This window comes from Molothrus aeneus, chromosome 5 (assembly GCF_037042795.1).
Source record: "Molothrus aeneus isolate 106 chromosome 5, BPBGC_Maene_1.0, whole genome shotgun sequence".
NCBI classification, from domain to species: Eukaryota; Metazoa; Chordata; class Aves; order Passeriformes; family Icteridae; genus Molothrus; species Molothrus aeneus.
In genome coordinates, this window is record NC_089650.1 from 20,820,062 (window position 1) to 20,937,573 (window position 117,512).

The 117,512-nt window shown below is 44.2% G+C and overlaps 3 protein-coding genes across 5 annotated transcripts; 2 read left to right on the plus strand and 1 right to left on the minus strand.

The window, feature by feature from the left end:
- Window positions 1–11,517: 11,517 nt before the first annotated feature.
- On the plus strand, window positions 11,518–72,931 carry EP300 (E1A binding protein p300). Its single transcript, XM_066549600.1, has 31 exons — window positions 11,518–12,881; window positions 26,528–27,183; window positions 36,335–36,511; window positions 38,662–38,923; window positions 39,672–39,785; window positions 40,714–40,950; window positions 43,396–43,489; window positions 43,819–43,953; window positions 44,390–44,507; window positions 45,006–45,180; window positions 45,575–45,652; window positions 46,491–46,600; window positions 47,206–47,361; window positions 48,419–48,862; window positions 49,353–49,541; window positions 50,439–50,595; window positions 51,143–51,261; window positions 52,483–52,722; window positions 53,271–53,359; window positions 55,809–55,889; window positions 57,963–58,019; window positions 59,455–59,532; window positions 60,538–60,605; window positions 61,267–61,417; window positions 61,982–62,128; window positions 62,543–62,656; window positions 64,272–64,437; window positions 65,078–65,242; window positions 67,330–67,491; window positions 67,938–68,219; window positions 69,538–72,931. The coding sequence occupies exons 1-31, from the start codon at window positions 12,788–12,790 to the stop codon at window positions 71,758–71,760; spliced, it is 7,338 nt and encodes a 2,445-aa protein (XP_066405697.1). The 5' UTR covers window positions 11,518–12,787; the 3' UTR covers window positions 71,761–72,931.
- A 7,238-nt stretch (window positions 72,932–80,169) lies between these two features.
- Window positions 80,170–99,454, plus strand: L3MBTL2 (L3MBTL histone methyl-lysine binding protein 2). Of its 3 annotated transcripts, none has more exons than XM_066550596.1 (17): window positions 80,170–80,233; window positions 81,647–81,914; window positions 82,127–82,260; window positions 82,972–83,095; window positions 84,020–84,099; window positions 85,389–85,506; window positions 85,836–85,970; window positions 86,647–86,735; window positions 89,485–89,716; window positions 90,425–90,504; window positions 91,091–91,195; window positions 92,976–93,123; window positions 93,951–94,033; window positions 95,721–95,955; window positions 96,650–96,715; window positions 97,638–97,760; window positions 98,584–99,454. In XM_066550596.1, the coding sequence occupies exons 1-17, from the start codon at window positions 80,183–80,185 to the stop codon at window positions 98,691–98,693; spliced, it is 2,181 nt and encodes a 726-aa protein (XP_066406693.1). In that variant the 5' UTR covers window positions 80,170–80,182; the 3' UTR covers window positions 98,694–99,454. The 3 variants fall into 3 exon arrangements, with proteins under 3 accessions (XP_066406693.1, XP_066406695.1, XP_066406696.1); XM_066550598.1 differs by having other exon boundaries at window positions 82,972–83,086; XM_066550599.1 differs by lacking the exon at window positions 96,650–96,715.
- A 2,926-nt stretch (window positions 99,455–102,380) lies between these two features.
- Window positions 102,381–105,689, minus strand: CHADL (chondroadherin like). The gene is made up of 4 exons (XM_066550767.1): window positions 105,537–105,689; window positions 103,784–105,445; window positions 102,932–103,098; window positions 102,381–102,606 (listed from the first exon to the last, which is right to left on the minus strand). The coding sequence occupies exons 1-4, from the start codon at window positions 105,687–105,689 to the stop codon at window positions 102,381–102,383; spliced, it is 2,208 nt and encodes a 735-aa protein (XP_066406864.1).
- Window positions 105,690–117,512: the final 11,823 nt, after the last annotated feature.

The following is a 117,512-nucleotide window of genomic DNA, read 5'->3' on the forward strand; positions in this document are numbered from 1 at the left end:
ACTGAATATACATATAGATGAGATCAGTCAAAATCCTTAGCTACATATCACCCTAAATCAGGAAATTACTTTCTACCAGAGCACTGTGCAGAGCTCACCCCCTGATTTGTGCTGTCTCTGCAAAAGGAGAACCAGAGCATCTTTTATTTTGCATTTTAATTTTTTATTTTTAAGGCCCGCATATTGCCTCAGGCATGCTATAACTCACATTGGTGACAAAGAAATGTGAAAAGCCTTCCACTACATTACCAGCAAGCCTGGGGCCTCCATGAACTAGGAATTCAAATGCATTTCGACCCTTGCTTGGACTGGACATTGTGGAATGAGAATATACCCAAAGTAGAGTCAATACTGAGAAAACATTAATGGTAAAATAGTAATTAATTTAACAGTGTTTTGTAGGTTTAGATAGAAGCCATGACAGTAAGGGAAAAAATTTCCCCAAATTAGCATCCCAAGTCTTTTCCATTAAGAAATTCACAATATTGTAACTATAGGAAGAACTAGCACAAGGAAACTGTACCAAGGAGAAAGTGTGCTAAGCAGGACACCAGGTATTCTTCTGAAAGCTGGGATACTTCCACTGACAGCATGTGATACTCCCTTTACCTCTGCTCCAAGACAAACTTCCACCTTACTGGCAAGGCTTCCTCTTACACATCTGCACTTTATATTACAGATATATGACAAAACTGATCAGGCAAAATTAAAGGTCACTTGCTGGTGGGACTTCCTGACACAGCTCATGAGGGACCTGGATGACAGATACCATCCAAAGCACCAGGGTTCACAACTGGCCTGACAGCCCTACAGTGTGAACCCAAGGCTGATTTAAGTAGAAGTACAAATAATAATGATACGAGAAACATCATCCACTACCCAAAATAAAAACATGAACATGCTGCTTTGGTCTGGATAACACAGACAGAGGAAGATGAGCTAGACTTGAGGGAAGGCTCTCACGGGGCTGGGCAGGCTGCAGCCTGCTCTGGGGCCACGTCAGACTCCAGGCTGTGTGCCCAGAGGAAGCCTTCAGTGCTGTGCTTGGTGTAATGAAGAAATATGGATGTGAATTAAACCCTCCAAGGAATGATGAAATTACGCTGTTTGTTTTTACCTTTGTTTTAATTAATCAATGCCATCTCTTCTTGGTTTTCTCTTGGTATGAATGGGTGACCAGGTGTGCTTGTGTAAAAATACCCTTGGAGGAATACTAAAACAAAGTAGTAAATTAGTTAAGATGGCAGGTTTTGGAGCTGAAAACAAGATTATTCAGAAGTAGCCAGGCTTACCTAACCACCCCTTCTACTTTGGCAGTGGGGAAAAACTGGGCCACTTGTGAAACAGGGTATATATAGACAATAAATATTAATACATTTTAAAGTAAAATTAAGGTTTAAGAAAGACGTGTTAAAGGAAAGTTACCGTGGTGATGCCTGTCACATTATATCCCCAAACACAGTGAAAACAAGATTACCATATGAGCTGGGTCATACAGCTTGACAAAAAATCCAAAGAAGACTGGATATCCTCCTTCGAAGCAGGAGAGGTATCTCCTTCAATATCCTTTTGTCATTCAAAGGCCTATGTTCTTCACTGCTGGAAAGCTCACTGGGGTTTTAGCCTGAAAAGACTCTGCCTCCTCCTTGAAATCTTCCTAGACAAGATTAAAATCTAAGTAATTCCTTCAGTGGCAACCTCAGAAGTCATTTTGATAGATACACAACCTGTTGGTCAGCTATTTGAATCTACTGATTTATTGATTTGATCTTAATCGTGATCCCGGTGTGATCACTTAATTGATCTGCCTTAATACTTAATTAGCTTAGTAGAAATAATGAATTAATCTACTGATATCCTTGCTCAGGTGTTCCTTCATGTGATCATCCTTTTTAATCACCTCTGCAGGGAATATACAAGGTAGGTTTACACTATTAAATAGTCACTGAGGTCACAAACCTGAGGGCAGGAGTAAATTTGGGTAGGGCATATGCCAGCAGCTCAGCTCTGCATCTCTCCAGCCAGCACCTCATATATCCTGTGAATAAACTCATCACCAGGCATGTTTGGTCTCCCAAAGGTCTTGCTGCATTGCTGAATGAAGGCCAAGGAGGGCTTTGTCTCAGAAGCAGTCAAACATTTCAAGGATGTCTTTCTCCATGGTTCACAACCAAAGAGGAGTGGATAGGGCATCCTGGGGCCCACAGTGGATGATTTATCCTCCCTTAGCCTTCACTCATGAGCACAGAAAGCTCTGACTCTTAAAGTCCTTAGGGAAAAAGTTGTGACTGAATTAAACAGAAAGTAAGATTTTGAACTGTAAGATTTTGAACAATACAGAACTGGGGCAACAAGCATCCCATACTGTTCTTTATTTTTTGCATTGTCACAGTTCTTGGATACCAGGAGAGATCACACACTCCTGTGGGATAGGTGACACACAAAAACCAAGTCTCAATGGACTTTTATGTGAGGTGGATGGGTGGTGGAAGGAAATGAACAGCTGAAATCACACAAAATCACTCAGTATTTGCACCTTGCTAGTTAAAATTTGAGCAGAAGAGCTGAGACTTCATGCTTGTCACACAATGTGAGTGAACAGAGAAGGAACTGGGCTGGTGCCCATGGAGTAACCCACCATCGTAGCATGAGTTCCCACTGCTCCCAGTGCCCAGGCAACTCTTTTCAGGATTGATGCTTTCAAACTCAGGTCAAATGCATAACCACAAGAGAATGAGCAGAAAAAGTATAAAGAAAAAAAAAAAAAAAAAAGGAAAAAAAAAAAAAAGCTTGAAAAGCTCATATTACCAACCCTGAGTGGGTAAGGGATCCAGCTTTCCTTACCATTCAGTTAGCTAATTTTGTTCTTTATGAATATTGCTGTTAGCTTTGTGAGAAAGTCAGGAGACATCATCTGAACTGGCTTAGGAATTATAAACAAGCATTTTCATTTTTATTTAAACTGGAGAAGCTGCTAGAGGCCTGTTTTGAAGCCAGTTTAAGCCCATGGAAGGATTTAATCGGGCTTTGTTTGCAGGCGTGGCGGCACCCTCTTTTAAAGTCATTCGTCTGCTCATAATCAAGCCTTGCCCCCGTCAGATTTTAACCACTGCTGCCTAGGTTAGGCACGGGGATGGGCTGGGGACGGTCCCTGGTCCCTGCTGTAGTCACATACCACTCGTGTGGTGCTGGCGTTGGAAGCCAGGCTGCTTCACTGTTTCCACTGCCGACTGTTTGCAAACGCAGGAGAGGAGCTGGGAATGAACAGAGCAATGCAGAGTCGGGGAGGGAGGGGTTTGGTGGCTGGGCTGGAGTTAGTCACCGCAGACTTCCATTTCCAGATCGTGAGGAAGGACTCAAGCCATTTTAGGCATTTTCTTGGACTTCCTTCTCCGCTTTTAATTGAAATACCCAGGAGGGATGGAGGAATCCACAGGCCTATTTTGCACTGATGTGGGATCCTTCTGTGCAAGCACAGACGTGCTCCCCCTTCATATTGTAGAGTCAGACCACTGTTGTTAGTCCTTGGCTCAGTTCCTGTGCATGGCAACAGGGAATCTTCCACACATCTCACCTTCTGGAAGCTGATGCACTCCTCTGTGGAAGATGCTCACCGTGGTGAAAATAATTTTTAAAGAATTTTCTTGCAGAAGCTAACTATGCTGGGATGGCTTGACTATTCAAAACAAAACAAATTTAATTCTGATACCTCTGAGGTATATAAATATACATATACATTTATCCATATGTATCTGTAAGTGGCACAGATAGGAAGACATATGAACCAGCAAATTGCAAAATCACAAGAGGCTTTGAACACCCATGCTCCTTTTCAGCAGGACCTCAGATGCCTACATCTAGCAGAGTAAACAAGAAAAAACCCTGCATACTGCCAAGACAACTGACACATCCAGCTGCCAGACTTTTCACTATGCTTCTCATTCTGATGTTGTAAGTTTTGCATCCCCCCTTGTCCAGCAGCTCTGTCCTTTTTGCCAGAGCAGCTGTTTGGGACATCACCCCCAGGATGTCCTGGGGGGGCAGGCAGCAGGCATGCTAGGAGCACATCCAGCATGGCCAGGCAAAGTCCCCTCTGTCCATTCCCAAACATGGGGCCCATGCTCACCATGCAGGGCAGCAGCAGCAGCAGCAAAAATGGGATTTTTTTTGTGTGGTTGATGTTACAAAGCTTTTTTTCTCCTGCTGAGACAAAAGAATTTTCTCTGTCCAGGGGAGCTCAGTGTCCTGGTCACCCAGAGAAGCTTCTCCTGGGCTTGGTGCTCAGCTTAGCAGCACCGTGCAGAATGTCCACGGCCAAGCCCCTTCACAAAGGGACCAAACATCTGTACAAAATACTTATTTATCACATGGTGAAAGAATCAATATTTCTGGCCTTTTGTGATGCTGATTGTGCACCTCCAGCTTTGTGTTCTGCTTTCTTGAAGCTGATTCTTAATTAGCAACAAAATTGCAGTCACAGAAACACTGAGGACAAAGGAGTAACATCAACCTTGAAATTGTTACTTTTATGACCACTAGAAAAGCTCTCTGCCTTCCCCTAAAAGCTACTTAAATGTTTCTTCACTTCTAAAGAATGATAAACAAGTCCTTGCTAACAGAGTATCGTGACAACCTCGACCTTCCTTTCCCATTGGGGCCCGTTGGTGTATGGAATGATGACCAGTCCAGCCATCTCAAAAGGTTTTAAGTTTATTCCCAGGTGGTTGCACCTTTATTGTGGTGCCTGTGCTGGACTGGGTGACTGGCCTTTCCCTGACACCCCACTGGTGTGGTTTGTGACCACCTCCACTGGATCTGGAGCATCCTGAATGCACTGAATCTGGAGGAGCATCCTGTGGCACCCTTCTCCCATGTCTGTCCTGCAATCAGGAAGGCATCTGAGATGGCAAAAGAGGTTGGAGTAAGTATCTCAAATCAGCCCATCAACCTCTGCCCTGCTAAAATGATCTTTCCAGGGCTTGAGGCAATGTAGGAGCACAAGGAGAAGTGTGCTGCTGGGGTGCTGCCACAGCTTCTGCATTCTGGCTGCTCTCTTGGTGCTTTCTAACAGCTATGCACCATCAGGGGAGATGCTCCCTTCTCCAAGGCTTCCAGGCCTCACATGAGGGACAGGCAGGGAATGAGAACTGAGTATCTGGTGCTGCCTGATGTCAGCAGCCCTTGCTACAAGAGACAAAAAAAAACCCCAAACAAAACCAAAACCAAAAACAAACAAACAACCAAACAACTTGTAGGTGATTAAATGTGAGGGTTCACAAGCACAAGGAAGCTTCTGGGAAGAGAAGTGATAAGTCTGTGTAAATTAGGAAGGTAGGTAACTAAGGATTAACCCTATTGCTTTACACACAGTGGTGGCATTAGAATCAATTGTATTCTGATGTTTGTGGTTAATAATTGACTTCTACTTCTGCAGGAAGAAGGAAAGAATTCATGCCAAAAAACCAAGAATGTACAAGATCTTTTTAGAGAAAAGCAGAAAAAGGAAAAAGAAAAAAGAAACCAACCAGACCCATATTTCCTGTGGATTTTTTTTCTTCCATGGCAGCTGCAAAACCAGTTCATTTTGTGTTAAGTAAGTATATTATCCTGTGAACAACGGGTCCCATTAGCTCTGTCAGAAGGCCAATACCCTCTATACTAAAAACCTCTTGATTCAGTACATTTCCCTGTCACAGAGTAAATTTCTGCTTGACCCCATTGAAGAAATTACTTTAAATCTTGAAACATAAAAATTATTACAGCAAGAAAAAAAAGTTACCTTTTTCCTCTCGTTGCATTTTGATTGCAGACATCAAACACCACATTGCAGTTCAGCATATAGATGAATGTTGTAGCAAGTAAAAAAAAATCAATTAAGAAATACTGAGGGAAAAAAAAACAAGAAAGGAAGGGATTGTATGGCAGTAATAAATGTATTCTGTTCTTTATAAACACATGTGTGCTGTGGATTTGTGTCTGTGGGACAATTCAGGAAACAAATGAAAAGATAAGTTTTGGGTTGAAACTCAGCAGATTTCAAAGTGCATTGTTTATACCCTCTGCAGTGCAATAAAGCTTATCAAGAACTTTTCCATTGGATACAAGAGTCAAAAGAAATAAGAGGAATGTGAACAGTATGCTTCCTTTGGGTTGCTACAATATCTGTAATTCTTTCAGCACAGATTTCCCATGTTAGCTTAAGCTCTGTCTCACAACGATCATTTTTAGCAGATAATCATAAATACTTTGCTGAGCTGACTGAGTTGTTCAGAAATTTGCCATCATTTCACTCTCCACAAGCTCAAAGCATGTGGCAAGTTCAAGGGCCCTTAATTAAAAATATAATACTTTCATTCTAGAAGCTCTTGCTTGCATCCTGGTAATACTCTGGGATAAATCAACTGCTGATGTAAATGCAATTAATTTCAGTGTAATTTCATTTAGAAGCAACAAGAGTACTACATTTTTATTTAATGATTTGAATGTGCTTTCTGTAACGAGGAGTAGGATCACCTCCCTCTTACAGAGGGGAGAGCTGAGCCTGGGAAGTGAGAGGCAGAGATTTGACCAGCCCTTGATAAAAGCTGGGAGAGCATGCAAGCCTCTCACTCGGATCCACATTTGTTCTTTCAGCATGAACCAGGACATGGAAATGACACACAAAGCACCACACATTTCAAGCACGAGATTTGGCTCTAGATCACCAGACCTCAAAGCTGCAATATTTCCTAGGCAGAATGTACTTCTGCCCCTCTCTTAAATTGAGAGGTCAATTTTTGTCTTCTTTTCCTATTTTGCTCTTGTAAAGGAAGACAGCATGGCATGTTTGTTAGAACTATAATGTTGCATTTGCTAATTAAATAAAGTGGGGTTTTTTGGGAGAACTTCTTTTAAGCAAAACCATGTGTTCCAGGGAGGAAACATTCTTCTGGTAAACAGCTGAGCCCTTAACATTTAGCAACATAACTCTGTGTTTGCAGCAATTGAAAACTGTGTGACCGAGGAAGCCTGTGTTTCTGAGACTGAGGACTGAAAGCATTTTGCTTGCTGTCAGAACGCCAGCCCTTTCTTTTATGTATACACTAAAAGCAAGCATGAACCAACTATTGGATGGTTACTTCTTATGGTTTTAATAAAATTTGTCTCATATCAAATCGCTGCTGGGTTTTAACGTTGACGCCGCGCTGAGCAATGTTCTCTGCTCTGGCACAGCTGGCTCTTGCTTTCCAGAAATATAGCTGCACCCTGGCATTACTTGCAAAAATTGCAGCCTTAAATCATTTCCTCATCCCTCTGGCCTGTGCCAGAAGGACCCTCCATGCACAGATCTCCTTGCTGGTACAAAGAAGGGGGTCATTCCTCCTCCCCCCACAGCTGCTGTGTGAGCAGAGCTGTGGTGACAGGAGGTAGCTAGGGAACAGAAGTTACCTGCCAGACATGAACAGCAGCCCTGGAAAGCTCAGGGAAAAAAGATAATAGAGCTGGAAACAGCAAGCAGAAATAGGACTGAGAGAATGGGAGTGCCCTGTACCTGGCTCTTGCTTTCCATTCCAAGAGTCCACCTCTTTCAGAGACACTAGAAGGGCCACAGGGCTGTGGGTCAAATCCTGCTGAGGGGGAGCAGGGAAGTTTTATTTGGTATAAGAGATTTCCTGAGCAGCATTAGGAAGCGGGGGAGGCTGGCTGGGTGACTTTGAGATCTTACACTGCTTCTCCATCCAGCAGCTGGAAGGTGAAGGCCACAGTCCCAGCTCCCTCTGGGCCGAGGGAGATGATCATTGCTCATCTCACTGAAGCTGGGCTGCTGAGCTCTGGGCATCACATTGACCTTTGCAGTACAAAGGGATCTTATCTCATTCTTTGTAGCCCTCAAAGCAGCTGGGCATGCTAACAAATTTCAGTAACTACCAGCTAAGGCCAAACAAGATCCCACGATAAAACTTCAAGGTTCTGCATTCCTCTCTTATTGCTTTCCTGAGCAGATTCTCATTTTAACTGGACTTATGGTACTTTCATCCTTAAGTAACTTTCAACTTAAGTTATCTTAAAGTACATAACAACTACTGTAATTACTGACAATAATGAGCTAATCAATTCTTCTAGGTATTATTTAAGGGATAAATATTTATCCCTTATTATATAAGGGATAAATATTACTATCCTTGCTGTAAGAATGGGGAAACTGAAGCAAAGAGGACAAGTTTTTGGATGAATAGGTGTGTTTTACTTTTAGAATTATAATATCCTCCTGGTTTTATTTGTATAGGTTTATGTATTTACTTCTTAGTATGCTTTATGTTCTGTTATTGCTTTCCAGTAATGTTACCTGTCATAGGTTGTGTGCGTGTACTAAGGTTCATTTAAGAAAACTGCAGTGATTTCAGAAAACTTAAGAGATATTGAAGAATTTTTTGTCATTGTTTATATATACATGTTTGATTTATCATAACCCTATTTTCCTGGCTTTTCCTTCTCTTCCTCCTTCTTTTATTTTTGATGATTTTTTTTTTAGAAAAATACTGCAAATAACGTTTTCCATTTATTTTCCATATACTTCAGCTTGCATTTAAATCTCTAATATGGAAAGCCAACTGAATATGACCTTCTAATGTATAAAGAACTAAGATATTCTACTGGGTAGGAAGCTTGCAAGGCAGAACTATGGCTTTACTAAAGTATCAGTTAATCACTTATAATTAACATTCAGAAGACATATGTTGCTTTGGTAGCATTTATCTAAGAGTTTAAATTTCCCACAGTTCAGGTATGCATCCTTGAACCCTTTTCAAGGAAGATAGACAGGTAGCCAGACCAGAGGCTTAACTGCACCATTACCAAAAAAAAAAAAAAAAAAAAAAAAAAAAAAGACTTTATTTTGTTGTCAGGTGAACTGAATGGTAGGATCTAGTTGTTTAGTAAGGGCCTGACTTCTAAAAGCATTTAGGTGTTTATGTGCACTTCAGCATCTTTATAAAGCCAGCAAGTTAAAATAAGTCTCAGCTCTGTTAAAAAATTCCTTCACTAACAAGGGAAACAACAATCTGAACAAGCTGAAAAAAAAAATTTGAGGTAATATAAAACCTCTATAACTGGAATATTTTGGGAAATTTAGAAACAATAAAAGGCAAAAACCTGTGAGAACCACTAACATAGTTTCTAAGGTGTCACTGTTAAGTTTTAGGCTGTTAGCCCTGACAACTTTAGTTCTGATACTTTCTGCTCTCTCAGTTTATTTTCCTGAGGCTTATTTGTCATTTGCAAGGCTCCCTCCACCTCTCTTAGGGTGTTGCCCATACCTTCCAGACTTTTCAGGAAGGCTAATCCAATCTTTGGGCAATTTTGGAGTGGTTTGTGTTTCCCTTTTTGTGCTGGGGGAGACAAGAACAATCTTACTTAAAATAAAACCCAAACAAGGGAAGCTGAAGAGTGGGAGTATGTGAGGGAGCTGGTGGATAACTTACAGGGCTGTGAATCCCCTCCTGTCTGTATGCTCCTCTTGTAGGCTGCAGTATGGACTCTGTGTTTAGTCTAGGCTCTTCCCAAATACCTGCTGCGGCTCTTACGTGGATTGCAGAGAGCTCGGCCCCGAGGGTGAGCGGCAAGGGAAGTGCTCCTCGCAAATGTCCGGTTTTGGATCAACACCCCCTGATTCTCCGTCAAAAACATGCACGTGTCTGCATTTTCCTTCCACTCCTATTTTGTAATGGTGTGCGGCCCGACGGAGTCCAAACGCACCGAAGGAAAATGCCGGGATGGGGCATTTCTTCACGGATGAGCCCTCAGAGATTTGAGGAAAACAAGTGGCGGGCCCGTAACCTCTGGGACGGCTCGGGGGCTGAGAGGGCTGGCGAAGGACCGCGCCAGTGTCACCTGTGCCTGCGACAGCCCCTCTGAGGGGCGGGAGCGCTGTCAGGACTCTGCGATCCCTCACACCGTGCCCTGCGCCATTCCCGGCACACGGGGGGCTCTGGCAGAGAGCGCGGGGCTTGTGGGCTTATTTACCCTTTGGCGTAAAAGTGTGGCGTTTGGGGGTTTTTGTTTGTTTTGTAACGCCGGCGGGAGTCTGAGGCAGCTCTGGGCAACCCCGGGATGGGCAGCAGAGAGCGCCCCCAGATGAGGAGGAATTTATTCACAGAAAGGGCAATTCGGCATTGGGAGCTGCCCGGGGAGGTGGTGGAGTCTCCCTCCCTGGGGGTGTTTAACGAAAAACTGGACGTGGCACTCAGTGCCATGGGCTGGCTGACATGGTGGCGTTCGGTCACAGGTTGGACTCGATGATCTCAGAGGTCTTTTCTAATCTAATTTATTCTGCGATTGTGTGATTCTCACATCTACTCGCCCACCTTGGGGACCTCGGCATGCGGGCCCCGTTCCCCGGCCCCTTGGCTCGCTGGCCGGGGGCGGCCGGCCCGGGCTGCCATGTCTGTGGCGCAGCACGGCCCGGGACCGGCGGCAGGAGCGCCCCGCCCGCCGGCGCCGCGGGGAACCGGCCGGGAGCCGGCGGCCGGGAGGGAAGGAAGGAGGGAGGGCGGCGGCGAAAGAACCGCGCTCTTCCCGCCAGCGCCTCAGCCCACCGGGCCGGGCAGCAAGCACGGGGTCGTGCAGTAGACCGGGGCGGCCACAGGGTCCGGCCAGGCTCCTCTGGGCCTACGCGGCGCACTTTTGGGCCGACAGATAAGGGCGTGTAGGGCGGGGCAGGAAGAAGGAGCCTTTTTTTTTTTTCTTCTTTTTTTAAGGGAAAAACCCTTCGCCTTTAAGGGGCGGGGCCTCTGGAGTTTGCGGAAGAGGCCGGAGAAATACGAGCGCTGATTGGATAAACGCGGTCTCGTGACGGCAGCCGGGGCGGTGCCACTCCCCCCACCCCGCCGGCGCCCCGCGTTCCATTGTGTGCGCTAGTGCCGCCGGGCCCCGCCCCGCCGTGTCCCCGCCCGCAGGAGTGACCACGCCCCCGGCGGCGGCCCCGCCCCCCGTGTTCTCTTGGCTCATTTCCGGCCGCCGCCGCCACCGCCGCTTCCCTCCGAGGGCTCGGGAGAGCGAAGGAACAACAGCCGCCATTTTGTTTGTGTGTGAGCGACGGAGGGAGGAGAAGGGAGCGAGAGGCCGAGCCGGACGGGGCGAGCCAGGGGGAGGGCAGCGCACAGAGACCCAGGGGCTCGGACAGGGGACGGGGAGAGAAGCGAGGAAGCCAGACGCCCCCCCCCTCCCCCCCCAACCCCAGCCTGCCCGTCCCCTCGCTATTCCCTCTCTTTCTGTTTCCTTTTCTCTCTTCTCCTTTTCCCGGAATTCTCTCTCCCCGCACTGCCCTCCGCCCCCGCTTTGCCCGCTCCGCACACACGCCCCCGGAGCGCCAGGCAGGGGCAGTAGGGAGCCTGCGCTCGGCCCCCGCGCTGCCGCCGTCCCGCCCCGGCCCCCCCCCCGCGCCGGGAAGCGCCGGGGACCCCCTCCCCCGCCCGGCCATTTCGGGGCGAATCCCCCGGCCTTCCCCGCCGTGATTTTTCTCCTGTTTTATTATTTTAATTTTACCTCTCGATCCTCTTCTCGGAGGGGTCGCTGCGCGGCCTCCCCTCCCACCCCGACTTCCAACCTCTTCTCTCCCTTCCCCACCCTCGCAGAGGCGAAGGGAGAGTCCCCCGCGCCCGAACAGCGGCCGAGGGTCTCCTCCCTCGATCATCGCGCCCCGCATCGCCCGTGGGTACGGGGGAGCTGAGACAGGCAGCCCCCTCCCTGCCACCATCCTCGGCCGCCCGGGAAGGGGGAAGGTAGGCAGAGAGGGCGGGAGGGGCCGGCTTCTTCCTCCTCCTCCTCCTCCTCCTGCCGCTGCTGTGGGATCGGCCCCTCTGCCTGCGCCGGAGGGGGGGGCAGCCTGCTACTGCGAACGAGAGAAAGAGGAAGGGGAAAGAAGAGAAAAAGGGGGGGCCGAAAGGGTGTTGAAACCCGCCCCCCACCTTCCCATCCCGCGATCGGTGCTGCCTCCATCAGGACAACAACCCCTCCTCCTTCCCTGCACAACAAGATGTGAAGCGGAGACTCCTGGGACTTATCCTCACCCTCCTCATCCTTACAGCTCCCCTTTCTGCAGCCATTAGCGACGGGCGAGGAAGAAGCGAGTGGAGCTGGGGACCCCGCGCACGCCGTGCCACTCCCCCCGCCGCCTCCCCCCCAGCCCTGTCGCTGGCGGTGGGTATTTTTTCGCAGGGTGGTGTTGGAGGGGGAAGGAGCCGCTGCTAGAGGACGGTGATCTTTTTTTCTTTTTTCCTCCTCCTCTCCCCTCCTTCGCCCGCCTCCTTGTGGCGATGAGGAGGAGGAGGACGGCGCCGAGGAGGAAGAGGCTGATGGCGGCGGTGAGGAGGCAGCAGGAGGAGGAGACCCCCCGAAGGATGAAGATGATTATGGTGGCGGCGGCGAGGAAGCACCAGCACAACAGCCGGGATTAATTTTACTAAAAAGATTTAAATATTCACCAGCCTCCATTTTTTTTAATTTTTTTTTTTTTTGGCGGGGGCTTTACCTGCTCTTCCCATCTTCGTTCAGCCCTTTCGCCTGGGGGAAGAGGCCTCACCCCCGCCCGCCCCTGCTCCCACCTCTCCCAGCTTCTCCGCTGTCGCCCTCCCAGAGCTCGAGGAGCAGAAAAAGGGGAACTTGGCCCCCCTTCTCCGCCAGATCTTCCTCCTCGCTCTCGGCCTTATTGTTGTTCTTCACCTGACTCGGGGCCCCAGAAGAACGTGAAGGTTTTGGGGTTCACCCCCCACCTTCTCTCTGCTCTGAGTGATTGTCTAAAAAATTAAAAATGGCCGAGAATGTGGTGGAGCCGGGCCCGCCTTCAGCCAAGCGGCCTAAACTCTCCTCACCGGCGCTCTCCGTGTCCGCCAGCGACGGCACAGGTCAGTCTCCGGGCCCCAGAGCCTCCCCGCTTCTCGGTGCCGCAATTACTGCCCTTTTCTCCCCTCTTTTACCTAAATCTCCTCCTCCCTTTTGCTGCTGTTAGCTCGAGCCTGCTCTTCTCCTTCCCGTCTGTTTCGCCTGTTCTCGCTCCGTTTGAAGCTATTTGCGTTAATGGCACAGGGAGGGTGTTGTGATGGTTTTGCCCTTCTGGTTTTTTGGAAGTGATTGAAGGCAAAGCTGTTCAGTTTATTGTGCTTTTGATCAGCTGCAGATAGGACTTAACAGTTCGTCATTCTCGTGTCTTTCACAATAGTAGCGATTACGAGCTCCTTGCTAAGCATAATGCCAGTTGCAGAAATCCGAAGTAGTGCTAAAGACGATGCTTTTGTATACTTTATTGTTGAATTACCTGTACAAGTTTCTTGGTTTTGTATTTTATTTTGCATATACGGGGTTCTTTTCCAGCTTGTTTAGAAACGAGAGATTTGTTTCTCGCTATTTTTCTTTTTTCCTTCTTATGTGCAGTCTCCTTATATTATTTACTTCTGACAATCCTCCGTTCTCCTTCCTGCAGAAGTGTATCAAAACACTGCTTTTCTGATTCAAATAGACCATCGGCTTTAGGAAAAACAGATAAAACCAAAATCCAGATGCCACGCTTGTGGCATAAGGTTTATTGAGACTCTTATATTCTTAGAGATGAAATTTTATTTCACCTAATTTGCATTAAGAATCAATATGGAGTGTAGTTAATCTTGCATCTCCTGTTTCTTTGCTGCAAGACCAAAATGTCTGAAATTCCCCTGTAGACTTAAGAGCTGTGATGAGAAAAGGGGCTTCTCTGCAGTCCTGCAAAGGTCTTTGGTGATGCTGGGAAGGCAAGCTAGAGCATGGAAATTTTAGGTGTCCCAGTCCCTAGCAAAAATGAACTGGCTGTACTGGGAGGGAGGAGGAAGTAACAAAGGGCTGTTCAGCCTTTTAATGCTTCTTGCGAAGCAGGTGAGTATTTGGTGTCATTTTGCTATGAGAATACTCTGTTACCTGTCCCACAGGAGTGTCTTTGAACTCACATTAGATCCTATTAATGTATGGGATATGGAGGAGGCCTCCATATGTGAGTGGTGGCATTTCTGAGGGCACCAGTGCTCTTGTTCAATGCAGTTAACAACTGGCAAGAAAAGGGAAGAGTTGTTTTCTTGTTGGTTTTTGGGGTCTTTGGTTTGGTTTTCTTTTCTGAAAAGCTCTTTGACAATTAACACCAGATTTTAATAACAGGTCTTTGAGCAGTGGATGTGATTCTACTTGGGATCATCTCCAAAATTTTGATTTTGCCTTTTTGTTCTTGGTGAATGACGTATTAGTTTTGAAAAGTTTGTGTGTGACTTTTAGTGCATGTTAAATACAGCCAATATTGTGTTGTTAGTGGAGGACATGACTCTTCCTAATATCAACAGGTCTCTAGTGAGAGAGTAGAAGAGGGCTGGAGAAGGTACTCTTTGGCTAGAACTAGTTGTTGCCTGGTTTTGTGCTAGATTTGGAAAACAGTGGTCAATTCAATAGTAACCGTTTTAAATTTGTCTTGGTAGTGTTATTTTGCTCTCTTTAGAGAGGTGAAATAAGAATATTTTGTGAGGAAAGTTCTGATACTTTCATATTTTTAAAGGCACATTTTGATTTAAGAGAATGCACATCTAAGTTCAGACATTTGTGATCAAATAAAGGTTGGATAATTTGTGAATATATTTCAGTTTAACAGGTGCAGACTCTCACAGAATACTTAGTCTGTAGTTGTTAACTTACTGGGCTTTTTATAGTTAATAAATGAACATTTTACAATTTTGATGAAACACTAGGGACTGGACAGTTTCAGTACTTTTCAGTCAGTTTCAATTTTTTCCGAAGTGATTGGGACTGTCATCACCTGGTAGCTATGCTGAAGTTTAGAGTGGTGCAAACACTTCATATGTGCTACATAAGACCTATTAAAGAGTTTTTAATCTTGTGACTTTTTTTTAATTGCCAAGTAATTATGGGACAGTTTTACTTTCTGTGTTTTTTAACATGATATATAGTATCTATTTCTGTGAATAAAATCATTTGTTTTAATAACCCTCAAAATACATTCATTGGTTCATTTTTTCACAGAAAAAATGAACCAATGAATGTATTTTGAGGGTTATATTTTTTCATTTGCTGCTTGGGACTGTAGTTTTTGTCATACTTCTGTTGTGGGAAACTGCTTTGAAACTTACAAATTTTTAACCTATCTGCTGGTTAAATTTGCTTTGAAATAGTGCAAGCAGCTGTCATGAAGTAAATTCCACTTATAGAATCTTGTATTGTCCCCACTCCTCGGTTAATTATAGGAAATAAGTAACATGGTACTTATGTACTTACTCAAGCACTCTTTTTAAAACTGTTAGATTCTCAGAACTATCAGAGAAGGAGAAAGGCAGGACATTTGCACTGTTGATGACACTTTTTGCAGCAGCTGTGCATAGTGTTGTTTTTGCTGTTAACTTTTTGATTAGTTTTTTAATCTGAAACATTTTAGGTTGTTAGATATGTAAAAATGATGACTGACTCATTTTACATTATTCCCAAACTTGCAGATGTTAAGTACATTTATATTGAAGACCAAGAGGAGTCTCTAACTCATGTTTTCACCGTAGATCTGGATGATACTCATAATCTGGGCCTAGAATGTACTAAACTCTGATGTTGGTGGCTTTCTTCTAAAAAGAAGTAAGCAGAGATTGTCCTAATATGCTTGATTTATTGGCAGCAGCTGCATTTCCCACTTCTGTTGCGGTGCTGCATCCTCTTCTGTCTTAAAAGTTATAGATGGTTCCTGCTCAGAATTGCTCAGGTTCCTGCTCAGGTTATGTGTTCCAAAGTTATAGATTTAGATTGTTCATGTGTTCCCTGCTCAGAATTTGCTTTGCCATGGAACATACTGTGTTAGTGTGCTTTTAAATTGCTTTATTAATGCCAGTTCAACCTTAAGGATGCAAACTGAAATGTTTGTAGCACATCTTGTAATAGTAGTTTAGAAAGTTTTGGTACTTTCAGCATCCTCTAATATGTTAGAATTTTTGAATGGTCTCACTTTTTTTTTAATGTTGTGTAGCTCTAGAATAATTTCAGAGACAGTGTGGGATTCCCTTGAACTACACAGGTTTTTCTACAAATTTTTTCCCCCTTTCTCTATTTAAGTGTTAAATTTGTTGGAAGAAGAATGGCAATGATCTATGTATCTTGTTCGGGCCTTAAGTTTTCTGAGGGCCATTACAACTCTACAGTGGGGTCATCTTTTGGTGACAGCAGTGACTTTGTTACACTTCAGTACCAGCACGGCTACACTGACAGAAGATGACACTGACTACATTGCCAGTGTAGCACCTTTGCTCATCTTTCTTAATGGTAGCAACATTTTTGATATGTTGCACCTACTCGAGCAAGACTTTCTTGAACATTACCTTAGCAAACTGGTGCATATTAGTCCCCCTACTGTAACAGAATAACCAGAGTGAATCCTGAGGAATTCCCTCTTGGAGTAAAATGAGTGAAAGTTGTTAATAAAAATAGATTTTTAATTGGATGCTTTAAACCACTCGTTTTGGTATTGGGGGGGGGGGGGGTGTTTGAGAGGTGTCTTTTTATTTGTGGATCCCTCAACTTTACCTGCAGCAATGCAGGTGTGCTGAAATTGAAATTGCTATGAACAGATTCCTATGTGGTATATTCAGGGCCAGGAGAGTTTTATTGTATTTTACACCCCCCCACATGCACTCCTCCTCCTGCTGAGAAAGAAGCTGTTTTCTGTGAACTGGGAAAGTGTTTTGGGCTCTGGGTTCAGAACCACTGTGTTTCTTCACAGAATAAAAATGGAGTACACCCCATGCTGCAGTATAGTATCATGTCTTTAGGCTGCTAGATCTGAAAATAAGAGTTTAAGTGCTTAGTGTTTCAGGCTTGCTGGGACACTGGAAGTCAGTTTTCTACAATTAGTTGGCATGTGTGTTATATCAAAGAACAGAGAGTGTATTTTGTGGTGTGTGCCTTAACATCCTTCAGTTTCCTATGTCCAGAAGTCGCGTTTTTCTGTGCAATAGCACATCTTCCATCTCCCTTGAAGTATCCATCTTTTGTAAAGTCTGGATGTTCCTTTTTGTCAGAAACTGTTTCTGACCTTTTAAATTTTGCTCTGCCTCGCATCAAAGGTCTAAGACCTGTAATGAAACTTCTCTTCTGGACTGCTGCAATTTTGACTGATACTCATCTTTCATTCCTTCCAAATGGATCAGGATGTTTCTTTTCTCAAAATGAGTTGTATTAATCTTACCCCACTACTCTTTTCAATTCTGTTTTCCGAGAGCTGTGTGGTTTTTGCTAGGGTTTGTACATACTACATTTAAAATTAACAACTTTTCGTCAGTCTGTTTTCTAGCTAACAGTAAAGACCAAATGATTAGCTACATTTTAGCTTATAGCCATCAGTTAAACGTTTTCATCCCTTCTTGTTAAAAGCCATTTTTCTTGCTGGTTTTGCCTTAAAATGTCATTTGATGGATGGATTATACTGTAAGTCAAGTATTGCAGTGGTAGATGCTTGTGTGGCAAAAATGAGTGCCTTTGCTGTGTAGCTAAACAGGCTCTCAAAGTAACTGTATTAGGAACAAATATAAATTAAGAAAATTTAAGTCTGTTAGACTTCTTTAAAAAGTCAACCAATCATTTGTATAGTGCTTAGTGATTTTTTTAAAGAAAACATGTGTACTTTTGAACCTTGTAGGTTTCCAAACTGCTGTATCTATTCTTTGTGTCTTTCACCATGTAGACTCTGTCTCTGAGATTCGGTAGCTTTCTAACACTGCTCAGAAAAAGTACCTATTTTTTAAAAATATAAATACTGACTCCAATGCGAGGACCATACATACTACGGTGTAAAACTGAGTGTTGAACACTTACAGATAAAAAGCCTTTGAGACTGGAAAACCAGTTTACAATTTCAATTTAAAACTAGATTCACAAGTTTAATATTGCAGGGGAAAAACCTATGCTTGGCTAAAGACTTAGGAATTTAAATCCTATATTTAAAAAAAATACTAATTTTTCCATCTTGTTCCTCACAGTCCTAGAGCAGGGCTTGCCTTGAGTTCAGATTATTGGTCACTTGTGCATTTGTAAAAAAACCAAATTTTATCTGGGAAGGGTCTATCAGACTCTAGGTTTTAGTATGTTTTTGAGGGGTGTGGGTCTGATAAGATGCTGGTGCTAAATACTGAACTGTTTCTGTAAGAGTTCTGTTTTTTTGTCTTTTTATAACTTGGAGCAAACCACTTTATTATTGCCTTTCAATTTTGTGTGATTTAGTGTATATTTCCTGCATCTTCTCTGTAGGGTATTTGATCATCTCCAGTGTGTCACCTCAGTGTCTTGCTTAGCAGGAGCAGCCTTTCAGTGCTTGTTCCAACTGTGTAAAGATACTACTTCACCCTTTCTTGTCACTTGATTTTGTGCTCCTTCTGAGAGGGATTGCCAAAAATCACTTCGATTTATTATTTGACAAATGGAGTCGTTTTGCTGTGTAGATTTCACTGACAACTAAACAATGCACACCTGTCTCCAAGGATTTTGTTTTTCTGTCTTTACTTAAACTGTAGCAGCAGGCTGAAGTAAAATACATCTGTCTCTGCATATGGTGGTGTGCCTGATAAAAAAACTTCTGTGGCTGCCTTGAATTTGTAGAACTTTAAGTAGAACTTCAACTAGGGCAGAGATCCTCCCCCTGAACAGTATCTGACAACCTAGCATTCTCTTCCTGAATAGCAACAAGTTTTCTTTAAATAGACTAGCATATAAATGTATTTAAAGTTCTCTTAAAAACTTGATGTGCAATATTTCCCTTCAAGCACTTATTTCTTCCAAATCTTTTTGAAGAAAATTAGCAGAAGGAGTGTTGAATTCTGATGGACTCAAACACAGTAACTTGTTGCTCAATTGATGCTGTTCCTGTAAACACACCTGACATCAAGCATGTCAAATTGGAGACCAGTCTAAGATTTTTAATAAAAAGCGCAAGTTAGGTACAGAACCTCGAAAAATAGGTTATTTTCTATTAGCGGTCATTATGAGATAGGGCAGATAAAGATTTAGGTGTTTCCCATTTGATGGTGTGAAACACCTCAGTACTGCATCTTTTGCTGTATTCCCATAAGAGATCTAAGGATAGGAGTTTTGAACGGTCTCTGCTTGCAGAATCAGGACTTGCTATTTCCTTTTTTGTAGGACTTCCAAATACCACTGAATAGACAATTTCTCTTGTTTTAAGAGAGATTGTAACATACTCCTGCTGTTTTAATGGATGAAAAGACACAGATTTTCAGGGTTTTTTTCCTTCTTGGAATCCTAATAAAAAGTAAAAGTCCATCAAAATGCTGATATATGGCTTGCTCAGTACAAATTTTGCTGAAGCTAAACTGCCTTTATATATTACTGGGTGTAATTCCAGGAAATCTAGGGTTTTACTGGTTTAAGATAATGAAGTCTCATCTGCTGACTTAGGTTATTTTGTTTAGGGGTTTTTTTTTGTACATAAATTCAGCATTGCTTTTTGCTTTTACTCTGGAGTAATGTTGAATGAACTCAGAAAGGTGACTTGACTTTTTGGTAATTGTATGTGCAGATTGCATCATTTCAAAGTTGTTGTTAACTTGACAATGAAATGAACTTTACTCTTTACTTGAAACTGATTTGTAATTGCTTCTAAGATGAATCAGTGTGTTCCATGCACGCAAGGGTGTTCCCATCCTATCTGCATGTACCCAGTTTTTGTCCACCAGCTTCTGTCACTTTCTAGACCCGTGTGCATACACAGGGAATAGTAATACTAATTTAGAGACTTTTGACTCAAGTTAAAGGTAGCCCAATGAAATTTATGCAAATAGCAACATGTTCACAAGGAAATTATTAATGGCGTGACTTCAGCATTTTGGAATTAAAGTGTCAAAACTTCACCTTAGGTGGGTTATCAGTGATGGCAACACTAGTGCCTTTGTATAACAGCATGAATAAACAGGTCTATAAATAAAAATGTCTCTGAAATTCCTCCTTAATTAATATTAAATCTTTAAACATACCCTATTCCTGAATTTTGACCCCAGTCTTTTCCATATGATTACACCACTTGTTTCCCTAGGACAGTTACAATTCTATATTCCAGACTCATAACCATTGCATTTTCACTATGGTTTTCTGTGGTTAACTCCTACTATCATCTGTATGTCTAATTATTGGTTTTTTTAAGAACTTTGAAAATGAAACTGAAAAGTTTGTTATAAATACAATTTTCTTGTGAAGCTGCAAAAGCCATGCATCAATCAGAGCTTACTAAAATAGGCATTTCAGTTGATATTAGTTTGGGAAAAGTATGACTTAGACTTGCAGGTTATTGAGACTTCACAGAACTGAGACTATTTTCCTTAAGCAAAAGTTGATGTGTTTGAGTAGGGATTAGGATAGCTTAAAAATGGAGAGAATGAGATCCTAATTTTCTGGACTTCAGTAATGTTGAATTATATGCTGTTGCTGCTTTAGAACGATTTTTTTGTTGTTGTTCACACTTGTAAAATACTTACACTTATGCCTGGTTGTTAAAACTAATACTGGAATCATGTGCATTCTGCATGGTGAGTTGGACTTCATCAATAAATGTTTGATTGTTTTTAAAAATATTTGTGCCAGAAATTGTGTGCTACCATAGTGTGCAAACGTGTTTTGAACCTTCGTGTTTGTTGTCTTCCAGTTGTTTTGAATAAGGTTTTTTAATATGCTTTCTGTTTGTATTGTTTACAGTCTTACCTTAAATTACAATGTTTGTTGATGTAGTGAAGAAATTCAGGTCTTTTCTGGATTGGCAGGGAAGGAAGGTGGCAGTGCTTTCCCAGTTTCTTACAGGGAATAGAATTGATATTGAAGTCTGATTCTGAAGGCTGTTACTCAAATAGCGAAATAGAGAACACAAACACGCAGTTGCTGCTGAGCAAGCAATCACCCTCCATGAGGGTTATACGGGGAGGGCTGTCTGAGGATTTTGGAAGTAGCAGCAATGATGACTCTAGATCTTGGTGTCTTAGGCTGATTTGGATGTTTTGCCCCTTCATTTTAAATTAATTTAGTAGATGAATTTAAATTAGTTCTACATTTTTAAGTTAAAACATTTTGGCAGAGCTTGTGTTACCATTGGGCAGTTGTGGCTTCGTAGACTATCTACATGAAAAGCCCCCTCTTTTAATGGATGTGATGGTCTGATCTCCAAAGTGTGGTGTAGCAAAGTTCCTACTAGGCTGGTGTGTGCCTTTTCCTTAGGCATGGGTGGGGTTTTGATTGGTTTTTTTTGTTGGGTTTTTTTCTTCTTCCCTGATAAAACTGTCTGGACTCGTCTAGCTTAGTTTTCTGTCGTTGTAGAGGCCTTGGGAATTGATGACTTTATTAGCACTTTGTTTCAAGTCTGTGCTTCACCTTTGCTTCTGCATTTTCATGGATATTTGAGGATTATCCGATGAGATTGTCTCCTTTTCTTGTCCTGCCTTTTTTGGTTTTATGTTTTGAGTTCTGGCTTTTTTTTTTTTTTTTCTTTTTTGAGAGCATTTCAGACAGTGTGTTTTAGGGCCTGTAATGCTGGTACTTGACTGCAAGCCTGAATGGCTGATTTCTCTGGGATACTGGTGGGATCTTCTGGGCACTTTCTCTGTTACATGTAGGCCCTGTTCAGTTATGGGGAGCTTTTGTATCCCCAGGCAGGGAAGATACTGACCTCAGCACCTTATTGTTATTCTTTGTCTGAAAGCACAGCGAAGGTGTGTTTTCCATGTGGTCCAACATCATCTATGGTTCCTGTCAACCCTGTCACATACATGCTTTGTATTCAGTGTCCTGTATTAAGCCTTGTCTGCTTGTTTTGTTCTGAACCCAATGACTGTGGTATAAGTGGATCCACTAAGAGGTTGCAGGGCTTCAGAAACATTTGTGTAAAAAGGTGTGTGTTCAGCAGCTTTCAAAGTTGGTGTGTCTCTGTTTGGAATATGATATAGAGGAAACAGGGACAGGAACTGTTGAGTTTCTTACCTCTTTGCTGGTCTGACAGAAGAGGTAGGCTCAGGAGTCAGTAGCTGGTTCTTGAGGCATTGCTGATCACACATGATTCTTTTCCTTCAGCTTGTACCAATTCTTTTCAAGACTGAGTGCTTGAATGTCTTGAGTCTGAGGGTTCATTCCTGTGAGAATGAAGTGTTGCTATTTTGTAGCACATGGGGATGTTCCTAGAAAACCAGTATTGTTCACTGCAGCCTATTTGCTAGGATCAGATAGTTTCCATATAGACAGGAATTCCTGTTTTATTCTGAAGGGTGGGTAATCCAGAAATGAGGAAAGAATGGGATCCTGACTGTAGGCTAGACAGCATGAGAAAGAATCTTCTATGTCCCACCTGAACACGTGCTGATTTCCTTGCTAAGTAGTGAGTATTGATATATTTTCCCTGCTTTATAAACACTGTCATAAATTGCTGCTTTGCCTCCTTTGAGAGCTGTTGCATCACTGGTGCTACAGGTGCTCTTGCAGTAAAACTAACTTGAAATAAATACTTTGTAGCTAATTTGAAAATTGATCACTTGATAAGACATTGAAGTCTTATTGACTTAAGGATTTTGATTGCACACTCTGCATATGTATTAGTTTAAAGTCCATTTTGGTGCCAGGTGGCTTTTCAGCCCAGGCTGACAGTTTCCTTGCACGTTGCAGATTAGACGTTGTCAAAGGCAGACTTTTGGAAGTAGAACCCAAAATCAAGAGTTCAGTCCATAGTATGCAGTGCAGGTTAGTACACTAATTTTTGAAGTTGCCTTCTCACAGTTCAGGGCACAGTTCATACTGCTTAATCAGTCTAACTGAACTGCCACTGATAGAGATGGACCTGTTCCTACTGTCTTTTCTGGTTTTCTCACTACAGATCTAATGTAGCCAGGGTAAGTTGCTGGGATGTTTTGTTTGGTTTTTTTTTTTCTGAAGACTTAAGTGTTCAGTAGTGGTACAGTTCCTAAAAGGAAATTATGATATGCCTTTGCATGTTGAGATGAACACAGATTAAAATTTTCAGATATACTACTTAAATGTTATTTTGAGGTTTTCTTTTCTTTGCCTCTTGGGTGGCAGCAGCAATCTATTCTGTATGTTCTTGTTACCGGTAGAAAGAAATACACTAATAATACCATAAAGAGCATAATGGGGAATCACTCTGTGCTGCTCTACTGAGATCAGGATTGAGATCAGGATTCAGGTCCACCACCGCCACTTCCTACCAGTGTATTACTAGATGGTTTTGGGCTTTAGGCCAGATACTGTCAGTTCTGTTACATCCCAATTGTTCTGTGTTAGGATCTCTAGAGATGATGAATCAATCAGGTGGACGAAACTTTGCAAGACTAACCTTCCTCCTCTGCCTTCCCACAAGCTTGATTTTGTTAGTGAGAAATCTTTGTGCATGTCCTTAATGAAACAGATTGCAAGAGTAGCAGTGAGCTCAGTGTACTGGAAAGTCAATCAGTTCTCTGGATACTTCTCACCTTTGTCTTAAGCTATGCCTTTGTCTCTTGTGTGAGTGTATATGATCTTTTTTTCTTTTGATGGTTGGTGAGCTGCCTGGCCCAGCCTTGGCAGTTTTTGGCTTGGTCATAGGTAGAATTCTCTACAGTGGCCTTAGGGCACCAGGTCTATGTAGAAGACTGAAATGGATCGCAGCTGTTATATATAGTCAAGGTTCTGTTCATCTTTATGGTCATTTGAAGTTTTGTTTCAGTCCTGTATCAGAAAATTTCTGCCTCCCAGCAGTTGACTAAAAATGTAATTTTCATAGCTGACCAGACAATTGAAAGGTTTTTTTCTATAATTACTGACTAAAAAAGACTTTGAAGGTTTATTTTTGGGAAAGACTTCTAAAAAGAACTCATACCAGAATATTGCATTCTTGGTAGCTACTACTTGCAATTCTTATTAATAGTGGACAGTATTCTTTTACAATGAATTGTCTCTAGTATATACTCTAGGATTAAAAATCCTAGCAAGTTAGTTTTATGTGAAAGTTTTATATTGAATGTCTTAGGTGTTTTGATGTAAAGAACTAATCCAATTAGGATTAGTTCACAACCATTCAGGTTGGGGGTGGGTTTGTTAATGTAGCTGGTGCTGTGTTGTGTTTTAAGGTATTAATAAAAAAAAATCAATGCCACTTACAGTTTTTATGACATTTTTCTTCCTGTTCACTGATGTCACAGAATGACCAGGCAAAGGAGCTCAGATGGCTTGTACCTGGATGCTCCAGTTAGCAATGGGTAGTAAACCTTAAAGCTGGAGTTACCTCCTCATTTATGAGGAGGGGGAATTTAAGGAAGTGAGGTCTTTAGAGAAGCAGATTAATATTTTCTTGTGAGTCAAGATGACCAAATCTTTGTCTCTCAAAACAAGATATGCACTGCCCCTTTGTGGTGTTATGTCTGAAATCATCTATATGGATCTTCCTGAGAAAATACTATGTGGTAGTTTGAAAAACAAATTAGTTTTTCATATTCACTTTACAGTTGGATCTTTGAAGGGCTTTATATGCAATGGTCTGAACGCAAGAAAGGTGAATCAAGGATTTTTGGTGTGGGACTTGCCCTGTACTGGGAGTAGTGTTTGTTCAAGAACAGAAATTCTTTGCCCAGCTAGAAACAGTCAAAAACATGGTCTTTGGACTGTGTGGTTGCTGGTGGGAGATGTCTGGGCTGCCATGATGGTTATGTTGTAGGTACAGGCGTTGTGCTGGGTCATGTTTTTTCCAGTCACTTAATTTTGTTTTCAGTTTTGTTTGCTCATCTTTGAGGACAATAGACTAAGTTGTGAGTTCCTGATTGTATCTTTTACTCCTCCCTCACCCATGGGCTCTTTGTCAGGTTATTAGCATTCAGGATGTAATGTTTCAACTGTTGCCTGTTGTCCTGACAGGTTCCTTAAGGTGCCAATGGAAGTGGACTTAAGCTGTCATCAATGTCTTTTATTGCCTTTTCCATTTCCTTGATCTCTAATTTTAGGGTCTCTTCTACTAACTTTTCCCATGTTAATCGAAATGTAATTCTTAAGTTGAACACTGAGCATTGTAAGTTGGTTTTGGTTTCAGTTTTTTGTTTTGGGTTTTTTTGTGGGATAGGGGTGTGTGTGATGTGTTTTTAGATGAATCTACTGACACACAACATTAAATTCATAATTTTAGGTGAAAGAGAACTTGGACAAAGACTTATTCTTCTGATTGTTCCTTCACTTTTGAATCTTCATAAATACCAGTCATGCAAATGAATGTTAAGTCCTTAGTGTGTCTTGCAAAGCATAACTTTTAGCTCAAGATATATGATAATGAAGAATGGGCTACCTCATTGTAATAGTTTAGAAATTCTTTAATGGAAATTTTCTGTCTCTGGTGGTTTGTAGTAATGTAGAGTGTGTAAAAGGAGTGTTAAGATCCCTTTTGTGGTGTACCTGCAATCTTGCCAATCTCATACCATATTTTCAGAATTCTAAAGTCATAATCTTACACCAGCTCCTCTCTCACTTGGAGAGGGAGGTTGTCATTAATGCATGTCAGAAACCATAAGCTTTCCAAGTTGTTTTTGGTTTAACTACCATAGATTATATAGACCAAGCTACATATAATACTGCAGATATAAAAACTTGTTCTCTTGAGCAAGTCAGTGTTGGGTACTATGTAATATTCTTGTATCTATATCTTCCAAGTAGCAATCTTTTGCCACTTAGTTACCTTGGGGATTGCTTTGCGTGGGCTCTTGAGATGGGAAATTTGTTTTTTCATCCTAATGTTCTTCGCAGCTTTGTGGCAAGGACGCTCCAGGGTTACTTTGTTTTCTGACAGTATTTGTTGTGGGAAGATACTGGCTGTCCAGTGAAGTTCAATAAAATTTGGCAATTCCATGCTGGTAATGACTGCATATGGAAGAATAAAAAACCCAAAGAGCTACCCAAAAAAGAAACCAAAACAAGCTACCAAACCAAATGCCAGAAAACCCAATTCAACATAAAACCCTATTGCCAAACCTCTATTTATTATTTAATAAGTAGTAAACATTTTAAAAGTTATATTCTTGTATTAATTATTGCTATTCCAAAAGTGACAAGTTTAGAAAAAAAATTAAAGACAGTGTTTTCCCTACAATGTGCTAATTCTTTTTTGTAATTGCTCTTTAATTCCATTGGCTAACATCTGGGAGATTTCAGTGGCTAACCTCTGGGAGATTTCAGTATGTATTATTCACTCCTCCCTTGTCAAAATTCTCAAGTTGAGCGATCATAGGCTGAGATATCCAGTGACCTTTCAACACAAATTGTAGAAAGCTGAAGTGGAGTGGTTTTCTCTAGTTTAGACCTCGTAAAGTTTAGAATCACTTTTATCCTGACGCATTAGATAGCTTTCAGTAACAACTGATAAGGGAATTTTGCTCAAATACAAAAAATCAAGTTTTGCTGGAAATTAAAAAGTAGAAACTTCAAGATGCTATTAATTGCTCTGACCTCATACACAATCTGTTTTGTTTTTCAGATTTTGGATCACTCTTTGATCTGGAACATGACTTGCCAGATGAACTGATCAGCTCCACAGAACTTGGACTCACCAATGGTGGTGACATTAACCAGCTGCAGACCAGCCTTGGCCTGGCACAAGATGCTGCCTCTAAACACAAGCAGCTGTCTGAACTTCTACGGGCTGGTAGCTCCCCAAATCTCAATATGGGGGTCGGTGGCCCTGGCCAAGGCATGGCCAGTCAAACCCAACAAAACAGTCCTGGAATGGGAATGTTAAATAGCATGGTGAAGAGCCCCATGGCACAGGCTGGGTTGACTTCTCCCAATATGGCGATGGGTGCAAGTGGGCCAAACCAGGGTCCTTCTGCTCAATCCACAGCAGCAATGATGCCAACAGTGAACAGCCCAGTTAACCAGCCTGGCATGGGAATGAACACAGGGATGAATGCTGGCATGAATCCTGGCATGTTGGCAGCAGGCAACGGACAGGGCATGATGCAGGGGCAAGTCATGAACGGTTCCATTGGAGCAGGCAGAGGAAGACCCAATATGCCCTACCCAAACCCAGGAATGGGAACTGGCAACTTGTTGGCTGAGACACTGCAACAAGGCACTCCACAGATGGGAGGGCAGGCTGGACTAAGAGGGCCACAGCCTGGAGCCATGAACAAGGTAAGACAAGCTAAACTTCATTACTTTTCTTCATTGTTGACTTTGTTTTGTAAAATTAATCCTCTGCACTCTGGATTCTATAGGATTTTTTCTTTAAGAATCCTGTATGATGGATTAAATAGTTTATATGCTGCTAAAGTGGAATTTGCAATGGTCATAGGAGGCAAAAATTGAATCTTGCACAAGAAGCAAGACTATGACTAGATTAAAAAGCCTATTTTGGAAATCTTGTGACAGTACAGATTATCCATTACACTGAAAAGTAACTTGATTGTATTTTGTTCTGTTTTATGCTTTCTCTGCTACTGTATTTTTCCATCTAATGTGATGCTGGTATTGCAAGTGTGATGGGAATCCATCAGGACCTTCTGGTGCTGTGGTGCTTTTTTCTGTATGACAGTTAATGCAAATATTTGTTGTCTGAGATCAGCTGAGTGTCCTGTAGCAGATGCTGAGAGCTGCTCACAGGTTTGAGTTGACTGCTCTCTCACTGTGTGTGCTGGGTATTCGAGTTAATGGTAGAGAATGAGCGCTTGTGTAGATGTCTGAAGACAATGTTGGGTTCTTAAGACTGTTGATCTGACTCAGTTCTAGTTTCAGAATTTGCAGTGGCTTTGTCTACTGGAGAGTAAACCAGAAAGTTTAAAAAAAAAAATTTAATACTGAGTGGGAAATAAATGTGCTTTTGTAATTTAGGAGGTTGGAAGAAAGTTGTCATAAGTCACCAAAAAGATGCAAGAAGACCTACTGGTTTAACTAAGGATAAAAGGATGTCTTTAATTTAATTCTTGTCATGCACAATTAGCCAGCTTAGAGTAGGAGCCACTTGAGTATTCTCCATTTTTTTAATGTTTTGATCAAAAGCCTAGAAAATACTTTGGTATTTTAGTTCACTTTAAGTGAGTATTTTGTGTTTCTTGGCTACTGAGAGGAGAGCTTTTTTTAAGGTGCTTTGCAATACCTAAATCTACCTCTGAATGCCTAAAGTCAGTCAACTTGGAGAACTTGGAATGATAAGTAACAGTCTATAAATATATTTGAAACACACATAAAAATTATGCTATGTATTAATGGTTTTGTCATGCTTTAATATATTAAGTGAAATTACTTTTGTGTCTTGTGAACATTAATGATGAAATTCTTTGGTGTTAGTTGCTTGCTTAAGCTCAGTGTGCTAACTTTTGGGGGTTGTGTGGGTGTATATATATATCTATATATATTTGTTAAGTAATGAGTTGATTCCGTGGTCTAGTAGTTTAAGATATTTTTGCCTGATAGGAAAATTGATACAAAGCTTGATTACTACAGTAGAAAATTTATATGTAGCTTACAGTGGTAAGAAATATGTAGCTGCGTGAAGTATTCTTGCATTGGAATTATATAATACCTCATTCATTATTCCTTGGCTGTAAAAAAAAAAAAAAATTGATCTTCAGAAAGCTGTCTTCAGAGGTCAAAAATGGATGTATTGAGTGTTTGGATGGAATGCAACTTCATCCTTGCTTATCAGAGCTAAAGTAGAGTTATGCACTATAATAAACTCATTTATCTAAAAGTAAAGAAAGGACATAAAATGAAGCTTTTGACTGATTTAGTCTAAAATTAAATTGTCTCCTTTCCTTACTTAAATTCCAAAAGTTCTGTACATGTAAATTAAGAATGCTTTATGCTTTTGAGAATATTCAGACCAAATACACAATAACTTCTGGTTTTTAGTTCATAGTCCCAGAGTGGTTAAAAATACTTAGGGTTCTTTAATTGCTGATAGATAAAACAATCTTGAGGCTTTTTGTGTTAAGTTTAGTGGGTATAGTCCTCATAAAGGAGTTGAAACTGTCAGATGAGAGAGAACAGTCTGAAATGGAGGCTGAAATTCCGGAATGTCTTCAATTGGTTTGGTTGTTGGCAGGAAGCCTGTGTTTCACTTCATACAGTAGACTTAGCTAAGTCTGACAACAGTAGTGTCTGACCATTTTATCTCCCCACCCATCTGCTTTTGGGTTTTCCCACCTACAAATCTTCAATAAGTAGATGAAAACAGACGACCTTAAGCAGTTGTTTTTAAAAGCCAGTTTTTCTAATTGGTAAATTTAGTAGCATGTTGCTGTTAAAGTGGGAGTTGGTGTAATAACTTCTGTAGGTTTCCTTCATTGCTGCAAAAAATGCACATTATCCAGAAGCTCTCCTTCAGTAGGAAGAAAAAAAATCAGACGAGATGCTTTGGTTATGATTGTTCAACTTCATCATGTTAGCTTGCCAAAGGCAGCCTCTTTAGGTGATGGGAGGTGCAATAATCCGTGGTTCTCTGGGCTTTGTATGGGTCCAGTCCGGCTAGCTGGAGCCCAAGCCCACACGGACCTGCATGGACTGAAGATAAAAGACGAGAAGGCTCTTCCCACGTGGGAGCAAGTGTCCTGTTTATTGGCTTGGGATGGGACACTGCTGGCCACAGCGACCCCCCAGGCAGGAAAGAGGCCGAACCTTTACCTGCAGTGGGGTTTTATCCCCCAGGGGAAAGGGGGCGGGGAAAGAGGACCGTGGCCAATGGGATGCCATTGGGGAGGGGCGAGGGGAGGGGATCCATGGGGCCAGGGGTGTAGAAAGGAGTGCATGGGGAGAAACCATGGGATGAGGAAGGGGGAATAATCTAATGACATACCACACTCAGTACAAAATTCCCATTACCCAGTGCAGAACAACTACTAAATAAACTATTTAGTGCAGTACAACAGGGAGGGTTGCTTCAGAGAGTTCTTTCTCAGTGAAATGGACGTCTTTTGTGCAATGGTTTGTAGGGAATAACTTAGGTTTCCTGTGACATTGAATAATTGGGAAGGAGAATGTTATGCTCTTCTAACAGCAAAGATGAACTCCATGGGGCTAGTCGATTTGGAAAGTGAAATTGGTTATGTTTCTGCTTTGTTCTGTTAGCCTGTGGAGTTCCTGAAGTTTTCTTCCTCTCTTCCCAAAACATTGATGAGCAATAGAGTGGAACACTTGCTTTGCTCATTATCTCTGTACTTCTGACCTTCTCTAGTTGTGCATGTTACTTTTAGGACTTGAAATCCCAAATGTCTCTGTAAATTATTTCTGTTCATAAACTTGTTCTGTCACAATCTGATGCTTCCATCCTGTAGTTTTCTGTCCTGATGGTAGCAGTCACCAACTTATGAAGAAGCAGTTCTGCCTGGATGCTGTCTCTGTGCCAGTTGCATGACAGGCTGTGTGGAGAAACTAAACCTGACTGAAATTGGAACTCAGGTGGTCATTAAAAAAAGAATTGATTTGAATTGTTTTTCAGGTCCAGGTTATACTCATCATTTGGAAAGCTAGTATCCCTATATTAGGGAGGGAATTTTTTATAGGAGTTGATATTGCCTGTCAGAGGAGGGTGTGAATCCTACTTTGGTGACAGTACAGACGTAAAAACGCCTGTGGAAGTCTGCCCTGAAAGGAAGTGTTAGAAGTTTGGAGGCAAAGGAATTGTAACCGGTTTTGTGTTCTTGAATAGTTTTTTGTTTTCTATATGCTTGGTTTTGTGCAAGTTAAGAGGATAACAGACATGCCTTTTACTGTTGAAATAGTGTTTTGGAAATTGTTTGTAATGCTTGGGTTCTGTCATGATTGAAGTATTTTTCATGGGTTTTATTTCACTAGAGTGTTTTACAGCTTTGATTTAAATGTAAACAGGTAACTTATTGCAAAGCTTGAATTGCTAAAAGCTGATTCATGTTTCTGGTTTTGAACTGTTCTTCATTTGGAATTTTATCTAGTTAAAACCTTTGGTTTGTTCTTCCACGGGGTTCTGTTGAAAGTGCCTTGTCAGGGTCTTACCTGTCCAGCCTCGTATGAGGGAACGAGGGTATTTTGTGTGTAAGTTGCTCTATGCATTTCTGTCATAGCAGTGCTCTACCACAGAGTGAGAGACCTGACCTTCAGGTCACTTATATTTCCTGTCTGATTCAAGAAATGTTCACTTACTCCACTGATGCAGTGGATGTGTAGGCAGTTCAGATTAGTAAGGGCATTACTACTACCTCTGCTATGTGAGCATTTCACTTGAAACATTTAGTTCCAGTAGTAATTCTTTGTCACTTGGTTTACTCTTTCAGTAAGTGCAAAGCTCTCTGCTATTATTGGCTTTATCAGTTTAACTTCTGTGAAGAAGATTCAATGGCAGTATTTTACAAAGACAAACATAATTTGTCAGAATCTCCTTAACTTCCTCTAAGTAGAACAATAAGAAATTTCATAACAATAAATTTCTGTTCAAAGTTGAAGAGATTGAAGATGTCACTGTCAAATTGTGAAATTAAATTAAGAAAATAAAAGCATCATATATTTCCTAGTGTTAGCATATTCAGTCTCTAATTTTAGATAGGTGGTCAGTGTTCTTGGTTGTTGTTCTGTTTTTCAGTAGCTATTTGATTCACCAGGTAATTGTATCTCTACTGTTCAGTCTGTGACTGAGCATACCATATGATCAAGTACATTAATCCATTCAAAGGGTAGTGTGAGTTCCAGTCCTTGCCTTTCTCTTCTTTGGTAAACTAAGGTGGAAAAAAAAGAATAATTGCTCTCTTTATACCAGAGTAAGAGAGGAATGTTTATTTATGAGGGAAAAATGAAGCAGTGAGTCTAAGTTTCTAGAGTGACATGGGTAGTGTCTTGCAGAAATAGCATTGACATAATGCTGGTGTCTTGAAATAGGCATCTGAAAATACTATTCAGTTAAGTGCAAAGAAAAATAATCAATAGCAGTCCTTGGAAAGAATGCAGCAGACACCACTGGCAAAATGTAGTTTGGGTATGCTTGGAGTTCAGTAGTGCTCTACCAGTCAGTAGAATGGCACTAGGAAGTGGTGTACAGTAAATTCTTGTTTTTAAAGACCCGGCTGGAATTTACTTAAACTAAATTTCCTGTTTGGGGAAAGTTAATTAACTTTCACTTGTGAAGTTGTGGATATGGAAAGATAGTGGATATCATCAGTATAGCCTTAAACTAGACCATGCACTGCAGTTTCCCTGGTAGAGGTATACATAGTTGATGCTGTGAATTCTGGATTCTTTGAAAGAATGTTATTAAAACTTAATTCTGTTTGTTTACGTCTCCATGCTTATAGTTATCTTTGTAAATCTAAAAACTGGTCACAGTTCAATACTAATGCAGACATCTATCTGTCTTTCAAATATTAGAATGTTAATGATGCAGTTGCTCTTACAGAGAAACAGTAGAATATTTGCAATGTCTGTGTCCATACTTCTATAGCTACTTATTTAGCAGGTATTCCCTTTCAAAGTGTGTTCTATGCTATTAAGCGTAAAACTAGAAGCAGAGTTAGTCACTTGACCTTCTTCTGAGCTGAAGATATATGTGTTTCATGGCATTAGAATAAATCCTTGGGGAATTTCCTCTGCTTTTGTAGTTACTGCTCTTATATGGGGAGAGTACCTGAATAGCCCTGTCTGATGCTACTTGTAAACTAGAATGTTTCCTGAACTCATGTCATCCATGGTGAGAAATACACACCTTTCACCATTCTGGTATTGACAGCCCCTGCTTCCCTTGGATGCAGAAAAGTCAAGTTGTTCTCTATTGTGGAAGTAAAAGGTAGAATCATTTGAGATTACCTTTGCTTTCTATTATCATCATTTTATGATCTTCCTTGTTTTCTTCTTCTTTACTGTGAATTGGAACTTCTGTCTGTTCTTCCTTGTGTGCAAGTTCTTGCATATGTGATGAAATTAAGTGGAAGCTGTGAGGTGAGGAGAGAAAGAAAAACTTTGGATGAATATGAAGAGAAGTAGGAAAGGTGAAAGAAAGTGGTGGCCAGGAAGCGTAAGTAGAGGTTGTACTTGTTGACTTGTAGCTATGACTAAGCCATGTATGTTTTTGCATTGTATTGCAGATGAAGCCTTGTACTTCTCCTATGCAGTGGTACTAACACCACCTTTCTTCCTTTCTTTGGCTGGTTCTTCTGCATTTGTTTATCTGTCCCCTCCCAAATGAACTGTCCCCTCCCTGATGAACTGTGTGTCAGTCTTTCTGGTTGTTGGTTACTGATACAATTAAACAGGATTTTGATCTTCATTCTGTAGTTATGAGGCCATACATTTCTTTCTTTTACATGTTTTCTTTTATTCATGTTTCTCAACATGTCACAGCAAATAACATGAGTGTGCTCCTTCTTCTTGTGCAGGATCACAAGGCCACCTTGTGCCAGGTGCAGAATCTCCCAAATGATGTTTCTCCTGACTCAGTCTAGGGTTGCATGCAGGTGGTTGGTGTCAGGTTAGTCTGTGATGGCAGAACTGGGGGGGCTTTGCTGTGAGGTTCACCTGAGGATCTGTCAGGTGTCAGTCTCACCTGGATCAAGTAATGGCTGCTGATTTGTTCAGGGAGACCTTGAGGAATTTGGTTTTTAGTATCTTGGGTGTCACTTGAGTGTCTGGCTTTGAGTCAGTTTGGTGTGCTTGCCTGTCAACCTGGCCTGAGCTCCTCAGGTCTTTGCTTCTCCTGTAACCTGAAATGGGAAAGTATTACCCCTATTAGGAGCAGCTAGGCTGAGCTGGGCATGTGGTGTTCTGCTGCCAGGTCCCTTGGCAGAGCAGGGTGGAGGGGGGAGCCCTGTGTTTCTGCCATGGAGAGAGCCTTGTTGGAGGAGGCTGGTCTTGCACCCCAAACAGTGCCGGTGGCTGATGCTTGAGAAAGCATCAGAGATCCTTGTGCTGAGCCAGCTTGATGAGTAATTTGAAAAAGTCAGAAGCTTCACATAAAGTTTGTGTTCAGCTTTGCTGCAAATATAAATGTTGATTGGCTTGGTGAAACCTCATCTGTGAGTTTCATTAGAAAGCTGTTTTGGGTGACATAGCAAAAGTGTTCTTTTTAAGTCTAGGTTTTAGTTTCTAACCCTGTAGTCAGGACAGAGCTGGCTCACAAGGCCACAGTTATTCTGAACCCTTTGAAATTAGTGTGTGAAGTCTCCAATTGTCTGAGTTGGGTGTCTTGATTTCTCCCTGTGACACCAAGTTGTGAAAACATGCCTTCAGCCTTTAATTCCGAGTGTTTGGTTTGTTTTTTGTTTTTTAAGGCTGATAGCAGCATAAGTTACAGAAGTCAAATGGGGCTGGTGATAGTAATAGCCAGCTTGTCTGTGCTTTGGTGTATTCTCAGATGTCAACTGACTTTGGGGGCTGTGATTGTTAATGAACTTGAAAGCTTTGCTCTGAAATTTATGGTTTTGGGGATGTCCTTGCTTTCAAAACTCTCTCTGGAGTTCTGAGATTCCCTCAGAAGGATAAGGCTATCTTACAGGCAAATATAGCTTGTTTTCTTAAGGGACTAATTCTCACTGTCAGGCCTTCACTAAGCCTTGAAAACCTGCTCGTCAATTTGAGGCAGCAATGACGACGGGGGATATTTCTGAAAGTGTGCTTGCTGACTCCTTATGCTTTTCTTCTCCCTTTGCCTTCAGCTTAACTTGCACATAAGATCCTACTAGTCTGAAGGAGAGGAAGGAAGGCTTTGGGTCTTACCTGTCCTGGTTTTGGCAGCAACTGCTTCATTGGTCACCATAGGTGTATTCATTGTGGTCGAGACATGGCAGCGGGAAGGAAGGCTTTTAGTTCTGCTTGATCATTACATAGTTTGTTTTTCTGCCATGTGTAGAGATTCTTTTCATTGCTCTCTAATGAATTACTGCTGTGTGATTATGGTTATTGCTTATGTGTGGAGGAGGAGGGCTGTCCTCAAGTGAATTCACTTGCGCATATCAGATGTCTGAAGTGGCAGGTTCTTTAGTGAATTTTGTATTCCTTTTCCTGTAGCTTGAGTTTGATCCTGCCTTATTTTGTAAATGCAAACTGAAGGCTATTATAGTGGATTGAAGATTGTTACAGCCTGAAAAAGAGAAGTCTGGCTAATTGCAGGTAGTGTCAGAGCATGTTGGTTACTTGTAGTGCAGGGTGAAGAAGCTTGGTGAGAGAAACAAGGTGTTTCTGCTAGGGGAGGATGCTTTGAGAATCAATGTAGAAGTGATTAGAAACAGGCCTACCATGGAGTTATATTCTTCTTTGAATGCAGGAAAATGCTTTGAATCAATAAGCATCAAGGAGACTGAACATTGTCTAGTCAAATGCTAATGTGAGTTGAAGCAACACAGCCTTTTAAAGTATTTTTGTGCCATTGTTTTTGAGTTATGCCTCCTTGAAGATCCTGCCTGAGTAATAGTGAGAACTTGGTAATCTTAAGAAAAATCTCCAGTTTTTCTGGTCCTCTATGTCTAATTCTTTTGGTCCTAGAAGGCCAGATTTCCCATGGAAAATAAATGGGAATGCAAGGAATGGCAAAAAATATCAGCGAATAAAGAACTTTATTGGCAAGATTGCTTCTTGTTCTTTAGGTTCTGGGTGTTCCAAGACAACAAATTATATATTCTGGTGTGCTAGAACTGTTGAATATGCATATGGCTTGTATGAAACATGAATCTATTTCCCCTGTGGGTGAAGGGTTCAATAGATTTGTTTTGTTTGCAGAATTTCTACCTGTCCTCTCTTTTGACATCTAGTACTGCAAATGAATTGGTGTGACTGTGAGATGTTACCTATGACTGTGATGTATTCTTAAATTGAAAATGTTTGTTTGTGTACTGATAATGCAGACATGCATTGTTATGCCTGTCTGGAGATGAGCTGTGGGAGTGCTAGCAGTTGGATAGGATGTTTTGGGGATAAACTGTGCTGATATGAATGAAGATAGTTTCTGTCTCCATTTGGAGTCTGCACAAGTGCAGGGAGGAGAACTCAAGTCTAGAAGAATTATGTAGTCCATGGTACAATTTTGCAAAATTTGTAGAATTCACAAAGGTGAAATGAGAAATCTGTTGAAAGTAATTTTATAAAGAAATAATCAGGCCACTTCCATCCAGTCAGATCTCAAAGGTTGTGAAGTTGGCTTTGTTGTGTTTACAGGAACTGTCTAGTTGAGAAGGTAATGTTGTATGATGGGTAGATCTGTGAACGTGAAGGAGCAGTGTTGCGTTGCAGCCAGCTCATGGCTGTGATTGCTCTTGCTTCTCTGAAGTATAAATTTGCCTTATATATTGAGAACTTAAACTATCTTACTTGAACACCTTACCATTTTAATTTCTAGATGGGAATGATGAGCAATCCCAGCCCTTATGGTCAGCCCTATAGTCAAAATACTGGGCAGCAGATTGGAGCCAGTGGACTTGGCCCTCAGATGCAGAATAAAGCTGGACTGCAGAATAGCTTACCACAGTTTCCAATGGACAAGAAACCAGTTCCTGGGGCAGGAATGCCTAACATGGTAAGTAGAATGAAAGGTATATTCAGAAAATGTTGGGGTAGAGAGGAGCAATATGCTCTGGTCTTGCCACATTGTAAGATTTTGCAGCTGTATTACCCAGGGTGAATATGTACTTGGAATCCACACAGAACACACTTGTTTCAACCCCTAGGACTGATATGAGGGAGAGTTGTGCTTTCTGTGTTGATAAACTGCACCTCCACTTTTTGGCCTTCAAACCCTGTTAACAGGGAAAATGGAATGGAGCTCCTTAATTGAAATGAGCTTTGCAACCTTTTGGGACACCTCTGCTCTCCTGTCCCATCCTTTCTTTGCTGTTGCTGAATTGGGCCCCTTCTCCTCAGAGTATCTCTGTCTGGAGAGTTGTTTTCCTGCTTGTACTCGCTGATGCTTTTGGTAAAGAGAGGTGTCCCTTTTTGAACAGGTGTTACCTGTGATAGGGCTTAGGAACCCCAGTGTGAGTTCTTTCTGGTGAATTACAGGAACATGCACAACAGTCCTGATGCTGGAGGTGTTTCTCTCGCAACTGTAGTAGCCTTGGTACCTTTCCCTTTTGCCTCCACTCTTACTGCAGCAGGACTTAAGGAAAAGGGAAGTAAAAATGGTGGGAAAAGTGGATGACCCAAGCTTGTAAAGCCAGTGCCTCACCACGTGCCTTAATGTTAGATTCCCTGGCTTGAGCTTAAAGCTGATGCCTCATTTTCAAAGTTTAAATTGGTTAGGGGTATGACATGCAACATGTCTTACTGTTTTGGTTTTTTTTCTCTCGGGTTTTTTTTTTTTTTTTTTTTTAATTTAGGAAACAAATTCATTTTTCTGAACATAGCTTGTGTTTCTCCCTGCTTCAAATTTCACTTCCACATGCCCCCTGGGAGGGTCCATCTATTGATCTTACTAACTGTTGCTGAAAAACCATTTCTTAACTTTAATACCTTTAAATTAAGAAGAGCTCCATCCTGTGAGTTTTATTTAGTGGTTTTTTAAGTTGAGCGTGAAACATTGGAAGACAAGGAAACCAGTTGGTTGTATGAATCAATAAAAAAGCAGCCAAAACTTGTTCAGAACCCCAGCTGTCAAGTTTGTATTCAGTGCAGAGCATAAAACTTTTGAAATTGGTACCCAGCTGAACGTAGGCACTTAAAGTTGTTGCTGTCTCAGCTGTCATTCAGAATGCCAGGCTGCAAACAAGGGAGTTATGGTGATATTGGAACATGCACAGACCCTGGGAGCCTGACTAATTGGTGAAGTCACCTTGTCAAATGAAAGGTTTATACTAGTAGTCAAGAGCTATAGGGGAACTGGGGTTTAGAAATACAGGTAGCTGGGGTCTAAAGATCTGGAGATCTCCAGAAACATCCTGTAGTACCTGAAGAATCAATTAGAAACTGAGGTCTATTAAACTGTAGTGATACAAGCAATATAGAGTACCTGAGCCTCTCTTGTTTGAGTATTTCTCAAATGTCACTGAAAGGAATGCAGAGTTCTGAACAAATAAACAGAAGCAGAGAAGACAAACTAGATGTTGCCATACCTGACATTAGTTCTGTAGTGTTTATTATCCTGAAGTTGTGCTTCATCTCTAACAGAGACTAGGAGATGCTTGTTTTGAATGCTTATGTGCAAATTTGCTGATGGAAAAAGGTTAAAAACTTCCCAGAACGCGCCTTTCATTCTCCTTTTCTAGGAGCAGTCAACTTGAGATACCTTCTACTGTGAGAGAAAACCCTATTCATTCTAAAATGTGCTTTCTTCCATTAATGCAGGAGTTGTGGATGCAAGTTTTAGCATCCAAAATGAGATTTGAGATCTAAATGCTATTAATATTTTCTGGTTGGTCTAGCACTGCAAATTAACCTGTGAGCATGTGCAAAGGTCTGCTGGCTATTGATAAGGCAAGAGCTAGGACTAATAGAGTGTAGAGTGATATGAGGAGGAAATTGTGGCTGGCAAGAGAATTGCTAGGACTGTTGCTAAGGGGCATTTTTAATGAGTCCTCCAGAAGTACACATAAGTGGGCTGTTTCCTTAATCAGAGAATCTAGTAGTAGTTGTTCCTCTTATTGGACTTTCTCTTATATGCTGTTTACTTGCTAAATGAGTTCTTTTCAAAAATAGATTTTTTTCCAGGAATTTCTTTTTCACCTTCTTCAGGGCCAGCAGCAAGCTCCCCAGGTGCAGCAAGCTGGGATGGGGCCAGCAGCTTCTCAAGGAATGGGGTCTGGAGCACCAACAGCAGATCCAGAAAAGCGCAAACTCATCCAGCAGCAGCTGGTTCTCCTCTTGCACGCTCACAAGTGTCAGCGGCGAGAGCAGGCCAACGGGGAGGTGCGGCAGTGCAACCTCCCGCACTGCCGAACCATGAAGAATGTCTTGAACCACATGACACACTGTCAGGCTGGCAAATCTTGCCAAGGTAAGTGGGGGAGTGGTTATGTAAATGTAGGACACGTTTTGGGGAGGAGAAGGGCTCCTAGAAAGAGGTGGACTAGTGGGTGACTTGGGAAATAAGTTAAAGAAATTCTGCAGGGAATTGTAAGCAACTTCTGAGCCTCTAAAGTTTAGGTAAGTTAGAGGGGACAAAATACAACAAAGAGATGAGTAGAAAATCTTTTGCCTAACTGTAACTCATGGTAGAATCTTTTGGATTCTGCCTTTTTTTAAAGGTAGACATAAACAAGGAATCTGCAGATAGGAGTCTACCTGTCTTCCTTAAACTGAAGAGATGAATCTCGAGCAATACCAAGCCATGAATTTGACTGCTACTGGCACTTGCAACCTCTCTCTGTCCCACTAAAATATAATCTCCCTTTTTGATAGCCTTGGCTCATCTGGATCGTGCCAGTTGTTGACATTTCAGTTGCTTGGCGCAGTCTGCCTGATACCTGAGCCTAGATGGAGTTATCCTTCAAGCCATGGAGACATAGGCTTGGGTGTATCACGTGGGGTTTTTGAGTAGGCTTTGGTTGAGCCAATAGTACTAGAAGAAATCTGGCTACATTTTCAGGGCTAGTTAGTGCTGAACTATTTCAAATAATACTTTGACTTCTGTTGATATAGGTGTGTGCTCTGAGAGAAAATGGTGCACTCTATCCAGTTTATGATGACCATGTGGAGATAATGGGAGCAGTTTGTAAATGCTTTTCATTTCTTCTCTTTGTCAGTGGCACATTGCGCATCTTCCCGACAAATCATCTCACACTGGAAGAATTGCACCAGACATGATTGTCCTGTATGTTTGCCTCTCAAAAATGCTGGGGACAAAAGAAATCAGCAATGTAAGTCTACTGGGGAATTCTGTGTGTTGAATAAACTATAAAATGCATGTTGGGAGTTAGACTTTCGTGCACGCAGATGGAAGTGGTGATGCTCCCAAACCTGGGAACATGGTAATGAGATTTTTCTCTTGTTTTAATCTCAGAATATTTTTCTGGCTGTGATTGCTAGTGTTTATGAGAACTTTCCAACTTTATTGTATTTTTCTATCAAGAAGAAAGGGAAGGGTAAGGGTGAACAAATCATAACTCTCTCAACCAAATGGTTGGCTTTTCATTGCTGCTTCTTCCAGCTGGACGGTTTCTGGAGACAGATGTGTGCACGCGCGTTGTGTCGTTTCAGCCCTGATACTTGGTTCTGTCTTCATTCTTTGTTTGCATAAGATGTCACTTCCCCTTTCTCTTTGTGTCCCCTTAGTCTCCCTCACAAAATGTTTGGCAAGATTTTTGTCATTGTGTTATTTGTATGGGGTTTTTTCCTCCCTGCTTAATGTTACTGTAGCCTCTTCTCATGACTAATGTGAGATATTTCTTGGTTTAAGACAACTTAAAAAAAAAAAACCAAAAAACAAAAAGGGCAGAAAAGTTGTTGCAATGGCTGGTGGAAAACTGTATGTACAGTTCTGCCTTTAACCTCTGTGACATGCTGTGCCTCTGTTTTCACTTTGAAGCAAGCAGATGTGTCCTAAATACTTAAGAGTGAGATTTCCTCTGAGCAGCCCAAAGGGAAAACAGCAAGTTGGATTGGCTGGTTGAGTCAGAACTTGTCTCTCTGTTTCGTGACCAGTTTTTCAGATCTGTTCCCTGCATGCTTCCAGAAGGAGATGTTTTAGTTCTGGGCAGCCAGTGCACTCTGTCTGTCCCTGTATTGCTGGGCCTCTCTGGCTGCCCTCGGCTCTCCTCTCTAACTCGGCGTGTCTCTCTCTCGCAGCGCTGCTGGGCGGAGCTGCGGTGGGACTTGCCAATACCGGCTCTGTGGGCGTGGGGCAGCAGACAACGCCCAGCATTAACACTACCAGTCAGATCGACCCCAGCTCCATCGAGAGAGCCTACGCAGCCCTCGGACTGACCTATCAAGGGAACCAGATGCAGACACAGCCCCAGGCTCAAGTGAAGAATCAGCAACAGGGACAGTCACCCCAGAGCCTGCGCCCTATGAATCCTATGAGTAAGTTTATCTGGTAGTGTTAAAATGCAAACTACAGGCAACTTCCCCATGCTACATCTAATGCAAATTTTCTCAACCTACTAGCTTAATACTGCTAAAAATTTGCAAAAGGTAGGGCTTTGTGATATTTTAGACTTGAAAAAGCAACTTACTCAGTGGAACAGGAACATTAGAGGGCCCAGGTGCCCTTCTCTGGAAAACAAGTTCTCTGGAAAAACTGGTTTCTTTATAAAAATGATAATTTTTCAAGGCTTTTTTTTTTTTTTTTTTTTTGCTTCATAATTGTACTGTAATGAAAATTTCAGGATATTGGGGAGTTTATAATTGGATATGCAGGCATTGGAATGCCAGCATTCAGGGGTACTTCCCTGTCACTCAGAGTGCAACATTTTACATTTGTATCTCAGATATGTAAAGTTTGTTTAAAAAATGAAAAATAGTGAATAACTGACATCCTCCCTGAATCCTGTCATGTGATCTCATGTAGCTCTAAATTGTCTAAGTGGTTTATAGGAACATTGTAGGACTGGATAACAATTTAAATTCAAAGTGCAGTTAATCAGAACCTGGCTATCAATGGTGTCAAATGAAGTCATCTTTAACCACCAAGTCTAAGTTTGATAGTTTGAGATTACATCACAGGAGTTTTTCTCACTCTTAGCTGTTTGCTTGAGTTGCATAAGCAGATGTGGCTTTTTTAGCGGAAAAGAGGAAAGAGGAGCTGGCAGTGATTTATCACAAGCTTGTATGGGATTGTAGTGATCGTGCCTGTGTGTCCCATGAGAAGCTTGTGTGCAGAATGAGAGATTGGTGCAGAAACACACAAACTGCAGCCTGCAACCAACTGCTACACTGCTCTGCAAAGGGAATGCTGCTCCTGAGTCACTCAGGAAAAGGCTGCTGGGTAGAGTAGGCTTGTTAATAAGATGACTGGCCCTCACAGATTGCATGTGACTTGCTAAAACTTTACCGTCTAGTGTGTGAAAACAGAGAAAAGGGCAAGGGTCCTGAGAGCTTAGTCTTAAAACAATTAGATTAAAATAATATGATTTTCCGTTGTGCCTTACAGTCTTTTCTGAAGCAATATTATTCTTATTTTTTAATGTATGTAATTACTTACAGACAGTGTTTTGCCTATGCATTCCTTGCAGAACAGTGGGCATTCTTTGTGCAATTGCTAAGTAAATCCAATGAAATGGCATTGAAAAAGCTCTTGGACTGTGAAGAACTGCAGCTTACTGTAGAAAGGAGAAGCATGGAGAGTGTAGACGTTTGACTGTTGCTTCCTTATTAGGAGTGGGTAGCTAAGGAGGGAATTACAACAGGTGAGATAGGAATTATCAGGTGATGGCCTACAGGACAACAGGGCTAGTTTAGGAGAAATAGCAGAATTTGATGAGGACTGGTATGTGAAAAGATGCAGTCTTAATTAGCTCTAACAAATGGTGGGTTTTGACAGTTGAAAAAGGGAGAGTTTAGTAAAGGTTGACTGTTGTCTTGCACGGCAGTGTGCTTTCAGATGGCAAAGTGGATTTGGGAAGAAGAAAAGGACTAAAGAAAAGGAGATTTGGAACAGATTTATGAAAAATTGGTTTAGTACTTGGTTGTGATATTAGGGGTATGTATTAGGCTCGATATACCTAATTTCAGTGGGCTTCTCCTGTATGCAGTGTGTTATTTTGTTTGAAATACAGATTCTGTAGGATTCAAATGTCCTAAATACACGTGAAGCTTGGTAATGGTTTTCATGCTACTTGTGGTGTCACAAAATGATCTGTTTGGAAGCTCCAGACAGAAATATACTGCATTTTGCTTTACTAATTTAGAGGTAACTGTAGTGTGTGAAGAAAACAGGCAATTTTTATGGTGATTAAGGTATGATTCAGAAAACCAGATTTTGTTACGCAACAAATTAGAGGTGTTTCCTGCAAAGGATTGTCAGATTTTCCTTCTTTCAAGCATTTGAGTTAGTTGTAGGATCATTAAGTTATGGAGTGGGTGAGAAGGGACCTTGTCTGATGTGGGTGGTAGCTGATGTTTTAAGTTTTTGAAGCCTTTGTGAATATCCTAAGATTCTGAATGAAAAAATACCGGACTGCTTCTAAACAAAAAAGCAGAAGTGGTTGGACTCTTTCATTAGAGTCACAGGAAAGGACTCTGGAACATAATATTTGTGGCAAATTGAAATCGCTTGTTTGTTGATAAGTTCAGGAAGATATGCATAGGAGTAATGGGGTTGACGCTTCACTTGGAGGTCACCAGTGTTGTGCCTTGGGCTTTTTCTAAGTTTGTAAAAGAAAGAGGGGTGAAGAGAGCAATGGGTAATTAAATTCCCTGCACAAAAGTCCAAGTACTTGAAAGTGTAAACCCTTGTTATTGATGAACAGTTACTGATTTTGTGTGGTAAATGGGCTCTTCATTTTTTTGTATTCTTCTGTTTTCTAGGTGCAAATCCAATGGGAGTGAATGGAGGAGTAGGGGTTCAACCTCCTAATCTGCTGCCTGACTCAATGTTACATTCAACCATGAATTCTCAAAAGTAAGTTTGAATCCTTTGCACCCCAATGATTTTGTTTTGATCTCATGGCACTTCTTGCATAAACAGTGGAGTAAATGCCATTGATGGCTATCTCTCCCTTTGGATTTTGTAGCTTTTGTTGCAGTTTTCCAAGTCCTTGGGTAGAACAGAGTGTACTGTTTCACTGTGTTGTTTGGTGTGTGTGTGCAACTATTTCTGCAGTTTGTTCATTGATTAGGGAATGGCTGAACTAGCACTTTGTCCTAACATTATTCTAAAAGAGGCTATGACTGTAAGATGATTAAGCTGGGGCTAGACTTTTGCACTCAATTCTTGCTCTGTTTTTGAAGCCCCATGATGAGTGAAAGCGCCAATGTTGCCAGTTTGGGAGCCATGCCAACAGCTCAACCATCCAATACCGGAATTCGAAAGCAGTGGCATGAAGACATTACTCAGGATCTCCGAAACCACCTTGTTCATAAATTGTGAGTAGCTAATATCAAAACAATCTCCTGGTAGGTGAGCTGCTACCCCAGAGGTGTATTGGAGGCTGAGGGGTTGCAGAAGGAAGCCTGACTTGCAGAACTAGAGAGCCAAGGAGTGAATTTTGTCAGGATGCATGGAGAAGGGAAAGCAGAAGCCAAAAGATGGAGCTGCATCTGCTGCTTTGGGGCTGTTGTCTTGGAAGTTTCCCACTCCATGCTCAAGCCATCTACAAACATCTGCTGCCCCTGGAAGAAGTAGCAGTAGCTGCAGTCTGTCAGCAGATTTGCTTGCTGCTTTGTGTTCAAACCACTAGGATTTGAACACAATGCAGTTCTGCTTTGTTAATGCTGGGGTTAATGCTGGTCTGGGAACAGATAATATTTATATTATTTGTATCCTTAATATTTTTTCTTTAATATTTTTTTTTCTGCTCAGAGTCCAAGCCATATTTCCTACTCCTGACCCTGCAGCACTGAAGGATCGACGTATGGAGAATCTGGTGGCATATGCTCGGAAAGTGGAAGGAGATATGTATGAATCAGCAAACAGCAGGGTGAGATGCCATCCCCTGTGGTCTAGTTCTGTGTATTTCTGCCTTGATCCTGTGCTGACTGGGGAGGGAGAGGAATGAAAGCACAGATGGGACTTCCATGCTGAGGAAACAAGTGTTTAGGGACTGCTGGATGGGATCTAGGAACCAACCAGTTGAAGGCTGCTGCCTGGGTGTGCCAGGAGTTGAGATGTGCTGTGCCTGAGACTTGTCACAGTCCCCTAAAGGCAGTGTTGAAGCTCTTCACTGTGATTGTCCCAGAGAAATTTTGGACAAAAGGACATAAATATCTGGTGTTGGTCTAATAATTGAGAGCAGTGCCCTTAGCATTGCCCCTTTTTCCCCTCCTATCTGACAGTCCCTGCAAAGGGGAAGACCGCCTCTCACCCCAAACCAAAATGTGTGTCTGTAAAGCTGCTTTGCAAGTTTACATCACTAGCACCAGTTGCCTTTTCTTAATGTGTCTCATCTCCTTTCTTGGCTTTTATTCCTCCCCAACAGGCAGAGTACTATCACTTGCTAGCAGAGAAGATCTACAAGATTCAGAAGGAGTTGGAGGAGAAACGAAGAACCAGGCTGCAGAAGCAAAATATGATCCCAAATGCTCCAGGCATGCCACAAGCTCCCATGAATCAAGGGCCCAATATGGGACAGCCACAGCCAGGAATGTCTGCAAGTAAGAACCTTTAGGTTACTGATCCCCTGGTGCAGGAAATTTTGTACTTGTCATTTCATTAATCTGGTGACCATTTAGCTGCTCATGGGTACCTGACTTGTTTGTGGGCTACTGTTCATTGTTGTACCTTGATAACATGCTTCAGATGTCTCAGTTTCTGAAAGCTGACTCTTAAGTCAGAGGATATTTCTGTCACTGGAATGTACTTGTATTTTAAAGGAAGTTTTTGAGTTTGCCTCACACTTTGAGGACTCTTTAATAATGTTTAGTTACGGGATACACTTACTTTCTTTATACATGAGTTTTAATGTGTAATTCTCACTAAAATGTTTGGTGGATAAATTCTGGTGGTCTTCTGAATAACACTATCTTATTTCAATGTCTTTTTTTGCAGATGGTCCTCTTCCTGACCCAACCCTGATACGTGCCAATGTGCCAAACCAGATGATGAATCGCATGCAGGCACAGCCAGGTAAATATTTGAAGAAAATTTGCTACTCTTAAAAAAGTTTTTTAATGAATTTTTGAAGGAATCTTGGATTTGGACAGCTCTGAAGCATCAGAGACCTTGTATCATGTGCAGTTTTTACATTTGGTTAAGAAAATAGCTATCTATATTGCATAATTCTTACGTAAGTATATAATAAATATAAAACACTATCTCTAGTAGCATTTTGTCTTGTGATTTTGAGCTGCACATTAGCTGCTTGCTTTGTTAAATAAGGAGTTTGATGCTTTTGTAATTTCTGATCTTGTGTGCATAGGATGGTGGGATCAGACAAATATGGTGAGCCCAGCTAGCTCAGGTGAGGACATGTTGGTGGCAGAGGGAATGTGGTAAGAATTATTGCTCAGAAAAAAAGGGCAGAAGCTTTGTTACAAATTCAAGATGTGTTATAGGCAACATGCCAAGTACTTGAAGTTAAGATACAGTTTGAGATTCAATAAGTGAATTTCTAATATGTAATTAAATAATGCAACTTTCTGTGGAAAGTTGATCTTCAGCAGCAGGTGTGACAATCAGTATTTGTCATGTGTTACAGTAGTCCTCAAACTTAATGAGTTTTAATAACAGTGAAACAGATGTCTTGAGGGGGGAAAAGCTGGTCTGTATTCTGAAAGAGTAGGTAGTTTGATCACTATATTTAAAATTATTCCATGTAACTAGTTAATAGAAGGCAATATTTGATTGAAAGCTGGTTGTTAGAAAGCAAAATTAAAGAAACAGCATTTCTTCTCCAAGTGTTGAATGGTGCCTAAAGAAAACTCAGGTCTTTGTTTACATGTGGTTTTTTGGCACAAATTCACAGGAATGAATCAGTTTGGGCAGATGAACATGCAGCTGTCACCGATGGGACCCCGACAAACCCCTCCTCTTCAGCACCCTGGACAGCTAAGTCAGGCCGGGGCCATCAACCAGGTCAGTGCTCCTTCCCTCCAGGCTTGGGTTCACAGGTTTGGTTCTCTTGTCTGTGGTTTCCATAAAATCAATCAATAAAAGAAATTTGAAAATAAATCAAGCATCACTTCTTCATTCTCTTGGCCCTTTGATTTCGGTCTTTTTGCTTCTCCTCTAAGATCTGCCTGATATATAGTAAATCTTTTGAAATTTGTGGTAAGAATTGCCTAAAAATTTAAGTTGAAGTGGCTTTTTGTTGCATTCTTAAAACAAGGAGCCAAAATAAATCTTAAGTCACAGTCCCAATCTGAAATTAATATCCTTTTACTTAGCTTTTAAGAGAAATCATAATTAATTCTGTCTTTTGAGAGGAGCTGTAAGCAGGCTTTTCATGTTGTATCCTACAGATAAGTGTTAAGCATCAACTTCTGCAACAAGAGAAATGTTTGGTGGTGGGTTTTTTTGGTTTTTTTTTTGTTTGTTTTTTGGGGTTTTTTTTTGGTTTTTTTTGTTTTGTTTGTTTGGTTTTTTGTTGTTGTTGTTGTTTTGTCGTTTTCTCTTTTTTTGGAAAATGTTATGAATGTGTATGCACATTGTGTGAAATGAGTTGCTTTCTTTTCCACCAGATGGGATTTCCTTCACGTATGCAGCAGCCAGGAGTTAGCCAGCCTTCTGGTCAGAATCAGTTTCTACAACAGACTCAGTTCCCTGCTTCTTCCCCGGGAATGAACACAGCGAGCATGCCTATGACTCAGCCTGGCAATCAGACACCAGTATCTCAAGTAAGTTTCTGATTTCTTAACATGCTGTCAGTGACCTTTGTCATAAACTGGTTATGATTGTTCAGTTTATAGTAATGGAGAACAGCTTGTTTCCTTGAGAGACTTTTGGAATTATAATCGACCAAATTAATTTATTGAGACTTTTCATTTTTCTGGTGTAGCACTGGGAATGGTGAAATATTGTTGACTTGTTCTCAGGCTTAAATTTAGGTGTTAGAGAGGAATTTTTTTGGTTTGTTTTTATGGAGAAAAGAAGAAATTGTGACTCAGCATGCAGTAGTTAAGATTCTCTTGCTGAACAGCGAAACAGCAGAGCCTGAGAAATTAAGAGATGGCAGAATAAGTTATGAAAAGGCATGTCTATCCAGGCCTGTGTGTTGCTGGCTTTGGGGGATTAAGAGGGTTATCACTACTGAAGATCTGAACTTACAGTCTAGCAGTTTCCTTTCTGTCCTCTCCCTCTCCCTTTTCAGCAAGAACCTTTCAGGCCAGGAAGAAGTAGGGAACGTCAGTTTGCTTCTCATTGATGCTTCTTCCTAGTTTGCAGGCAAGATTATTGTGGAGTTACAGTTTTTTATCTTGACCAATACATTTTTTTTGTAATTTTATAATGGTAGAGTTACAGCTGTACTTATTTGTGATTATAAATTCAGTTTCTAATCTTGGGGGTGGAGGCATGGGCACACGAAGTGTATTTGAATGCAGTTTTCCACTGTGGTGCATTGTCCCATATTCAGGATGTACAAATCTGCAGTTTTAGAAAGAAATGTTTTGCAAACTGGAAGTGTAGGTGTGCCATTCTTTAAGTGTATCAACGAGTATGAGCTATTCTATTGAAACTTCTCTAAGAGAGATGAATAACTTATAAAACAGCCTTATGTTTGTGTAGAACAAAATAAATCAAGTAGACCATTTCTGCTCTTGAAAGAGTTTTTAAAAGTGAAGTAGATGGTTTGTCACGTTTTTAAAGTACGCTGTGGGAAAGCAGACATTTGACAGTAATTTCTCTTGCTTTTCTATTCCAAGTCACTGCCAATGTGTACCTGTTTTCCCACAGGCACAAATGACCAGCGCTTCCTGTCCTGTGAACTCTCCTGCAATGGCTCCAGGTTCTCAAGGGAGCCATATTCACTGCCCACCTCTTCCACAGCCTCCCATGCACCAAAATTCTCCTTCTCCGGTACCCAGCCGAACCCCAACACCTCACCACACGCCCCCAGGCTTGGGCTCACAGCAGCAGCAGGCAGCAGCAGCTGCTGCCACGGCTGCCCCCACTCCTGCTCCTCAGGCAATGCCACCCGGACCGCAGTCCCAAACTATGCACCCCCCTCAGAGGCAGACTCCAACGCCTCCACAGGCACAGCTGCCTCCACAAGTGCAGCCTCCAGTTCCAGTTACCCCTTCTGCAGAGCAGCAGCAGCAGCCCTTGTCACAGCAGAGCACCACTGCATCTGTTCCCACACCAACAGCACCGCTGCAACCTCAGCACCCCACAACACCTGTAAGGAAAAACTTTAATTGTGCTTTCCCTGATAATGTTTGTGTGCAAGGTTTCATTTTCAGTTGTGTGCTCCTGGCATGTTTAATATTAAAATAGGGTGGTTTTTTTTGTATTTGGGGAGTAAACTTTTCCATCAAGACAAGTCTGTAGATCATTTGCTGTTTCCAGAGAGGAAATATATTACAGAGTTCTTGTACATGTTTTGAAATTCACTTTGAAACGTGGGTGAGGTTTTTGGTTACTTAAACATATGCATAGGACTTATAGGGAAAACAATGCCATTTTCTGTAGACAAGGCATTCTAGTGCATGCCTCTGATACATATTTTCCAATAGCTGAGGTCGTGGGACCACGGTATTCTTCAGGGAAAACAAATAGAAGGACTAGAGTGCTTTTAAACTCAGTGGAAATGTAGCATAGGTAAAACTTAGATTAGAAAAGGAAAACAGGTTTGTTAGAAGCCTGTTTGTAATGTGTTTTGTTCCCTCAGCTTTCACAGCCAGCTGTGAGCATTGATGGGCAGGTATCCAACCCCCCATCCACCAGCAGCACAGAGGTGAACTCTCAGCAGACTGTTCCAGAACAGCAGCAGCCACCCTTGCAGGAAGTGAAAATGGAGATTAAAACAGATGAAGGGGAACCAGAACAAACAGAGATGCAAATGGAGGAGAAATCTGAGGTGAGATTGTTGACCAGATGTTGGGTAGAATACCTTCATCTAGTACTGCAGGATGCTTTCTGTCATTTAGAATTTGGTGAGAGCTGTAGGTGCTACCTGCTGCTGCTGCAGTTTTGATTGTTGTCTTTTGTCTTATTCCTAAAGAAGGGTCTGTTTTCTGGTGAAATTGTGGTAGTAGAGGTCAGTGGCCACAGAAAGGACCATTATAATGTGGTTGCTATGAAGCTTTGCTTTGGTAAATGCCAGTGTGAGGATGCACTTGGGCCAGTCCACAGCTGTTAAAATAGCAGATACTAGGATGAAGGGAAAGGGCTTCAGGTTGTGCCAGGGGAGGTTTAGACTGGATATTAGGAAAAGTTTCTTCACTGAAAGGATTATCAAGCATTGGAACAGGCTGCCCAGGGAGGTGGTTGAGTCACCATTCATGGAGGTATTTAGATGATGTGTAGAGGTGGCACTTTAGGATGTGGCATAGCAGTGGACTAGGCAGTGCCACATTAATGTTGGATTTAATCTTAAAGGTCTTCTCCAACCTAAATGATTCTATATGTACATGATGGGCGGCTTTACTGGGCTTTGACAGCTTGTCACTAAGGACAGCCAGGAGTGTGGCTGCCAGTCACATCATCCTGGCAGCTCTGCTGTATGAGAGTCTGTTAGAACTGCCTGAAGAGGTACCCGTGTGTCTACTTGCAGCTCAGAACTTGTTAGCAGCTCGTCAGTTCTGCTGTGCAGTATTTAAAGATGGATTCTAACACGTTTGCTCAAGTTTTAGACGAGTTTTGACTACAAAGGAACTAGAAGAGTGGGTGGGCAACATGACAGATAGGTTTAAAGGACAGAAATGTGGATGGGTGGCCAGGAGATTCAAGTGACAGGCTCCAAACTGCTTTCCAGGCTAAAGTCGAACCAGTCGTGGAGGAATGTAAACCCGACCCAATGGAGCAAGAAGAGAAGAAACCTGAAATTAAGACTGAAGTACCAGAGGGGGAAGAAAGACCTACTACTCCAGCAACTCAGTCTTCTCCAGCAGCTGGGCAGTCTAAGAAAAAAAGTAAGTAGAAAGACTGTTTTTACTTAAATTCACTGCATCTCCCTAGAGAAATCTCTGCAGAGGAAAAAAAACTGGGCTTTCCTTTTTGGTACTTAGTGGATTATGTGGTACTTATATGGATTGTTCCTTGTGGCTTTTGGACAAAAATATCTAATAATACATGTGCTTATAATTGGCTTTGGGCAAGTTCTTTAAGCCTTTAGAATTAGACGCTAAGCCCTAGTAAAATTGTCAATACAATGGAGATTTGAAATACTCAGTTACAGATTCTGTAGACAATTTTTTTTCTTGGGGCCTCCAAGAGGGGATGTATCTGGAATGTGAACCATCTCTACTCATCAATGTCATCTTATGGTTGCCTTTTCTTCAGGTGATCATTTTAATATCCTCCTCAGGACTCAGTGTTGCAGAGGATAAATAAGCCATGCTTAAGTACCATAGACAGACAGACAATGAATGGGTTTTTTGCACAGACATGATATTTTCTAGCAGGTTTCTTCCTTCCAGCTGTTTCTGCTATCTTTCTAACGTTGATTGTTTTCCACAGTTTTCAAGCCAGAAGAGTTGCGGCAGGCACTTATGCCAACACTGGAGGCACTTTACCGTCAGGATCCAGAGTCTCTTCCATTTCGACAGCCTGTGGATCCCCAGCTACTAGGAATTCCTGTGAGTGTCTTAGCAAGATAATTTCCTGGTTTTAATTCAAAACTACTGTATTCTGACATACCTGTTCAAGAACAGTTTACATCTGTCTTCTTAACATCTTCACATTGATGTGTTTGGGAAGGTTTAACTTAGGCAGTGGAATAGACAAGGTCTGATTTAGGGAGGTTTGTTTGGTTCTGTGTTCCTTTTACTAAATAAGCAGATACAGCATGCACTGGAATGATTTACCAACAGAACCCCAGTGCTGTATGGCCTTCTTATGGTTGTTGCTTCATGTTGTGATTCTCTTATTGCTGAATTTCATAGCTGTTTCTCATCATGTATAAATCTTTTCCGAAGATGTGGGAAATTAGGCAGATAAAACCCACTTAAAAATGTCCGTTAATGATTATTATTTGTTATAGGAAAGGAAGAAACAATTTAAGTTAGAGGTTTGTTTATGTTAAATTTTCTGCTTGATTTAGAATTGTCTTGAGAAGACAACTATCATTTAAGGATCTGTGTTTTTGAACTCTCTGAACTGACCACACAAGTTTACAAAATGTAAACAAATACATAGATGTAGAAGTCCTTTTTAGGTGCTGCAGGTGATGTTTTTTGCCTGAAAGAGTTATTTGCTATTGGTGTGCGGTTTTTTTAAGCAGATGCTGCAAAATTTCAAGGCCTGCTATATTACAAGCATTTATACACTTGCTAATATTTTTAACAAGCTTTCAATTGGCTGTCATTCTGCAGACTTTTGTAGATGTTGCACTGTAATCAGTGGTGGATTGGAAAAGGGCATTCTTTAGAGGACACATAAGTTTTATCATAAAGTTATTTATTTTTGTTAGGTTTTCTGGGCTACTGAAAACAGTTGCTTTATATTAATGTTCTTGTGTAAGTCTTTGGATCACTATGGCTGCAAAAACATTGGCATTTTCTACTGTTTGTAATAGATGTTTTGCTGATTAAAATTAGAGTGACTTGATTTCATTAGTTGTGAATGAACAACAGTTGTGAATGAACAACCTGAGAAATAAAGGAATAATGAAAAGAAAGCACTGGGGAATTATATGCTATTACTTAGGGATTGCATTCTGTGTGTCACAAGCGGTTTGACAATCAAGTCAGGGAGGAACCTGTTTTTCTTGATGAGAGTTTACAGGCTGAGAATGCACATGCTGTCATGTTAAAACACAGTTCTCTAGGAGGGTTTTGATGTGCTGTGTTTTCTTGCAGGATTATTTTGACATAGTGAAGAACCCCATGGATCTTTCTACTATCAAGAGAAAGCTAGACACAGGACAGTATCAGGAGCCATGGCAATATGTAGATGACATCTGGCTCATGTTCAATAATGCCTGGTTGTATAACCGCAAAACATCCCGGGTGTACAAGTACTGCTCCAAACTGGCAGAGGTGTTTGAGCAAGAAATTGACCCAGTTATGCAGAGCCTTGGTTATTGCTGTGGAAGAAAGGTAAGAAAGTAAATATCTTTAGTCTGTTTCTTGCTCCCTTGAATTGAGGGGGTAAAATATAGCAGTTGAAGTTGTGATCAGTTATGGTGTGTCAAAAATTTCTGAAGTTTACCAGGATTTAGCAATCCTGAATAATCTGAATTTGAACATTTTGTGGATCTTCTAATTCTATCTAGTCCTTAAATAATGTATTTATATGTAAGCCCTTAGGGGGAAAAAGGCAGCAACAGAAGGCTTATTTTGTTTAGGACAAACTTTTGCTATTGCAAATTAAACAGGTGTGGTTTTATTCCTTCAGAAGTTCTGTATTTCACTGTATATTGAAATAGTTTCCCTTGTTTTGATGTGCTTTCTGTCTTTGGAGAAGAGTTAACTGGAGAATAACAGCCCACTCAAGGTCTTTTGGAACAGCACTTTGTACACTATGCTGTACAGAGAGATCTGTGCACAGAGTAAGGTGGAAGTGTTCACTGTCTGGGTCACACTTGCTTCCCGTGGAGAGCAAGTGAAAATGTGTGAGTACTAAGGTGACCCATTCCTCTTTGCAGTTGGAGTTCTCGCCACAGACTTTGTGTTGCTATGGCAAACAGCTATGCACGATCCCTCGAGATGCCACTTACTACAGTTACCAGAACAGGTAAGGAAAACTCAGCCAGTGCAGTTTTGTGCATGCTGCAGTCAATCTGTTACAGGCATGCATGTATTTACATAGAAACCCTCTTTATATGTGTACACCTTTATGTTTTACGATAAAATTTTTTGCTGGAAGTGCTCTTGAATAGTTTTCCTTGTGTGCTAATAATGATTTCTTTGAGCAAAAGTTCACTGCAGCCTTTGCTCTTCCCTCCTTTGTTTGCAGAAATGTGATGTCTTACTACATTTTGATCCTGCATTTAATTAAATATCTTCAATTACCTACAAATCATATATATGAGTCTGTTGCTTTTACTTCCTACTGTGCAGCAGTATTTTTCATGCAGAACACTGAGTAGACTATGCAGAAAGTGTATTGGTGCTCATAATACATATTGGGTTTTGGCAAGTCTTTGGTTTTTCTTATGATTTTAATGCTGAAGAGCAAACTTACTTCTGTATTGCACATCTTAACTGGAAGATCTGTGTATTCAGATCTTCAGCAGATTGATGCTTGCTTTTTCTTACAAAGTTTTTTTAAAGGGAATTGTCTTGGCAGTAGCTATCAGTAGCTCTGTAAAATGCTGTTCCTTCTGCAGTTCTTTTGAGTATCCTTTTTTACTTGGGGTTTATTTAAGGATTTAAACTTACTTGACTTCTGAAAGGAGGTTTCTTGCTAGTCATCTCTGAAGGTCATCTCTGGGGAAGTGAGGCAGGAAGAAACAGGCAAACACATGCTTTAACATTCCCATATTCCCTTGCCTGTCATCAGAATGAACCTATGAGAGCAGAGAACTGCTTAACTCCAAGATCTATCAATTTATTTAGTTCCTGCTCTCCATTCATTCTAAAACCTCAAACAAACAAATACCAGCCCCAAAACAAACCAGAATGACAAAACCATGAAGGATTTTACCTGAAAGCCAATGTTTTTGAAGAATTGTTTCTTTAAGCACCTGATCAGAGGAAAGCAATCAAAGATTATGCAAGTTATATCTTGGCCTTTTAAAACTTCATAAAGGTTTATAGCAGCAAATGATAGTTTTTAAGCTTCTTCTACTTATTTAGTCTTGTAATACCCCACAATAGCTATTGTAGTTTTAGACTTGCATGTAGAGTAGAGCTTGTCTTGTCATGTCAGTATCTTCTGCTTATGTTTGTCCATAGGCAAGTACTAGATGCCCCAAAAGACTATTGCTCAGAAATCTGACATTTGACATGTTTGCAAATGTTAGAAGGGAAAGTTTGCATTATAACAGGTGCCTACATGTGACTTGTAGATTGCATCATATATACACATGCATATATCTATAGATTGAAATGTATAATTCCAGAAGTATTGTTCTCTGCATTATCTCAGATGAAAACTGGGAAAGGAGGTTGAGACTTGTCTTTTCAGCCTAACAGTTGCTAATAAAATAGATTAGTATGGCTTTATAATGAACTTGTTTGAATTTTTTAATTTCTATTTTTAGCTGCCTTGTGCACTCAGTTAACATGCTTTATAATGGAGGAGCCACAGCTTTAGAACTTTTTTGAAGGCTAGGGTAGAATCCTGAATTAATTTCTATTTTATTGAAGTACAAATGAAATCCTTCTCTGTAATGCTTGCTGTAGTGATGGCTGGACTGTTCTATGTGCAGACTGGGCTATGGCAGAGTCATATCCATGTAGAGCATTCTCTGTCTAGTTCGTGTTAGTTAACATCAAGTTTGACAGTTCTATTAGTCTGTAAGAATTTTAAGGACAGATTTTATTGTTCCTAAAGTTTCTGGTATTTAGCTTTTCCTTTCAACTGGGAGAGAATTCTGTGACCTTTTAGCATTTAAGAGGGAAGACTACCTCTCTTCCATTGATCTCCTGCAGATCCTCCTCCCAACAGAACTGCTGTGCTGATGTACAAGTCAGAGTAGCAGTTCCTCCTTCCTTCTGCTCTTTCCCCTGTCTCATTTTAATTCTTTGCTGTACGTGGCATGGATTATTAAAATGAAGAGGGTATGGGTATGCTAAAATGGAATACTCTTGTTTAATTTGTTTTTATCGTTTGCTGCTTGTGAACCCATTTGAGAGATTTAATGCTAATCTGTGCTTTGCCTTGGCTTTCTGCTTTGTGTTGTCTTGTCTTGCTTCTATGTTTTTGTTTTTGTCCTGCAAACCCCCATTTCTTTGTTCGTGTGTGTGTTATTTTTTTTAATTTCTCCTTCATGCTTGTCATTGTCTGCACTTGGCTTTGATTGCGCAAAAAAAAAAAAATCCAAACCAAAAAACCAAACCAACCAAACCCAATGTGGGGCCCATAAATCCGCATCATTGAATATCCTTGTCGCCGTTGATGACCTGCTCTCTGCTCCTGTCCCTTCCTTGGCCTGCTGTGATTGGTGGCTCCGTTGCTTGACTTGGGCTGTGTTGTGTGGACGGAGCAGTTCACCCAAATATGGCCTTCTTGCTGACAGGTATCATTTCTGTGAGAAGTGCTTCAACGAAATCCAAGGGGAGAGCGTTTCTCTGGGAGATGACCCATCACAACCTCAAACGTGAGTTCTTTGTGTTTGCTCGGGCTGGGCTTTCCTGAGCTCTGTCATGGTGCTTTCTGTAGGGAAGGGGGGTTCAGCTCTAGGTTTTTAGCCTAGTAGAAGGTGGATGATGCATCCTTCATGTGCTTGTCTTTCAAACCTGGACTGACTAAACTAGTGAAAAAGAAGCACTTAGTGCTTAAAATTGCAACTGTACCAATAGAAGGGAAAGAAGAAAATGGCTTTTTCCCTGAAAAAAAGTGAAAGTATTCTATTGCAGAAAATTAACCATGCCTGCAGGCAAGTGTGTGACAGACATAGCTTGAAATATCAGACATACCATTTTCTTTATACCCTAGCTATGCCATTAAACTTGTATTCAACGTCAGGTTGTTTTTCATCCAAACCAGAAGCAGGCAACCTCATTTTGCCGTACAAATATTTCAATACAGAAATGCCATCTGCCTATGAGAAATGCTGTGCAGTAGTTGAGGACACAATAAAAGTCTGTGCATGGATTTTACCATGTTGGCGGCAAACTGTTGTCACAGTCTCTCGTTTTGCTGTACCCTTCTCATACCTCAAAAAAATCTTGAAACAGAATTTTTCGAGTCCTTGAGGGACAGATGAGTGCCGAACAGTTACTGTTTGACTGTTCAAGAAATCCCTTTGGAGGAAGGCAGTGCAACAACTCAGGAAAAGTCTGAAGCCAGAGGGAGAGTTGTTGAAGTTGGTAATTTGACAAAAGGAGTTAACTTTCATTTGGAACCAGATCCTGGATGCACTAATGGATGCATAGAGAACAGTACTGGAAATATATGTTTAGGCTTGGGATGATGTACTGAAGTGTACTGAAAGATGGTAGATGGAGCTTAGATACAAGGAGGAAGTTCTTCACTATGAGGGTGGTGAGGCACTGGAACAGATGGCACAAAGAAGTTCTGGATGCCCCCTCACTGGAAGTGTTAAAGGATGGGTTGGATGGAACTCTGAGCTACTTGGTCTAGTGGAAGGTGTTCCTGACAATTGCAGGGGGTGATGATCTCTTAAGGTCCCTGCCAGCCCAAACCATCCTAAGGTTCTGTGACCTGCCTTTCTGGAAGGAAAAAGGAAGAAATATTGTGTGCTGGTCAGTACAATGGACCATTTCATGTCCCTGTGGGTAGATGGATTGCTATTCTATTGGAAGCAGAGATCCAAAATTGATTCAATATAGAGTCCTAGAGTACATCATAGGAAAATGCATGGTGGGTCCTGTTAAAGTTCCATCTACCATATTATAAGAATAATTTGAGGTAATTGAGATATTTAATTTCATCATTTATTTCATAAGGAGCTTCAAGTATTTATTCTGCAGGTGGCACAATTCAGAATAAATACTGAAATAAGAGGAGATAGGAAGGTTAATCTTATGCAACTTGGAGTTAGTCTGTGTCATTACTTCTCAGGGAGGGACATACTGATCTTCTCTTGTTGTGCAGAACATTCTTTGGGGTAAATTCTCACAGATTTGATTATTGTATGTTCTGAACCAGGTCATTTAAAACTTCTGTCAAAAAGTTGAAATTTTAGGCCTTGAAACTGATGTAGAGAAGGTAGAAATAATGCATTGTAGTGGCTGGGCTGGGGTTGCAGGGTTTGGAAACTGAAATTTATCCTTTGAAGTTGATGTAGGAGGAGGGCTAGGGGAATCTGAAAAAAGATAACCTAACCTTAGTAATCAAAGATAATTGGAATTCTGCCTATAGAATATGAGAGGCATATCAAGTAGTCTTTTCACCATTAAATACTGATCAGACCTATCCAAAACTTGAATTATCAGCCAGCTTTAATATTTATCCTGTAGTAAAACTGAATAAGGGAACAATATTGCTCTCTACAAGAGAAAAATAATGTTTTCCATGGACAAAGTGGAGTGGCATACACTTCAGTTGTCTGTCACTGTGTAAAATATAATAACTTCCCTTGTAGTGCCAGTGAGTGTATAAAAACTCTGCTTCTAAGTTTTGTCTTGGTTTGTGGATAGGTGTGGGTATTGGATGAATGTTTGTTGTCTTGTGTTAAAATTGAGTTTTATTGCCTCTTTCTCCATAGCACGATAAACAAAGAACAGTTTTCAAAAAGGAAAAATGATACACTGGATCCTGAGCTGTAAGTATTGCTGTCACTCTTTGAATGATCCTCATTTTATTACAAATACTTTGTAAGATACCTTTTTTTCATTCACCATCAGCTTTGTCTTTGAATGTTTTCAGTTTCATGTGGCTCTGTTAGTTGGTAGGGGCTGCTCAGTAATCAGCAGATCTGGTATTCGGTGCTGAGAACACAAATCACTGTGGCTGTGCTTGAGGAGCACTAACACTGGATGTATGGGCTGAAATGACTCCATTTTGTTGTCTTGCACGTAGATTCAACAGAAGGATGAATGCAGATAGCTCTGCTTTGACATTTGGTTGTGGTGAATGGTGAAGTCTCAGAACTGATTTGAGTCATTTGGCAGCAGCTCTTAGTGCTGTTGGTGTTTCTAGTTGCTGCATTTTACAGGCAGCTGTAGTAGAAGGAAAAGTTGCTATATTTTGAATCAGCCAGTTATTCTGTACTGCTCTGAAAGCAGAACTGTAGTCATTCAGTAACATGAAGATGATGGTGACTCAGCTGCTTTTCTTGATATTCCTGAGCAGTTTTTTGAAGCTGCTTTACATGGTCCTTGATCATACACCTATGCTGCTATTTTGCAAACATTATCTCAGTTCTCAAATGAATGAGGAAAAAGGATATTTATTGTTCCCACACCATCCTTCTAAAGGCACAAAGGTCAGCCAGTTCTGTTCTGTTTTACAAGGGCTGTGGGAAGGAGAGAATAGTAGCTTGATTCATAACGTTTCTTTCCCTTTGTTAAAGTGAAGATAGAATATAAGCCTAACTTACAGTGTGGTACCACATGCACTACATAGATTACAACTATTCATTCAAAGTCTCAAACTTTTAGACAGCCATGTTCTAAAGGAGTCAGATTGTCCCAGTACCTGAAGGAACCTTAGGTATTTTGGATAATTATGTTCAGCAACATCTGGGAACCAAACCATGTGACATATCTCAGTTGTCCTTAAATCTTTGCTAATTTTCTGAAAGTGACTTCAGTATTTGCTTCTAGTTTTTCCTTCTCACCTTTCTGCAGTATATTTGCAATATACCCCAGGGTTCAAGCATAGTGGGGCAACTAACAGCCAGGTATTTCACCTGGTTCTTCCTTTCTGACATGGGTGAATCCATTTTCCTCTACTCTCTATAGTAACAAGCAGTTTGCAGATCTTATCCTTAAAAAAAGGGCTTTACTTGAAAAAAAATGAATGGATGGTGGTAAGGCAAGCAAATGGTAATAACGTGTCCCTGCACAGTCTGCCTGACTTGAGCTGGCAGGTTCTAAATCTGTTCTGAAGGCTGTTCTCAGCACAGGTGTTCCCTCTGTGTTAAATAGACTCAAAAGCCTAAATGCTAGAAGTGCTCTAATAAGGTACTACAAATACACAAGCAAGCAATGATGCTACTAACCTTTGCTTCCCTTTGCCTTTTTTGCCTTGTACAGATTTGTTGAATGTATAGAGTGTGGAAGAAAAATGCATCAGATCTGTGTTCTTCATAATGAGATAATCTGGCCTTCTGGGTGAGGAATTTCTCCTTATTAAGTCCATAGCATATTTACTATTTGGTAGAACTCATGTATAAACTTCCTTATATTGGTTATATTTAAAAGACTGTTTAATGGAAGAAATTACATTCCCTGAAAATTTTATACAATCTATAGGGTAATATCAAATTTAGACAGTATATCTTACAGTGTTGTGTGTCAAGTTTTCCTATTCTTTATGTGGAAAGAGCATTTCAGCCTTTTTGTTTACAAATGCTAGCCCTTCATGAAAAGATGGTTTTTAGTTCTGATAACAGTTTCAGATACATCTGTTTTCTTTACAAATCATAGTGCTTCGCCATCTTCAAAAAATTTTGTAACAAGGATTTAACAGGTGAATCAACTTTTTTGACCTCAGTGATCAGAATAAATTTAAATTTAAAAAATATAGTTTTCTTTAAATGCTCCACAGTTCTTGATCAACATGTGTTTTCTTCTGATTGATTTAAAAACTTTTAAAATGATGAATTTATAACAGCTTAAATGTCCCATTTCTTGTCCAAAGAGTGTCAGTTTTAGCATTCTGTTGTCCCATCCACATTGCTGCAGAAGAGGGTGATGTCCTGTAAGTGAAGAAGAATCATAGAATCATTTCAGTCTATAGTGTATTTGGGCATTTAGAAAAAAAAAATCAGCCTTATGCTTAGTGTTGCAGTGTCTTTATCATCAGAGACAGCAGTTTGAGCCTATTTGCACCAAGAATACTTTGAGCTGGTATTGTCAGACCTGCCAGTGGAGACTTCCCTGGGCTTTCCAGTGGTGATGTGAGCAACTGATAGAGCGTGCAGCACCTGGAGCTTAGATCCTCCTCTGCAGCTCTGAAACTGTTGGGCTATTCTTTGTGCTTTCATTTCAAATTTCAGTTAAGGTATTTTCCAGATCAGATAAGATCTGGTGAAAGGTTTTGCTTCTAATGGTAGAATGCTAAAGAACTTGGTCTGACTTGGGGCGACTTCACTTTCTCTTTTTTTTTTGCTTCAGCTTTGTCTGTGATGGCTGCCTAAAGAAAACAGGACGAACCAGGAAAGAGAACAAATTCTCTGCTAAAAGTAAGATTCTGACACTTGCACCAAAAAATTTAAATAATATGTTAAGAATGGGGAAGAGGTGGCTTTTATGCTTGTGTTTTATTTAAGTTTTTTAAGAGCTCAAGGAGGCTACTTTTGGTCAGTTTTGACCATCAGTTCTGTAGTGTTCAAAGTGTTTGTGTTCACAGGTGATAGTGTTAGTTAACATTCTGTTTTACAGAGCTAACAAACTCTTTTAGAGCACTTCCATTATTGACATATATTCTTTTGGTAAGTGGAGATACTAACTTGGCTAGTGTGGCTTTATAGACAGAATATACTTCCAAATGCAAGTTCTGCTTCTGAAGATGTCTCTGGAAGCAGTGTTTTGTAATCCAGTTTAAGTAATTAATAACATCTGTTCAGGAGAAACCTTAATTGTGATTGACTTTTAAGACAAGGTAAAAATTGGGTTGAAATAGAGATTCTTTATTCATTTAAATAATGTATAAACCATAAATGTGCCTGCAGGGAAAAAGCAGCTCACCCCATCTAGAAGTGGTAGGGTTTAAAGAAAAAGCTTTAATTTATGTTAGCATACTGCATGTGTTTAAAGTCATTTTTCATCTAACATCTGAGTAGAGAAATCACATACGATCAGTTCAGTTTTGTATATGTTTAGAGCTGTATTTTCCTCCTGCAGGATTACCAGCTACAAGACTCGGTACCTTCCTGGAGAACAGAGTCAATGATTTCCTAAGACGCCAGAATCACCCTGAGGCAGGAGAGGTCACAGTTAGGGTGGTACATGCATCTGACAAAACTGTTGAAGTAAAACCAGGAATGAAAGCAAGGTATGTTTGTTTCTAATTTTGCTTTCTTTTGGTGGAAGTGGGAGCTGTTTGTACTTACACGATACACTTGATTAAATAAAATCATTTAGGTTGCAAAATAGTTCTAAGCTTGAGTCCAGCTGTTACCCTAGCACTGCCAAGGCCACTGCTAAACCATGTCTCAAAGTGCTACGTTTACATATCTTTTAAATATTTCCAGGGATGGTGACTCAAACACTTCCCTGGGCAGGCTGTTTCAATACTAGATATTAAAGAATTTCATGAAGAAATTTTTTCACGAAGAATTTTTTTCTAATATCCAGTCAAAAAAGACTGTTGTATTCAAAACCTCATCACCAGCCAAGTAGTGACAAACAGGTGTTCCAGCAGCATAATAATTTTTGTGGTTCTTTTTCACAGTAAAAAGTGGGTGCCTCATATTTGAGTAGTCTGTAAACATTAAACTTTCAAATTGCACTAAAATTACACTTAGAGTAGCCCTCATTTTTGTTGCCTTCACCTAGTAACATGCAGTCTCTGATGTGTGAATATATTTGGTGTTCCACTTTATCCTCTGTTCTGCAGGTTCGTAGACAGTGGCGAGATGGCAGAGTCCTTCCCGTACCGAACAAAAGCGCTTTTTGCCTTTGAGGAGATCGATGGTGTAGACTTGTGCTTCTTTGGCATGCACGTGCAGGAGTATGGCTCAGACTGCCCTCCACCCAATCAAAGGTGAGGAACCCCACAAAAGTCTGTTTTACCTTGGTGCTCTCTCCTTTGGATGAACCTCCTGTAGTTCTGCATAGAGCTTCTCTGTTGCTTATGTGAGACTCTGATGTGAGTGCTGTTAGGTTCTAGAAACAAAGTAGTTCTTGTAATGTTAGAGTTGTTTCTTACTGGGGACGCTGGCTGGAAGACAGAGTTGCCTTAAGGATCACTGATCTGTGTTTTCAAGGAAGGGGGTGAATAGTTTTAGGGAGATATCAAAAGATGGCCAAGTTTCTGGAGGTAAATTAGGATCAGAGGATTTGCAGGTTGCTGTTGTAATGGATGCTTCAGATGTATAAAATAGCATTAATAAACTTGTAGAATTACTTCAAAATCTCTCCTCTTTCTCATGGTTTTTTTTGTTGGTTTATTTTTTAGGCGAGTGTATATATCCTACCTTGACAGTGTTCATTTCTTCCGCCCTAAATGCTTGAGGACTGCTGTCTATCATGAAATACTGATTGGATATCTAGAATATGTTAAGAAACTAGGGTAAGTATCTTATAACATTTTCCTCTGTACAGCATTTGTGCTGAGTAGTTCTTGCTACAAATTAAATTACTACATCCTATAGTAAAGAATATGGTGCCCAAGTATCAACCTGTAATAGAATAACTTGACAACTGTGTACAGTTGAAAAGGAGAAGAGGAGATTGCAGGCTTTTCAGGGGAGGCCTCTGCTTCAGCTATTTTGATGTTTCTAAATTTATGTGAAACTTTCTTAAGTCTGAGTAGAAACAGTGAGCCCCTTCTCCAGTCCATAAAATGTTGTTGTCATTGTGTAATGCCTTTAATTAGGTCATTCCTTTGGGCTAGCAAGTAAGTCCTTACCCATGTATATAAGGAGAAAGTTGTGGGTTTAGTCTGTACTGGTTAACTCTGTAACAGTTGTAGATGGCTACTAAGAAATCTTAAGTAGTTGGAAATGTGAGAAATGGAAGAGTTAGGAAAGAAAGAGGAAAATATACTTGGACAGCACAAAAGAACACAGAACAACTGCAGTAATAAGAAAAGTGGAAATTAAACTACCATGATAACTGAAGTAGAAAGGCCAGTGAAGTAACCATCACTATTGTCAAGGTACCTAGTGTAGGCTGGTGGAGTTATTTGTGGAGAAATTGTTAAGGGGCAATGTTTAAAGCAGTTGATGAGAAGTTGGGGGAGTTGAAGTGGAGGTAAGCAGTACTATCTTCAGTACCTCACTGAGGTGGTGTGTTTTTTACTACATCAAAAGCATACATTAGGCTTCTTTCTGCTTTTTTAATTGTCTATTTTCTAATCTGTGAGTCTGTACGTTTGCTGCATAGAGCTCAAGCCTCTGTTTTACTTAATGCTATTTTCTGTACTAATGGGTAACATCAGGTTCTCATTTTGGGAGAACAATCTTGGTCTAGCGGTATCATCTCTCCATTCTAGGGCAGAAGGAATGACAACTGGCTGCAGCTCCCAGGGCTTGGGGAGGGTTCTGCAGAGCTGTTTCTCAACAGGGCAATGATGGTTATTTTTCTGTAACTGATTATTCCTCCTATTAGAGTTGTCTTCAAAAACTTACAGAGAACTGAGGATAAAGAAGTGATCTTAGGTGTTGTATTTGCTGCAGCTGCTACTAATTTGCTGTCATCTATCTTAATAGTACTCTAGATTGTGCACCCAATACCACAGGTTGGCAGTGCCTGTTTATTCCCAGATATAATTCTAAAACTTTTTCAAACTGATTCTCAAAAACCAGAATATTTACAATAGAAAAGTGAATTCTGTCTTTAGGTAAATCTGTTTTTAAAATGTTGCTAGATAAAATGTTGCTGCTCTGTCTCAAGATTTCACTAGTGAAATACCTAGACTCAATCTTTCTCCCATTAGTTAATCGGGAGATAGTAGTTACAGGATTGTGTCAGGCTTTGTTTTTTATGTAGGCTGTATAATGTGCGCCCTTTACATGTAAGTGCTCCATATATAGCGCTGGATTTTAGGAAATGAGTGAAAAGATGGAAATGTTAGGTCCAGAGCAGCTGCCAGCCTCGGTGGCGGCGCCACCTGGTGTCGGGAGAGGAGAGCGCGCGGGATCATTGTCAGCGCCCACATGTCCCGATTTGTGTCACCACGGCAGGTATACTACTGGACACATCTGGGCGTGCCCGCCCAGTGAAGGAGATGATTACATCTTCCACTGCCATCCTCCTGACCAAAAGATACCCAAACCCAAGCGACTGCAAGAGTGGTACAAAAAGATGCTGGACAAGTCTGTGTCGGAGCGGATCGTCCACGATTACAAGGTGTGTGTGAAGTGTGTGCTTGGGGGAGATTGGTCAATCTTGTCTTCATTTCTTCCTTGCCTTATGCATTGTGCCTGATTCTTGGTGTTTACTGCATTAGTTTTAAGTGAATTGACCACCAGAAGTTTAGAGTTAAAACATACTCTCTTCAAAACATGTAGCTTCTGAAATCGTTCTAGCAAAAGATTTGAAATGGTTCCTCAGAACAAGCTAAATTCTTGAGGAATACTGTAAAAGAGCAAAAAAACATATATGGAGTCTTAAATCTTCTTGTGTTAGATCAAGTTGCAGGGTTAGGTTGCTGATGCAGTTAGAAGTATATAAAATCTTTGGAATTACAGGGATTTCAATGAATGAGATTATGGTGATAACATTGTCCTAGTTGGTAAGAATGCATATTGAAGTCTAGCACATAGCAATTTCTTTCTTCTGAGTGGGAATATTTGAAATGTATTTGACAAACTGTAACAGATACAATGTTAAATTTGGACTTAGAATGTGTTCTCATAAAATGAATTTTAATATTAAGCTTTCATTTGTTTAGACTGCTGATGCCTTTTCTTGTCACTCATTGAGAACGTTGCCTTTCCTTACGTGACTTGTAATAGTGATAACCAAAAGTGGGCTTGCTCTCTTTTAGGATATATTTAAGCAGGCAACAGAAGACCGTCTAACCAGTGCAAAGGAGCTCCCTTACTTTGAAGGGGACTTCTGGCCTAATGTTCTGGAGGAGAGCATTAAGGAACTAGAGCAAGAGGAAGAAGAACGGAAGAGAGAAGAAAACACTAGTAATGAAAGCACAGATGTAAGGATGCTTCTGCTTTTCATAATCTAATGTAACAAGTTCTGATTAGATAAGGCTAATTATAAAAAAAGGAGGGGCGCAAGGCACTTCACTTAACTGGGGTTTTCACTTTTCACTCTAAAATAAATTTCAGTTTTATAGTTTATAAACTAGAGCTGGTAAAATACCACTAAGGTACATCTGGATGAACAGTGAGTGTTCATAGGGCTATAAACTGTCTAATTACCAAAGGCAATTTTGTTGAAACAGCTGCTAGTTGAAAATTTTGTTGCTGAAATCCAGTTGTTATCAATGATCATGTTGCCACCTCAGTCTGATTTGGAAGTTTTTTCCTTAAGCATTTGCTTTTACATAGTGGCTCACTCTTTTCTTCCTAACTTAGATGATATAAGACCAATCTTGGCAGAATGTTCTGACAAAGTAATGGAATGCTGTGAGTTAGTACTTGACTCTCAATAGTTTTGTTTATTAGCTTTAAGGCATTGAGGATCTGAAGCACAAATTACTGCTGAACTGTTGTTGGGCTACTTAAACTAGAAGAATTTCTTGCTGGGGTCTTGTGCAATTTTTTTTGAGAATGCACAACAGTGTTATCAAGTTCAACAAAAAAACTCTCAAAAATAAGAGATGCCTCTTAATTCAACAATAAGTTTGAAAGTGAACAGATGCAGAATTTATGCATCTGCCTATCCTTGGATGCTCTGAACTTCTTGTTAGTTAACTCTTTAAACACTGCTGCTTCATCACCTTATCTGAGACTAGATTTTGGGGGGGGATTAGAATTTTTTTTCTGGAAGATCTTTGGATCAAAAAAAATTAGGTTTAATGTTACAGTTAAAAATTGTGATTCTGCTGTGTTGCTCTTTGGAATACCTTCTTTCAAGGACTTTGATTAATCAAAGTGCAGGAAGTTAGGCAACATGATATCAAATTTGCATTAAGTAACATCTTTCTTAAGAAGGTATTGTTTGCTTTCCACAAGGTATAGCTTCGAGTCCTCATCTCTCTAATATACCCAGAAACCACTTGTGAAGGTTCATTTAGCTCTCTGTGTGAGGTTGGTCAATATTTAGTTGAGACTTCGCAGCAGTTTGGCCCCAAAATCCTGACATAGGGCCAACTTGCAGTGCATTACTATTTAACTTTATTATTATTATTATTATTATTATTATTATTATTATTATTATTATTATTATTATTATTATTATTATTACTACTACTACTACTACTACTACTACTACTACTACAAATATTTGTAACTGTCTATTGATCCTATGTTTCATACCTGAAGAAGGGGCAATAATAAACTGTACTGTCAAATGATGTGATAGTCATCCATGTTCACTGGCAATTTCCATTCTGACAAAGTTATTTTAAGCTTAGGAGAAATGCTTGTTTGGCTAACAATTACTTTGATCCTTGATCATCTTATGCTGTGGGGTTTTGAGGGGCTCTCTAAGCATCCCAACGAGCTTTGTGCATTCTCAAAAACTGTTCATTGCTAACAGAATATAGTTGAAATTAAGCTGACCTGTTTTGTTTGAGTGTTGCAGGGTATGACAGGTGCATGCCAGAAGTTGCACTACTAATGTATTTTGGACTCAGAACAACAGCTTCATACAAAATCAGTTTAATGCAGTCTGTTAAAAGTAAATCTGTCAGAGCTGTAGCAAACTAAATCTAAGTGGTTTAAGTCTTCCTTAGCTTTGTTTAGTGCGATATCAGTTGTACTTCGCAGTTATTTTTACTTTTGAATTGCATTGAGAATTCATCTGCTGAACCCCTTGGTGATTGTCCAAGAGTGTGTAGCTGTAATGGACAAACAAGCTTCATTATATATTGCTTTGCTTGTATGTCCTTAGCATCTATGCTTTTAATATTTTTGGGGTATGTATTGCTGATCTTGATATCTTTTGGAGTAATTCTAATGGAGTTAATTTAATGTTTCTGGGAACGCTAGTATGTCTCTTCAGAGTAAATGATTGTGAAATGTGGTTTGTCCTGCAGTTATAGAATATATAAAAATAATAAAATTGTGACATGGTGTTGCTTAGATACCTGACATAAAATGTCTTTAAAATTGCTAGGTGAGCAAGGGAGACAGCAAAAATGCCAAAAAGAAGAACAATAAGAAGACAAGTAAAAACAAGAGCAGCTTGAGTCGTGGCAATAAGAAGAAGCCTGGCATGCCCAATGTGTCCAATGATCTCTCCCAAAAGCTGTATGCCACTATGGAGAAGCACAAGGAGGTAAGAGTTGATTGAATGAGGAATACTTTTTACTTCAGTAAAGAGGTGTACAAAGCTTTGATACTTCAAACAGAGTCTTGCCCTGTAAATTACACAGGTTTGGCTGGAGAATGAGTGGCTCACCCAGACAGACCAGTACCAGTAGGTCTGGGTGCTCTTTGCTGCAAGGGCAGTGGGAATAAATGCAGCTGTGCTCGTGCAGAACTTCCTAACAGTCTAGATTGCCACTCTTACTGTTCAGTCCAGTGCTCCTTTCCTGTTTCTTCAGAGGAAAGTGAATCTGCAGGGCACCCAGAGGTCTGAGATTTCCCAGGCCTCACGAGCACCCCACCTGGCAGCAGGTCATTCAAATGTTGGCTGATCCTGGAACTGTACACTCTGTAATGAGGTTTGGTGACCAAAACATCTTAATAAGTGCTAGCATATTAAATCTTTTTCTTTTTCAGGTCTTCTTTGTCATCCGCCTCATTGCTGGCCCTGCAGCCAACTCCCTGCCCCCCATCATTGAGCCTGACCCGCTCATTCCATGTGACCTGATGGATGGGCGCGATGCTTTCCTGACCCTTGCTAGAGACAAGCACCTGGAGTTCTCCTCACTACGGAGGGCTCAGTGGTCAACCATGTGCATGCTGGTGGAACTGCACACCCAGAGCCAAGACCGCTTTGTTTACACCTGCAATGAGTGCAAGCATCATGTGGAGACCAGATGGCATTGCACTGTCTGTGAGGTATGTTTGCTGAAGTTTTCCCTGCTTCTGCCCCCACTCTTTGTGCCCAGAGTGATCTTTACCTGAACTGATTTCTCATTATTAACTGATGGAAAAATATCTGTGCAGCTCATCTGCTGGCAGTTCAGAAAGGAGGGAAAACATTTTCCTTAGCAAGTGGTTCTGCTAATGTGCTGCTTGGTGTGATTTCTGCCTTGTGGAGAGTTGAAATAGAGTTGTGTTTTCTGTAGCTTATTTAAGGTGCTGCTGCCTAAGAAATTGGGAACTGTAGCCATGGCTTGAGCTGGAATGGTAGGATCAGCTGTTTTTTCTGAAGAGCAATGCATACATTTTCCTTCCAGAGTAGAAGTGTGGGGCAGCAGTATTTCTGTAGAGGGCTCTCTGTTGATTTGCTGGCACAGAGGTTTTGCTGTGCTGCAAGTCAGATCCCAATACCCCTGTGATTCCTTCACTACTCTGTTGTGTCTCTGTAGAATGCTGCAAACAGCATTTGTGTCTTCAGAAATGTTTGCAAAACCAGTGTGTTTGAAGATGGAGTCCAGGGGTTTGCTTCAATGACCATAGGAAGCTGGATTATCATTGTATCTGGCTTCTAACTTAGTTTTCTAGCCTGCTGGAAGTGAATGACTGACTCAGATTTGATCCTAATTACAATTTGATACTTCCATTTCCTCTAGTTACAAATATATATATATATATATATATGTATTCAGGCACACACATGGCTTTTACCTTCTTGGTATATACCAGAAAGTAAATCCTAAATTTCCTATGGTTTAGTCAATCCTAAGAACTTAGGTCTTTTTCTTAAAGAACAATTATTGAACCCCAAACTCATGTGCTTTCACAGAATGTGTTCTGTTCTTTCAGTTTTCTGGTTTTTTACTCGCATCTGCAAACTGAAAATGCAGCTTTCATTCTCTTTTGAAAGGTGGTACCTCTTCTGCCACTCTTGCTCTCTTCTTTTGAAGTAGGAGCAGATGAGCAGCTATTTGTCCCTGCCTATTTCTTCTTCTTTCCTGTTGGGATTTTTCTGAATAAAGTGTGACTTACTAGCTCAGAGCCAACTTGTTTTTCAAGTTTTATATATTTGTGTAGCTTTCAGACACCCTTACACCCACACACTTTCCCTGGCTATAATTTGGATTTATTCCTTCTCTAGTACCTCAACATGGCATGAAAGATTGAATTTTTCCCTAGAGCAACAATTTGCCGGAACAGACTTGGGAGTAATTGTTGAGGTGGCAGGACATCATTTACTCGTTTATTGTATGGAGTTTCAGGAACACTGATAACTCATCCTTTGTTGTCTTTTCAGGATTATGACCTGTGCATCACCTGCTATAACACTAAAAACCATGACCATAAGATGGAAAAATTAGGCCTCGGTCTGGACGATGAGAGCAACAACCAGCAGACAGCCACGACGCAGAGCCCCGGCGACTCGCGCCGCCTGAGCATCCAGCGCTGCATCCAGTCTCTGGTGCACGCCTGCCAGTGCCGCAATGCCAACTGCTCGCTGCCGTCCTGTCAGAAGATGAAACGGGTCGTCCAACACACCAAAGGCTGCAAGCGCAAGACCAACGGAGGGTGCCCCATCTGCAAGCAACTCATTGCTCTCTGCTGCTACCATGCAAAGCACTGCCAGGAGAACAAGTGCCCCGTGCCCTTCTGCCTCAACATCAAACACAAGCTCCGTCAGCAGCAGCTCCAGCACCGCCTGCAGCAGGCGCAGATGCTCCGAAGGAGGATGGCGAGCATGCAGCGCACGGGCGTGGCGGGCCAGCAGCAAGGACTGCCCTCGCCCACGCCGGCCACGCCGACGACTCCGACGGGCCAGCAGCCCCCGACGCCGCAAACCCCGCAGCCCCAGCCTCCGCCCCAGCCTGTGTCACAGCCTCAGCCCGCGCCTCCCAACAGCATGCCGCCCTACACCATGCCAAGAACTCAGCCCCCCGGCGCCGTGTCCCAGGGCAAGGCAGGCGGCCAGGTGACGCCTCCGACTCCACCTCAGCCGCCACAGCCGCCAGTTCAGGGTCCTCCTCCGGCAGCGGTGGAAATGGCCATGCAGATCCAGCGGGCAGCGGAGACCCAGCGCCAGATGGCACAGGTTCAGATCTTCCAAAGGCCGATTCAGCACCAGATGCCCCAGATGCCACCGATGGGAATGAACCCTCCACAGATAGGCAGAGGTCCCGGTGGCCATATAGATCAAGGAATGGGGCCAGCAGGAATTCAGCAGCAGCCGCCGTGGGTCCAGGGGGCCTTACCCCAAGCTCAGCTGCAGCCAGGAATGCAGAGGCCATCCATGATGTCAGTAGCTCAGCCGGGTCAGCCGATGAATATGGCCCCTCAGCCAGGGATGGGTCAGGTACCTGGCGCCGCTCAGCCCAAACAACCTCTGCCCCAGGCGGCCTTACAAAACCTACTGCGGACTCTCAGGTCTCCCAGCTCACCCATGCAGCAGCAGCAGGTGCTTAACATCCTTCACTCCAACCCTCAGCTGCTGGCCGCTTTCATCAAGCAGCGGGCGGCCAAGTACGCGGGCTCACAGAACCCGCAGGGCATGGCGGGGCAGCCTGGCCTCCCGCAGGGGCAGCCGGGGCTCCAGCCGCAGCAGGCCATGCAAGGGCAGCAAGGAGGGGTGCACCCCAACCCGGCCATGCAGAACATGAACCCCATGCAAGCAGGAGTGCAGAGACCCAGCATGCCCCAGCAGCAGCCGCAGCAGCAGCCGCAGCAGGCCATGGCTGGGATGAATCCTCAGGCACAGCAGATGAATATGAATCACTCGGGGATGGCTCCCCAGTTCCGAGATCTCCTGATGAGACGGCACCAGATGATGGAGCAGCAGCGCCACCAGCAGCAGCAGCAGCAGGGAGCGGGACCGGCGCTGGGGCCAGGGATGGCCAACCACAACCAGTTTCAGCAGCCCCAGGGCGTCGGGTATCCCCAGCAGCAGCAGCAGCGAATGCAGCATCACATGCAGCAGATGCAGCAAGGAAACATGGGACAAATAAGCCAGCTTCCACAGGCCATGAGTGCAGAGACAGGAGCCAGTTTGCAACAGGCTTTCCAGCAAAGGCTGCTTCAGCAGCAGATGGGATCCCCAGCTCAGCCCAATCCTATGAGCCCCCAACAGCACATGCTCCCCAATCAGGCCCAGTCCCCGCACCTCCAGGGCCAGCAGCTCCCTTCATCGCTCACCAATCAAGTGCGTTCTCCACAGCCTGTACCCTCACCGCGGCCCCAGTCCCAGCCCCCTCATTCCAGCCCATCCCCTCGGATGCAGCCTCAGCCTTCTCCACACCATGTCTCCCCGCAGACCAGCTCCCCACATCCAGGACTGGTAGCTGCCCAGGCTAACCCCATGGATCAAGGGCACTTTGCCAGCCCGGACCAGAGTGCAATGCTTTCCCAGCTTGCTAGCAATGCCGGCATGGCAGGCCTCCATGGTACAAGCGCCACGGAACTGGGGCTCAGCTCCGAGAACTCAGACTTGAATTCAAACCTTTCACAGAGTACACTAGACATACACTAGACACGTTGTAGCATTTTGGGAGCAAAAAAAAAAAATTAAAAAACAAAGAAAATTAAAAAAAACTTATTTTCGCAAGACTTTTTGTACTGAAGACAAATTTTTTTGAATCTTTCTTAGCTAAAACGACATTTTTCCCTGGAACACATCTGAACTCTGCAGCAGTAGTTTGTGGTTTTAAAAACAAACCGACAACGAACCTGAGGGACAGTAGAGTACAAAGAATATATTTTTGTTATGGCTGGAATCATAACCAGTCCTTTTTCTTGGCTTTTTTTTTTCCTCGTGTGCGTTGGGGAGGTTGGGGGAGTAAGGCGGTCTTTTGGTTGCTCACCAAAGGATGCCCTGCTCATGCCTCCAATAGGTTTTATTTTTTTTTTAAATTAATGAAAATATGTAATATTGATAGTTATTATTTACTGAGGCAGATGGTAAACATTTTCCCTATTCTGGTTTTTCTTGATGTCACTGCGAAAAAAAACACCACAAAAACAGAACAACAGAAAAACACAGGAGAACCTTTCCTAAAACCGGAGGACAAAAGGGGTTAATGTTGCTTTAAAACTACGTTACATATATAAATATATATATATAAAAATAAATACCAATCTTTTCCTCTTTGGTTGGAAATACGTCAATTCTTTGAAAAATGTAAAAATATTAAATAACTCAGTCCCCTCCTGAAGTCTACTTTTGTCCTCCAAGAATTTTCTATACAAGAGTCTGAGCTTAAAAAAACTTCAAGTATTAAAGTAATTTGTACATGTAGAGAGAAGACAACATTTTTGGAAATACACAGGGGCAGCTGCCAAATGGATGTAGTATATATATTGTGGTTTCTGTTTTCTTGAAAGAATTTTTTTTGTTATTTTTACATCTAACAAAGGAAAAAAAACATAAAAAAGAGGGTAAGAAACAATTCCAACGGGATTATTTCAACCTGAGAAAAAGTCCCTGGGGTTTCTTCTTTATGCTTGCTTTCTCTCTCCCATGCCCCTTTCCCACCCTCTTCCATTTTCTGTAAAACTTGAAAATAGAAAGCAAAAAACCCTCAAATGTTGTATATCATGCAATTAAAGTTGGTTACTTATAAATAAGAACTTTGGATCACTGTATAGACTGTTAAAATTGATTTCTTATTACCTATTGTTAAATAAACTGTGTGAGACAGACAGCCTGTTTTTAATGTTTCCCTTCTCTCCCATATGTGTTGCTTGTTCTTAAAATGGTGGGGGTAGCGGAATATGTGCTACTTCAAATGTTTGCTATCTAGACGTTGGAGAGCTATTTAATGTATATGACTGTTTTAAAATGCAAATCTCTAATAAGGGGTGTGGAGTAATAATTAGTCTTCTAAATGGACTCTTTTGGTACAACTCTACATTCGCGTTGTTCCCGGCATGTATCTTACCAAAGAAATGAGGTCTGACCTCAACAGTTGTGCCAGTCAGCTGTGCCCCGCCCTGCTCACATGGCCTGGGAGCAGCTGATCTTCAAAGGACCTATTTTGCATTTTGAAATGAGAACTATTTGTTTGGATATGTGATATTAAAAGATCCTATTTCACTTGGAGTATATTGTGCGCCTTTTGGCACTGAAGTGTGAGCATGAGGTAAGCTTGTGTGGATGTCCTGCAGGCAGGTGCTGTACCGGGATGGTGCGTGGGTGCCCAGTCACCCTGTGTCACATCTGGTGACCTGCTGGACGCAGAGGCATTCCAGAACAGAGGTGCTGTCACCATGGAGCGTGCTGGCAGTGACCCCAGGCGTGTGCTGCCCACAGCTGTGCTCACATGGAGTTAACCCGGTCATGTTGCGTGCTGTGCTCAAGCTGGTTGTGCTGGATGTGGCTGGTTCATTGAGGGCTTCCCAAAATCCAGACTTATGCTGTGCATGTGCACACGGTGCTGGCTGCCTAGGGAATAACTCACCCAGATGGGACCAAGGATGTGACCAGAGCACGGCTGTGTAATGCCAGCTGTGTTGGGAACATCAGTGTATCCGCAGATCCCAAGCAAGCTGACCTCAGCAAACTGCTGGTGGAAGATGATGGAGGGGGTAAGTGCCAAATAAAAGCAATGGTGTATTACAGTGTGAATGGGTGTTAGAGATCTTCAAAAGTGGGAGTAAAATGCTTGGGTTTTGGATATAAACACAATTAGGACAATGAATCTTGTATTTAAAAAGGGGTTGGTGGCAAGCCTTCAGCAAGATGGTGGAAAATTTGTGGCAGGCTTAAGGAAAGCAGCCCTGGGCTTTGGTATTCATCCTTGGCTAAACCTCATACTGCTCACCCTGGCATGGTGCAGACCGGCTCTGCACCAAGTCCACAATTACCCTGGTGCACTGGGAGGGACTGCTCCTGACCTAAAGGAGAGCAGAAAGCAAAAAAATCCCATGTATTGAATGCCAGGACAGCAGCCTGGGATTGTGTCGATTTGTGCTCTGCACAGTAAGCTCTCCTCTTCCTTCCCTGCCCCCAAGCAAAGCCTAGTTTTGCTTTCAGCATTGGGACACTTCTCAGGATGGAGCATAAATAAAATTCCTTCTGACCATATACAGACTAGTGAAGTGAAAAGTGTGCCCAGCCTTCTGACTTAGAGGCTTTTAGTGCAAACAGCTTTAATTTGTGCCACTGAGTTAGCACACAAACCGTGGTTAGAATTTGTCCTGAGCTGCATCAAAGCATCTGAAGTGGGGAAGTCCTGGGACCTTGGAGAGCACACTACGGATCTTCCAACTTCAAATGCCAACATAGAGACTTGCTTGAAAGATGCCATGGTGCAATTCTGTGTGACAGCACAGCTGCTCTGTCCCTCTTTGTAGGTGGTGACTCTGAGTCAAGATCAGTTTTTGAGGTGATGTGGATGATCAATAGTCTAAAATTTGCATAGGGTTCCTTTTCCTGACATCCCCCTACTTCTGCTTTCCCTGGTTCTACTGGAGAACCAGAAGCCACCATCTAGGGCACTGCTCTGGCCCAGGTTTCAAGTAGGGGGAGGATTTCATGGTGACAACAAAATTAGGGTGTCATCTTTATCTCTCTTGCCATTCAGTTGTGTCTGAGTTGTTTCACTCCTATGTATTAGACTCTTGGACCAGGAAAAATAATTCACACCCGAAGTTCCAGCAATCCAGTCAGATATTGATTGTCCAGTTACAACAATGCTAATGGTTGTACTCAAATAATGTGTAGTTCACTGATGTAAACTTTCTAATGTCTGACCTTCCACTATCCCAGCTCCCTCAGCCTCTCCCCATCTGACAGAGGCTCTAGTCTTCTCATCACCGTGCTGCCCATTTGCTGGATTCACTATGCCCATGTCTCTCTTGTACTGGGTAGCCCAAACACCCAAAATAATCGCACAAACCCAAGACAATGTTGGTGCAGTCACCTGGTCATTAGACAGCTGTTGTAACAGCAAAACAAGCTACAGCAGCTCCTGGCAGGCCGAGACAAGCCCAGGCAAAGCCTGACAGAGCCTCACATAAAGCAGAGCTTGTGGACTCTTACTGGCAGTGGCAGCACCATAACAAGGCTGAGGTAGATGATGTGACAGTGACAGCCATTCCAGCTTTTGTGTCATTTTTCCAGTATATGATACACAATTTCTCTGCAAGAAACTCCACCTCCTGTTTCCAAGATGGTCTTTTTGCTGCTTCCAGTTTCAGCCAAACTCAAGGACTCCAGCCCATCCTCTCTGGACACTCTGGAACAGATCCTGTAGTGAAAGACAGCAGCAGTCAGAAGAGTCTGCTCCTATGACCAGTTCTGCCTAGGTGTGTGATGCTTTCTACCCTAAAAATGAGCTTTTATTTGAAGACCAACCACAGGGTGCTCTGTCTGGTGAATGTTTATTTTTACAAACCCTCTCAGCAGCTGCCTTCCTACAATACAATGCTGGGGTATCTGCCAGCTTGCCCAAGGAGCCATTTCTTCCCTCAGCTTGTCAAAGCAGATTGTGTGCCATAGATCCCAGCCTGAGACACAGCCTAGCCTGGTCCCTGAAAGTGTAAAAGCACAACACGTTCCATCCACAGGGATTGCAGCAGCATCTGTGCTTGCTTCATGGCTGGAGAGCTACTGATCTGCTCTGTCAGCCTTGCAGGCGTTGCATGTGCATCAGCATTTGCCTGCCTGACTGTGCTCTGGCATTTTGGTTTGCTCAAGTTGCTTCAGTTACACTCCCTTAGAACAGGGTCTTGGTTTCAACTCCCCAGGAAGGGATATTGGGTGTTTGGAAGGGAAACCTGTCCTGTGACTGCTGCTGTGAGTAGCTAATGGGCAATCAGCCATGCCTCCAGTCTACTCTCTCTGTTGTCAGGAGTGTGGTAGATTTGGGGAGGTGGAGAAATTACTGTTGGCACCATCTCCCTCAGTCATCTTTAAAGCCCTTCCTTGCTCCTGGTGAAGTTGGCCCAGCTCAGGCTGTGGTTTTCCCCAGGTGTGCTGGCTGGTGGCAGGCTCTGGCATATCTTGGGAGCACAGAGCTATGTGGGATGCAATCACAAGCACTGGCAGTGGGTATTTTGCTTCTCCTCGTGTCCCTGCAGTCCCCAGGGCAATAGCAGGAATTGAAAGGTCATTACCAGAAGAAAGCTCTTTGCCAACCCTGATCCTTTGGCTGAAAGTGCAGGGCTTCTGCTGCCCTGAAAAGCAAGGAGTCTTTCATTCTGCTTCCTCTTCACTTTTGCTTTTCATTGTCTCTGCTGTCCCACAGCAGTGTGGCACTGAAATGAGCTCCCAGTACAATGTTGTGGTGACCAAAACTTTGGGAGCCATACAGTGGATACCTCACCAGGCCTGCTGATGGAAAGCCAGGGCAGCCTGAGGTGTGACCTGGATCTACTGCCACCCACGCTGCCAGGGCTTGTAACCACACAGCTTGAGTTACAGACACCAGAAGTCAGAACTCCAAACTCATGAGTTTAAAAAAAATTTTAAATTTTTAAAAATTAAAAAAAAAAAAGGGGGGGGGAGGGGGGAAGACCTCAAGTGCTCTTCTGTTTGCCTGCTGTTATCTCAGTTTGAGCTTGTATTGAAGGATTTCAAGCCTTTTGTTCTGTCAGGTGGGCCCAGTTCTCCTGTGTCACCAAAAAGAGTGAGAGAGAGCCCTTAACTGTGACTTGGGAAAGGATATGTAAAGCGATTTCCACCTTGGTAAACTGCATATTATGTGTCAGGCCTTGTGGATGGTGTGACATCTTCTGCCATTAGCTGGACTTACTGCTCCAGGCTGCCCTTTCTGCTGGGGAAGGTGACCTGGCAGGACATGGTGGTGCCCCATGTCTTCCTTGAAAAGCTTGCAGAGGGATTGAGAGGCAGCACAGCTCAGCTCTCAAAAGCCAGATTTCCTGGGGGTCTGGGATGGGATAAGCACTTCAAACTGAGATTTATCTCCTAGGCAGTTAACTCTTCCCTTTCGTTGTCAGGATAGCCTTGGAACTGGCTGTAGCTGCTTTTTGGGGTTTTGTTTTGGTTTGGGGGTTTTTGTTTGCTTGTTTGTTTGTTTGAGTTTTTTAAATTTGTACAAAAATTATTTACTGTTTCATTTGTATTTGTATGTAGAGTTGTGTTGACATATATTGACAGATTTAATGTGGTAGTAAAATAGCAAGGAAGGACAGGCTAACTTAGTATTTGTGCCCTTAACTGGGTCAGCTGTGGGGTCTGGGGTTAGATTATCTGTTCACTATACAAACTGTTCAATTACTGTGACAGTGACAAGTGGCTGTAAATGTGGAAAGAACTTTCGTGTAGCATTAAGGATGATCTGACAAAGGTTTTCTGCAAGCTCCTCAGCCCACGAAAGAGATCTCGAAAACAGCAACTGCTCAAATCTCCCACCTGCAAGTAGGCTGTTGCCTGTTCTTACATAGTGCAGGACACACCTCTCTTCATTTCATAGTTACCTTGGTAAAATTATTCTGCCAAAGGTTAAGCAGAGTATGTTTTCTTCTATTATTCCATCTGTTTCCTTGTTGGTTTTCCAAGCTCATCTCCCCTATTTTCCTTTTTCAAAGACAGTACCATGAATGTATAGCCAAGGCTTACATGTCTATAAATACTTTTTCTTCAAAATGGTTCCCTTCCCAGTGCTCATGACAAAAATTAAACCCTTCAAAGTCTTTTGGTTTTTCACAGTTAGGAGGAGCCTTATGAAAGCCACGTGCCACTTCCCACTGCACACAAGAATTTGGAAGGCCTGTAACCAAATGGCTGCCACTTAGTGCTGGAAGTGAAAAAAGGCCCCTGTAGCACCAGGATTCTCAGGAGCTCTTTGAAATAAGAGTAGAAAACTGAAAAAGGAGGCTCTGGAGAAGCAGCAGATGAATTTATGAAGCTTGGGGACATGGAACATGAGCTCTGCATCCCAGAGCATGGGGGAGAGGACAGTCCCAGTACAAGCACAAAGAGCCAGTGAGACAAGGCTCCTCCAAGAAGTTGTGGTACTGAGGGACAGAGCAGATGCTGAAGTACAAGAGCTGCACACCTTGGAGCTGAGTGCCTGAGGAAGCAGCCTGGCCCCTGTCCTACAGCAATAATCCTCCCACTGCAGCCAGGGCTCCTTCTGTCATTGCACCTGAGAGCAGCCCTTTGATACTGATCTTGCTAAAATTTTTATTGCAGATTATGTTAAAACACAGACCAAGCCCAGAACAGCACTAGGGAAGGAGATGGGAAAAGTGAAGTCTAATTTTAAGTGTTGGGTTTTAGTTACCTGAGATTGTCATTGCTGTTCTCTCCCTAAAGAAAGGATTTGGCTTTACAGAACTATTATGATTATTGTTACATAACAGAGTTTTTATTATTGAAAAGAATATAAGTATTCCTCAATCAAGCTGAACTTGATTCACATTAAAATTGATTCATTTAAATACTACATTTAAATACTATTATTTATTGAAAAGGCTTATTTAGAACTGCAATGAAAAATGAACAGCCGTGGTGTGGGGCCTGCCTTTTAAGCTTGTTCTGTGACAGCACAGGACTCGTTTCTACTGAAGCCTTCAAGAAGCCTTGAGCCAGCCTGTGTGTGACCTAAGGGAGCAGTGCTGCTTGTTCCACCCTGGGAAGGGAGCAAGGAGGGGATGCACACCAGTTAGAGCTCACAACGTGTTCCATGAAAGATTATTGCAGTAGAAAGACTTAAGGAGCCTTTAATTTTGGATTGTGGCTTTTCTGGAAACAGCTTTGCTGTCTGCCATGCCGTGCAATGTCCAGCAGTATTTACTATGGAATAACAGTCATTATGATTTATTTCATTATTAACTATATTATTTTAAAGCAATTTTATATTTTTAACATTGCTGGAGGACTGTTTGGAAAACCTGAATGTGGAGGATCCCTGATGCTATGGAAATTTGCTGATCAAGCTGCAGACTGGCTTTGCCAGCTCCCCAACACTGTCCCCCTGTAATTAGGCTGTGACCACCACCCTGGATTCTCAGTGTGTTTCATATGGATATTGACACTCCTTTGTGTTTATAACAGGCTGTAGCCTCATGTTAGAGCCTTTGGATTATCTGGAAGAGCAATCCATGTATAAGGTGAGCCTTTGGAATGAACCTTTTTCATGCTGCTTTACTCCCACCTGCAGCTAAGACTGTACAGTTGTGCTTCATACATTATTTGTTCAGCCACTCACTACAAAGCCCATACAGACTAGGAATGCTCAGTACAGCCCTTTTTTCTTTATATATGTATTTTTTCTCCTACAACGTCAACACAGTGACAGTGACAACACAATAAAAGGGTGGAAAATAGAACTGCCTCCAGGGGCTTACCTTTACATAAGCTTCTTGACAGGCTGATAGAGCTGGGGTTGTTCAGCCTGGAGAAGAGAAGGCTCTGGAGAGACCTCACTGCAGCCTTCCAGTACCCAGAGGGGGATTATAAAAAGGAGGAAAATGGACTTTTTATACGAGCAGGTAGTGACAGAACAAGGGGTAGTGGTTTTAGACTGAAGGAGGGCAGATTGAGATAAGACACAGGAAGAAATTCTTTACTGTGAGGGCGGTGAGGCACTGGCACAGGCTGTATAGAGAAACTGTGGATGTCCCATCCCAGGCAGTGTTCAAGGCCAGGCTCGATGGGGCTCTGGGCAACCTGCTCTAGTGAAAAATGACCCTGCCTTCCGCAGAGGGTTCGAATTGGATGATCTTTAGGGTACTGTCCAATCCGAGCCATTCTGGGACCGAGTGGGCTAATCCCGAACCACAAGCAGAAGTCGGGAGACGGCACCGGGGCCCAGCCTGTTCCTGGGCAGGCCCGCCACGAGGCGCCATGGCTGCGGGAAAGGAACTACAGCTCCCGTCGTGCCCCGCGGGCAGCGCGGCGGGAACAAACTCCCCGCTGATTGGCTATGCTTTCCGCTGCTCTCGCCAATCAGGCGCACAGCTCACGGGGGACGCTCTGCACGCGCATGAGGCGGGCTGGCGGCGTCCCGGGAGCAATGGAGCGGGACCGGGCAGAGGTGAGCGGGACGGGACGGGACGGGGGCTCCTCTGGGGCCCGGGCTGGTGTGTTCCTGGGGGCGGCGGTGGGTCCGTCTGATCCCGGCGAGATGGGCCCCTGCGTCGCCCTCAGCTTCCCGAGGAGGCTCTGGGTGATGCTGCCCTTGCTTGGCAGCCCTGGGGATTGTGAGGTGTCCGCAAGTTTCACTCACCTGTTGTGGAAGAGTAACGGTGCAATGGTGCTCACGTCCTACGAACTGCTGTAAAATGCACCCACACAGGGACTAGAAGGCGATGCAAATCTTTCTTTTTTAGAGGAGTTCAGGCTTTTCAGAGGTCAGGAATGCTGCCCGAGGGCCTAGATCCGCAGGAGAGCAACTCTTTGTTCAGGAAGTAACCTGGGAACCTTGGGTCTGTTTTGTGCGAAAGCCAGGGAGGATGCGGGGAGACAGCAGTGAGTGAACTCTGATCTTCCTGTCCACGTGTCTGTAATGATAGTTGGAGCCAGGGATCAGAGGGAATTTAGCAAAGGAAGGTGATGGGCTTGCTGCTGATCTTGAGTTGCTGCCTACTTGGAGGAACAATGGTATCCTCCTGCCTCATGTAGCTGTTTGTGTCTGCCTTCCTGTTCCATCACTTCCTGTGCTGATGCTGAGTTCTTACTGCTCTTTCATGAGTTGCTGCCACATTTTCCCAGCTTCTTTTATGCTTATTTGGAGCCTGGTTCAAGATTGTTCTAGTCTGAGACACACTTTTTCTGTGCTCTTTCTTCAGTCTCTGCCTTGCAGCTCTCCTGCTGTAACAGCGAGTACAAAGAGACAGTGAAGATGTTTAGCTGTGGGGGCATCTGAGTTTAGGCAAAAACCAATAGCAAATGTTCTGCCCCCTGCTGGTGTAGTTTCTGAACCAAGGTCAGCTGTGGGCTGTGCAGTTTCCAGAGGACATGAGCTGTCTCCAGAACTGCCCTGCTGACTTCCAGGCTGTGCTGGTCTTGTGAGCTGTGGTGGCAGGAACATGCAGCCTGTGCTCTGTTCTGGAAGTCTGTGCTGGCTTTACTGTGACGGTGTCTGCACTGCTGTGCTGTGCAACTGTGTTGGGGGGAACATTGCCTGGAAGGACACATCTGTCTCATCTGTCCTTCATCAGCAAGGCAGTGCTTTGCCCTGTATTTTTCCATGTTCCTCAAGCTGCTTTCTCTCTAGCAACAGCCCCGTGGCACTTTGCTCTTGGGAAGCAGAATGCAGCATGTGGAATACCAGTAAAGGGACCTGTCTGGAGGAAGGTGTTCAGAATCCTGCCTGGGGTTATGTGGATTCCTTGCCTGCCCTGAGGCCACCCCCTGGCCCAAGAGGGCCTCCCTCAGCAGCAAAGGAGGTTTATTGTGCAGTGGCATGTAAAATGTCTGGTTTAAAGCAAACTGGCTCTTTTTCTAGCTGGTGTCTGCCTTCTGCCACAAATCTTCATCTTTGGAGCGGGTGGAGGAGGAAGGTGATGACGATGAGGAGGATGATGACCTGGACATCTTTGGGGGTTACGACAGCCTCACGTGCTACAACAGCAGCATGGGCAGTGACAGCAGCTCCTGTCTGGAGGAGTCCAGCGATGATGAGGTGGCAGAGCGGGAAGCTGGAGAGCTCTCAGCCTCTCCCATGCACCAGCCATCCACAGGCCGGCTCACAGAAGACAGTGGCTCCGAGCCAGGTACTGCCTGTGCTGCCTGAAACATTCAGGGGCAGTGAAGGGTGTGTGGCTGCACCTTGGGAATGCTTTGGGAGCAGCTTTGGATTCACACTGCATTTTCTGGGCTGTGTGGGGGATCTGCTCTGTATAACGATGGTTAGCTGGTCTCAGCTCTGTCATTGTAGTGAATTGACTCTGCTAAATCCTCATGTTTTTGGCCTTCCTTCTCGCAGCTGTGTGCGAAATGTGTGGGATTGTGGGCACCAGGGAGGCTTTCTTCTCCAAGACCAAACGTTTCTGCAGCGTCTCTTGCTCCAGAAGCTACTCCTCAAATTCCAAAAAGGCCAGCATCCTGGCCAGACTGCAGGTGCGTTTAAACCTTTCCAGCTGGCTCTCAGGCTCCATCGTGCTCGCAGGCTCTTGTCACTCTTGTCATGCTGGGGGACTTCAACCACCCCTATACCTGCAAAAAGTAGCATGGCAAGCTGTAGGTAATCCAGGAGACTCCTGGAATGCATGGGGGGTAATTTCTTAAGCCAGGTAATAGCTGTAGCAGAGGGAATGCAACAGTAGATTTGATGGTCACCAAGGTAAGTGAACTAATTGGGGATGCCAAGACTGGAGGCAGTGGCTCCAATTCCAATGGTCATGCATTGGTGGAATTTGCAATCTTGAGGAGTATAGGTCAGCTAAGGAGTAAAGTCATGCTCCTGAACTTTAGGAAGGCAGACTTCCAGCTCTTCAGAGAGAGTCTATAATTCTGTGAGATTTCCTGGGGATGAAGCAGGATGTGCCTGTATGTAGAGGTAGGCGGTTGCTCTCTAAATATCGGACTGATTTTCCCAGTTTGTTCTTCCTGCCTGAAGTCCCCAGAGAAAGCATGACAGCTTAAAGGTGGTGCTCCCTAATAGCTGAGAAAGGACACACTGGTATTTTACCTGCTGTTTCTTGTAGCTGTGAGCGTTAATAAATATTGTAGTAGCCTGGAAATTGTCCCAAGGAAGAGATGAATACCCAGTTGCAGGGGGTGGTTTAGTCTCCTGTGCCATTAATGTTTCTAATGTTCCTTCTTTTGTAGGGGAAACCACCAACAAAGAAAGCTAAAGTTCTGCACAAGGCATCCTGGTCAGCCAAGATTGGGGCCTTCCTCCATTCGCAGGGCACAGGACAGCTGGCAGATGGGACACTGACAGGTCAGGATGGTGAGTGTAGGTGAGGTGTGAGGAGGTGCAGCTGCTGGAGTCACAGAAATGGGGACAGCTTGAGGGCTGTAAGCTCTGCAGTCCTCCTCCTCCTCTCTGGTGCACTGCCTTGTACGATGTGTGTGGATCGCTCCACACAAGCTGGCAGAACACAGGACATGGTTTTTTTCCTCTTCCTGCCCATCCACTGCTGTAGCCTCATCCTCACTCCTTGTATGACTTGACCTGGAGTGTAAGCTCTGTGGTCCCAGTCCCATGAGGTGCTGACTTCTGCTGGCAAAGGTGACTTAAAGGTGTCCTGCTTCCCCCAACCATTTGCTGCCCCACTGCTCATGGGGAGTTATATTTGCCCTGAGTCACTCAGTGATCACTCTGAGCAATAAGCAGTCACTGCAGCTGAAGAAGCAGCAACTTACTGTGTTAAGGGAAAGGGGAGGGCTGGGGCATGGCAGCAGCAGGGAGTGATCCCTGAGCAGACTGCTGCTGGATCCTGCAACCAGGAGGGACTGTGGGATTAATCTCTCAAGTTAGTATCTCTGATTTTCCCAGCACCCTCTGCTGCCGGTATGACCCTGCAGTGTTGCTGCTGAAAACCAAAATGTGAAGTGGTTTAACCCTGAAAGAATGCACTCTCCCTGGAGTGCTTTAGCCCTAGGCTGGACTTGACCCCTTTTATTGCCATTTCTGCTCCCCCAAAAGCAAGTGACAGCAAATATTGATTAATAATGTATTTTGCCTCTTGTGGGTGTTAGTGACCATGCACTCACATAGGGTCTAGTTTCCCACCAGAGAAAATGCAGTGGAATGCATAGTCCCTGTGTGTTGTGTCCTAGTTCCTGGAGGCTGCAGGCTGTAGTCCAGAGGTAACTGATCTCTGCCTGTTCTGTGTCTCATCTGATTTTCTGCTCTCATGTCTCTTTGCAGCACTCGTCCTGGGCTTTGACTGGGGAAAGTACCTGCAGGAGCACGGCTACAAGGCAGCTCCTGTCAGCTGCTTCAAACATGTGAGTTCTACTTTTCTGTGCATGGCAGGGCACACAGGGCATGTCCTATGCATGGGCCCCTGTGCTCCTGTGAGAGGGGGTGAGCAGAGGCCCAGCAGGGGGTTATTGAGACCTGGTGATGCAAAGAAAGGAACTGGGGTTTCTGGCAGCTGAGAATGGGAGTCTCACAAAGGGTCCAGGAGTTCTGGGGGAAGGAAGCAGAGGGGGACTTGGTAGAAACACTGCTGGTAGTGATGCCTATCATTTTTAGCTTTTTATGTTTTTCATATATTTGTAGCTTTGTAGATTGCTAAAGCATGGTTGTACCTTCTAGTATTTTTCTTCCCTACATGTAGGAACAATAAGCTAACCTAATAAACACATTCAGAAATATTGTAGTCTTATTCCAAGAACAGAACCAACTACAAGGACATTCTGTTTTCCAACCAGAATCTGAACCAGACATAACAAAAGCAGGGCAAACAAAACCTCTGGACTGCTTCCAGTGGGTCAGAACCCCAGGAATTATTACCCAACCAACTAACATTTTACCTGGACAGTATATGATAAGTATACTAATCAACTAATCTTATCAAAATTGTAGAATTACTATACCACATGTGATTTTTGCCATATTGTGTACCTGAAAGCTTTCAAGTAAAGGTTTGCTTTTATATTGACTCTAACATTGTTGGGAAGATGTATTTTATTTTCCAGGCATCAGTAGTGATGACTTAGTGCTGACTGGGAACAGAATTAGTTCTGACTGGGGATGATAGTGGGAAGCTAATTTTGCAGTTTGTATGGCTGAGTATAGCCCAGGGTGATGTGCAGAGAGGAATTCAATTCATGTGAGCCTGGCAGTAGCTGCACCTCCAACATGTCCAATTTTTATAAGACTTGTTATATTCCTTTTGAGTTGTTGTCTGATAGTACTGACAGCATTTCCTTTTTCTTGATGATAGGTTAGGCAGACATGTTAGGTATCCTCATTGTTAGGTATCTTTATGCCATAGAGGAATGGCAGCAGCTACTTTGGAATAATGGGACATCTGGCAGTGAAACAGTTAAGTATTGCTATATGGTATTTTGCCTTTTGGGATCCTCAGTAAACATCCCACTGAGATGTCTGGGACAGTTCATCTGTATTTCAAGATGTTGGCAAGTCCAGGAGGGGTAAGGTATGCAAGCCTGTGTCTAAGGTGAAGGTGTAGCTGCCTAAGACATGTTTCTGAAAGCTAGAAGGGCCTAAATCCTGCTCTGATTTCCACATCCCTCTCCCTGCCCCAATGGCTGCCTCCATCTTTCAGGTGCCGCTCTTTGATCAGTGGGATGATGTGGTGAAAGGTATGAAAGTGGAAGTGCTGAACAGCGATGCTGTGCTCCCCAGTCGTGTGTACTGGATTGCATCTGTCATCCAGATTGTAGGTAAGTCTCCAAAGTAATCTTTGACAGCTGGGCATGGCTAAGCTCTGAGGGAAGCTTTAGAGAGCTGAGGGTAGCTGGTCAATGAAAACAGCAGCTCTTTGGAGCTCTACAACTGCTGAGAGATTTTGGAACAGGAAATACCATGGTGTGGGAGTGAGAGGAAACCAGCACGTGGTTCCCCTTCTAGTTGCTGGTCAATTTGCAGGAATAGTTGCTGGAGAAGCTCTGGTGACCTATGCAGAGTACTGAAGGCCATGCTGTGGGTACTGAGCCTGTGGTGCCAAATTCTTGGCCTCTAATGCCTTTGTTTGTCTGCTCTGTCCTGGCAGGATACAGGGCCCTTCTGCGATATGAGGGCTTTGAGAATGATGCTGGTCATGACTTCTGGTGCAATTTGGGCACTGTGGATATTCACCCCATTGGCTGGTGTGCCATCAACAGCAAAATCCTGGTACCACCACAGAGTGAGTATGGGGCAAGAGGGGTCACCATATCCCTGGGCATGGAGAAGCTTTGGTTTATGCCTAGCACAGAGGGACGGATGTTCCCACTGCATGTAGCACTGCAGCTCCATTTGTGCTTTTAGTTACAAGCAGCAGTTTGAGTTTAGGAAGTGGAGACTGCTTGGATTGGTCCCTCTGCATCTCCCTATTATTGACCTGGGGATGCTGCATGCAGAGCTGATGTCAGAGCTGTGGGGGCTAATGCAGGTGGCTTTTCCTCCTTCTAATCCACATGGTGGCTGGACTTGAACTTTGGGGGAACTTTTTGGTCCTATATCCTGGGCAACATCTCTGGTAAGTGCAGTGACTCCAGTCCCTGCACAGCTAGCAGTTCAGAGAGGGATGCCAGTTTAGTGGAATTCTGGCAAGCTGAGATTTGCTTGGTATGACTCATGTGTTTTGCTCTGTTACCACTTCCTCATCTAGATCAGTGGAGTTGAGTGTCTGCTTGGCCCAGTTCATTCTGTAATGGTGATCCCTTCAGCCAGATGTCGGGGCAACCTGGCAAAACAGAGTACAGAGTCTGAGTGTGAAAAGTGCCTTTTAGTGCTGCTTAATGGGCTGTCAGAGACATGAAAGGCGTGGTGCTGTAATTATTTTGGTCATAAAGATGGACTTTTTCCCTGCTCATATGTAGCTATCCATGCCAAGTACACTGACTGGAGAAGTTACCTCATGAAAAAACTGGTGGGAGCTAGGACCATCCCAGTGGATTTCCACATAAAGGTAACCATGGGAGGCTGTTGTTTTGCGTGGGGGAAATGAAGCTGAAGTCAAGACATGTGCTCAGCATGCCTCTTCTGGTTCTGATCTATGTAACTTTTGTGTGCCTTGAAACCTAGGCAGGGCAGGGGCAGTGAGTGCTTCCACATGCTCCTTAGATACTTGTCATGATGCTGTGGGTAATGGATGGCACGGCCTTCATGCCCTCTCAGCACAACAGTTTCTGCTTTGGGTCATAGGCAGGCTTTAAAAGCTGTTGTCACATGATCTGCTGGGAAATACTGGGGATGAGGTTTGTCTGAAGGGAGAGTCCAGTGCAACTCCAACCTGGCCTTTCCCTCCCCTGTTTCAGTGCCAGGGAATAGCTCTGAGAGTCAAAAAACTTTGCCTTCATTGTTGGTAGCAAAGCAGCCTGCAGGGAGTGAGAAGGTGTCATGGTTTGACACTGGCACAATGCCAGTGCCTCCATGAGAATACTCTCTCCCTGGTTTCTGCTGTGAGATGTGACCAGGAATAAGCAAAGCAGGCTCCCAATTAGGAAAAAAATTTATTAACTAAACTACAAGGGAAAGGGAAAAAAAAAAAAAAAGAAACACACAAGGAAAATGAAAACTTCACAAATACATCTCCTCCTCCTCCCCAAATTCCCAATACAATACATCCCCCAAATCATCGACTCTCGGTCCGGCACCACCCTTCAGAATACTCAATCCTCAGTTCATCAAGAGGAGAAGGAGTCCTTCTTGTGCCAATGGTGACCTCTTCCTTTCATGTACAGCGCTCTCACCACTGAACACGGACCAGAGCTGCTTCTAGGGTTGTCTTTTAAGGATGCTTCGTCCCACTCCAAAAAGCCACAGTCTCAACTTTGGGAAATATCTGTCCCCCCCATATTTTTCACCCCCTGGGGCCGAGGGGTACCCACACGGAACCCTCTTGGTCCTGAGGCATTGCCTCCCCCTAGAATGCAGTCCCTGTATCACAAGGAACATGGCTCTGTCCATGGCTACACAAAAAGAGTCCAGCAAAAGCTACTCCATCATCTCTTCCACCTGAGTTCTTCTCTATTTCTCTCATGGCCCATTTCCTCTTATCTCATCTCTATCTCTCTTCTCATTCAGCTCCAGGAGGATTAGCATTTGCAAGGTTTCCATCATCCAAGAAAAGGGTTAAAAATCTGAGGCTCTGTCTGTCCAGAACTCCCACGGCTGCCCAGCTGGGCACCTTCTCACACCCTCCTCTTCTCCTTCTCGGCTGGCCAAGCACAGGCACAGGCTCTCTCTCTGTCTCTCCTGGGAGGGGGTGGTGGCTGCCCGATGCCTCTCAGTGCTCCTCCACCCTTCCATCCTGCAGGGGCCTTCCCCTCCCTTCTGTCCAGGCCTGGCCTACCTCACCCGGCCCCATGGCTGCCCCTGCCCCGCCCAGCCCGCAGCCGGGCAGGGGAGCTCTGAACCCTTCACTGACCGGAACCCAAGAGAGCCTCCCAGGGGAGAGCCCTGCTTTAACCCCGTGTGCTCAGAGGCTGATCCAATGTCCCAATGGCCACATTAGGTGCCAATATTAAAATCTGAGCCCTAATTGGCCTGACCACAGCATCCCAGAAAACATATTTCCTGTCAAACCACCACAGAAGGGCACAGGCTTCCTTTAAGTGCCATGGCCTTGGCATCTCTATATCTCTCATGATTGTTTTTGTGTAGCCTGTGCTGAGATTAGACCTTGTTAGAGGGAAGAGGGTCTCCTGTGGCTAGGAGCTTTGGAAATGGCAGATAAGGAAGACCGTCCCAGAGACAGCAGGCAGGAATGCAAGTGATAGGGTTTTCTGTGTGCAAGGTAAGTGATGACACTGAGCTCGAGATCTGGATGTAGTTAGTGCTTCTCATGTTACTTCTCAGAAAGTTAGGAGGGTGTTTGTAGCTGCTTGTTCCTGGGCCCCAGCTTGTAGCTGAAAGGGAAGTGGTGGAGGGAAACAGACATTGCTTTTGTCTTTCTCCCTTTAGCATCTCCACTCCCACCTAATAAACAGGAAGTGGAAGAGGAAGACTTTAACTTAAAAGTTCTTCTGGATTCAGGTGTAGGCTGGTTTGGGTATCTATTTTGTGTTTCCTAGTTGCTGCATGGCATCTTGGGATCACAGTTTCAAAATGTCGGGGGTTCTATAAACACCACTGGGCATTTGTGATGAGTAGGACAAGGCTGTATGAGCAAACCAAAGGTCTTAAAAAAAGTCAGAAAGCAGCCAGTGACTCCACTGTCCCTTTGGGTCAGTCTGCGAAGTAACTGGCTTTGGATATGGAGTTGGGAGATAGATCATCATGTAGTTCAACCTCTGATCAGAATAAAAAGGTAAAAATAAGAACCTGACCTCTTTTGAAGTCAACTGAATCCTCTTGCACTTTGGCAAACTACACCTCTAACTAATTGCAGCCTCAAAACTTTCATGACTGAAACAGGCACACACCATTCCTTACTCAATCCCTTGTGAACAGAACTTCTCACTGAGCGCATTCACACAAGGTGGTGGCTGGGCGTTGCTGCTGGGCTGGAGTGGGGCAGCTCTTATGAGTCCACGTGACAAAAGGGAGACCGAGCGTGTGTGCCCAACCACACTGTCATTTCTGGGGCTGCCAGCTACTTGTCCCTTCCTAGTCAGCTTTGGGCAGTTCCAGGGTGCATGTCAGCGGGGAAAGCTGTTCTCTGAAGTGTTTGGAGAACTGTGCTTGATCTCACCTCCTCTGTTGGTTGTTGCCAGATGGCAGAGAGCATGAAGTACCCGTTCCGGCAGGGCATGCGGGTCGAGGTGGTGGATAAGAACCACGTGTCCCAGACACGTATGGCAGTGGTGGACACAGTCATTGGGGGCAGACTGAGACTCCTCTATGAGGATGGTGACAGTGATGATGACTTCTGGTGCCACATGTGGAGTCCCCTTATCCATCCTGTGGGCTGGTCACGGAGAGTCGGCCATGACATAAAGAAGACAGGTAAGGATCAGCCATCAGCCACTGCAGTCATCTTCTGATTTGCTGGGAACTGCCTGCACCCTGCTGGTGACACCAGTCTTGACATGCTGGGAGTGAGGCAGTTGTCTTAAGACCTAACAGGTGAAGTCTGCTTAGTTTTGTGTCTGCTGGTTTTTTATCTGGATAGATAAAAGCCCTGTGATCACAGGTCACAACAGGGGACTGTAGGGTTTCTTACCTGAAGCAGATGTCCCCTTAGTGTGAGAATGCTGACTTTACAACATGACAGATGTTTGTCGTCTTTTTTGAGGAAATTCATGCTGGCTTCTGTAACACTGGATGCCATCAGGTTGCGTTTTTCTGAACTTTACCAAGAGGAATTGTTGATTGGCTTACTCTGCCAGAGAAAAAGACAAAGAAAAAAGCAACACTTGAGCTCTGCTGATCCTTTTGGTTGTGTCTCTATTCCTGCCTCTCCCTGCTGATTAAAGCTGCATGTGTTATCAATAGTTCTCAGGAAGCTGAGCCATCTGCTTTTGAACAAGCCCTTCATCACAGCCCGTTTTATAAGAAGTGTAGAGGGACTGACCTGTTCTTTTTATTGAATAGTCTCATATTGAGGGGGTTTATAGCAGCTAAGCTCTCACAGGAAAATTAATAACCAGTCTGTTTCCTTACTGCAGTTGCTGCAGGTTTTTTACCTCTCTGTGTTTCTTCCATTCCTCACAGATGAAAAACGTAATGACATGGCAAACCATCCCACCTTCAGGAAGATTTACTGTGATGCTGTGCCCTATCTGTTTAAGAAGGTAGGACAAGTCTGCCTTCCTGTGGGGGTCACAAAGAAGGAAGCAGTGATAGCACTTCCTTGCTTGGGCGTACATGCTGCCATGTGGGTTGTTGAGGGTGGTCTTTCTTATACCTAAGGGCAGTAAGGTCTTTGGGGTGTCAAGGCTGTTAAGAAGGAGCAGTCAAACTAGAAAGCTGAAAGAATTAAAGGACAGTGACAGATTGAGGCACTCAATCGAAGGGCAAGCAAGGGAGCTTTGAGTTGGAGAGGGAAGAGGATTGCATGGGAGAGACCAGTTCTGACAAGGAACTGGATCATGCTGGTAAGGACTGAGATGAGAAGGAAGCAGTTGTGGAGTTGAGAAGTTATGGTGGAGCAGCAGTTGGGCTTGGCTCTCTGACTGACCAGAGCCATGGCAAAAGGTTGCCGACACAAACATAGTGTTGGTTTGGCTGCCCCTTTGTATTTCTTGTAATATTTTTGGTTTCCCCTCCCAAGCTGAACCAAGTGAAGTTTCAAATCCTATTTGTACTTGCTGTGCTCGGTGTCAGGATGGGACTGTCCCACACCCCTGGCAGCACATGGTATACCAGAGTCTCCCTTAGGTACGAGCTGTCTACTCTGAAGGTGGATGGTTTGAGCGAGGCATGAAACTGGAAGCCATTGACCCCTTGAATCTGGGCAACATCTGTGTGGCCACTGTTTGCAAGGTAAGTTCAGTGAGCCTAAGGGGTCTGCTGTGTTTGTTTGGCATAATGCAGCTTCTCCTCAGCTCTTTTCAAATTAATACGCCCGGGTAAGATTTTGTATGGGGGAGCAGAGAAGGCTGTCAAGAGAGGTGGACAGCTGATGTGTGGAGGGAACTGGGGGCTTACCTCAGAGTTCTGACAAGTTGTTATCCATGTGTATTTAAACAGACAGCATGAAGATGAGCATGCTTGGTCTGCAGGCTAGTGCCCAGTGTGTGTGACTGGCAACCATGCTCTTTCCACCATTGGGCATGCAGGAGGGAAGATTTGTTCTCCAGTTCTGAGAGTGCATAGAGAGGCCCCTGTGGAAAGAAGGGAAGAGTTGTGAGGTGACCTCCATGTGGGGAATGGCATGAGGATGGGCATGTCACCTTCAGTCTCTCTTGACAAGGTGGTTGGAAGCTCTACTCTTCTGCTAGTGTAAAGAAGTAAGTTCCTTGCCCAGGTTTCCTCAGTGAACTGTGTTGAATGTTGAAAGTATAGCATTCATCTGGGCTTTTCCTGCTTCTTCAGGAAGCTGTTTGCCCTCACAGAACCCAAACTAAGGACTTTAATACTTGGGAGTTTGGCAGTGGGATGCTATGAGAGCTGTTTGTGTCTTGTAAAATGTTCCCTTCAGCCACGGTTTGGAAATGGAAGAGTTTGGGACAGGCACGCCTATCGCCTTTAGTAGGCGCTAATTACCAGTGAGTGACAGGAAGGGGCAAGTCTTGTTGCTGTATGAAGTAGCAAATCCAAGGGTGGTGCTCCTTCCCTTCTACCCAGTAACAAATTCATAATCTGGCTGTGGAGAGGGCTTTTGGGCTGCTAGTGAAGTGTTTCTGGAGGAGAACAGAGCTCCTGACTGCCGTGTTACTTACGGAGCATGGGCTAGCTCTTAGAACTCCAGCGCCACGCCCGGAGTGGGGAACTGCCTCGGTACAGGGATTTACCAGAGGCAGAACCTTTAGAGCCACTTGTTCTAAGGTGCCAGACACGAGCCATGGCACGGACCAGGCAGAGGACAAAGGAGGAGGCTCTTCATCTTGAAGGAAGCACTTATTCAAAGGAAAGGGATCAGAAACAAAGAGTCTCAGGCACTGCTGTGCAAGCGGTTTTGTACATACAAGCCAGGAGCTGGATACAAACAGCTAACCAAAAGGGAATCCTCAGGGGAGGAGCGAGGGGATTACATCAAGTGTCTGGGGCCAATTGTGGTAGGAGGGTGGAGAAGATGGGTCACATGGGCCAATGGGGCTTTGAGGAGTTGGGGGATGCCAAACGGGTGTTGCAGTCAGGGATTGGCCCCAGGTTAAAGTGGAACAAAAGGGGCTGGGTTGCCTTGACAGGCAGGGAAAGAGCTGGAACAAGGGGTGGGGAATGGCATGAGGGACAGCTTTGAGGGAGGGTAAAACCGAGGGGTAAACTAACTTGGGGAGAACATGGGGGTATAACAGAACAAACCACTTAACAAGGAATCAATAAAATAAATTTGAACCAAAACAGCTGACCGTTTAAGGCTTTTCACATAGTTCTTTCACAAGGCTCTTAGTGTTGGTCCCAGTCCTGCAGAACTTGCTGCTTTGGGGATTAGCTTGTGTTGACTAACATATTAGGAGAAGCTTGGGACACATAACATTGGATTTTACTATATAGTGGCAATTGTGATTGATATATGGGGGGACTCTTGGGAGAATCCTTTGAGAAGAGGAGAGGCTTTAGAGCAAGTAGAGCTCTACTCATGCCTTCACTCCCATCTCAGGTTCTCTTGGATGGGTATCTCATGATCAGCATTGATGGAGCAACATCTGATGATGGCTCTGACTGGTTCTGCTATCACGCCTCCTCACACGCCATCTTCCCTGCCAACTTCTGTAAGAGGAACAACATTGAACTGACCCTTCCAAAAGGTGAGATTTGGACTCTGCCCTGTGGTACAAACCTGCATGCAGAATTTTATGGGGGGTGTGTTTCTGAGAGGGGTCAGGTTCAGATAAATCAAAACAAGGTTCCAATCCACTTGTTTTTCAGGGAGACTGCTAGTTCAGAGAGCCAGGCTGTTTAAGCTTTGCCCATATACCAAGTCTTGGTTAGCTCCTGTCAGATCAGTGGCAGAGGTGTATGATCCCCAAACTGAACAGAATAAAAGCTTTTAAAGGACAAGGAGGATGGGAAGGTATAAATAGAGCCATTGGTGCAGGAATCAGTACTTAAGTGTCCACAGTCATCTCTGTTCTTTTCTGTATGAATAGATCTGACATGAGTATTTCTTCAAACTCCTAAGAGACAATCACTCTAGGAGTGTTTTTGCTGCCTCATCTAGCCATACCTGAAAAGCCCTGCTCTGAATTTCTGTGTTGCAGAATTTTTGTGTAGTGCTGTTCCATCTTCATTTGATGTTCCTGCTGATGGGAGAAAGAAAGATTGGTCTCAGTGGTGTGTTTTGAACATACTACTTCCTTCTTGCTGCTGGTCCTCCCCTTTCTCTGGGTCTGTGGCTGACACAGATGTTCAGAGCTGCAGCTTGCTTTTCTCTGTATTTGCCTGCAGAGAGGGGTGCTGGACTCCCATGGAATCCATGCACTAGGTTCATGTCCAAGATCAGGCTGTACATGCAGGTTCATTGACCTGCTCTGCAACCAGTTGCTATGCCTCCTTCCTGCCTACTCTGCCTTTTGTCCCAGCTGGTCTACCCAGTGACTGCCTTTTTACCTCTTAGTGTTTCTTCCTTCTGCAGGATATGAAGCAAAGACATTCACCTGGGAGCGTTACCTGGAAGAGACCAAATCAAGACCTGCTCCATCACGGCTCTTCAACACGGTGAGTGCTGCCAGGAAGAAACAATGCGTAGGGATGCTTGGAGTAAGCAAGGAGGAGTGCAATAGCTCTGGCTGTCACAAGATCACAGAGATGGAATGACTTCTTGTCCAACAACCCTGCTACAGCAGGGTCACCTGTAGCATGTTGCTCAGGACTGTGTCCAGATGGATGGAGACTCCACAACCATGTGGGCAACCTGTGTCAGTGCTCATTGGCACTCATGGTGGAACTTGTCCCCTGACGTTCACAGGGAAACTCCTGTGTTTCAGTTTGTGCCTGTTAACTCTGGTCCAGGCACTGGGAGCCACTGAGAGGAATCTGGCTCCATCTTTGCACCCTCATTTTAGGCATTTAAATACATAAATAAGGTACTCCCTGAGCCTTTTCTCCTCCAGGATGAACAATCACAGCTCTGTCAGCCTTTCCGCATACAAAAGATGCTCCAGTTCCCTCATCATCTTCCTGGCCCTTTGCTGGACTCTCTCCACTGTCTCCCTTGTACCAGGGAGCAATTGAGGTGTGGCCTTGTCAGTACTGAGCAGAGGAGAAGGGTCATTTCCACTGACCTGCTGAGAACAGCTTACCATTAGCCTTCTTTGTCCCAAGGGCACATCCCTGGCCCATGTTCAACTTCATGTCCACTGGGATTCCCAGGCCCTTTTTGGCCATGCTGCTTTCCAGCCAGTCTCAGTCTGCCCCTAGCTTGTGCTGGTGCCTGGGGTTCTTCCTCTGCAGATAGGGGATTCCAGCTTGTCAAGGGATTCAAGCTTGTGCTGCCCCCTCTGGAGGGCAGCACAACCATCTAGTATATTCTGTCTCTCCTCCCAGTTTTCTACTACAGGCAAGCTTGCTTGGTTTGACATGATACTCTGACATGTCATCTGGATAATTAATTAAGATGTTCAATAGGAGTGGATCCAGTATTGACCCGTATTGACCCATGGGGTACACTGCTATTTACTAGCCTCCAACTAGACTTCATGCCACTAATAACCATCCTCCTGGCCCAGTCACTCAGCCAGTTTTCAGTCTATCTTGCTGCATCTGCACCCAGCCTGTATAGTTCAATCATTTTCTCTATGAGGTTCTTATGGCAGTGTCAAAAGTCTTCCTGAAGTCAGGACAGACAATATGCAGTACACACAATATATGCAGTCTCTAGTGGGCTGCAGTTTGCTGACAGCACTTTAGGGAGACCTCAGAAGCCCAGGAGTATGTACTGTCCGAGTTGGGACATCAGTGTCCTGCCTTTTGTGGGTCCCTCTGAGTGTCACCTGTCATCTTTCTAGTGTTTCTGTGAGCTCCAGGCTCCTGGTGGGCTCTGCATTGCTCATTGCCTGTGGATGCGTGGCTGGCATGTTGGGTGGAGGTTGGGGCTGCTTTACATCAACAAAACTGCTGCAGCACCTGGGCCTATGCTGACCTTTCTGATTTCCCAGGGGTATGTCAGGTAATTGTTTGATTGTGTTCCTGAACTGCTGCTCCCCCCACAGCAGGATCTTGCTTCTAAAGGCTGGGCTGAAATTAACTGAGGACACAGCTGGCCTTGAATCTGTTTTTGGATCTATGGGCTTGTTGTCTGCTTGCTCTAGACTAAAGGCCAGCCTGTGTGAGAGTGGTGTTTGCCAGATAGGGGTGCAATGGCCTTGGCTTTTCTTTTTAGTTTTTTTAATTTTTATGCACCCAGGACTGTCCCAACCATGGCTTCAAGGCAGGCATGAAGGTGGAGGCAGTGGACCTGATGGAACCCCGGCTCATCTGTGTGGCCACAGTGAAGCGTGTAGTCCAACGTCTCCTTAGCATCCATTTTGATGGCTGGGACAACGAGTATGACCAGTGGGTGGACTGCGAGTCTCCAGACATTTATCCTGTGGGGTGGTGTGAGCTGACAGGCTACCAGCTTCAACCACCAGTGGTTCCAGGTGAGTGAAGATTTTACTGTGGTTTCTAATGTTAGAGATAAAGATTTCCTTCCTCCTTGATTTGCACTGGCTACCAGAAATCTTCCTCTGTTGCCACGTTCTAGCAGCTGGCAGAGGGAGGAGCCTTGATAGGGAGAAAACAGCCTGAGTTTTGAGATTGGCTCTGTTCCCCCACACCAACAGAGAATTGCTCCTGAGGAAGTTGGGTAGAGTTCCAGGTGGTCCTATCCCTGCACAGCTCCCTTTTATTAAGAATAGCTATAACCTTAGCCAGATAGCAGCAGGAACTTGCCCCATGCTCCCTTTCCTCATCAACTCTTTGACTCTGTCTATAAAAGGTAAGAGCATCATCTCAAGAGTTCGTTCCTCCCCTTGTCACAGGGAGGCCACTGCCTCACCTTTGCAGATGTTCTCCTTCTTGTTTCAAATGACAAATCTTGTTTCTTTACTGCCCCTACCAAGTCTATACTGGGCCTCTCTCCCCTGTGCTGCCCCAGCCTGCCGCTCTGGGCCCTCACCTGGAAGCACAGACAGCAACTGCACTAGAGCCTTGCTTTCCCCTCAGCTGGTTGTCTTGGGAAGAGGGCTTTGGCTTGGGGGGACGGGTATATCTGTTTCTCGCTTATGTCACTTCATCCCAGTTACCTACTGGTTATGGGACTTGGCTTTCGTTTCCCTCTCGTCTCCATGACAGAGCCCACAGCTCCAGCGAAGGCCAAGGAGGTGCCCAAGAAGAGGAAGAAACCCTATGGAAAGAAGAGTGAGTGATGTTTGATTAGTGCCCTCCCGCTCGCTCGCAGGCTGGGCCCAGTTAGAGGAACCCTGTCCATGTCCCATCAGAGCAGGAGAGAGAGGCCTTGTCTTGCTGTGGATGCCCTCAGTCGGCTGTGGGTTTACCAACACAGTTTCACCCTTCTTACCTGCCCTGTTACCTAAAGAGCAGAGAGCTGTGTGCGGGAAGGATCTGTTTTGCAGTCTGTTTTCTGTTGGCTGAGGTATATATGGCACTTGCTTCCAGGTGTGAGGTTGTGCTGCTTTCACTACTGTGTCCATGGTTGGAGGGAGATGTTTGCTGCAGCTGGAGGGTAGCTGGAGAGCAACCCTGCTTTGTGCTGAGGGAAAGAAAGCCTTAAGATGGCTGAAGAGGCCAGTAGAAATACTTTTATTGTTTCATCTTGTCATTGTTGTTGTCATTGTTGCAGTAGCTGTGGCAAATCATGTAGACAGACAAGAAATTCCTTCTTGGGGGGTGGAGGGGAAAGTACATCCAAAGAATATAAAGATTTTCAACCTAAATAAAAAGGTCAGCTAAAAACCAGAACATTATGGTTACAATGTCTGCACCTTGCAGCAAATATGCTCATTGCCTAGGACTAGACTCAGGTAAGCAAAGCTGACTCCACACTGATTCCAAGAGGACCTGCTCCTTGGAAGTTAAACACATGCTGAAGTGCCTTGCCTTTAATGAAGGAGAACATGAAGGAGCATATTTTGAGATGATGACTATAGAATTTTTCTCCAGTAGGCCATTTCTGTTGCATAACCAGTTGGCAGCTAATGACCATGTAGCTTTCTGTTCAGTTGTGCTGGTCCCTGGCCTGTGGTTTCTCAGAGGAGCAGGGTTGCTGATTTTCCAGGGGAAAAGAAATACACTTTTGCTCATACTCTGTTATCTCTTTAAGGAAAAAAGTTACCTGTCAAAGCCCGCAGTGTCAAGCAGCCTGTCAAGAAGCCTTCTGCCATGAACTCAAAACGAGAAGCAAAAGCTGCCAGCCAGGCTTTGCCAGAGCCAGCACCTGATGAGAGTAAGGGAATGAGTTATTCTACCCTGCAGCCACATCCACCTCTCCCCATACACCCTCTTGGCCAATATTCATGGGCACCCCCAGGCAGGAGAAGGCAGCACCATGTCAAATGTCCTTCCGTACTCCTCCAGAGACACTCCAGAAAGTAGAAGAAAGCGTTTGCTTGCTTTCCCTGGAAAGGTTTGCTTCCTGAGAAAGTTTGATGGGACCAGTACTGCTCAAAATCTCAATGCTGCTAATGCCTGCTGAGGGCCTGGTTGTGTGAGATCAGGGAGGAGAGACGAAGTGGATATGTCAGGGGGTTGCTGTCTCATCCCAATCCCCAGCAGGGCTGTTGCAGCATGTGAACACAACCTCTCATGCTGTGGTGACCAGAAGAGCAGCTGGGTCACTTGCCAACCCTAGCGGGTAGGTGGAAGGAGGGTGGGTGAGGTGCCTTGTGCACATGTGGATTGGAGAGTCATGAAGGGTCCCTCCTGTTCATTTAAGTTCCCCTTAAATGTGAGCCCAGGCAGATTGAAAATGGATGACATCAGCTTTGGATGTCATCATCCCTTAGGAGTTGTTCTTGGGGGCCAGCAACTGAATGCTGCCAGGGTTTAGTCCCATCCTGATTGCTGCTATGACCGTGGATAGCTTTGCAGTGGCATGACAGGGCTGCCTGTGGTGAAGTACCCTCACGGAGTGGGCTGGCCCCAGGGCCTGAGGCATTTTAAGTATCTGCAAGGACAGATCTGATTTGGAGGTGCTGCAGGTAATGCTAGTCAACATGGGTTGATTTTATTTACTTATTTTTCCCTTCTCTCTTTCTATCTCTTGCTAGTCATTGCTGTGCGGGTGAAAGAAGAAACCATTGACCCTTCAGACGCAGAATTTGGACAGACAGAGCTTCCTGTTCCCATCAGCAGCATAAAGCAGGAGGACACAGACTGATCTGGAACATTCCACAGCTGCCACAGCAGCTTCACCTTGTGGCTCTTTAGGGAAGGTCCTGGCAAAGGGAAACAGAGGACCAAAAGGGCCTTCCTTTTTTAAAGCAGACCATCCTGTGGCATTGTAACTCTGCTTTCCTGGTGTGCAAGAAAATTTCCTCCAGACTTGTAATATTAAGCCCTAGGAAACAGCAGGAAGACTGCAGGTGTGCTGCAGAGCATGACCAGGGTGGCTGCTGTAGTTGTGCATGCCTGATTTTAAAGGCACCTTTTGGATGAGGAGTTCAAAACAAGGAAAGAGGCTACCAGAGCAAAAAAGGCCAGTTTGAGTTCTTAGCTTTGGCTGGAGGTGACAAGTGACGAGTGCAGGACGTATCAGGAAAGGAGCTGCCCCTGTAGAACTTTGGTGCTGTGCTCTCTGGTCTAAGTGCTGCGAACCCCAAGAAAATCAGAACAGGAAGAGTGGAAAGAGGTGAAGAAACAAAAGGAGATGATGGTGCCTGCTGAAGAAGTGAGACCTTTTTTCATAGAATGGTTTGGGTTGGAAGAGGACCTTAAAGATCTCAAGATCCTCATCTAGTTTCAGTACCCCTGCTGTGAGCAGGGACACCTACCACTAGACCAGGTTGCCCAGAGCCCCATCCGACCTGGCCTTGAACACTTCCAGGGATGAAGAATCCACAACCTTCCTGGGCAACCTGTTCCAGTGCCTCACCACCCTCACAGTAAAGAATTTTTTCCTAATACATAATCTAAAACTACTGTCTTTCAGTTTGAACCCATTCCTCCTCGTGCTGTCACTGCATGCTCTTGTAAATGGTCTCGTCTCCTCTTGTCTGTATGTTCCCTTCAGGTATCAGGAGACTGCAGTTAGGTTACCTTGAAGCCTTCTCTTTTCCAGAGTGAACAATCCCAATTCTATCAGCATTTCCTCATAGGAGAGGTGTTCTATCCCTTTAATCATTTTGGTGGCCTCCTCTGGACTTGCTCCAACAGGTCTATGTCCTTTTTTGTGCAGAGGACCTCAGGGCTGGATGCCGCACTGCAGGTAGGGTCTCACCAGAGCTGAGGGGGAGAATCCCATCCCTCACTCTGGCCATGCTGCTTTTGATGCTTTCACTCATCTCTTGATACTTGATTTGCTTTCTATGCTGTGAGTGCACATTGCTGGGTCATGTCCAGCCTCTCATCCACCTGTAACCCCAAGTCCTCGGCAGGACTGCCCTTGATCCCTTCATGCTCCAGCTGGTGTTGATACTGGAGGTTGCTCCAACCCAGGTGCAGCACCTTGCACTGGGTCTTGTTAAGCCTCATGAGATTTCCATGTGCTCACTTCTGAGTCTGTTCAGATCCCTATGGCTGGCATCCCATCCTTCAGGTGAGTGAAGAGCACCACTCAGCTTGGTGCTATCTGCAAACTTGCTGAGTGTGCATCTAATCGTTTTGTCTGTGTCAGTAATGAAGACATTAAAAAACGCTGGTCCCAGTACAGACCCGAGGGACACCACTGGTCATTGACGCCCACTGGGACTCTCAGCTGTTGACCACTACCCTCTGCAGGCAACCATCTAAACAATTCCTAATCCACCAAACAGTCCACTCATGGAACCCATCACTCCAGTTTGGAGGGAATAGTTGTGGGGGTCTGTGTCAAAAGCTTTACAGAAGTCCAGCTGGCTCAAGAAGCTATCTTCCATGCATTGCGGGAGTCTCCTGGATTGCCTGCAGTTACCTTGGTGCTTTCCCAGTAGCTGTCAAGGTGGCTGAAGTCCCCCAGCAGGACTGGAGCATGTGAGCACGACGCCTCCTGTGCCTGGGGCAAAGGCTTTGTCAATGGGCTCCCCTTGGTCAGGCAGCTGCAGCAGACCCCGGCCTCAGGGTTCCTTTTGTTACCTCAGTGTCTGATTTTTACCCACAGTATTTCATGGCTGTTCTTCAGAGACAACTCTTCACACTCAATGCACCTCTTGACATAGAGGGCAACCCCTCCACCTCTCCCTCCTTTGTCTCCTGAACAGCTCATAGCCATTGATAGTCACACTCCAGTCACACAATTTGCCCCACCAAGTTTCAGTAATGGCAACGAGGTCATAACTTTCCAGCAGCATGGTGGTATCCAGCCCCTCCTTTGGTTTGTTGCCCATTCTGTGTGCTTTGGTGTACAGGCACCTTGGCCAGGCTGTTGGCTGCATCACCTTCCCAGAGGAACACCCCTTAATTCCTTTGAGATATTTCCCTGCTGGTATCCCTGTTGGCTTCTGTTACCTCAGGAGTCCCTGGCTCACCTCTGTAAGACTCCAAGTGTGCTCCCCTGTGTCTACTACCTCTTCAAGTCACCTGCAGAGAGACTCAGTACCACCCTGTCCCTCTAACCTTTTCATGCCATCCTACAGCTTGCCAGGGAAGAACCTGAAACTGTCCCCCTCACATCTGGTTTAAGCAAGCAATTGGATTGCCCAAGAAGGAGTTTAGGAGGATTCACCCACAACCATAAACACCTGTGGTGGTAGCTCTTTGATGCTTACTGTGAGGGACAGTCAAGGAGCATCTTTCACTGCACTGATGGGTGTGATCTACTCCCCAGAGGAAGCCATGGGACTTCAGACCTCACCTACACTGAGTTCTTTAGTTTAAGGCCCATCTCACCAAATTAGGCAGGCTGCTGCCAAAGATTCTCTTACCCTTTATAGATAGGTGGATCCCATCATAGACAGGTGGATCCTATCCACCTAACATGTTACAATCATTAAAGCACACACTACTGTCACAAAAGCCAAAACCTCCTCCATGGCACTGGCCTCAAAACCAGATATTCATCTGCACTATGTGTCCACTTCTGTAATTTCATGCTTTTGAACCCAGAATTGCAGAGGAGTTGGAGCATGGTTTGAGTTTTTATTTTTTTTAACAGTTGGACTGTAAATTTGGTCTATGATCAGTACCCTAAAACCCTATGACCAACTTCAGGAAGAGGCCCAAGGCTTGCATATTGCTTTCCAGGCCACCAAAATCCCGAGTTAGTCAAAACATATCTTTATCTGTACATTTATCTTTCAGAACCTTTTCAATTTAAGCAGACTGCTGGGGTCTGGGGTCCCAACCTATGCAGTCATGGGGAACAGGTTGAGCACATTGTTTATCATGGGATCACTTACGGATCACTGATCGAATTCTGCAGGAAATAAAAGGGCTTCCATGTGCATATGTTTTAATTCTGAGGAACTTCTGGGAATTAAGGCAACATTTTCACTAATAATTTTTTAGCTTTCAAAATAAGATTTGTGCCAGTGCAGGACCTTAATGTATGGCGCTGGTTGCAGTCCCACTCTGGGTTCTTTTATGATTTTGGCAGCTGTGAAAGTGCTTTCAAAAACAAAACCAAACTTCTGGACAGCAGCTTTTTCACATGGCTGGATGAAGCCTTGGAAAGAAGCAGCAAGTATTTGGCTTCATTGTTTGCATCACCAAAGGACGCTGCAGACTCTATGGAATGTACCTTTGTGTCTTGCAAAACCAAACCCTGCATCTTTGGCAAATCAGCATTGTTTTGATGGCACCAGCCTCTCCTGTGCACCTTGGGCAATATTCATGTCTCCATGGTGGGGACAAGTCTAGTAAAACTGCTCTAGTCAGACTGTAGGTATGGCCCTTTTGTGTCCAGCACATGTCCCACACACCTTAAGAAACCCTAAGCTCTGCTCTTACTGAAGCCTCTGGCTGGAGATTTTCCCAACCTCTTTTTCTTGCTGGACTTGCTTGCAGCTTTAGTCTTGTTAGGATTGGTTTCCCCAGCCTCACCTTGTCCCCAGCCAGGACAAGTTTGGAAAGTGGTGGAAAGCTTCACCTTCAGCCCTTGGGCTTCTGCAGGGGAACCACAGGTGGCCCCTACACAGAGGTTGAGTTTGTTGATCCACCTGGAAATGTGGTAGAAGATCAGGGAAAGAAATGAGGAAGGGTGAAAGAAAGAGCAAAAGTCTATGCCCATAAGTGAATGATCACTTCAAAGTAAGGCCAGGTAACCTGGGTGACCTCTGAATATCTCAATATTTGCCCGCCCCAGCTTGTGGTTATTTTCCCTACACCCAGAAAGCCCAGGCAACTTCCATCCTTGCATACAGAAGTGTGCTACATCTTGCCACCAAAAATGGCCAGTGGGCTGTGAGTTGGTGCCTTTACCATAGGAGGCTCAGCTGCCCCCCCAGCAGATCCCTGAGGCTGCTCCCCCCTTGTGGCACTCACCTGTGCAGCGGAAGGAGCTGGCAGTCACAGTGGAAAGGCACATCCTGCAGGTTGAGGATCTCCAGCCCTGTGAAGTTGTTCATGTCGGGTATGTTACTCATTTTATTGCTCTCCAGGTAGAGGCTTCTGATCTTGGGACCGAGGCCAGTGAAGGCATGGGGGGAAATCTGCAATGGAAGAAGGGTAAATCAGGGGCATGCTGATCAAGGCAGGGGAGCAGATCTCTGCCCCTGCACCTCTGATCATCTTGGGGGGGCTGACAACCTGTCCTGAAGCTAGTGGCCCCACAAAAGAGCTGCTTTAAATATGAGGGACTGTTAATTAATTCAAGCCATTTCAATCACATTTTGGAACTCATTAGACTCTTGTTCAGTCTTAGAAAGAAGGTCACATGCAGGAGGTCTCAGAGTGATGCCTGGGTGCTGTTAAGATACACAGTTTTTATGAGGGTGCTGCTAATACCACTTCCTTGAGAGAATGGAAATATTCAGGATAATAGCAATGGAGAGGCCTGCAGGACAGCCTGTAATAAGAGAAAGAACAATCTGGCCAGAGCTGGGGAAAGGAGGTGGTTTAGGAAATGGTGTGGACCCCAATGAAATTAGGTGTTTAAGGACTGGAGGGAATAAGCTACTTCCAAGGGAGCCAGGAGGAAGGTTGAAGCAAGGGAATGCTACAGATGAGCCTGAAAAAATCTGGCTTCCCAGCCAGGCTATGGAACACCTCCTGAAGGCTTGGGAATTTGAGGATGTCTGTTTGGATGACCCTACAGGGGCCACCAGCCCTGGGCAGTGAAACCTGTAATATGCCCTGTGGTACCACTGCCCCTTGGGAGTCCCATAAGACACTCACCTGCTCCAGGCCCATGTTGTCCAGGTAGAGGTGCTGCAGGCTGGAGGCCACTGGCAGGAAGACACCATCCCCCATGTGCTTGATGGGGTTTCGGGACAGCTTCAACTCACTCAGGGCAGGCAGGCCCCGCAGGGCTGCTGTGGGCACCTCTGACAAGTGGTTTCCCTCCAGCTGCAGCTTTTCCAGCATCTTGGTGGGAGCCAGGGCAGCTGGGGCAATGTGCCTGATGGCATTCCCAGCTAGGTAGAGCCAGCGGAGCCCCCTGGCTCCAGCCAGGTCACCCTCCACCAGTTCCCCAATGGCGTTGTGCTGCAGATGGAGGGAGATGAGGTTGGGCAAGAGCCAGAAGGTGCCCGCAGGCACATGGGTGAAGGCGTTGTGGTCCAGGTCGAGGTAGGCCAGCTGCGGGGCCCCCTCAAAGGCAGCAGCCTCCAGGGTGGAGAGGTGGTTGTCGGTGAGGTACAGGTAGACCAGGCTCTCCAGCCCCTGGAGCGCCCCGGGCTGCAGCTCCCTGATGCTGCACTTCTGCAGGTGGAGTGACACCAGCTCCTTCAGGCCAGGGAAGGCAGCCGGTGGCACTGTCCTGAAGCGGTTTCGGCGCAGGTCGAGAAGGCGCGTGTCCTCAGGGAAGTCCCGAGGGATCTCCCGCAGGTCCCTATTCTCACAGGACCCATGATGGAAATCAGGGGAGCAGACACATCCCCGGGGACACTGCCTGCTGCCGGCTGAACTTGGCTGCTCTGGCGGTGCGGTGGGGCTGGGGGGTGGCCGGAGGCGACTGCATCTCATCTCAGGGGACTTCAGGGAGTTGAGGGACCGGCCACGGAGAGCAGGAGGTGCAGCACAGGCACCCTCGGCCTGCACTCGTGCCCTTGCCAGCCACTTGTGGAAGGGGCGCAGGAGGCAGGAGCAGAGAAGAGGGTTCCCATCCAGGCTGACCCTTACCAGCCCCCCTGCCCCAGCCAGGGGCGGCAGCCCCTGCAGCTGGTTTTCCCGGAGGTCCAGAATACGGAGCTGGGGACTGCGGGCAAAGGCATCGGGTGCCACATCCTGGAGGGAGGCGTGGTCCAGGAAGAGGTGCCTCAGTGAGGCCATGGCCAGGGCTTCCTCGGCCACGTAGGTGATGGGGTTGTGGCCCAGGTCTAGCCGGGTAGCCCCATCCAACCTGGCAAGGGCCTCGCCAGGCAGTGCCTGCAGCTCGTTGTGGTCCAGGCTCAGCCTGCGGAGGGCAGGCAGAGCAGCAAAGGCGTCAGCGCCCAGCACATGGAGGGCATTGTGAGACAGCCGGAGCCATCTAAGAACCTGCAGACCCTGGAAGATCATGTCTGGGAGGTATACCAAAGCATTTGCCCTCAGGTCGAGGACAGTGAGGGATGCCAGATGGCCAAAAGCACCCGGCTGTATCTCCTCAATGCGATTCCCCTCCAGAATGAGCTGCTGGAGGGAGAAGAGCCCATCCAGGGACTCCTGATAGAGGAAGGCTATGCCATTGGAGGCCAGGTTGAGGTAGACAAGCCTCCCCAGACCCCGGAAAGCCCCTTCCTCCAGCCTCTCCACCTTGCAATGCCGTAGGTCTAAGTGTGTCAGGTAGGGGGTAGCAAGGAAGGCTCCTGCTGGGATGACCATGAAACTGTTGCCCCGAAGGTCTAGTTTTCTGGTGAGCTGTCAGTCACACAAATAAAACACTGAATCACCCCAGGGCTGCCATACCTATTTTCTCTCCCCATCCCTTGACCTTTCTTCCCCTTCCCACCTCTGGGATGGTGTCAGGGATTGCAGTCAGGCTCCCATTGAGACACAGGACATGGGCACGGAGGTTATCGCAGACACAGGGTGCAGGGCAGCGGGCGGCAGCCGTCGCCCCCAAGGCTGCTGCAAGCAGGAGGAGTCCCCAGGATGGCCCCATATTGGAGGGCATCTGTGGCTGGGGAGAGACAGATGTAAGGCCAGGGGAGAGGCAAGGCTCACATGCATCCCCAAACAGCATTGCCTGCTTGGAACCCCATGTACCAAGATGGCTGCTGCTGTCACCTAGTGGGTCAGGTCTCACTTTCTCTTGCTCTCACACTATGATTTCACAAGTTATAAATGAGGAAGAGTGGAAAAAAGAGAGGAGGAATTCTTGGAATGAAAAGTGAATGTCACAGCTAGCAGGTCACTCACAAGGAGCTGTCTTGAAACAGACACCTACCCTACCCCTGCATTTTCTTCAAATATCACTTGCTTAAGATTGCCTTGGACTGTGCAAGCTATCAATATCTCTCCTACAATTCTTTTTGTAAGGCTAGCAGGTACAGCCATCCAGAGAATGTGATCACACAGGCTTCTGAGCTGCTACCCTTCTTTAAATGGCAAATGCCCTATGTCTCCACCATCCTGGTCATCTGCCTCTCTCCCTGCAAGCTCCCTGCTTCCCTCCTAAGCTATTCATAGCAGTGTTTGGAATAGAACTCCACTGTTTAGCTGCAGGAAGGAAAGGTTGGTTTTGGCTGGGCAGGAGTGAGCCCCTGGGGTGAAGGTATCAGAGAGAGGCCAAGGCTGGGAGAAACACAGAGGAAGGCATCAGGCTGCAGATATGACCAATGCATCCTGCTTAGCTCCGAGACAGCATCAGTGGGGTCTGCAAGGCTTAAATTTGTGGAGCACTGTAGTGCACAGCCTCATGCCCACTGTAGCTCATTGTCCCCTGTGGTCCCCTACACCTACACTGCTCTCCTGCTGTCACCCCATCTAGTCTTGCTGCAGCCCACACACACACACACACACAAACTGGGGCAGCCCTCTCCTGCACGCCCACTGCCCAGTGCCACCAAGTAATGTCCCTAAACTCAGTCCCCATGCTGTGCCTGGAGCACTGCCACATGCCAGACATCATGCCATCACTCTCTCCCTCACACCTGGAGAGTTCACACACCCGGAGTTTGGAGTACCTGGACTTCAAGATGTGTCGAAGAGAGGAAAGTGTCCCCTGCCCTGTCTAGCAGCTGCCGAGCTCCTGCACTGCTGTTTGCTCTCCTTGCAGAAGTGAGAACTGAATGGGCCCCGTTGTGTTGCTTTCCCAGCAGCTCTCACCAGGCAGAGCCACAAACGTGGGAGGAGGAAAAGGACGGGGGGAGGAAGGGTAAGCCACCCCTGGAGAGAGGGCAGCAACCCAGACATTACCTCCCCCTTGATTCACCAGGGGCTGAGAGCACCAACCCGGCAAAGCCCATGTGGGGTTTGCATTCACTGTTTCCAAGGCTCTGCCTTCATTTTCCAGGCTGTGTTAGTCACAGGAGCTACAGAGCTGCAGGGCAGAAAGATGACATTCAGCCAAATTCAAAGATGAATTGCAATGGCAGTCGTAAGCCTGAGCAAAAGGAGAGGCAGCTGACCAGTCCTGCCACGTTTACAGCCCTCCACTCTCCTGATTTTGCTTTTTTGCTTGTTTAGGAGAGGCTGGATTGGCATTGCCTGCATCATCATCATTAGCTTACAGAAGGACATGGAGGAGTTCATTTTCCTCCCAGACTGTTGTCTTACTCTCCCAGGGAACAGGAAGAGATCTGCAGCCTTACAAAAATATTGGAAGATTTGATACTAGTATCTCATTCCACTTCAAGCCCTTCTATGCAGCAGCCTTGGTAGAAGCTGAAGCAGCTGAGATCATTGCTGGGTAAATGAGCAAAATAAGAGGCTGGGGTGAGGCTGGGGAAGGGCCGCATGAGACATTCAGTGCCTGGGAAAGACCTTACCCTCTCCATGGTTCTCCAGCAGAGGCCGGGCCACCACCAGGGAGATTTTGCTCTACAGGCTGTTGACAAGCCAGGGAAGGGGGCTCCTGGACACAGCAGATGATGGAAAGGCCAGGCAGAGGGCAGCAGGGTAGGCTGGACAGCAGCCAGAGTGGAAGTTCAGATGTGCTACCTCTCACCTGCCAGAACCAACATGTCCCAGTAGAGACACTGGCATCTTCCAAGACTTGCCACACATCCCTGCTGCTCTTACCTCACCGTTCAACACTGGACTTTGAAGCCGCACCTGCTCCTGCTCCTTACTTACCTCCTTGTCCCACAGCTTCTGCCAATGGATGATGACACACTCGGGCCTGAGAAGCTCCAGCTCCCGAAGGGAACCGTGACCCAACAGGCCCACAGCCAGACCCTCAAGCAGCCGCCCACAGACCCCCCAGCTGCCCAAAATCCTCCAACTTCAGTTCCAAGCTGCTGCTCTTACCTTCCCATTCTACTATGGATCTCGTCTGGTGAAGTCCCATGCGGTGCTGGGAGCCAGGCTCTCTAGGCAAATGAATCTGGGCATGCAAAGGAGTGGCCAAGAGGCTGCACCCCTGCTTACAGGGGGCTCAAGCTGCTGCCTGGAATGCAAAGTGCCCAGGACTCCAGAGCACTGGCCCCCACTTACAGGGTGGCTCTGGTCCCCAAGGCCTATGCAGGCTCCTTCTCTCCAATTCCGGGGCACTCCCCAGTAATGGGGTAGCCACCCCATGCTGGCTGCCAGCTGAAGGAGCACAAAGGCTCCCAGACCCACAGCCTGCTTACAGGCTGGTCCACACCCAGGGAGCCACAGAGCTCAGTCCTTCCCCAGGATAACAGGAACGAGACTACAGTCAGGCTCACGGCCTGAAGCTGAAGGGCCAGGGCCCAGCCCCGAGGACAAGGAGGGCACACACCCGGCTCCATGACTCCTGACCCCATGCCTCTGAAAGGCCAGGGATACCAGCCTGGTTACAGGGGATCCCTCCAGCTGCCTGCCGAGGGCAGGGGACGCACACAACCCCACTTACAGGGCTGTCCCCCACAGCCCAACACCCCGCAACAAGCACCACAGAGCACAGGCTCCAGCCTGCACCGCACTTAAGAGGCTGGCCGGAGCCTGGCTGCAGGGCAGCACGGCAACAGCCGTCTACAGGAGCCCCGGGAGCCTCCTCACCAGCCTCAGCACCAGCACCAAAGACACCAGCCCAAAGCAGCACCAAAGGTGGGACTGCACCCTGCACAGCACTTCTTCGACCTGTGCTCTCACAAGGGCCCGGGAATGCTCATTCCTGTCACCTGGCTAAAGCAGACTCTCCAGCCCTGTTTACAGGGACCTGGGGCTGCTCCTGGGGACAAATGGCTCCACAAGGTCGTGACACAATCCCCGAGTACAGGGCCGGCACGCTGGCAAGTCACCAGCAGGACCGGCAGCTTAGGCACAGACCCAGGCCCTGGCTACAGGCGGGTCACGGTGCCCACGCTACCGCTAAGGGGCTCCGGGCTGTCCTCAGACGGCAGGGGCAAGGCCGGACACATTCCCCACCCGTGCATTTTTAGGGACCTCGCTATGACCACACAGAGCTCCTCTTTCCCTCCTGGGAAGTCTAAGCTACCCTGCTCTATTTCTAAAGGGGGGCTAAACGCGGGACAAACGCACTTGCTCACTCACACAAACTGACGGGAAAACAGGGGAGGGAGGGGAAGACAGTCCCAGAAGAGGGAGCAAGTTCTGTGCTGTCAACCTGCTCTAGGGAGCCATCCCTACCGCTGAGTGGGAGAGGAAAGCATCAGACCTGCCCTGGCAGCACTGCGGGGAGGGCACGGAGGCCTCGATGCGCTGAGCCGCTTCAGGGGTGGCACAGGGACACAGGCTGTGACGCGCCCCGAGTACAGGGGGTCACGCTGGCCAGGGCCCAGCGGCTGGCAGAAAGTGCCGGGGCTGGGCAAAAGGCCCCGCCCTGCTGACAGGGCGGGTGGCTGGGCTGAAGGCCGGGAGAGCTCCATTTCCCCCTCAGAGGAGGAAACAGGGGCTCTCACCCGCCTTACAGGGTTGCCCCTCTGTCTGGGCAGCCAAAGGAGCACAGGGGCAAAAGGCCAAGGACAGCACAGACCCAGCCCTGCTTCCAGGGAGGTCGCCCAGCGCAAAGGCAGCCGCGGCACCCGGAAGGTGCTCTGGCCATGCCAGTGTCTTAGAGCGACTTTATAATGCTCATATCCCCATTTATCTCCTTAGCCCAGAAATAAGTTTTACACCTTTAGGACTAGTTCTAAGAACAAAGAGAACAGAAAAAGAAGTGTGCAGTTTGTTTTCAGAAACTGCACTCACTCCTCCATGTTAAGAAAATTGATCCACAAGCACCAGAGGTTTATGTCCAAAAAGGAGAGGGGTCCTTTCTGGCTTTATTTGAATAAAGGGAGAGGCCATGGGGCATTCCCCCGGAATCTCTCAAATTTTTGAAGGATGCAGCCTCCTTTTTATCCTAATTTCCCAACTGCATTTCCCTTCTCTCTTTCCCTATTGGCTGAGGTACTTGAGAGGTACAGATTCCCCAATACCCCTGATACCAAAGATTTTCCTCTAATGTATAACCCTCCCTTTTAATTTTTAACTCTTATGGAATTTAGGGGGTTTTCTTCTCCATTGTTTCTTTCATCTCTCAATGTCTAATTTCGTTTATCAGCAAAACTAAAGTTTATTTGTAAAAGCAAATATCTTTTCCATTCATCAATCAGTGGAATCCTTCCCATTGTTTCTTTTATGTCCCAGTGCTAGTTATATCTACCAGCAGACCCACAGCTTGTTTGTAAAGACAAATCTGCTATTCCTCTCAACACCTTCTTACGCCTAGACTGTGTTGTCTGCAGACAGACAAACAGCAAAACAAGACTCAGCTTTGCTTTTAGTTAGTTTTTAGCTATTTAAAGTAGACAACTTCCCTAGACTGTAGTTTTTCTTTTCCTTAGATCTATTCTAGACTGAACACCCTGAAGAGCACCAGCAGCTCACACCTGTAGCCCACCCAGACAGGCCTGATCCCCAGCATTTCCAGCACCAGAGAAACTAATAAGAGACTGAGTAAACTAAACTACAACCCACAAAAGAGACTTTCTAAATTTGTCATCTCTTTTAGAGCAACAAAAAGTTTTTCATTTATTATTATTAATTTTTTATACTAGTAAATGCTTTACTGATTAAATAAACCATTTTTTCCACTTTTCGCCAAACAAATATTTTCTCAAACCAATTTTTTAAAAAAAGCCACTTACATCTATTTTCTAAAAAAGCCCCTTCAGAAGTTCTCTGCCAAATTTGCCCTAAACTGGGAGCCCCACAGGCTGAGCCTCCAATCACCCAGTCCCAAATAATTTTTTTTGCTAGTTTTAATATAATCACTTCAGTCTTTGCTCAGAACATTGCATTACACTACACTGGTTTTTATAGCACCTTTATTGTGTAGTGAACAATTTTGATTAAGATACTTTTGTCTAGTTATTATAATAATTAATCATATAAATGTATATGAATATATATACGGTTTGCAATCCTTTATCCTAAAGGACAAAATTGTATAAAGGTTCACTTCTATAAAATCTTTTAGGCATAAACCGTTGACAGATCTGGGGCTGAGACTGGATTACACCACACCCAGGTTGCTCTGTGAGGAATTTAGAAAGCAAGGGCGTCATTGCTGCACCTCATCACTGAGCAGGAGGGCTTTTCTAACAGATTTGTTCTGCAGCTCCCATTCTGCCCGTGACAGTACCCTTCCAAAGTAGCACAGGTTTTCAGCTAAAAATGTCACCTCTTTCCCTTCTAAGGTGCCGCAGACATCTTTTCACTAAAAATCCTTTCTTTAGGATTTTTCTTTCTGAGAAGCTAAGAGGCCTCAGGGACAGAATGTAAACAATGGTTATCTGCTGCTGTGGAATGCAACAGGTCCACCTGTGATTGGCCCATCTTGGATGTTTATAATTAATGGCCAATCAAAGACTGAGCTATTGCAGACAGAGTCCGAGAGAGCTGCCTTTGTTATCATTCCTTTCTTGTCTATTCTTAGCTTAGTTAGCATCTGAGAAAGCCTGTCATTCTTTTTCTTTTTAGTATAGTTATAATGTAATATATATATATATATATCATAAAATAATAAATCAAACCCTCTAAACATAAAGTCAACATTCTCGTCCCTTCCCTCATCCAAGAACCCCTGTGAACACAGTCACACTAAGGTATCTCAGATTTTCTGTCAAAGATGCTGCCTCGAAATGCTGTGTTACAACTGACTCTCACCCTCAGAAATGCCCATTTTTCCTCCCTAAATTACCCCAAATTCACCTGTCAAAAAAGCACTAATTTGTTTAAAATAATTTATCTCAGGTTTTTTGACAAGAGAGTGACTTCGGACACCCCAAAAGATTACCTCTGATTTTCCCTCCAAAACATCCCCTAGCTGTAACCTATAAGTCTCCTAAGATTTTATCTCAAAAATATTTTTCCTGTCCCATATAGATTACCTCAAGTTTTCCCTCCAAAATGTTCCCTACAGGTTGCCTCAGATTCTGCTCCCAAAATATCCATTCTGTCCCCCACAGATTTCTTTAGATTTCCCCTCCAAGATATCTCCTGCAGATTACCTCAGATTTTGCTCCTAAAATGTTCTATACCATAGAGATTATTTCACATTTTACTTTCATTCATTCCTTGCAGATTACCTGAGATTTCAGCCCAGTGATATTCCTTCAGGCCTTTTAAAAGTACCTCATGTTTTATCACAAAATTTCCTCTGCCTGTCCGCGCCAAATCACCTCCTCCGTGTCTCAGCCCAGGGAGTGCCTCTGGGTGACTCCCAGACCGCTCTCAGGTGCCTGCCCGGCGCCTCGCCGAGAGAGCGGGTTCGAGTTCCCGCCGCCGCGGCTGAGGGGAGCGGCGGGGCGGGGCCGCCGCGCCTGGGCGGGAAACGCGGCCTCGCGGTGCCAGTCAGGAGGCGGCGGCCGCACGACGGCAACCCGCCCGTCCCTCCGGTGTCCCTCAGGGCACACTCGCATCCCCCTCAGCGGCCCTCGCCTGCCATCAGCGACACAAGGCAAACCCGCCCGTCCCTCCCGTGTCCCTCAGGGCACACTCGCATCCCCCTCAGCGGCCCTCGCCTGCCATCAGCGACACAAGGCAAACCCGCCCGTCCCTCCCGTGTCCCTCAGAGAGCACCTGCACCCCCCTCAGCGACCCTCGCCTGCCATCAGCGACACAAGGCAAACCCGCCCGTCCCTCCCGTGTCCCTCAGAGAGCACCTGCACCCCCCTCAGCGACCCTCGCCTGCCATCAGCGACACAAGGCAAACCCGCCCGTCCCTGAGTGGCACGCAGGGCATCTGCCACCCCCTCAGTTACATGCAGGGTGCCCATAAGCCTCTCAGACACCCTCACGGTTCCTCAGAGAGAGACTCGGGGCACCTCCCCCTCAAATCACTTTTGTGTCCCCTCAGCAACACGCAGGGCACACACCGTTCCTTCAGTGACCCTCACGGCCTCTCAGCAACACACAGAGCATTTGCCACCCCTTCAGTGACCCTCATGCCTCCTCAGGGAAACACGGGGCACCTGCGTCCCCTCAATTGACCCTCACTCCTCCTCAGAGGAACACAAGTGGCATCTGAATCCTAAGTGGTGTGTAACAAAAGGTTAACCACCAGTAATATTGTAACAAGATGTGCCATAAAACAAGTGAGATAGCAAAGGCAGTGAGAGACCAAGCACCCTCAAGAGGAAGATAGCAAGTTCTAACTGAACTTCCAAAAGGCAAAATTATCTAAAAACGAATTAGACTGACCAAAAAGAAGCACCAGGCATGTGCTGTAGAGGTAAAAGGTTCAAATGTGAGGAAGACTACAGAAGTTTTCGTCAAAAGTCCACCAGAAGACTGACGTCCACCACAGAAGGAACTGACGCATGCACAAAAGCAACAAACTGATGACACAGCTTAATACAAATATGAGTTTATTAATGATATCGTGAAATTGTGATGTTGCATGGAAGGTCTTTTAAAAAGTAACTGAAAGCTAAAGAAGATTGAGTGAGGTTTTGGTGGAGAGATCCACCTCACTCCCAGCACTGAATAAACAAATACCTGCTCTGTAGCTGTTTGACAACAGTTTTATTTTCTTGCCCAGTTTTGGGCTTCACATTTACAGCAACACGTGGGGAATTGGCCATTCCTTCCATGACCTATTACACCCTCAGTGACACAGGGGCACCTGCCACTCACTCAGGGACACCTGTCCCCTCAGTAACACTCATATTCCCTCAGTGACACTCACATCTCCTCAGCGTCACTTGGAGCACCCACCTCTCCCTCAGTGTTTATAGTGGTCCCTACAGATTACCTCAGATTTTCCTTCAAAATGTTCTATTCCATTGAGATTACCTCCAATTTCCCCTTCATAATGTCCCCATCTGCACCTATACATTACCTCTCATTTAAGCCCCAAAATGCCACCTACTGATTACCTCCAACTTTACCTCCAAAATGTCCTTTTTGTCCCCGACTGATTTCCCTCAGATTTTCCTTCGCAAATTTTCCCTATTTTTCCCATACAGATTACCTCGGATTATGCCTCAAAAATATTCATTCAGTCCCTTGCAGATTACCTGAGATTTTACCTCAAAAACTTCTTTCAGGCCCTTAAAAATTACCTCAGTTTTTATCACAAAATTTTGTCTGCCTGTCCTCCCCAAGTTACCTCAGATTTTTCCCACTGTTTCCCACAAACAATTTTCCCCTCTAGAGATTGCCTCAAATTTTCCTGCCAAAAATGTCCTCCACAGATTATTGCATCTTTTGTTGCTACAGTCCAGTGGGAATAAAACTCCTCAACTTTACCCCCAAAATGTTCATTCTGCACTGTCCAGGTGATGCCAGGGAATTCCAGCATTCCTCCCCTCTGAAGTTCTTGCTGTCGCCTCTGAGTTACCTCAGCGTTTCCCCTCACAGACTGAACCACCGTGCAGTCCTGTGATGGTGCAGGCACATCCATTTTTTACCATAAAATCCTTGTTCTTGGTTTTTCAATTGTTCACAACCATTTCACCCCAGTGTGACATTTCTTATAGTTCTTTCTTTCCCACCGTGCAGGTTTCCAATTCCTGTTTTACATATCCATCAGAGTTTTACTTCTCTTCCTACCATCTGTGTTCCCCATTATCCTTTCCTATTTTCTCCCCTTAGCATTCAAGTAATCTTCTTCCAGCTTGCTCTGTTGTTTCTTATGGACATCCCCAATCACACCCAAAGCTTTACTTTCCTCTTCCTGAAAAGAAAGCATTTAACCCTTCTGGATGCTCTCTGGACAAACTCAGTTTGGGAACAGGCTAGTAGCACTTTGACTCTCACTCTGGGTAACTGCCTGTAGCACTCACAGGTGACCCCACAACCATAACCTTAGTGTTCTGCCATTCCCAGGACTGGAGATCTCAGTCAATATATTCAGGACATGTAATGACTAAATTACAAATCCATTACAAATGTGCAATTATTATCTTTTGTTTAAGGCTGTAAATGTAAACACTTTTGTACGGTTTTGGTACACAAAGAGAAAGAGTGTTCATCTGAAACAAAGCCTACCGCCTTCTTCCCTCTGATAATTTTTAGCCCTCACTCCAGACTTTAGGAAATTTAGAGACAGGTTTACCATTGGGCTTTGAAGGCTTTTTTGTACCTTGAGAGCACTGTTTAACAGCCTCACCTCTAGGATGGCTCTGTGCCCAGAGAAACTGCCAGAGAGCCGAGCCCAGTGGAGACAACAGCAAACCCCCACACGGCTTCAGAGCTGCTGGGAGAGGAGAATCTGATCGATTGACTTGCTCCCCAAATAGCACCCACTCGGAGGTGCCTGACTGGCCAACACCTGTGGTGTTTCCATCTCCAATTGAGATGGAGTCTGGTGCCAGGAGTCCTGGATGGTTTCCTTGAAAACCAGAAGAAATGCACGACCAAGATGCACATGACTTTTCAGGTGCTGTTTTAACTCCTGTGAAACAATGAGCTGCCTCACCAGAACTCAGATAAATAAAACCAAGGTGTACAGCCAAATGATGAACAGCATTTATGTTCAAGGGCAAATTTGAGCTGAGCCTGAAATCTGCCATGAAGCAAACCCTCAAGAGAGCAAGCAGGCTGGAAGTATTTCTCCCATTCAATAGGGCAGATATCTTGCAAGATCTTTGTTATTTAATAGCCTTTAGATTAGAAATTTCAAGAGATAGAGGTATTTCCACTGAATAGATAGATAAATCTAACATTGAATTAATTTGAATGTCCCTATTAAATCCAAAGGCTTCAAATTTCAAATTTCATTGCAGACAATGCACTGTTCATCAGAAGCACTAGGGGCATTTATTGAAATCAGAACATATTTTGAAATTATTTTAACAAGACAGTGTAAATGTTAAGCCAAACCATACAACATCAATAGGAGTAACAGTATATTATTACTAATTGTTTGCATGTAGGTGTGGTCACAAATTTTCTATGGACAGTAAATTCACTGAAAAATTAATATTTTCATCAATTCAAGTTACACTGAGAAGCATTTTTAGCCCAATTAGGGCCAGTATTTTTTTCAAGGAAGAATTCCATTATAAAGTATCAAAATACATAAGAATTTCAAAAGGAAATGTTATTTTAGGTTTCATAGTTTTGGCATTTTGTTTGACACAAATTAGCTACTCGTTAAGGGAAAACTAAAAAAAAATAAAAAAAAGAGAGAGAGACACCCCCAAGAAGCATTACATACAATACATTGACAAGTAGTGTTTAAACCGAAAATATGTTGGGGATTTTTTTGGCTTTTAGATGGAGGACCAAAATATTATTACTCCAGTTGAACAGCTTTATTTTTCAGTTTAGTAAATAGTCAGAAACATCCATTTCCCTACTTTGTGCTTGGGAGGAATAAGCACATGTGAGGAAGGCAAGGAGAAATTGAAGGGGATGCTGTGGATCAAATAAGCAAAGTAGAGGCAGTAAAGGAAGGACTTATCAAAGGTGACAAGCCAGATGACAAATGTAAATGTTTTTGAACTCTATCTGCTGGCATCAGGATACCTCATAATCATTTCCTTTCAGGCCTTTCTGATAATTCTGCTCTTTCATTAATTCCTTCTCAGTGAGCTAATAGGGAATTACTTTGTTTATAAAGACCCAAGAAGGCTAAATATCCTGATAAGGCAGTTTTATTTCACAAATAATATTGCATTCACCAATATAATTTAATTGTAATGTTTTCTGCAGCAGGCCATGTCCATAGCAATGGGGTATGCCACATCCTAATCCACAGGAAATTTTGGCATAATGAACTTGTCCTTTCCCAGAGCTAAGTATCAGTCAGTGGAAAATCATCAAATAGATAGTTTATTCTGAGAGAATATTTAATATCCCAAGAAAAACCAGAAGAACCCTGACCACTGACTTCCTCTGGAGTAAAATTCCCCATGCTTGGGGTTTTGCAACAGTTTATTTGGTTGTAGGTGCAGCCTCAGGGAAAGAAATTATTCTCAAATTGTCTTCCCCCTAATCAAAAACTTCCCTTCTTCATGAAAAGAATATCATAGATGCAGATTCTGAACCAAGGTGTCAAGGATGACTTCTGCTTAAAAGACAAAACTCACTGATGCAGCATCAGAAAAATCTTGCAAATAATTTAATTAGCTGTTCTTTTACCTATATTTCTTAGCACTAATCAAACACATAATGTAGAAGTTGCCTTTAATTTGCTGGCATTCCGGAGATGTTTTAGGACAAATCAAATTGCCTGTTTAGTCCAGTTTACAGCAGGTTACTGCAGCAGGCACTGACTCAAACCCTGACAAAGTGCACTGCCACATAGCATCCTGAAACAAGCACAGAGAGGTCCCACAAAACCCCTTCCATTTCAATTTCTGGGGATCCCAGTGGTTTAGAGAGAAATTAATATATGCTTTTC

Excerpts from the sequence above, each read along its gene's own strand:
- EP300 (XM_066549600.1), top strand. The coding sequence starts at position 12,788 with ATGGCCGAGAATGTGGTGGAGCCGGGCCCGCCTTCAGCCAAGCGGCCT. Across the intron at positions 43,954-44,389 it reads AACCACCTTGTTCATAAATT|AGTCCAAGCCATATTTCCTA; the intron begins GTGAGTAGCTAA and ends TTTTCTGCTCAG. Across the intron at positions 60,606-61,266 it reads GAACAAATTCTCTGCTAAAA|GATTACCAGCTACAAGACTC; the intron begins GTAAGATTCTGA and ends TTCCTCCTGCAG.
- L3MBTL2 (XM_066550596.1), top strand. The coding sequence starts at position 80,183 with ATGAGGCGGGCTGGCGGCGTCCCGGGAGCAATGGAGCGGGACCGGGCA. Across the intron at positions 84,100-85,388 it reads CTGTCAGCTGCTTCAAACAT|GTGCCGCTCTTTGATCAGTG; the intron begins GTGAGTTCTACT and ends TCCATCTTTCAG. Across the intron at positions 85,507-85,835 it reads ATCTGTCATCCAGATTGTAG|GATACAGGGCCCTTCTGCGA; the intron begins GTAAGTCTCCAA and ends CTGTCCTGGCAG.
- CHADL (XM_066550767.1), bottom strand. The coding sequence starts at position 105,689 with ATGGGGCCATCCTGGGGACTCCTCCTGCTTGCAGCAGCCTTGGGGGCG. Across the intron at positions 105,446-105,536 it reads TCCCTGACACCATCCCAGAG|CTCACCAGAAAACTAGACCT; the intron begins GTGGGAAGGGGA and ends TGTGACTGACAG. Across the intron at positions 102,607-102,931 it reads CAGCTCCTTCCGCTGCACAG|GTGGATCAACAAACTCAACC; the intron begins GTGAGTGCCACA and ends CCACATTTCCAG.